This window comes from Heptranchias perlo, chromosome 10 (assembly GCF_035084215.1).
Source record: "Heptranchias perlo isolate sHepPer1 chromosome 10, sHepPer1.hap1, whole genome shotgun sequence".
Classification (NCBI taxonomy): domain Eukaryota; kingdom Metazoa; phylum Chordata; class Chondrichthyes; order Hexanchiformes; family Hexanchidae; genus Heptranchias; species Heptranchias perlo.
The window spans coordinates 81,792,535-81,936,713 of NC_090334.1; the positions used below are offsets into that span (position 1 = coordinate 81,792,535).

At 49.8% G+C, this 144,179-nt stretch overlaps 1 protein-coding gene across 1 annotated transcript; it reads right to left on the reverse strand.

Moving 5' to 3' along the window:
• Positions 1–18,491: 18,491 nt before the first annotated feature.
• On the reverse strand, positions 18,492–106,114 carry LOC137326730 (probable G-protein coupled receptor 132). Its single transcript, XM_067992092.1, has 3 exons — positions 105,525–106,114; positions 29,477–29,590; positions 18,492–22,939 (listed from the first exon to the last, which is right to left on the reverse strand). The coding sequence occupies exon 3, from the start codon at positions 22,888–22,890 to the stop codon at positions 21,859–21,861; it is 1,032 nt and encodes a 343-aa protein (XP_067848193.1). The 5' UTR covers positions 22,891–22,939; positions 29,477–29,590; positions 105,525–106,114; the 3' UTR covers positions 18,492–21,858.
• Positions 106,115–144,179: the final 38,065 nt, after the last annotated feature.

Below are 144,179 nucleotides of genomic sequence, written 5' to 3' on the forward strand. Positions count from 1 at the left end.
CATAATCCAGCCTGACACTCCCAGTGCAGTACCGAGGGAGCGGGGGAGTTTTCCTCGGTGTCCTGGCCAATATTACATGAAGCACTGTCCTGAAAGACATGAAAATGCACAAACTAAAGCAAGTTCTTTCTAACGGTTGCTAATTAATTTCTTAGTTACCAATATTTCAAATAAAACTGTTGGACTATAACCTGGCGTTGTAAGATTCCTTACTTAATATTGGGTAACACAGTGGATGCTGTGATTTAGGGAGTGTGGGAATGGACGAATGAACTTGGGCCAATTGCACTCCCACATCTGTATCTATCTTGTGATGTTTTGGCCATCTCACTTTTTACCTGTCCCTATAAACTAGATTCCGCCCTCCAACTAGATATATATATCTGGGAACAAATGGAGGTTCCAGGGATGGAAATAGACTGAGTTTTGAAGAAGTGGTTGGCATGGCTTCAGTTACTCTGTCTCACCCACCTAACCACCATCACCAGGGAGCGATAAAGCTTCTAATTCAGCAGTCATGGGTCTTGAAGGTGGTGAAAGATTTCAGCGCCTGATCAGGAAGTATGTGTTGAAGGAGACCACACTGAACCTTCACAAGCATTGGCTGTGCCTCTGAAATCCACACACCAAAGACAACACAATATATCCACTTCCTCGTTTTAATCCACCCGAACTTCTGCTCGGGCCTGAGGGCCTGATGGGACTTGAGGTGCTGCAGGAGGGCACAGACGGTTTTGTTATTTACTTAATACTGACAAATGCAAGCTACGGCTCACTGGGACTAAAAGCATTGGCGCAGTACTACCTGGTGTGAAAGAACTTACCAAGGGCGTAGTGTGTTGGCTGGCTCATTGCTCACAGTGTGAGGCAGCAGGAAACAGGATGCTGGATCTTGGTCTTGTGTAGAGGGACGTTATTAAGCCATGATGTGAGGCTCACAGAGCTGAATATAATCGTCCCTCCCAATGCTGCTTGACTGGCGAGGTAGAGGGGGGTCATTTTAACCCCAAAGAACGGGTGGGTTGTAGGAAGGTGGGAGGTAAAAATTGCATTCTTTTGAAGTGGGATCGCATCCCGGCTCCAATGCACCCACTTCCGGCTTTAACCCAGGTCTGTTTGGATACGCAGGCCACCCGAAACCTGGTAGTCCAGTCCCCACTTAATGCTGGCAGGCGGATTGTTAAAGGGACAATGTAACTCATTGAAGTAGTTGAGGCACTTAATTTTTTGTGTGTTAAAAAGGTGAAACGAATTTAACCTCACCTGTTCGGGTTTCCCACCGCTTCTGATTCACGTCAGGTGAAAGCAGGCGGGAAGGGCCGCATCCATGAGGTGAGTGAGGGCCTTTATTGCACTGCTTGTGGGCCCGGAGGAGCAGGAGTGCTTCATCTAGACCCAAAAAGCTCACCTGGCCAACAGGACCCCCGCGACCGGCCGATCCCCCCCGATGATAGACACCCCACCGATGTCTGATCTCCCCCAATGTCTGACCCCCCACGATGGTTGACCCCCCCACTTCCGATGTCCGATCTCCCCCTTGATGTTAGACTCCCCCCGATGTCAGACCCCCAACAATGGTCAACCCCCCCCCGATGTCCGATCCCCCCATTGATGGTAGACCCCCCCGATGTGATCTCCCCGATGTCCGAACCCCCACAATGGTCATTCCCCCCCCACCGATGTCCGATCCCCCCATTGATGGCAGACTCCCCACCGATGTCAGATCCCCTCCGATGGCTGACGCCCCACAATGGTCGAACCTTCCCCCGATGTCCGATCGCCCCCTTGATGGTAGACCCCCACCCGATGTCCAACCCCCCACAATGGTCGACCACCCCCCACGATGGTTGACCCCCCCCACCCAGATGTCCAAACCCACCCTCCACCGATGGCTGAGAGCCCCTCCCTACATCTGATCTTCTGCCGACTTCCAATTCCTCCCGACCTCCGATCTTCTGGTGACCTCCGATCTTCTCCAAGGCCTCCCTCCCCCATGTTCTCCAGGGCCCCCCCGCAATCCTCCATGGCCGATGATCTCTCCCTCCCTTCTCTCCAATTGACGTCTCTTTCCCCTCCCGACTGACAGCCAGCCTGTCAATCTGGCTGGCTGTCGCGTGTGAAACCTGGAAGCACCAATACTTACCTTTAATTGAGTTACAGAATGTGATGCACTCACTTGACTTCTGGGTTCCCCACGTGAACATCTACCCACACGCTGGTTCCCGGCTCTGAGCTAAATTCATGCCTAAAGAGTGTGTGAAGGCCCCTCTACTGAGATCCCTGTGCTGCAAACTCCCACCTGGCTGGATATCTACCGAATAGCTACAAAGGGAAGAATGGGCCGAATGGCCTCCTTCTGCGCTGTAAGCATTCTGTGATTCTATTCTATGATACACTGTCCCATCAAACACTCCCAGGGCAGGTACAGCACGGGTTAGATACAGAGTAAAGCTCCCTCTACACTGTCCCATCAAACACTCCCAGGGCAGGTACAGCATGGGTTAGATACAGAGTAAAGCTCCCTCTACACTGTCCCATCAAACACTCCCAGGGCAGGTACAGCACGGGTTAGATACAGAGTAAAGCTCCCTCTACACTGTCCCATCAAACACTCCCAGGGCAGGTACAGCACGGGTTAGATATAGAGTAAAGCTCCCTCTACACTGTGCATCAAACACTCCCAGGGCAGGTACAGCACGGGTTAGATACAGAGTGAAGCTCTTCTAATACGCAGCATCGATATGCATGAATCACAAACTTAAATTAGTGTCCCTTGAGATTCCCCTCTGATGAGTGAGATTAGTCACTGGATAACCTTTTGAGTGTTGTCTTTGGAAGACGTGACTGTGAGCTGCACATCACTGGGGAGAAGGAAATGGCTTCTGGCGGAGATGGTTGGAAAGAAATACCTCAGTGGTTTCCTGCCTCACAGCACAAGGCTGCAAACCGTTGCCGTGTGTGCACGTGTGTCTGTGTCTGGGAAATCCATCCAAACCGTTCGTTGCCAGTCTCCCGAGGTAGCAAGCAGGCATTACTATGTTTAGGGCATTGTTCTCTAAGCACCGGCAGCCAGCCCTAGGGGCCCTTCTGCTGCGTCTGGACAGTGAGTGTTTGTAGGTTATTCAACCGCAGGAGCATCAGAGCTGAACCTGATTCTTAAACTAATGGACGGACTATCGTGCCTGCAATTTCCTAGTAATCGGCCCGAATGAATGGGAGGAAGCTAGATGGAGAAGGACATTCGAACGAGCGAACAATGACGGACAGGAAAAATCCCTCTGGTCCATCCAGCCTGTTTCAAACAAATTCTGATAGCTTGTGCACTTCCCCAGCCCACCCGAAACCATGTGCTCCCCCGAGAGAGGCAAGAAACCAGATAAAAACCCAGGCCAATTTGAGGGGAAAAAAATCTGGTAAATTTCTCTATGACCGCCCCCCCCCGCAACCTTAGCCGATCGAAAGTAGTCCAGGAGATCACACTAGCCCTGATAGCTTTATGCTGTACCTACCTTAAGAACATAGGAACAGGAGTAGGCCATTCAGCCCCTCGTGCCTGCTCCGCCATTTGATAAGATCATGGCTGATCTGTGATCTAACTCCATATACCTGCCTTTGGCCCATATCCCTTAATACCTTTGGTTGCCAAAAAGCTATCTATCTCAGATTTAAATTTAGCAATTCAGCTAGTATCAATTGCCATTTGTGGAAGAGAGTTCCAAACTTCTACCACCCTTTGTGTGTAGAAATGTTTTCTAATCTCACTCCTGAAAGGTCTGGCTCTAATTTTTAGACTGTGCCCCCTACTCCTAAAAGCCCCAACCAGCGGAAATAGTTTCTCTCTATCCACCCTATCTGTTCCCTTAATATCTTATAAACTTCGATCAGATCACCCCTTAACCTTCGAAACTCTAGAGAATACAACCCCAATTTGTGTAATCTCTCCTCGTAACTTAACCCTTGAAGTCCAGGTATCATTCTAGTAAACCTACGCTGCACTCCCTCCAAGGCCAATATGTCTTTCTGAAGGTGCGGTGCCCAGAACTGCTCACAGTACTCCAGGTGCGGTCTAACCAGGGTTTTGTATAGCTGCAGCATAACTTCTGCCCCCTTGTACTCTCGTCCTCTAGATATAAAGGCCAGCATTCCATTTGCCTTATTGATTATTTTCTGCACCTGTTCATGACACTTCAATGATCTATGTACCTGAACCCCTAAGTCCCTTTGGACATCCACTGTTTTTAACTTTTTACCATTTAGAAAGTATCCTGTTCTATCCTTTTTTGATCCAAAGTGGATGACCTCACATTTGTCTACATTGAATTCCATTTGCCACAGTTTTGCCCATTCACCTAATCTATCAATATCACTTTGTAATTTTATGTTTTCATCTACACTGCTTACAATGCCACCAATCTTTGTGTCATCGGCAAACTTAGATATGAGACTTTCTATGCCTTCGTCTAAGTCGTTAATAAATATTGTGAATAACTGAGGCCCCAAGACAGATCCCTGCGGGACTCCACTAGTCACATCCTGCCAATGTGAGTACCTTCCCATTATCCCTACTCTCTGTCGCCTTTTGCTCAGCCAACTTCCTAACCAAGTCCGTACTTTTCCCTCGATTCCATGGGCTTCTATCTTAGCTAACAGTCTCTTATGTGGGACCTTATCAAATGCCTTCTGGAAGTCCATATAAATGACTCGGAACAGGCAAAGGGAATTATGGGGTGGCTTACAGGGAGAACCAAATTTAGTATTTGAATCGGTCCGGTCAATATACCACTGTACCCAGAAAAGATCATTAAAGCTGCTCGACAGCAATCCGGTGAGAATATTTCGAATAGTTCACCGATTACTCCCTTTTACAGAACCCTTCCCGAGGAAAATACAATCCTCTTTTGATTACTGGTCAAGTCTAAATGGAGTTGTGGAAGCATTTTAACGAAATGTCAGGGGAGAACGTCCGGAGACCCCGTCTTCCAGATTGTAATGATGTTTTTGTCAAATATTGTCCTAATCCCATTCTAGCTGCAACTTTTCATACTAGTCCTGTAGAAAACACGGACAGGGAAGATGGCGCAATAAATGGTTGACTGTCCCCAAATTCAGCAACAATCTCCTTTGTTCCCAGGGGCTACGGTGACCTCTTGAGGACCTCAGGAGCTGGACTACCGGAGTTGCCATGTAAGGACGTTGAGTTGGAGTCGGTAACGAATGAATGTAATTAGTACATTGGAGCGAACCATGGTCAACCAAGGAAACTCTGGGCTGGAGGCAAGATGCCCTGGATTTAGACAGAGAACACCACAGAGTTTGGAGGCAAATAGTCCCCCTCCTTGTCAAGTTATGGGGAGGGATAGATCGCCTGAGATTACTGTGCTGGGGATTGCCTGTGTTTTGATTGTTACTCCCCTGAGCATGGTTCATGGGAGTGTAAACAGGTAGAGCAAGAAGGGATAGGCAGTAAAATACTGCGAACGAGCTTTCATCTGTATCTAACCCGAGCTTTACTCTGTATCTAACCCGTGCTGTACCTGCCCTGGGAGTGTTTGATGGGACAGTGCAGAGGGAGCTTTCATCTGTATCTAACCTGTGCTGTACCTGCCCTGGGAGTGTTTGATGGGACAGTGTAGAGGGAGCTTTACTCTGTATCTAACCCGTGCTGTACCTGCCCTGGGAGTGTTTGATGGGACAGTGCAGAGGGAGCTTTCATCTGTATCCACCCCTCAGAGTACGGATCACAGAGTCACCCCTGCCGTCACTAGTTGGCAGCTTCATGAGATGAGAGTGGCCGAATGACATTCTAAATCATCAGTGGCCTGTTTATGTGCACAGACGGGCTATCTAGAGACCTGTGGGAACAGAAGAACTGAGATTCCCTGCACCAACAGTACTGGAACATTGCAGTAGAGTGAGATTCTTCTTAATCACCAGGGTTTTTGCAGTACCTGATCTTCACATATGACCTGCTTTCATAATTGTGAGAGAGAGTGAGATTGTTAGTCAGAGACAGGACATAGAGAGACAAAGAGCATCAGATGGAGACTGAAAGTGAGACAGACAGAAAGCAAGAGAGTGACAGAAGGACACAGAGAGAAAAATAGGAAAACAGGCAGAAACAGAGAGAGACAAGACACACCGACAGGGAGAGAAACAGAAATAAACAGGCAAAAGAAGATAATACGTAGAATTACATGGAATGTGCTGCACAGAAACAGGCCATTCAGCCCAACATGCTGGTGTTTCTGCTCCACACGAACCTCCTTCCCTATTTCATCTCACCCTATCAGCATATCCTTCTATTCCTTTCTCCCTCGTGTGTTTATCGAGCTTCCCCTTAAATGTATCTACACTATTCGCCTCAACTACTCCTTGTGGGAGCGAGTTCCACATTCTCACCACTCTCTGGGTAAAGAAGTTTCTCCTGAATTCCTTATTGGATTTATTAGCGACTATTTTATATTTATGGCCCCCCGTTCTGCTCCCTCACAAGTGGAAACATCTTCTCCACATCTACCCGATCAAACCCTTTCAGAATCTTAATATCTTTACATCTTTTTTTATCTCTTCTTGTAATGTCGTGCCCGTCATGTTAGTCTCCCTGGTAAATACTGAGACAAATTAATTAATTAATATTTCTGCCATTTCGCTGTCATTACCTGTGAGTTTATCGTGTGTATCCCTCAGTGGCCCTATCCCTATCCTGATTTTTCTTTTGTCATTTATGTGTCTGGAGAATACATTACTATTTCTTTTTATATTACTTGATAATTTGACTTTGTAGTTTCTCTTTGCTTTCCTAATTATTTTTTTAGTTTCTTTCCTAACCTTTTCATATCCCTTTTGTCATTCTCTCCTTTGTTGAAAAATATGGAACACTTCACAAATTTGCTGTCAGATGGACAGAGAGAATGGTGATAACAGTTAGGTGTGGTAGTGTAGTGGTTATGTCACTGGTATTAGTAATCTGGAGGCCTGGACTGAATAGTCCAGTTGATGAATGTGTGTTCAATTCCTACTGTGGTAGTTTGAGACTTTGAATTTGGTTTAAAATGAAAACCTGGTATCAGTTAAGGTGACCTTTGGATTGTTGTAAAGACACAACTGGTTCACTGATGTCCTATAGAGAAGGACCTGGTCCTTACCTGTTCTGGACCTGTTCTGGACCTATACGTGACTCCAGTCCCCACACCAATGTGGTTGACTCTTAACTGCCCTCTGAAGTGGCCAAGCAAAACTCTCAGCTACATATACTGTGTGAGGCAAAGGAGGAGATTGCGGGGGCTCTGACACATATATTCAGAACCTCTCTGGCCACAGGGGATGTGCCAGAGGACTGGAGAACCGCTAATGTAATATCATTATTCAAGAAGGGGAGTAGGGAAAAACCGGGGAACTACAGGCCAGTGAGCCTAACATCAGTGGTAGGAAAATTATTGGAAAAAATTCTGAAGGACAAAATTAGTCTCCACTTGGAGAAGCAAGGATTAATCAGGGATAGTCAACATGGCTTTGTCAAGGGAAGATCATGTCTGACTAATTTGATTGAATTTTTTGAGGGGGTGACTAGGCGTGTGGATGAGGGTAACGCAGTGGATGTGGTATACATGGATTTCAGTAAGGCCTTCGATAAAGTCCCCCACAGGAGACTGGTCAAGAAGGTACGAGCCCATGGAATCCAGGGTGCCTTGGCACTTTGGATACAAAACTGGCTTAGTGGCAGAAGGCAGAGGGTGATGGTCGAAGGTTGTTTTTGTGACTGGAAGCCTGTGGCCAGTGGGGTACCACAGGGATCGGTGCTGGGTCCCTTGCTGTTTGTGGTCTACATTAACGACTTGGATATGAATGTAAAAGGTATGATCAGTAAGTTCGCTGATGATACAAAAATTGGTAGGGTGGTAAATAGCGAGGAGGATAGCCTCAGTCTGCAGGATGATATAGATGGGTTGGTCAGATGGGCGGAACAGTGGCAAATGGAATTTAACCTGGAAAAGTGCGAGGTGATGCACTTTGGAGGGACTAACAAGGCAAGGGAATACACAATGAATGGGAGGACCCTAGGCAAGACAGAGGGTCAGAGGGATCTTGGTGTGCAAGTTCACAGATCCCTGAAGGCGGCGGAACAGGTAGATAAGGTGGTAAAGAAGGCATATGGGATACTTGCCTTTATTAGCCGAGGCATAGAATATAAGAGCAAGGAGGTTATGATGGAGCTGTATAAAACACTGGTTAGGCCACAGCTGGAGTACTGTGTGCAGTTCTGGTCGCCACACTACAGGAAGGATGTGATCGCTTTGGAGAGGGTGCAGAGGAGATTCACCAGGATGTTACCAGGGCTGGAGCACTTCAGCTATGAAGAGAGACTGGGAAGATTGGGTTTGTTTTCCTTGGAGCAGAGGAGGCTGAGGGGGGACATGATTGAGGTGTACAAAATTATGAGGGGCACAGATAGGATGGATACTAAGGAGCTTTTTCCCTTCGTTGAGGGTTCTATAACAAGGGGACATAGATTCAAGGTAAAAGGCGGGAGGTTTAGAAGGGATTTGAGAAAGAACTTTTTCACCCAGAGGGTGGTTGGAGTCTGGAACTCACTGCCCGAAAGGGTTGTGGAGGCAGGAACCCTCACAACATTCAAGAAGCATTTGGATGAGCACTTGAAATGCCATAGCATACAAGGCTACGGACCAAATGCTGGAATATGGGATTAGAGTAGACAGGGCTGATGGCCGGCGCGGACACGATGGGCCGAAGGGCCTCTATCCGTGCTGTATAACTCGATGACTCTATGACTCTATGACTCTATGGTTCAAGAACAAGGCTCACTACCACCTTCAGAGGGCAACTGTAGATGGGCAGTAAATGTCAGCCTTGCCAGTGACGCACGCATCTCAAGAATGAGTAAAAAAAGGTGGAGAGATAGAGATAGTCAGATACAGACGGAAAGAGATGGACAAGGAGAGACAGAAAGAAAAAGAGAAAGAAAATGGGAGGAAGCAGACAGGCAGTGAATAGTGGGCTTACTGAGGGGAGTCAACCTGAGTCTGACTTTAAGAAACCCACCAAGTCATCACTTTTTCCCTTTGTGGAACCAGTGGTTCAGCAACTCCCGCCCCTCCTCTCCTTCACCCCAAAAAACCCTCGGCTGCAGCTTTCAGCTACTGTCACTCATTAGCCAGGAGGTACGAAGCAGGTGACTGGAGCAACTCCGCCTCCCGACTTTGCCACCAGACCTCTGCGTGGTACCTCCCCAGAGCCGAGATAGGGAACTTGCCAGAGGGGAAGGATCCTTGTGGTCTCACGGTGTGGCGATGAAGATTTCCCGTCTGCGGTGTTCCCGAAAGACGGTTGGGCCGATTTTACAAGCGCATGCCACCGACCGAGAGCCTCACCTGCTGGCCGTGCCTACTGGGAAATCGCGGGCACACGGCTCCTGATTTCACGACAACTGCGACCCGGTCGATACCGTATGTGTCTGTAAAACCAGCCCAGCTGGCGATTATTGCACAAGAAATACTCAACGGAGGAGACCTTCATGAACATATTGACCACATTCTTTCACCCCCTGTGGGGCTGTACCACATTCACTTCCGTCAGGAGGGACTGATGGTCCTATACTCCGTACTCCCTCACCGTGGCCCTGCTTTCCTCTGACCGAGTTAGGCCATGATCATTATCATTCTATTATCAAACTGGCTGGCTTATTTCCTGTTCGTGTAATGTTAAAGGTAGCACAATGTAGTGCTGTGGTCATGGTGGCTGCTTCAGATGAGCGATGAACCAGTTTCGTGGATCAAAACATGCACCAAACAGAAAAAATTAAAGATTCGCACCAATGTCAAAAGGCATTCGATAAGATGCCACATAAAACGTTACTACACAAGATTAGGGCTCAGGGGGTTGGGGGCAATATATTAGCATGGATAGAGGATTGGTTAACGGACAGAAAACGGAGAGTAGGAACAAACGGGTCATTTTCAGGTTGGCAGGCTGTAACTAGCGGGGTGTAGCAAGGATCGGTGCTTGGGCCTCAGCTATTTACAATCTATATTAATGACTTAGATGAAGGGACCGAGTGTAATGTATCCAAGTTTGCTGACAATGCAAAGCTAGGGAAAGTAAGCTGTGAGGAGGATGCAAAGAGTCTGCAAAGGGATATAGACAGGATAAGTGAGTGGGCAAGAAGGTGGCAGATGGAGTATAATGTGGGGAAATGTGAGGTTATTCACTTTGGAAGGAATAGAAAAACAGAATATTTTTTAAATGGTGAGAAACTATTAAATGTTGATGTTCAGAGGGATTTGGGTGTCCTTGTATATGAATCACAGAAAGTTAACATGCAGGTACAGCAAGCAATTAGGAAGGCAAATGGTATGTTGGCCTTTATTGCAAGGAAGTTGGAGGACAAAAGTAAGGAAGTTTTGTTGCAATTGTACAGGGCTTTGGTGAGACCACACCTGGAGTACTGTGTACAGGTTTGGTCTCCTTACCTAAAGAAGGATGTACTTGTCTTAGAGGCAGTGCAAAAAAAGGTTCACTAGATTGATTCCTGGGATGAGAGGATTGTCCTGTGAGGAGAGATTGAGTAGAATGGGCCTATACTGTCTGGAGTTTAGAAGATTGAGAGGTGATCTCATTGAAACATATAAGATTCTGAGGGGACTTGACAGGATAGATGCTGAGAGATTCTTTCCTCTGGCTGGGGAGTCTAGAACGAGTGGGCATAGTCTCAGGATAAGGGGTCGGACATTTAGGACTGAGATGAGGAGGAATCTTCACTCAGCGGGTGGTGAATATTTGGAATTCTCTACGACAGAGGGCTGTGGATGCTCAGTCGTTGAGTATATTCAAGACTGAAATTGATAGATTTTTGGACTCTAGGGGAATCAAGGGATATGGGGATCAGGCGGGAAAGTGGAGTTGAGGTCGAAGATCAGCCATGATCTTATTGAATGGTGGAGCAGGCTTGAGGGAACCAAATGGCCTACTCCTGCTCCCATTTCTTATGTTCTTATGTCCTAATGTCACAATGGTTCTGAGGTTTGAGGTTAAATTGCATTTCTCAGCAGAGAATAAAGAGAGCTTTACTCTGTATCTAACCCGTGCTGCACCTGCCCTGGGAGTGTTTGATGGGACAGTGTAGAGGGAGCTTTACTCTGTATCTAACCCATGCTGTACCTGCCCTGGGAGTGTTTGATGGGACAGTGTAGAGGGAGCTTTACTCTATATCTAACCCGTGCTGTACCTGCCCTGGGAGTGTTTGATGGGACAGTGTAGAGGGAGCTTTACTCTGTATCTAACCCGTGCTGTACCTGCCCTGGGAGTGTTGGATGGGACAGTGTAGAAGGAGCTTTACTCTGTATCAAACCCATTCTGTACCTGCCCTGGGAGTGTTTGATGGGACAGTGTAGAGGGAGCTTTACTCTGTATCTAACCCATGCTGTACCTGCCCTGGGAGTGTTTGATGGGACAGTGTAGAGGGAGTTTTACTCTGTATCTAACCCGTGCTGTACCTGCCCTGGGAGTGTATGATGGGACAGTGTAGAGGGAGCTTTACTCTGTATCTAACCCGTGCTGTACCTGCCCTGGGAGTGTTTGATGGGACAGTGTAGAGGGAGCTTTATTCTGTATCTAACCCGTGCTGTACCTGCCCTGGGAGTGTATGATGGGACAGTGTAGAGGGAGCTTTACTCTGTATCTAACCCGTGCTGTACCTGCCCTGGGAGTGTATGATGGGACAGTGTAGAGGGAGCTTTACTCTGTATCTAACCCGTGCTGTACCTGCCCTGGGAGTGTATGATGGGACAGTGTAGAGGGAGCTTTACTCTGTATCTAACCCGTGCTGTACCTGCCCTGGGAGTGTTTGATGGGACAGTGTAGAGGGAGCTTTACTCTGTATCTAACCCGTGCTGTACCTGCCCTGGGAGTGTTTGATGGGACAGTGTAGAGGGAGCTTTACTCTGTATCTAACCCGTGCTGTACCTGCCCTGGGGGTGTTTGATGGGACAGTGTAGAGGGAGCTTTACTCTATATCTAACCCATGCTGTACCTGCCCTGGGAGTGTTTGATGGGACAGTGTAGAGGGAGCTTTATTCTGTATCTAACCCATGCTGTACCTGCCCTGGGAGTGTATGATGGGACAGTGCAGGTGAAACGTAACTTTGTGGTTTAGCGCTGACTAGACAGAGTGTTTGAAGATTTCCATAGATTTGCCAGCATTTTAATCACGTGCCCTCACCGTGCTTCACCTGTACTCAGCCACAGCAGAGATGGTTGTTGAGGAGGAGAGGAGGAAAGGGAAGGTGGGGTGGCTATGTTAATAAGGGAAGGAATCACTGTAATACAGAGAAAAGATATTGGGACAAAGGATCAGGATAATGAAACAGTTTGGGTAGAGATAAGGAATAATAAGGGGCAAAAAACACTCGTGGGCGTAGTATATAGACTTCCTAATAGTTGCAACTCTGCTGGAAGAAGTATTAATCAGGAAATAGTCGGGGCATGTAATAAGGAACAGCTATAATTATGGGGGATTTTAACTATCATATTAACTGGACAAATCAAATTGGGCAGGGTAGCCTTGAGGAAGAGTTTATTGAGTGTATTAGGGATGGATTTCTTGAGCAGTATGTAACTGAACCTACAAGGGGGCAAGCAACCTTGGACCTGGTCCTGTGTAATGAGCCAGGATTAATTAATAATGTCCTAGTTAATGATCCCCTTGGAATGAGTGACCATAACATGGTTACATTCCATATCCAATTAGAGGGTGAGAAGGTTGGTTCTCAAACGAGCGTACTGAGCTTGAATAAAGGAGACTATGATGGTATGAGAGCGGAATTGATTAAAGTGGACTGGGAAAATAGATTAAAGGGTAAGACGGTACATGAGCAGTGGTGTTCATTTAAGGAATTATTTTACAACTTTCAAAAAATATATATTCCACTGAGGAAAAAAGGGTGTAAAAGAAATGACAGCCATCCGTGGCTAAGTAAAGAAATTAAGGATAGTATCCTACTAAAAACAAGGACATATAAGGTAGCCAAACTTAGTGGGAGGATAGAAGATTGGGAAGTCTTCAAAAGACAGCAAAAAGTAACGAAAGGATTGATTAAGAAAGGGAAGATAGATTATGAAAATAAATGAGCAAAAAATATAAAAACAGATAGCAAGAGTTTCTACAGTTATATAAAAAGAAAAAGGGCGGCTAAGGCAAACGTAGGTCCTTTAGAGGATGAGACCGGGAAATTAATGGTAGGAAACATGGAGATGGCAAAAATGCTGAACAAATATTTTGTTTCAGTCTTTACGATAGAGGACACTAAGAATATCCCAACACTGGACAAACAGGGGACTCTAGGGGGGGAGGAGCTAAATACGATTAAAATCACTAAGGAATTGGTACTCAGTAAATTAATGGGACTCAAGGCGGATAAATTCCCTGGACCTGATGGCTTACATCCTAGGGTCTTGAGGGAAGTGGCGGTAGGGATTGTGGATGCTTTGGTCATAATTTTCCAAAATTCTCTGGACTCGGCAAAGGTCCCGGCACATTGGAAAACTGCCAATGTAGCACCCTTATTTAAAAAGGGTAGTAGGCAGAAGGCTGGAAATTATAGACCAGTTAGCCTAACATCTGTGGTGGGTAAAATTTTGGAGTCTATTATTAAGGAGACAGTAGCAGAACATTTGGATAAACATAATTTAATAGGACAAAGTCAGCATGGCTTTACAAAGGGGAAGTCATGTCTGACAAATTTGCTTGAGTTCTTTGAGGATATAACGTACAGGGTGGATAAAGGGGAATCAGTGGACGTAGTGTATTTAGACTTCCAGAAGGCATTCGACAAGGTGCCACACAAAAGATTATTGCTCAAGATAAAGAATCACTGGATTGGGGGTAATATTCTGGCATGGGTGGAGGATTGGTTATCTAACAGGAAGCAGAGAGTTGGGATAAATGGTACATTCTCGGACTGGCAATCTGTAGCCAGTGGTGTTCCGCAGGGGTCAGTGCTGGGTCCCCAACTCTTTACAATCTATATTAATGATTTGGAGGAGGGGACCGAGTGTAACATATCAAAGTTTGCAGATGATATAAAGATGGGAGAGAAAGTAGAGAGTGAGGAGGACATAAAAAAACCTACAAGGGGATATAGACAGGCTGGGTGAGTGGGCGGAGATTTGGCAGATGCAATACAATATTGGAAAATGTGAGTTATGCACTTTGGCAGGAAAAATCGGAGAGCAAGTTATTATCTTAATGGCGAGAAACTGGAAAGTACTGCAGTACAAAGGGATCTGGGGGTCCTAGTGCAAAAAAATCAAAAAGTTAGTTTGCAGGTGCAGCAGGTGATCAAGAAGGCCAACAGATTGTTGGCTTTTATTGCTCAGGGGATAGAATATAAAAACAGGGAGGTATTGGTGAGACCGCACCTGGAATACTGCATACAGTTTTGGTGTCCATATTTAAGAAAAGACATACTTGCTCTCGAGGCAGTACAAAGAAGGTTCACTCGGTTAATCCCGGGGATGAGGGGGTGGACATATGAGGAGAGGTTGAGTAGATTGGGACTCTACTCATTGGAGTTCAGAAGAATGAGAGGCGATCTTATTGAAACATATAAGATTGTGAAGGGGCTTGATCGGGCGGATGCGGTAAGGATGTTCCCAAGGATGGGTGAAACTAGAACTAGGGGGCATAATCTTAGAATAAGGGGCTGCTCTTTCAAAACTGAGATGAGGAGAAACTTCTTCACTCAGAGGGTAGTAGGTCTGTGGAATTTGCTGCCCCAGGAAGCTGTGGAAGCGACATCATTAAATAAATTTAAAACAGAAATCGACAGTTTCCTCGAAGTAAAGGGAATTAGGGGTTACGGGGAGCGGGCAGGAAATTGGACATGAATTTAGATTTGAGTTTAGGATCAGATCAGCCATGATCTTATTGAATGGCGGAGCAGGCTCGAGGGGCCGATTGGCCTACTCCTGCTCCTATTTCTTATGTTCTTATGAATGTCACATTGTCCACTTTCGTATTTTCTGTGTTTTTCAAAATATGTCTTACCCTTTTCAACGTTTCCATCTGCCAATCTGCAGATAATGCGTCGCAATACATTCTCTCCTAACGTGCTTCCTGGGTTCAACATATTTCACAGGATGCCCTGCAACTTCGCGCCGCAACCATACAATACGGGGGTCAGGGTTCATCACAGTGCAGTTTGTAGCAACACTGCAAACATGTTGTTTTAAACTCTCAAAGATTTCCCTACAGAGAGTAGTGTCAGGTTCATTAGCTCTTTAGGGTGCGAAAGGTAAGAATCAACCGAGAGTGAAACACTTTAGAGGGTTTTAAACACTCTTCATTAATTTTAATGACACTGAGACACAGCAGTTTTCCACAGAAAGATGACAAACAGCTGTATCTGGGGAGTGCAACTCGAAACTCAGAGTTATCAGCTCCTCTGTTTCGGGAGATGAAGGGTTAATTTTTCATTGACGATTTCTTCGACTGCTTCTTGTGATCTCCTAGAAATCAACGTAAGCCTGTGTTGTATATCGTTCTCTAAAGTCTGTTACTGGGCAGAGCAGGCTGATGTTTACGACAGTTTTTTCACAGCTCAGCAAAGCAGCTGTCCTTTGTTATTCTCTGCTTATCTGTCACTGTCCTTCAAACGTACAGCTAGTCTACCACACATACTTTCTCAAGGCAGGTTGGAGGAAGAACCAGGCCTTTCAAAGTTGGCCAAGTTTAACAATAGTCATTTGTTCTAGTGGTGTTTTAATACAATGATTCCTTTTCTCGATCGGCTATCGATCCCAAATTAGTCTCCCTCTAATTCCGTCTCGATTGTATTGACTGCACGAGTCATCCTTCATTTGTTGTTCATACTTTTAACCCAATTCTGCTCATTTACCAAGTCCATTCTTTTAGTCTTCTTAAAAAAAAGGTATTTAAAGTCCACAGTGAAAAGTCCAAAATCTGAACTTATATGTACACTTGTTATAAGGAGCTGGGTGTGTACTTGTTATAGAGGAGCTGGGTGTACACTTGTTATAAGGAGCTGGGTGTGTACTTGTTATAGAGGAGCTGGGTGTGTACACTTGTTATAGAGGAGCTGGGTGTATACTTGTTATAGAGGAGCTGGGTGTACACTTGTTATAGAGGAGCTGGGTGTGTACACTTGTTATAGAGGAGCTGGGTGTACACTTGTTATAAGGAGCTGGGTGTGTACACTTGTTATAGAGGAGCTGGGTGTACACTTGTTATAAGGAGCTGGGTGTATACTTGTTATAAGGAGCTGGGTGTGTACACTTGTTATAGAGGAGCTGGGTGTACACTTGTTATAAGGAGCTGGGTGTATACTTGTTATAAGGAGCTGGGTGTGTACACTTGTTATAGAGGAGCTGGGTGTATACTTGTTATAAGGAGCTGGGTGTGTACACTTGTTATAGAGGAGCTGGGTGTACACTTGTTATAGAGGAGCTGGGTGTGTACACTTGTTATAAAGGAGCTGGGTGTATACTTGTTATAAGGAGCTGGGTGTGTACACTTGTTATAAGGAGCTGGGTGTGTACACTTGTTATAGAGGAGCTGGGTGTATACTTGTTATAAGGAGCTGGGTGTGTACACTTGTTATAGAGGAGCTGGGTGTATACTTGTTATAAGGAGCTGGGTGTGTACACTTGTTATAGAGGAGCTGGGTGTATACTTGTTATAAGGAGCTGGGTGTACACTTGTTATAGAGGAGCTGGGTGTGTACACTTGTTATAAGGAGCTGGGTGTGTACACTTGTTATAGAGGAGCTGGGTGTATACTTGTTATAAGGAGCTGGGTGTATACTTGTTATAAGGAGCTGGGTGTGTACACTTGTTATAGAGGAGCTGGGTGTGTACACTTGTTATAAGGAGCTGGGTGTGTACACTTGTTATAGAGGAGCTGGGTGTATACTTGTTATAAGGAGCTGGGTGTGTACACTTGTTATAGAGGAGCTGGGTGTATACTTGTTATAAGGAGCTGGGTGTGTACACTTGTTATAGAGGAGCTGGGTGTATACTTGTTATAAGGAGCTGGGTGTACACTTGTTATAGAGGAGCTGGGTGTACACTTGTTATATTGGAGCTGGGTGTATACTTGTTATAAGGAGCTGGGTGTGTACTTGTTATAAGGAGCTGGGTGTGTACACTTGTTATAGAGGAGCTGGGTGTATACTTGTTATAAGGAGCTGGGTGTGTACACTTGTTATAAGGAGCTGGGTGTGTACACTTGTTATAGAGGAGCTGGGTGTATACTTGTTATAAGGAGCTGGGTGTGTACACTTGTTATAGAGGAGCTGGGTGTATACTTGTTATAAGGAGCTGGGTGTGTACACTTGTTATAGAGGAGCTGGGTGTATACTTGTTATAAGGAGCTGGGTGTACACTTGTTATAGAGGAGCTGGGTGTACACTTGTTATATTGGAGCTGGGTGTATACTTGTTATAAGGAGCTGGGTGTACACTTGTTATAGAGGAGCTGGGTGTATACTTGTTATAGAGGAGCTGGGTGTACACTTGTTATAAGGAGCTGGGTGTATACTTGTTATAAGGAGCTGGGTGTGTACACTTGTTATAGAGGAGCTGGGTGTATACTTGTTATAAGGAGCTGGGTGTGTACACTTGTTATAGAGGAGCTGGGTGTACACTTGTTATAGAGGAGCTGGGTGTGTACACTTGTTATAAGGAGCTGGGTGTGTACACTTGTTATAGAGGAGCTGGGTGTATACTTGTTATAAGGAGCTGGGTGTGTACACTTGTTATAGAGGAGCTGGGTGTGTACACTTGTTATAAGGAGCTGGGTGTGTACACTTGTTATAAGGAGCTGGGTGTATACTTGTTATAGAGGAGCTGGGTGTATACTTGTTATAAGGAGCTGGGTGTACACTTGTTATAGAGGAGCTGGGTGTACACTTGTTATAGAGGAGCTGGGTGTGTACACTTGTTATAAGGAGCTGGGTGTGTACACTTGTTATAGAGGAGCTGGGTGTATACTTGTTATAAGGAGCTGGGTGTGTACACTTGTTATAGAGGAGCTGGGTGTACACTTGTTATATTGGAGCTGGGTGTACACTTGTTATAGAGGGGGCTGTGCATTTACTTGTTTAGAAATGGAATGGAGAGTTGGCTTATTACAGTACAAATAGAACTTTGGTTGAATAGTATATGGAAGATGATGCTCCTGGGACCCTGAAAAAATCACTCAAGGAAGGAAACAGGAGAGTTTTAACAGAGGGTCTCGATCAGAAACCTCAGCCTGTCTCCCAGGTTCTGACTGATCCTCTGTATTGCTTCCAGCGTTTCCTGTTTTTATTGCAGCTTGCACTTTTTCTACCTCTCTTGGTGGTTAGACACCCATCCTTCTGAGAATATGACACAGAGCAAGGTGAGGTCTGTCACAGAGACAAAAACTGCAGATCAGAATCAGATATCTTCAGAAATCAAACATCAAAGGACACAGCGTACTTCAAACAACTTTTAATTTAAAAAGAAAGGGAATTAAAAGTATAACACTGAACACATAGCTTAAAGTGTCACAAAGACAGTCCCTGTCTCTCATTCTTGTGTGACTGACCATGTCACATTGAGTCTGATTTGATGTGAATTCACTACAGTTCTGAAAAAATAAAAGTGTGGTTTTACTGAGACCTGAGGTGATGTTGTGAAGAAACACTGACAGATCTTTTCTGAAGAGTCTGGAAAGTCCGATGACATGTTTCACTTTCTGATTTTTAATAGAAACTTGTATTTTTTTATTAATTTCCCCCTTCCTCCTCCAACTTTCTCACCCTCCCGTTTCCCGATGGTGCAGGTTCTCACCATGGATTCCCAGACACATTCCAATAACTCACCAAGTGTCTGACTTTAGCCGAGAGGGCGATATCAGCTCAGAAATCAGTCATACACCTCTGCTGATTGTTGCTTCTGTTAACCTCAATGGAAACAACAATCAGGAGAGGTGCTTAACAGGAGGCTAAGCCGATATCAGCCATTTTACACTATCGGCTAAAGTCAAAATTACCCGCAGTGACAGGGCCGCACTGCCGAGGGGTCAGACAGTCACACAGTGACAGGGCCGCACTGCCAAGGGATCAGTCAGACAGTCAAACAATGACAGGGCCGCACTACGAACAATTGAATTAAGGGCAGGAGTAGGCCATTCGGCCCCTCGAGCCTCCTCTGCCATTTGATAAGATCATGGCTGATCTGATTGTGACCTCAACCCTATTTTCCCATCTACCTACTATAACCTTTGACTCCCTTGTTAATCAGGAATCTATCTAACTCAGCCTTAAAAATATTCAATGACCCTGCCTCCACCGCTCTCTGGGGAAGGGAGTTCCACAGACTCACGACCCTCTGAGAGAAAAAATTTCTCCTCATCTCCGTCTTAAATGGGAGACCCCTTATTTTTAAACTGTGGCCCCTAGTTCTAGTCTCTCCCACAAGGGAAAACATCCTCTCTGCATCGACCCCTTCTAGTCCCCTCAGGATCTTATATGTTTCAATAAGATCACCTCTCATTCTTCTAAACTCCAGTGTATACAGGCCCAACTTATCCAACCTTTCCTCATAAGATAACCCCCTCATCCCAGGAATCAGTCGAGTGAATCTTCTCTGAACCGCCTCCAAAGCAATTATGTCCTTTCTTAAATAAGGAGACCAAAACTGCACACAGTATTCTAGATGTGGTCTCACCAATGCCCTGTACAACTGGAGCAAAACATCTCTACTTTTATATTCCATTCCCCTTGCAATAAATGACAACATCCCATTTGCCTTCCTAATCACTTGCTGTACCTGCATACTAACTTTTTGTGATTCATGTACTAGGACACCCAGATCCCTCTGTGCCTCAGAGTTCTTCAATCTCTCTATTTAAATAATATACAACTTTTCTATTCCTCCTGCCAAAGTGGACAAGTTCACATTTTCCCACATTATACTCCATCGGCCAAATTTTTGCCCACTCACTTAACCTATCTATATAGGGGCATAATCTTAGAATAAGGGGCTGCTCTTTCAAAACTGAGATGAGGAGAAACTTCTTCACTCAGAGGGTAGTAGGTCTGTGGAATTTGCTGCCCCAGGAAGCTGTGGAAGCTACATCATTAAATAAATTTAAAACAGAAATAGACAGTTTCCTAGAAGTAAAGGGAATTAGGGGTTACGGGGACCGGGCAGGAAATTGGACATGAATTTAGATTTGAGGTTAGGATCAGATCAGCCATGATCTTATTGAATGGCGGAGCAGACTCAAGGGGCTGATTGGCCTACTCCTGCTCCTATTTCTTTGCAGGCTCCTTATGTCCTCTTCACAACTTACTTTCCTACCTACCTTTGTGTCATCAGCAAATTTAGCAACCATACATTCGGTCCCTTCATCCAAGTCATTGATATAGATTGTAAATAGTTGAGGCCCAAGCACTGATCCCTGTGGCACTCCACTCGTTACATCTTGACAACCTGAAAATGACCCATTTATGCCTACTCTCTGTTTCCTGTTAGCTAACCAATCCTTTATCCATGCTAATATGTTACCCCCTCTGCCATGAGCTCTTATTTTGTGTAGTAGCCTTTGATGTGGCACCTTGTCAAAAGCCTTCTGGAAATCCAAGTCCACCACATCCACAGGATCCCCTTTATCCACGTTGCTTGTTACTTCCTCAAAGAACTCTAATAAATTAGTCAAACACGATTTCCCTTTCACAAAGCCGTGTTGACTCTGCCTGATTGCATTGAGATTTTCTAAGTGCCCTGCTATAACCTCCTTAATTATAGATTCTAGCATTTTCCCTATGACAGATGTTAAGCTAACTGGCCTGTAGTTTCCTTCTTTCTGTCTCCCTCCATTCTTGAATAGAGGAGTTACATTCGCTATTTTCCAATCAGATGGGACCCTTCCAGAATCTAGGGTGTCTGGGGTCAGTCAGTCACACAGTGACAGGGCGGCACTGTCGTGTGTGTGTGTGTGTTATATCTTTACACACCGATCAGATGGGGGACATTTTCGTTTCCAGTTAGGACAGCAGTAGTTGTGTTACAATTGACCTCAGGCCCCTGGCCAGGGAGAGAAAGCTGCCTGCTGATTGCAATACGGTGGCTGCGGTAGGAAAGTTTGGGCTTGTGGCTGTGAGGTTAGAACAAAGTCGGGCGTGGTTTTGATTCCCCCACAGTATTTATAGTTTTGCTCCATTTCACAGCTGTCATTTTGGAGTTTGGACACAGCCAGCTCATTTAGAAATTAATATATCAACCGTCAGGTGATGTCTGAATGCTGAGTGCTAGCCCAGTAACATCACTAGGAATTAATGCAATAACCAATGACTCTTGAATCTTAGAATTCATATATAGAATCGTAGAAAATTACGGCTCAGAAGGAGGCCATTCGGCCCATCGTGTCTGCGCCGGCCGAAAAAGAGCCACCCAGCCTAATCCCACTTTCCAGCACTTGGTCCGTAGCCCTGTAGGTTACGGCACTTAAAAAAAAAGGCCAGGTAGTGCACCAGCACCTTGTGCTGTACATTAGGTTGATACAGGCTCTCCTACCCACCACTGCCAGCAGAGTTCCTGACAATGAATTGCGTGGGTCATTTCTTGACCTCGTGCAACCAGTTGGAGCCTTGTCCGTCGAGAACACATACGGAAATTTAACTGGTTGGAAAATCTTCCCCAGCACACATCCAAATATCCAATATGAGCAATGGACTTTCCATGTGCAAAATTGGAAAGTTACCCCCCCGTGCGCCCACCCTAATGTGCAGCCTTGTTTAACTGAGAAATTATGTTGAATCTAAGTTGCCACCAGAAGACCTGTGCCAGGCCCTGGTCAGTTCTCACTGGTGACATTTTCCATTGGATACACTGAAGACCTCGAATTTGGGGTATTTCGCAAAATCCAGTTCTCGGATCTGTTCCCGTGGCAGGCGGAACTGTTTCTGAAGCACTGGAGGTCCCTCCAGATCTCCTGCCTGACGCTCTCGCAGGAGAACATGTAGAGGATCGGGTTTATGGTGCTGTTGACCGTGCAGAGGCAAAGGAAGCCCGTGGACACGGCGTAGATCTTTTGCTCAAACCAGCAGCTGTCCTCGTACAGCGTGAAGGCAACGGCCCTGCTGAGGAGGATGAAGTGGTACGGGGCGAAGCAGAGGAGGAAGATCAGTATCACGGCGATGGCCAAGTACTTCACCTTAGCCTTCTCGCGAGCGTTGAGGCATGGGCTGGCCCTGATCCTCCGGAAGATTGTCAAGTTGGTGGCGGCCAGGATGGCCAGCGGGATGCAGAAGCCAATGCAGAACCTGGCGTAGTTGAACTTGGCCACCAGCGGCGGCATGGGGAAGGTCTCGAAGCACGAGTCGTTCTTGGCCTTGCTGCTCTGCACGCCCGACAGGAAGAAGACGGGGAGGTGGATGACCATCACCAGCAGCCAGATACCGGCACAGACCACCACGGCTGTCCTCCGGCGCCGACGCCACTGCGCCTCGATGGGGTAGAGGACCACCAGGCAGCGGTCGACAGAAATGCAGCAGAGGAGCAGGATGCTGATGTACAGGTTGTTGAAGAAGATGAAGCCGGTGATCTGGCAGGCGGTGTGGCTGTGCGCCCACTTGTTCTGGTTCTTCACGTAGGAGATCCACTGGGGGATGGTGCACATGTACATCAAGTCGGACAGCGACAGAGTCAGCAGGTAAACCGACAGGACATTCTTCCTCCAGATCTTCAGGGACGACAGTACCAGGATCAAAAGATTGGCTGGGACCCCGATGGCAAAAACCAGGCTGTAGACGGTGACGAGTGGCACCACCCCGTGGTTGTAGGTTATGTTGCAGGCCTTCACTGCGGTGTCACTGGTGTTGCTCATTGCAAGGGTAGTACTGGGACCATCCTAGCCACAGGTCCCGAGGCGCAACCTGAAAAGGAGAGGAAAAGCCTTAGTGTGAATGCAGGTTAGGCAGAGGCATTTTGTTTTCGCTGCTTCCCAATTCCCCCCTCCCCACTCCTGCTCTGAAAGGGCTGGCTTTTGCTCTGGATCAGAACACGGCAACAGGAGGGGGCCATTCGGCCCATCCAGCTGACTCCACCATTTTGGTTTCTGTAATTTTCTTTAAATCTCAATTTCCTTTCCCTCAGTCCATTGGCAGCACATAGAGGGACATCGGCTGGAGAGGATACCAACCCGGTAAGGAGATCTCAACAATGTCCCTCTATGCTCTGCGTCCAGGCAGTCTAATAGATCTAACGAGAAGAGTATCTGCCCCTGTTTCTCTCAATACCCTCACTTCCCAACTAACTCCCTTTTAAACATCTCAATTGATTCTTCATCTTTGGCTTTCTGAGGTGTTGCATTTCTCATTCTCACCACCCTTGGTGTGAAGAAATTTCTTGGCTTCACCTTTAATCGGCTTAACTCGAATTCTGGTGAAGCCCCATCCTTTGTTCCGGATTCCCCTACCAAAGGGATAAATTGATTCCCTTTCTATCTCGTCAACCCCCTTCAAAATTTTCAATATCTCTATCATATCATCTCCTTAACCTCCTCACCTCCAAGAAATATAACCCACGGTTACCCAGTCTCGTGTTATAACTCAGTCCCTTTATCCCAGGCACCAGCCTGGTGAATTGTCACTGGACTTTCTCTAAGGTCAATGTATGCTCCCTTAAATTGAACACAATGGGGCAATTTTTCCATTTACACAGTCCTGGCATAGAACCTCAGCCACTGGCAATGCGTATCAAGAAATGTTGCGGTCATAGACCAGAATTTTCAGTCCATCTCTCTCTCTCCCCTCCACCGATTACCTAATCCACACCATCATCATCTCCTGAATTGAATGCTCCTCAGCGGCCTTCCCACCTCCACCCTTCACAAGCTCCAGTTAACTCAAAACTCGACAGCCCAAGTTCCCTCTCTCTCTCTCTATCTCTCACCCCGCCCCGTCACCTGGCCAAGCTCCACTGGCTTCCTCTCCCCCCAGAATGCTGACTTCAAGAGCCTGGTCCTCATTTTCAAATTCCCTCCCCGGCCTCACCCCCCGCCCCCCCCCCCCCCCACCTCACCTGGACAATTTTCTCCAGCCACAAGTCCTGACCTATGCAGTCCGCTTCTCTGCTCTGGATTACTGCCCATCCCCCCTCCCTCAATCAAAACAAAGGCCAACCCTTCCGTAACTACCACTGCACTTCCACCCGCTCTCCCTAAACCACCTGCCACTCTACCTCCCTCCCTTACTTCAAAAACCTTTTCCAAACCTATCCTTTCAACTGTGTTTTCCGTTCTTCCCACCACCCCTGAATCTTTCGCCTCCCCTGTTCCGAGCCCTCCCTTGCTCTGAGGGGTGTTATATGACCACAAGCCCTCGGTGCCGCACTGAAACGTTTCTGAAAGTCTGCTCAATAGTTGAAGATCAAGCACTTTCATGTGCCTCCTGCCTGGGGTGATGAATGAATCCTACGCTGGGCCCTCACACGGCAACATGGTGGCTCGGTGAAGCCTGATTACAATCATAAACACATAACAAAGAGTTGAAAGCCTGTACAATTCCCCAAAATCATAGAACCTCACAGCACAGAAGGAGGCCATTCGGCCCATCGTGCCTGTGCCAGCCCTTTGAAAGAGCTATCCAATTAGTCCCATTCTCCCGCTCTTTCCCCGTAGCCCTGTAAATTTTTCCCCTTCAAGTATGTATTCAGTTCCCTTTTGAAAGTTACTATTGAATCTGATTCCACCGCCCTTTCAGGCAGCACATTCCAGATCAGAACTCGTTACGTAAAGAAAATTCTCCTCATCTCCCCTCTGGTTCTTTTGCCAATTATCTTAAATCTGTCTCCTCTGGTTACCAACCCACCAGTCAGTGGAAACAGTTTCTCCTGATTTACTCTATCGAAACCCTTCATGATTTTGAACACCTCTCTTAGGCTCATGTGGAGCATAAATGCCGGCATAGACCATTTAGGCCCAATGGCCTGTTTCAATGCTGTAGACTCTATGTAAATCTCCCCTTAACCTTCTCTGCTCTAAAGAGAACAACCCCAGCTTCTCCAGTCTCTCCACGTAACTGAAGTCCCTCATCCCTGGTACCATTCTAGTAAATCTCTTCTGCACCATCGCTAAGGCCTTCACATCCTTCCTAAAGTGTGATGCCCAGAATTGGACACAATACTCCAGCTGAGGCCTAACCAGTGTTTTATAAAGGTTTCGCATGACTTCCTTGTCTTTGTACTCTATAATACCCTTTTAACTTTATCTCCGGGGACATCTTTGGAGCTTCTCCCACCTTGCTGCCCCGTAACCTCAGCAGAAAGCCGGCGGACGCAGCGATTACACGAGGCCAGCATGTGCCTGGAGCGTATCGTGGGTGCCCGCCTGCCCCAGGCAATCTGGGCGGAGAGTGCCCGGGTATACCTGCTGTTGGCTCCCAGTGTAATAGGGTCAATCTATCAACATTTGCTTAATCTTCCCTGACCCCGGATCCCCTCAACTGTTGTACAATAAAAACGGCTTAGATGGACAGATTAGATTAAAGTGAGATATGTGTAATTAAAGTGAAAATCGCAGAGCGAGAATGAGGAAGAAGAAAGATTGATGGAGAAAGGGAAGTCAAGGGCAAGCAGAAGTAACATGTTTAAAATGTATTATTATTATTTAAACAGCTACTACAGCTTCATGTCCCCCAGGGCCCTCTCTCCCACTCTGCTTCTTCTTCACATCAATAGCCTCCTCCACTCATTGTCCAACCCCAATCCATCCTTGCACTGATGATTTCACTCTAAATTCAGCTTCCTTTAGACACAAAGCTCCTTAACCTTCTCCATTCCCTTCAATGGGACACAGCCACAGTTTCTTCATGTTTCACGCTCGTCTAAGCTACTGCTCTTAACGTTTGATGGTCCACCCTCTATTATTCTCCTTCCATTGACCTGTTGGGCCTCACTATCCCCTGTGGCCTCAAGTGGGACTCTCACATCTTCCTCCACCGCCAAAGTAGTCTCCAACAAGCTCTGGTTTCCACTCAACAACTCTTAACTCTCCAAAGCTCCAGTCTACCCAAGAGTTGAGTCCTGCTCCCAAATCTGGGAAGGCTCATGTAAAATCTCTCCCACACTCCTGAACACAATGGTTGGGAATTTCTTCAGCGCTGCTCTTGTAACTTTGTAGAAAGTTCAGCAGAAACCCCATTTGCGTACGTAAATGGGGTTTCCACCAGAGTTATGGCAGAGGAGGGCAGAAGCCTTGAGGAAATTCACCCGCCAATGTTATCGGACAGTGATTCCACCTCTAACCTCCAAACTTCCTATCTCTCCATCGCAACCTTTCATTTCTCTCTCTGTTTGATCAATACCACTACCCTCTCTGAACATTAAATCAAAAGCAAAATACTGCGGATGCTGGAAATCTGAAATAAGAACAGAAAATGCTGGAGAAGCTCAGCAAGTGAGGCAGCATCTGTGGAGAAAGAAACAGGGTTGACGTTTCAGGTCAAAGCACTCAGCTTCCTCAGCACTCTTCCTCCTGCCTGATCTTCACTGTGTCGGAATCAAGACATCTATTACTCTTAACTCATTCTTTCCCAGGGCCTCTATTTCTTCTGGTGGGGGGAGGCCAGAACAAGGGGGCGTAACCTTAAAATTAGAGCTCGACTGTTCAGGGGTGATGCCAGCAAGCACTTCTTCACACAAAGGGGAGTGGAAATCTGGAACTCTCTCCCACAAAGGGTTGTTGAAATTTCAAAATTGAGATTGATAGATTTTTGTTAGGTAAGGGTATTAAGGGATATGGAACCAAGGCAGGTAGTTGGAGTTGAGGTACAGATCGGCCATGATCTAACTGAATGGCGGAACAGGCTCGAGGGGCTGAATGGCCTCCTCCTGTTCCTATGTAAAGCCCAAGCTTGGCGTTACCTAAACACAACCTCTTTACTGTTTTCGAGCTAGGTGGTGCATTGCACTGGATCCCTCGTTCTTTCTCAATAAGGAACAAAAGGTTTAATAGGGTTAATATTTGATTAATGAAGTTATTGTTGATGGTTAAGTAGATTTTTAATGTTTGATTCAGAAAGCTGGGGTAGAGGAGCAGAGGGATCTGGGGGAAAAGATTCACAAATCATTAAAATTGCAATGCAGGTTAATAAGGCCATAACAAAGTGCAATCCAAGCACTAGGGTTCATTTCTAGAGCGATAGAATTGAGAAGCAGAGAAGTTATGTTAAACATGCATAGAACCTTGGTTAGACCACACTTGGAGTACTGTGAACAGTTCTGGTCTCCATATTATAAAAAAGATGTAGAGGCACTGGAGAGGGTGCAAAAAAGATTTACTAGGATGATACCAGAACTGAGAGGTCATAACTATCAGGAAAGATTGAACAGGCTGGGGCTCTTTTCTCTAGAAAAGAGAAGGCTGAGGGGTGACCTGATAGAGGTCTTTAAGATTATGAAAGGGTTTGATAGGGTAGACGTAGAGAAGATGTTTCCACTTGTGGGGGAGACCAGAACTAGGGGACTATAAATATAAGATAGTCACTAATAAATCCAATAGGGAATTCAGGAGAAACTTCTTCACCCAGAGAGTGGTGAGAATGTGGAACTCACTCCCACAAGGAGTAGCTGAGGCGAATAGTGTAGATACATTTAAGGAAATCTAGATAAGTACATGAGGGAGAAAGGAATAGAAGGATATGCTGATAGGGTGAGATGAAGAAGAGTGGGAGGAGGCCCGTGTGGAGCATAAACACCAGCGTGGACCAGTTGGGCCGAATGGCCTGTTTCTGTGCTGTAAATTCTATGTAATTCTATGTTAAAAAATGGTCAGTCCAGGGAGACAATGATTTCCTTTGACCTGTTGGCAGTCTCATGGTTAACTTCACAGAATTGGCTTTCCACATTCCCTGGTGGGCACAGATAGTCTTAATCTTACAGGAATAATTCGACAGGAGATGTGAAGTGTGGCTTTAATACTGTTAAAATTAAGCAACACTCACCAAATATGTGTCTTACTTATAATTCTAAAGAGTTATGAAATATTACTTCTCATTTCCTTCCTTATCTCTGTTTCCTGTGTATTCTCTATTGTACTTTGCAATTTTATATTATTTTTGTCCTTAGTCTCGATCTCACTCATTATTCTGTATAATTTCTTAGCAACTGTGGGCTTGACCTTCCTCTGCCAGAGTAAGTGTGGCAGAGTGGGTGCCGGTGACCTCTGCTCCTGACCCCTGCCAGGGTCAGGGTAGGGTCAAGTAATTTAAGTAACTTCGAGAGGGGGGGCCCTGCCTGGGGAGGGGTAGCAAATGTGAAACTGGCAAGCTATTCGTTGCCCAGCCAATGCCGCTGGCTGCTGGCACCAGTTCTCCTCTGCACTGATGCCCAGTCAACCCCGCCCCCCCCCCCCCCCTTGATAAGGGGGCCGATATCACTGAAGGTTGCCGGCATTCTCACAGCCCCACTCCCACCAGCTCAACGACTGGATTCAGCCGTGTGTCCAGGCCACTGGGCAGTAGGGAGACAACAGTCAAGGAAATTTACAGGGCGGGAAATCCCTCCCCTCAGCCCAACCCCCTCTGACGTCAAGGACCATGTTAGGGTGGCCAGAAGTTCTCCACGCCCTGCTTAGCCCTGTCGGAAATTGGGAGTTAGCAGGATTCACTAAAGCACCAGAGTTCCCATCTCAGTGGGGCCTCCTGTGATTCAGAACTTGCCGTTCTGCTCCTGCCCCTACCCGCTCCACAAAAACATCCATTTTAAACATTGTTCTGGCCGTTTCCAGAAGGAGCGAACCGTTAATAGGACCCGGATTTGAATGGGAGGAAGCCGGCTGCTTGTTTCAGGCGGGTGTTTCGGCCCCCCAGGGGTAGCCCTCTTTCAAAATGCCACTGGCCTCTTTGCCAGTGTTAATGGGGCGGTAACTGTACACATCCCACTTTGAGGCCATTACCCTCCGTTAACCCCCCAGGCAATAGAAGTGATAACTGACCCCATTATCTCCCAGTCTCTCTCCCTCACTCATTCTGTCTGTCCTCTCTTACTCTCTCTCGTTCTCTCTTTTAACTTCTCCCATTCCCTTCCTCTCTCATTCCCTCTCCGCCTCGTTCTCTTTATTTCTTCACTCAGTCTCTTTCTCTCGTTCTCTCTTTTAACTTCTCCCATTCCCTTCCTCTCTCATTCCCTCTCCGCCTCGTTCTCTTTACTTCTCTCGCTCTCTTTCTCTCTTGTTTTCCCTGTCACTCTCTCAGTTTCCTGTCAGTAGCGAGCTACACGTGCGACCAGATTGCTGTGAGCTCACCACACCAGAACATTTTGGCAGCTTCATCCAGATTTCTTTCATTTCCTTACCGACGAGAGACTGCGCGCAGTAAATCAGACGACGGACCTGCCCCGTGACAAACCGACCGCCCTGTTCAAATTCTGAGCCAGTTCTGCTGAATCGGAACAAAAATGAACAAATCGTTTACCTTTTCAAAGTAAGGTTTTCCACAGAAAAAGGTCCGCGGGGAGTCTCGTGCTGACTAATTTGCCCTCGTCGGCAAAGCCGGCTTCTGGAAATGTACACCGGACGTGGCCGTCTGCTGTTGGATAGGAAGCTCTCTGTCAGTACTCAAGCACGCACCACACCAAACACTTACGAAACAGCCATTCACGGCTCTCCTTTAACATTTATGATGCTATTGCCACAAACTCCAAGAGATGTTGTACAGACTAATGTCAAGGTGCTCTAACGTGTGACCTTGATATAAAATGAAGTGGCTGCCTGATCGCTGTAGAGTGACTGCATATGGCCATTCTTTATATATGAGCATGGACAGTGAGTATTGGCAGGCCATTTAACCACGGCCAAGCAAAAACCACTGGATAGTGGTCAGGAGCAGGAAGCCTTGTCTCATTGGGGGGTTTTTTTTCTCCCCTTCCTAGCCAGCGCACTGAATCCAAATGTAACGCCCTGCCATCGGCTGACTCTGCAGAGACCGAGTTGGGGGGGGGCGGGGAGGGGGAGAAATCGAACCGAGGACTTTTCTGTCCTATGGGGCTCAGTATCATATCAGATACAAGTGCCTGCTTACCCCAGTCGGTGGCACTCTGACCTCCCAGTCAGAAGATTGTGGGTTCAATCCCCACTCCAAGAGACCTGAGCACATAATCTAGGCCGACACTTCAGTGCTGTTAAACTGGAGCCCCGCCTGCGTGCTCGGGTGGATGGAAAACACCCCATGGCACCGATTGAAGAAGAGCAGCGTGGTTATCCTGAGCAGCGTTCCAAAAGCAGGTTATCTGGTCATTCTGGCCTCGCTGCTGTTTGTGGGATCTTGCTGTGTGAGAATTGGCTGCTGCGTTGGCCTACGTAACAATAATAACCGCACTTGAAAAGTTACCCATTGGACCGTGAAGCACTTTGGGGGTGCGCCAGAGCTTGTTATAAATGCAGATTTGTTTTTTTTCTTATCACGCCAAGTGGTGCATTTACCCACTCAGTCACTGGGGGGAGCTGGGTTTTTTTCAGTTGATGCTCTCATTGGCGGTGAAATCATGATGCTATCGCGGTACCAAACTCCCCTCTTGCGCCCACCTTTAAGAAATGGCAGGTTCTTCCATGTTACAGAGTGCAGCTCACTGCAGTTCTTCTCTGACAAGATGACCTCAAACCCTGTCAAAAGCCCATATCCTGCCCATATAAGGAACTAAATGTTGAGCATCTTACTGACCACGTTGGGTTTGATAAGGTTATGCTGGTTCATATTAATAGAGATTAAGATCATTTGTGCAAAAGAAAAGGGTTGCATTTCTATAGAGCTATATCACGGAAATATCTCAAAGTACGTCACGCACGATGAATTCTTACAGTGGCTGTAGACAACTGTGGCAGCCATTTTGTACACATCAGCATCCAAGCAGCAATGAGACGAATGGCCAGCTAATCTGTTCTTGATGGTGTTGGCTGAGGGATAAATCTTTCTCAGGACATTGGGAGATCTCCTCGCTCTACCTTGAATACTGACAACCACCTGAACAGTCAGATGGAGCCTTGGTTTAATGGAGGGTAATTCTGTGATTCCCCCATGTCCCATCCAAAGGCAGCACCTCTGACAATGCAACACCCCCTCAGTACTGCACAGCCACTGAAGTACTTTTGAAGTGTAGGAAACGCAGAAGCCAAATTGCACAAAGCAATATGCCACAAACAGCAATGAGATTAATGTTTCAGTGATGTTGGTTGAGGGATAAATATTGGCCAGGGCACTAGGGAGAACTCCCTTGCTCTTCTTTGAAATGGTGCCATGGGATCTTTTACATCCACCTGAGCGCGCAGACGGGGCCTCAGTTTAACGTCTCATCCGAAAGACGGCACCTCTGACAGTGCAGCACTTCGCAACTTGTCCTGTCACCTTCAAAGATTTGTATACATGCACCCTCAGGTCTCTGTGTTCTTGCACCCCCTTTAAAATTGTACCATTTAGTTAAATTGCCTCTCCTCATTCTTCCTACCAAAATGAATCACTTCATACTTCTCAGCATTAAATTTTATCTGCCATGTGTCTGCTCATTTCACCAGTCTGTCTCTGTCCTCCTGAAGTCTGTTACCATCCTCCACATTGGTTACTACATTTCCAAGTCATCTGCAAACTTTGAAATTATACAGTCTGTACCCAAGATCAGGTCATTAATACATATTAAAAAGAGCAGTGGTGCTAATACTGACCCCTGGGGAACACCACTGTATACTTCTTCCTGAAGTCTGCACTTGATTGAGTTCTTTGATGAAGTAACGGAGAGGATTGATGAAGGTAGTGTGGTTGATGGCTATGGAGAGTGAACAGGGCAGTGGGATTAGTTTGGGATTGATACAGGGCTATGGAGAGTGAACAGGGCAGTGGGATTAGTTTGGGATTGATACAGGGCTATGGGGAGAGAGTGGGGCAGTGGGATTAGTTTGGGATTGATACAGGGCTATGGAGAGAGAGTGGGGCAGTGGGATTAGTTTGGGATTGATACAGGGCTATGGAGAGTGAACAGGGCAGTGGGATTAGTTTGGGATTGATACAGGGCTATGGAGAGTGAACAGGGCAGTGGGATTAGTTTGGGATTGATACAGGGCTATGGAGAGTGAACAGGGCAGTGGGATTAGTTTGGGATTGATACAGGGCTATGGGGAGAGAGCGGGGCAGTGGGATTAGTTTGGGATTGATACAGGGCAATGGGGAGAGAGCGGGGCAGTGGGATTAGTTTGGGGATTGATACAGGGCTATGGGGAGAGAGCGGGGCAGTGGGATTAGTTTGGGATTGATACAGGGCTATGGGGAGAGAGCGGGGCAGTGGGATTAGTTTGGGGATTGATACAGGGCTATGGGGAGAGAGCGGGGCAGTGGGATTAGTTTGGGATTGATACAGGGCTATGGGGAGAATGGGGCAGTGGGATTAGTTTGGGGATTGATACAGGGCTACGGGGAGAGAGCGGGGCAGTGGGATTAGTTTGGGATTGATACAGGGCTATGGGGAGAATGGGGCAGTGGGATTAGTTTGGGGATTGATACAGGGCTATGGGGAGAGAGGGGGGCAGTGGGATTAGTTTGGGATTGATACAGGGCTATGGGGAGAGAGTGGGGCAGTGGGATTAGTTTGGGATTGATACGGGGCTATGGGGAGAGAGCGGGGCAGTGGGATTAGTTTGGGATTGATACAGGGCTATGGGGAGAGAGTGGGGCAGTGGGATTAGTTTGGGATTGATACGGGGCTATGGGGAGAGAGAGAAGCAGGGGATTAGTTTTCGATTGTTCTAACAAAGAGCCAACACAGACAATGCGCTAAAACTTTATGGTTCTAAATGACAACTTTCCTTTGGAGCGGACAATGTGAGATTTTACGAAAAAGTTAATGATTACTTCCATAATGTTTTTTTTACACAAATATTGAGAGTGACTGTTATATTTATAAATCTGTTTTAATTTACATATTTCAGTCGCTATGTCTGCCAACAAGCACTGACAAAACTGGTCATTATCCAATGTTTACCTCAGCACAATTTCTCTTGGGTATTTCCCTTGTCGCGAAAAAAAAACTCATCTTGGAAAAAATTTCTAAAGCACCTCAACCTAAAAATAATACTTCTTCAAATTCCAAATGCCCTTTGGCAATCTACATACGGTATCTGTTACCTAGCTCGTCCTCGGAAACCCCGTGGAACTTTTCCTATCATGTGACCATTTGATGACCTTTAAACGTCCGCCCGTTAAGGGGGTAGAAAGAGTGAGACGGAGAAAAATGTCTGACAGGGAGAGGCACAGGATGATGGGGAGAGACCAAAAGAAAGAGAGGGGGAGCCTCAGAGGGTGATGCAGAAGACAGAGCAAGAGAGAGACTGAGAGAAACAGATATAGAGTTAGAGAGACACTGCATGTTTCTACCTCTGTCATTCTGTGCTTCTCCTTGTCTGACAGAGGCTTAGGAAGACTGTGGAAGACAGAGTCTGAGAGAGATAAAGACAGTCGGGGGCAGATAGAGAGAGGCACAGGGAGACAGCTAGACTAAGAGAGAGAGAGAGAGAGAGCGCAGGCAAATGGAAACAAGGAGAGTCAGAGGGAGAGATGCACAAGGAGACAGAAAACTAGATGCAGGAAGAGGCACAGGACATTCGTGAGAAATAGAGACACGCTGAATAGACACGTGAAACACCAAGAAAAGGGAGAGACATATACTATCTGATCTGACCTACTTATGTATGGGAAAAGGTCTTCAGCTAGTGTCCCAAGAACGAGGCAAACCCCTCACACTGCACCGGGCTGCAGACCGCAGGCTGGGCGAGGATCTCTGTTCGTGTCTTTTTGAAGGCCTGTCAAAGGTGGAAATGCAGAGGCCTGTCTGTTTTGTTTCTGAGATTAAAGAGTTCCCTCCTACATCCTCCCCGAGGGAATTCGTAGGAAGTGAATGTTTATTTTCTAAACGGCTCACTGTGTTTCCATAGGTACATCTGCCTACAGCTGGCGGGCATTTCAACACAGCTGTAAACAGTGACAAAACAAAAGGATCAAACCTGTTCTGCTACCTCGAGAGTCTGGCGTTACTCTGCTAATGCCACATCTGGAGCTGGTCCTCTCCATCTCTACCCAATACATCACTACCGTACACTGGCGAGGGCAGAGACCCTGAAAGGAACTTGTAAACAGCTGTCAGTTAACAAAGGAGGAACAGAGAGAGAAGGGAGAAGTGACCACTCAACCTTTGCATGCAACCTAAAATCACCTTCTAAAGATACCATCACCCACATTGTCTTCCATCCCTCTGTGACGGAGGAGTGTTGGAGCTGTTGGGGATGTGGCCCAAAGGATACAGAATCCCTCACCTGTTTTGGCCATGTCCCAACATCCCAAAGGTTGGGAAGCTTGAAAGACCAAGCTCCCAATCCCCTTGCCTTTGGATCTGGCCCCCAAGCTCACGTAGCCTGCTAGTCAGATTCAGAGAGCCCTTCCCCACTACGATACAACAGCTCGGCACAGCTCTCAGTGTGGGCATCGGGAAGACGTGGTCTGACGCACCTCTGTACTTGGGAGGGTCGAGAGAGGAAAGTTCAGAGGAGACGTGTCCCCCCGCCTAGTAGCATCAATGGAGAGAGAGGCAAAACAGGTGGCCATGGAGCAAGAGGATGGAGGCTCTTGTATCCTGTTCATATACTTGGCAACGGGTTCCCTCCATATTCCCACCTCCCCTTGTCTTCCCTGGTGAAGCACTGTTCCTAGAATCTTACAGCACAGAAGGAGGCCATTTGGCCCATCGTGCCTGTGCCGGCTCTTTGAAAGAGATATCCAATTAGTCCCATTCCCCTTCCCTTTCCCCATAGCCCTGTAAATTTTTCACCTTCAAGTATTTATCCAATTCCCTTTTGAAAGTTACTATTGAATCTGCTTCCACCGCCCTTTCAGGCAGCGCATTCCAGATCATAACAATTCGCTACGTAAAAAAAAATTCACCTCATCTCACCCTCTGGTTGTTTTCAAACTGAGTAACGACGGTCGGTGTCCACAGCCCTTAGTGACACCCACCTCAGCCAAAACTCTGCTGCCTGTATCCCAACTCGCACCAAGTCCCGTTCTCCCAGCACCCCTGTGCTCACTGACCTACATTGGCTCCCAGTCCAGGAACGCCTCAATATTAAAATTCTCATCCTCGTTTCAAATCCCCCCATGGCCTCGCCCCTCCCTGTCTCTGTAACCTCCTCCAGCCCTACAACCCTCCGAGATCTCTGGTTCCTCCAATTCTGGCCTCTTGCACATCCCCGATTTTCATCGCTCCACCATTGGCGGCCGTGCCTTCAGCTGCCTGGGCCCCAAGCTCTGGAATTCCCTCCCTAAACCTCTCCACCTCTCTACCTCTCTCTCCTCCTTTAAGAAATTCCTTAAAACCTACCTCCTTGACCAAGCTTTTGCTCACCTGTCCTAATATCTCCTTATGTGGCTCGGTGTGAATTTTTGTTTGATAATCGATCCAGTGAAGCACCTTGGGACATTTTACTATGTTAAAGGCGCTATATAAATGCAAGTTTTTGTTGTTGGGTAGGAGGGAAGATGAGTTAAGTCAGGACATATTGATTGGATGATTCCAAGCTTGGGGTTTATTTTCCTTATTTTTCTTGTTAGTTTTCTCACCTCTCCTGAAGGTACAGAGTCCTTGCTGAGCTACAGTCCCATGGACGCAGTCACCCTCTGGTACCTCACCCAATTGATGACACCGAGTGCCAGCAAACTATTTGAGCACGAGGAGCATCGCAACCAAACCTGTCCTCCTCCAGTGTCCGAGGCCCTCGGGTGTTTCTCCCCTTCCTAACCCAGGGGTCTGGGAAATTGCATCAACTCATTCACGGACTCAGCTGAGCTCAGCCAAATTGGCACAGACCAGGGACTGAACCTGGAACCTTCCTGGAATACTCGATGGATAAACTCACTGAGTCATTGGGGAGCTTAATCTGGGAATTTTATGAAAGTCTATGAAAGAACTTGCATTGCGACAGCGCCTTTCTTGACCTCAGGACGTCGCAAATGCTTTACAGCCAATGAAGTACTTTTTGAAGCGTGGTCACTGTTGTAATGTAGGAAACGCAGCAGCCAATGCGCGCACAGCAAGATCCCACAAACAGCAGTGAAGTAAACGCTTTAGTGACGTTAATTGTAGGATAATTATTGTCTACGACCTCAGGAGGACTCCCCTGGCCTTCTTCGAGTAGTGACGTGGGATCTTTTAGGTCCGGCCGAGATGGCCAAGACAGTGACAGACGATTCACCCAAGGCATTCAAAAGCAGAGCTGGGTAACAGAGGCGGCAAATCCCCAGTCCAGCGACACACCATTAACCGTTCTTCCCGCCCGCCTGATTCCTGGTGCTAATTGGGCTGGCGGGCACGGGAAATGGAGTCGTCTGCAAATTAAACGCTGAGGACGAAAATACATCATCCGATGGGGTTTTCCGTCACGAAGGCCTCTGCAACACTGGGCGGTAGGACTGTTGTTACTATCCAGGGCTCCGTCGTTGCTAAGGCTGGAGCCATTTCAAATTTAACGGGACGTATTTAATTGTGCGGCCGATGGGCCCACGGCAGTGGGTGCTGCCTAAATGTCTTTGAAAAGTAAAATAATGGGTATTTTTAACCACAACCAGCACAGCGGTCACACCACGGTGACGGAGCACCACGGCGATTTGCTTTCCCGCCCCCAACCGTACGCAACAAGCCGCCTGAGTCAGGTGACCCGGCAAGACTGCAAACAGTCGTAACAATCATCTGTGATTAGCGTGCGCCTGGTATGTCAATCAGGGGATCAGGGTCGGAGAGAGAGACGGGTAGCCTAATGGCCAGGCCCACCTCCACCGATCCCACGGGATACCGACCTCCCCCAAACACATCGGAAAATCCAGGCCACTGTCTCCAGAGTGACTGTCCGATTCAGGCCACTGTCTCCAGAGTGACTGTCCGATTCAGGCCACTGTCTCCAGAGTGACTGTCCGATTCAGGCCACTGTCTCCAGAGTGTCTGTCCGATTCAGGCCACTGTCTCCAGAGTGTCTGTCCGATTCAGGCCACTGTCTCCAGAGTGACTGTCCGATTCAGGCCACTGTCTCCAGAGTGACTGTCCGATTCAGGCCACTGTCTCCAGAGTGACTGTCCGATTCAGGCCACTGTCTCCAGAGTGTCTGTCCGATTCAGGCCACTGTCTACAGAGTGACTTTCCGATTCAGGCCACTGTCTCCAGAGTGACTGTCCGATTCAGGCCACTGTCTCCAGAGTGACTGTCCGATTCAGGCCACTGTCTCCAGAGTGTCTGTCCGATTCAGGCCACCTCCAGAGTGACTGTCCGATTCAGGCCACTGTCTCCAGAGTGACTGTCCGATTCAGGCCACTGTCTCCAGAGTGACTGTCCGATTCAGGCCACTGTCTCCAGAGTGTCTGTCCGATTCAGGCCACTGTCTCCAGAGTGACTGTCCGATTCAGGCCACTGTCTCCAGAGTGACTGTCCGATTCAGGCCACTGTCTCCAGAGTGACTGTCCGATTCAGGCCACTGTCTCCAGAGTGACTGTCCGATTCAGGCCACTGTCTCCAGAGTGACTGTCCGATTCAGGCCACTGTCTCCAGAGTGTCTGTCCGATTCAGGCCACTGTCTCCAGAGTGACTGTCCGATTCAGGCCACTGTCTCCAGAGTGACTGTCCGATTCAGACCACTGTCTCCAGAGTGACTGTCCGATTCAGGCCACTGTCTCCAGAGTGACTGTCCGATTCAGGCCACTGTCTCCAGAGTGACTGTCCGATTCAGGCCACTGTCTCCAGAGTGACTGTCCGATTCAGGCCACTGTCTCCAGAGTGACTGTCCGATTCAGGCCACTGTCTCCAGAGTGACTGTCCGATTCAGGCCACTGTCTCCAGAGTGACTGTCCGATTCAGGCCACTGTCTCCAGAGTGACTGTCCGATTCAGGCCACTGTCTCCAGAGTGACTGTCCGATTCAGGCCACTGTCTCCAGAGTGACTGTCCGATTCAGGCCACTGTCTCCAGAGTGACTGTCCGATTCAGGCCACTGTCTCCAGAGTGTCTGTCCGATTGAATTTCGACACCAGACCCGTGGTAAAGAACCCAGGAATGGAAAGAACTAAGAAGTTGAGGGCAACGCAGTTGATGTGGTGTACACACACTTTCAAAAGGTGTTTGATAAAGTGCCGCATAATAGGCTTGTCATCAAGATTGAAGCCCATGGAATAAAGGGGGCAGTAGCAACATGGATACAAAATTGGCTAACTAACAGGAAGCAGAGAGTAGTGGTGAACGGTTGTTTTTTGGACTGGAGGGAGGTGTACAGTGGTGTTCCCCAGGGGTCGGTACTAGGACCACTGCTTTTCTTAATATATATTAATGAATTGGACTTGGGTGTACAGGGCACAATTTCAAAATTTGCAGATGACACAAATTTTGGAAGTGTAGTGAACAGAGAGGAGGATAGTGATAGACTTCAAGAGGACATAGATAGGCTGGTGGAATGGGCAGACTCATGGCAGATGAAATTTAACGCAGAAAAATGCAAAGTGATACATTTTGGTAGGAAGAACAAGGAGAGGCAATATAAACTAAAGGGCACAATTCTAAAAGGGGTCTAGGAACAGAGAGATCTGGGGGTATATGTGCACAAATCATTGAAGGTGGCAGGGCAGGTTGAGAAAGTGGTTAAAAAAGCATACAGGATCCTGTGCTTAAAAATAGAGGCATGGAGTACAAAAGCAAGGAAGTCGTGATGAACCTTTATAAAACACTGGTTCGACCATAACTGGAGTATTGTGTCCAGTTCTAGGAACCACACTTCAGGAAAGATGTGAAGGCCTTAGAGAGGGTGCAGAAAAGATTTACTAAAATGATTTCAAGGATGAGGGACTTTAATTACGTGGATAGACTGGAGAAGCTGGGGTTGTTCTCCTTGGAACAGAGAAGATTGAGAAGAGATTTGAGAGAGGTATTAAAAATCATGAAGGGTCTAGACAAAATAGATAGAGAGAAACTGTTCCCATTGGCGGAAGGGTCAAGAACCAGAGGGCATAGATTTAAGGTGATTGGCAAAAGAACCAAAGACGACATGAAGAAAAACATTTTTACACAGCGAGTGGTTAGGATCTGGAATGCACTGCCCGAGGGGGTGGTGGAGGCAGATTCAATCATGGCCTTCAAAAGGGAACTGGATAAGTACTTGAAAAGAAAAAGTTTGCCAGACTACGGGGATAGGGCGGGGGAGTGGAACCAGCTGAATTGCTCTTGCATAGAGCCGGCACGGACTCGATGGGCCAAATGGCCTCCTTCTGTGCTGTAACCTTTCTATGATTCTATGAATCTATGAAATTTATGCGAATTGAGGTGAGGAGTGTTACTTCTAGGGAACTGAATACTTTCTTTCTCAGGCACCCATGACAGCATCAAACACTCCCAGGGCAGGTACAGCACGGGTTGGATACAGAGTAAAGCTCCCTCTACACTGTCCCATCAAACACTCCCAGGGCAGGTACAGCATGGGTTAGATACAGAGTAAAGCTCCCTCTACACTGCCCCATCAAACACTCCCAGGGCACGTACAGTATGGGTTAGATACAGAGTAAAGTTCCCTCTACACTGTCCCATCAAACACTCCCAGGGCAGGTACAGTACGGCTTAGATACAGAGTAAAGCTCCCTCTACATTGTCCCACCAAACACTCCCAGGGCAGGTACAGCACGGCTTAGAGTAAAGCTCCCTCTACACTGTCCCATCAAACACTCCCAGGTGAAGTTACTTTCTCTGACAACTAGTTGCGATGTCAGTGAAAGTTCGCAATGTCCATGTCAGTCCCATCGGACCAACAGTCCCATTGTATTTTCTGTGTGTACAATAATGCTGTTAGAAACAGCACAGAAATTTTTCTCCATATTGTTCCAGATGAGACCTGGGAGCAACATCAGAACAGGAGGAGGCCATTCAGCCCCTCGAGCCTGTTCTGCCATTCAATTAGATGATGGCAGATCTGTACCTCAACTCCATTTACCCGCTGTTGCTCCATATCCCCTGATACCCTTACCTAACAAAAATCTATCGATCTCAGTCTTGAAAGCTCCAATTGACCCCCAGCACCCACAGTTCTCTGAGGGAGTTCCTGATTTCCACTACCTTTCGATTAGATCACCCCTGCACAAGCCAAGTTTATGCAACCTGTCCTCATAATTTAACCCTCTAAACCCTGGTATCATTCTGGTGAATCTACTCTGGACCCCCTCCAAGGCCAGTATATCCTTCCTGAAGTGCGGTGCCCAGAACTGAACCCAGTCTCCAGATGGGGTCTGACCAAGGCTCTGTACAATTGAAGCATCACTTCCTCCCCTTTGATTTTCCAACCCCCTTGAAAGAAAGACCAACATTCCATTAGCCTTTTTAATTACTTTTTGTACCTGTACATTAGGTTTTAGTGATTTGTTTTCTTGGACACCCAAATCTCTTTGCCTCTCTACAGTTCCTAGTTTCTCACCATTTAGAAAATATTCCGTTTTGCCTTTCTTGGATCCAAAGTGGATGACCTCACACTTCCCCACATTGAACTCCATTTGTCACAGTTTTGCCCACTTACTTAGTCTGTGTATGTCCCTTTGTAACTTCCTGCTCCCATCTACACAACTTACTATTCCATCTAACTTAGTGCCATCTGCAAACTCTCTATACCTTCATCCGAGTCATTGATAAATACGGTGAAAAGCTTGGCCTCTCAGTACAGGTCGCTAGGGAACACCACTTATCATATCCCACCAATCACAGTACGTATTCCTTATATCTACTCTCTGCCCTACCACCTAACCAATTTCCGACCCATATTTCTGGTAATCTCTTGTGTTGGACCTTATCAAATGCCTTCTGGAAGTCCATATAGAGAACATCCATGGACATTCTCCTTATCCAATATGTTAGTGACCTCCTCAGAAAATTCAACTGGATTAGTCAGAGATGACCTACCCTTCACAAATCGAGTCTGTCCCTCTCTGATCAGCTCAAATTTGTCCAAGTGCTCTGTCACTCTATCCCTAATGACAGATTCTCGTAATTTCCCCACAACTGACGTTAAACTGACAGGTCTGTAGTTACCTGGTTTCTCTCTCAGACCCTCCGTAAATAGTGAAGTGACATTTGCAATTTTCCAATCCATTACCCGAATCAGTTGATCTTTGGAAGGTGATGATTAACGCATCTGAAAAGTTCCTGACCTACTTCTTTTAATACTCTGGGGTGGAAACCATTGGGTCCTGGAGACATGTCTGTCTTTTTGTATTCCCTTTGTTGATCTTTTTGGCTCTCCCAGTCTGCCGGATTGCCACTTTTCTTTGAATTTGTGAAAGCCTTATTCTTTTAGCTTTCTACTGTTTCTTACCTCATTTGTGTAAAACAAGCAATATCAAATTAGCCGCTTGTTATACACCTCGCTCTATATTTCATATTTAGCTCCCAGTCATGCCCAGCTTGTATCCGGGTCTCAGTGATGGCCACTACTTCATAGCCTTCAAGCTGAATTTGTGCTTCTAATTCGCTTGCTTTATTCCTTATGCTACGTGCATTTGTCCACAGAACTCTGATGTGGGTAACTGTCCCCGCACTGATCATGTCGCCTGATGGTGTTTTTCTCACACTTTTCGACTCACCACACTATTTTTTATTTTTCATCATCCCTGATTTACTTATATCGGGTGTTAGCCATGGCTCAGTGGGTAGCTCTCTCGCTGAACGATGTGGCTTCAAGTCCCACCAGAGACTTGAGCACATGGTCCAGGCTTACGCTCCCAATGCAATACTCAAGGAGTGCTGCAGTGTCAGAGACGCCGTCTTTCAGATGAGATGCTACACCGAGGCCCCTCAGGTGGATGTAAAAGATCCCATGGCACTATTTCGACGAAAAGCAGAGGAGTTCTCCCTGGTGTCCTGGCCAGTGTTTATCCCTCAACCAATATCACTGGCACAGATTATCTGGTCAGTATTGCATTGCTGTTTGTGGGATCTTGCTGTGTGCAAATTGGCTGCTGTGTTTCCTACATTACAACAATGACAGTACTTCATCGGCTCTAAAGTGCTTTGGGTTGTCCTGAGATTGTGAATGCAAGTCTTTCTTTCCTTTAATTATTACTTCCCATACTTGTTTCTGAACCTGCAGTACATATATTATCTTTATCACTTTTTGCACTCTGACCTTTGCACTCATCCCTTTTTCTTATCTTTAGGTTATTATCATTTTTACAATTATTTCCACTCAAACCCCACCCCGGTTCGGGTCGAGCCCGTCCCAGTGGTACAGCTCCTTCCTGTCCCAGTACTGGTGCCTGTGTCCCATGAAATGGGCCCACTCTTTCCCACACCACTCCTTCACCCATGCATTCACCTTTCTGATCTGCCGATTCCTGTGCCAATTAGCCTTGGCTCGGGTAGTAAACCTGAGATTACCACCCGTGAGGTCCTGCTTTTTCATTTAGCTCCGAGCTCCTGATACTCCCTCAGCAGGACCTCCTCCCTGTTCTTTCCGATGTCGTTGGTCCCGACATGGACCGCAACAACTGGTTCCTCACCCTCCCTTTCCAAGTTCATTTTCATCTGCTTAGAGACATCCCTTACCCTGGAACTGGGCGAGCAACACACCCTTCTGGACTCTAGATCGCGACTGCAGAGAATACAATCTTTACCCCTAATTATTGAATCCCCTACAACTACAGCCTGTCTATTCTGCGCACAGGGGAGAGCCTGGAAACAGACTGGGGAGAAATGTGGGAACAGGCTGGGGAGAGATGTGGGAACAGACTGGGGAGAGATGTGGGAACAGGCTGGGGAGAGATGTGGGAACAGACTGGGGACAGACTGGGGAGAGATGTGGGAACAGACTGGGGAAAGATGTGGGAACAGACTGGGGAGAGATGTGGGAACAGGCTGGGGAGAGATGTGGGAACAGACTGGGGACAGATGTGGGAACAGGCTGGGGACAGATGTGGGACAGGCTGGGGACAGATGTGGGAACAGACGGGGGATAGATGTGGGAACAGACTGGGGAGAGATGTGGGAACACACTGGGGAGAGATGTGGGAACAGACTGGGGACAGATGTGGGAACAGGATGGGGAGAGATGTGGGAACAGGTTGGGGAGAGATGAGGGAACAGATTGGGGAGCGATGTGGGAACAGACTGGGGAGAGATGTGAGAACAGGCTGGGGAGAGATGTGGGAACAGACTGGGGACAGATGTGGGAACAGGCTGGGGACAGATGTGGGAACAGACTGGGGACAGGTGTGGGAACAGACTGGGGAGAGATGTGAGAACAGGCTGGGGAGAGATGTGGGAACAGACTGGGGACAGATGTGGGAACAGGCTGGGGACAGATGTGGGAACAGACTGGGGACAGGTGTGGGAACAGACTGGGGAGAGATGTGGGAACAGGCTGGGGAGAGATGTGGGAACAGACTGGGGAGAGATGTGGGAACAGGCTGGGGAGAGATGTGGGAACAGACTGGGGACAGACTGGGGAGAGATGTGGGAACAGACTGGGGAGAGATGTGGGAACAGACTGGGGAGAGATGTGGGAACAGGCTGGGGAGAGATGTGGGAACAGGCTGGGGACAGATGTGGGAACAGGCTGGGGACAGATGTGGGACAGGCTGGGGACAGATGTGGGAACAGACGGGGGATAGATGTGGGAACAGACTGGGGAGAGATGTGGTAACAGACTGGGGACAGATGTGGGAACAGACTGGGGACAGGTGTGGGAACAGACTGGGGACAGGTGTGGGAACAGACTGGGGACAGGTGTGGGAACAGGCTGGGGACAGGTGTGGGAACAGGCTGGGGACAGATGTGGGAACAGACTGGGGAGAGATGTGGAAACAGACTGGGGAGAGATGTGGGAACAGACTGGGGACAGATATGGGAACAGACTGGGGAGAGATGTGGGAACAGATTGGGGAGAAATGTGGGAACAGGCTGGGGACAGATGTGGAAACAGGTTGGGGAGAGATGTGGGAACAGACTGGGGAGCAATGTGGGAACAGACTGGGGAGAGATGTGGGAACAGACTGGGGAGAGATGTGGGAACAGACTGGGGACAGATGTGGAAACAGACTGGGGACAGATGTGGAAACAGACTGGGGACAGATGTGGGAACAGACTGGGGACAGATGTGGAAACAGACTGGGGACAGATGTGGGAACAGACTGGGGAGAGATGTGGGAACAGACTGGGGAGAGATGTGGGAACAGACTGGGGAGAGATGTGGCAACAGACTGGGGAGAGATGTGGGAACAGGATGGGGAGAGATGTGGGAACAGGTTGGGGAGAGATGAGGGAACAGATTGGGGAGCGATGTGGGAACAGACTGGGGAGAGATGTGGGAACAGGCTGGGGAGAGATGTGAGAACAGGCTGGGGAGAGATGTGGGAACAGACTGGGGACAGATGTGGGAACAGGCTGAGGACAGATGTGGGACATGCTGGGGACAGATGTGGGAACAGGCTGCGGAGAGATGTGAGAACAGACGGGGGAGAGATGTGGGAACAGACTGGGGACAGATGTGGGAACAGACTGGGGACAGGTGTGGGAACAGACTGGGGACAGGTGTGGGAACAGACTGGGGACAGGTGTGGGAACAGACTGGGGACAGGTGTGGGAACAGACTGGGGACAGGTATGGGAACAGACTGGGGACAGGTATGGGAACAGACTGGGGACAGGTGTGGGAACAGACTTGGGACAGATGTGGGAACAGACTGGAGAGAAATGTGGGAACAGGCTGGGGGCAGATGTGGAAATAGACTGGGGAGAGGTGTGGGAACAGGCTGGGGAGAGATGTGGGATCAGACTGGGGACAGATGTGGGAACAGACTGGGGACAGATGTGGGAACAGACTGGGGACAGATGTGGGAACAGACAGGGGAGAGATGTGGGAACAGACTGGGGAGAGATGTGGGAACAGACTGGGGACAGAGGTGGGAACAGGATGGGGAGAGATGTGGGAACAGGTTGGGGAGAGATGAGGGAACAGATTGGGGAGCGATGTGGGAACAGACTGGGGAGAGATGTGGGAACAGGCTGGGGAGAGATGTGGGAACAGACTGGGGACAGATGTGGGAACAGGCTGAGGACAGATGTGGGAACAGGCTGAGGACAGATGTGGGACAGGCTGGGGACAGATGTGTGAACAGGCTGCGGAGAGATGTGAGAACAGACGGGGGAGAGATGTGGGAACAGACTGGGGACAGATGTGGGAACAGACTGGGGACAGGTGTGGGAACAGACTGGGGACAGGTGTGGGAACAGACTGGGGAGAGATGTGGGAACAGATTGGGGAGAAATGTGGGAACAGGCTGGGGGCAGATGTGGAAACAGACTGGGGAGAGGTGTGGGAACAGGCTGGGGTGAGATGTGGGATCAGACTGGGGAGAGATGTGGGAACAGACTGGGGAGAGATGTGGGATCAGACTGGGGAGAGATGTGGGAAGAGGCTGGGGAGAGATGTGGGAACAGGCGGGGGACATATGTGGGAACAGGCTGGGGACAGATGTGGGTACAGACGGGACAGATGTGGGAACAGACTGGGGAGAGATGTGGGAAGAGGCTGGGGAGAGATGTGGGAACAGACTGGGGAGAGATGTGGGAAGAGGCTGGGGAGAGATGTGGGAACAGACTGGGGAGCAATGTGGGAACAGACTGGGGAGAGATGTGGGAACAGACTGGGGAGAGATGTGGGAACAGACTGGGGACAGATGTGGGAACAGACTGGGGACAGATGTAGGAACAGACTGGGGACAGATGTGGGAACAGACTGGGGACAGATGTGGGAACAGACTGGGGAGAGATGTGGGAACAGACTGGGGAGAGATGTGGGAACAGTCTGGGGAGAGATGTGGGAACAGACTGGGGAGAGATGTGGGAACAGACTGGGGACAGATGTGGGAACAGGTTGGGGAGAGATGAGGGAACAGATTGGGGAGTGATGTGGGAATAGACTGGGGAGAGATTTGGGAACAGGCTGGGGAGAGATGTGGGAACAGACTGGGGACAGATGTGGGAACAGGCTGAGGACAGATGTGGGATAGGCTGGGGACAGATGTGGGAACAGGCTGCGGAGAGATGTGAGAACAGACGGGGGAGAGATGTGGGAACAGACTGGGGACAGATGTGGGAACAGACTGGGGACAGGTGTGGGAACAGACTGGGGACAGGTGTGGGAACAGACTGGGGACAGATGTGGGAACAGACTGTGGAGAGATGTGGGAACAGATTGGGGAGAAATGTGGGAACAGGCTGGAGGCAGATGTGGAAACAGACTGGGGAGAGGTGTGGGAACAGGCTGGGGAGAGATGTGGGAACAGGCTGGGGAGAGATGTGGGAACAGACTGGGGACAGATGTGGGAACAGACTGTGGAGAGATGTGGGAACAGATTGGGGAGAAATGTGGGAACAGGCTGGAGGCAGATGTGGAAACAGACTGGGGAGAGATGTAGAAACAGGCTGGGGAGAGATATGGAAACAGATTGGGGAGAGATGTGGGAACAGGCTGGGGTGAGATGTGGGAACAGGTTGGGGAGAGATGAGGGAATAGATTGGGGAGCAATGTGGGAACAGACTGGGGAGAGATGTGGGAACAGGCTGGGGAGAGATGTGGGAACAGACTGGGGAGAGATGTGAGAACAGGCTGGGGAGAGATGTGGGAACAGACTGGGGAGAGATGTGGAAACAGACTGGGGACAGATGTGGGAACAGGCTGGGGAGAGATGTGAGAACAGACTGGGGAGAGATGTGAGAACAGAATGGTGACAGATGTGGGAACAGGCGGGGGACAGATGTGGGAACAGGCTGCGGACAGATGTGGGTACAGACTGGGGACAGATGTGGGAACAGACTGGGGAGAGATGTGGGAAGAGGCTGGGGAGAGATGTGGGAACAGACTGGGGAGAGATGTGAGAACAGAATGGTGACAGATGTGGGAACAGGTGGGGGACAGATGTGGGAACAGGCTGGGGACAGATGTGGGTACAGACTGGGGACAGATGTGGGAACAGACTGGGGAGAGATGTGGGAACAGACTGGGGACAGATGTGGGAACAGACTGGGGACAGATGTGGGAACAGACTGGGGACAGATGTGGGAACAGACTGGGGACAGATGTGGGAACAGACTGGGGTGAGATGTGGGAACAGACTGGGGAGAGATGTGGGAACAGACTGGGGACAGATGTGGGAACAGGTTGGGGAGAGATGAGGGAACAGATTGGGGAGTGATGTGGGAATAGACTGGGGAGAGATGTGGGAACAGGCTGGGGAGAGATGTGGGAACAGACTGGGGACAGATGTGGGAACAGGCTGAGGACAGATGTGGGACAGGCTGGGGACAGATGTGGGAACAGGCTGCGGAGAGATGTGAGAACAGACGGGGGAGAGATGTGGGAACAGACTGGGGACAGATGTGGGAACAGACTGGGGACAGGTGTGGGAACAGACTGGGGACAGGTGTGGGAACAGACTGGGGACAGATGTGGGAACAGACTGTGGAGAGATGTGGGAACAGATTGGGGAGAAATGTGGGAACAGGCTGGAGGCAGATGTGGAAACAGACTGGGGAGAGGTGTGGGAACAGGCTGGGGAGAGATGTGGGATCAGACTGGGGAGAGATGTGGGATCAGACTGGGGAGAGATGTGGGAACAGACTGGGGAGAGATATGGAAACAGATTGGGGAGAGATGTGGGAACAGGCTGGGGTGAGATGTGGGAACAGGTTGGGGAGAGATGTGGTAACAGACTGGGGAGAGATGTGAGAACAGACTGGGGAGAGATGTGAGAACAGAATGGTGACAGATGTGGGAACAGGCGGGGGACAGATGTGGGAACAGGCGGGGGACAGATGTGGGAACAGGCTGGGGACAGATGTGGGTACAGACTGGGGACAGATGTGGGAACAGACTGGGGAGAGATGTGGGAAGAGGCTGGGGAGAGATGTGGGAACTGACTGGGGAGAGATGTGAGAACAGAATGGTGACAGATGTGGGAACAGGTGGGGGACAGATGTGGGAACAGGCTGCGGACAGATGTGGGTACAGACTGGGGACAGATGTGGGAACAGACTGGGGAGAGATGTGGGAAGAGGCTGGGGAGAGATGTGGGAACAGACTGGGGAGAGATGTGGGAAGAGGCTGGGGAGAGATGTGGGAACAGACTGGGGAAAGATGTGGGAAGAGGCTGGGGACAGATGTGGGAACAGACTGGGGAGAGATGTGGGAACAGACTGGGGAAAGATGTGAGAACAGGCTGGGGAGAGATGTGGGAAGAGGCTGGGGAGAGATGTGGGAACATACTGGGCAGAGATGTGGGAACAGATTGGGGAGAGATGTGGGAACAGGCTGGGGAGAGATGTGGGAACAGATTGGGGAGAGATGTGGGAACAGGCTGGGGAGAGATGTGGGAACAGGCTGGGGAGATATGTGGGAACAGATTGGGGAGAGATGTGGGAACAGGCTGGGGAGAGATGTGGGAACAGGCTGGGGACAGATGTGGGAACAGACTGGGGAGAGATGTGGAAACAGAATAGGGAGAGATGTGGGAACAGATTGGGGAGAGATGTGGGAACAGGCTGGGGAGAGATGTGGGAACAGGCTGGGGAGAGATGTGGGAACAGGCTGGGGAGAGATGTGGGAACAGGCTGGGGACAGATGTGGAAACAGACTGGGGAGAGATGTGGGAACAGACTGGGGAGAGATGTGAGAACAGGCTGGGGAGAGATGTGGGAACAGGCTGGGGACAGATGTGGGAACAGGCTGGGGAGAGATGTGGGAACAGAATAGGGAGAGATGTGGGAACAGATTGGGGTGAGATGTGGGAACAGGCTGGGGAGAGATGTGGGAACAGGCTGGGGACAGATGTGGGAACAGACTGGGGAGAGATGTGGAAACAGAATAGGGAGAGATGTGGGAACAGATTGGGGAGAGATGTGGGAACAGGCTGGGGAGAGATGTGAGAACAGACTGGGGAGAGATGTGAGAACAGAATGGTGACAGATGTGGGAACAGGTGGGGGACAGATGTGGGAACAGGCTGCGGACAGATGTGGGTACAGACTGGGGACAGATGTGGGAACAGACTGGGGAGAGATGTGGGAAGAGGCTGGGGAGAGATGTGGGAACAGACTGGGGAGAGATGTGGGAAGAGGCTGGGGAGAGATGTGGGAACAGACTGGGGAAAGATGTGGGAAGAGGCTGGGGACAGATGTGGGAACAGACTGGGGAGAGATGTGGGAACAGACTGGGGAAAGATGTGAGAACAGGCTGGGGAGAGATGTGGGAAGAGGCTGGGGAGAGATGTGGGAACATACTGGGCAGAGATGTGGGAACAGATTGGGGAGAGATGTGGGAACAGGCTGGGGAGAGATGTGGGAACAGATTGGGGAGAGATGTGGGAACAGGCTGGGGAGAGATGTGGGAACAGGCTGGGGAGATATGTGGGAACAGATTGGGGAGAGATGTGGGAACAGGCTGGGGAGAGATGTGGGAACAGGCTGGGGAGATATGTGGGAACAGATTGGGGAGAGATGTGGGAACAGGCTGGGGAGAGATGTGGGAACAGGCTGGGGACAGATGTGGGAACAGACTGGGGAGAGATGTGGAAACAGAATAGGGAGAGATGTGGGAACAGATTGGGGAGAGATGTGGGAACAGGCTGGGGAGTGATGTGGGAACAGGCTGGGGAGAGATGTGGAAACAGGCTGGGGAGAGATGTGGGAACAGGCTGGGGACAGATGTGGAAACAGACTGGGGAGAGATGTGGGAACAGACTGGGGAGAGATGTGAGAACAGGCTGGGGAGAGATGTGGGAACAGGCTGGGGACAGATGTGGGAACAGGCTGGGGAGAGATGTGGGAACAGAATAGGGAGAGATGTGGGAACAGATTGGGGAGAGATGTGGGAACAGGCTGGGGAGAGATGTGGGAACAGGCTGGGGACAGATGTGGGAACAGACTGGGGAGAGATGTGGAAACAGAATAGGGAGAGATGTGGGAACAGATTGGGGAGAGATGTGGGAACAGGCTGGGGAGAGATGTGAGAACAGACTGGGGAGAGATGTGGGAACAGGCTGGGGAGAGATGTGGGAACAGACTGGGGACAGATGTGGGAACAGGCTGGGGAGAGATGTGGGAACAGATTGGGGAGAGATGTGAGAACAGACTGGGGAGAGATGTGAGAACAGACTGGGGAGAGATGTGGGAACAGGCTGGGGACAGATGTGGGAACAGATTGGGGAGAGATGTGAGAACAGGCTGGGGAGAGATGTGGGAACAGGCTGGGGAGAGATGTGGGAACAGGCTGGGGAGAGATGAGGGAATAGATTGGGGAGAGATGTGGAAACAGGCTGGGGACAGATGTGGAAACAGGTTGGGGAGAGATGTGGGAACAGACTGGGGAGCAATGTGGGAACAGACTGGGGAGAGATGTGGGAACAGGCTGGGGAGAGATGAGGGAATAGACTGGGGAGAGATGTGGGAACAGGCTGGGGAGAGATGTGGGAACAGGCTGGGGAGAGATGTGGGAACAGGCTGGGGACAGATGTGGAAACAGACTGGGGAGAGATGTGGGAACAGACTGGGGAGAGATGTGGGAACAGACTGGGGAGAGATGTGGAAACAGAATAGGGAGAGATGTGGGAACAGATTGGGGAGAGATGTGGGAACAGGCTGGGGAGAGATGTGGGAACAGGCTGGGGACAGATATGGAAACAGACTGGGGAGAGATGTGGGAACAGGCTGGGGAGAGATGTGGGAACAGGCTGGGGACAGATGTGGGAACAGGCTGGGGAGAGATGTGGGAACAGACTGGGGAGAGATGTGGAAACAGAATAGGGAGAGATGTGGGAACAGATTGGGGAGAGATGTGGGAACAGACTGGGGACAGATGTGGGAACAGGCTGGGGAGAGATGTGGGAACAGACTGGGGAGAGATGTGGGAACAGATTGGGGAGAGATGTGGGAACAGGCTGGGGAGAGATGTGGGAACAGACTGGCGAAAGATGTGGGAACAGACTGGGGAGAGATGTCGGAACAGATTGGGGAGAGATGTGGGAACAGATTGGGGAGAGATGTGGGAACAGATTGGGGAGAGATGTGGGAACAGGCTGGGGAGAGATGTGGGAATAGATTGGGGAGCAATGTGGGAACAGACTGGGGAGAGATGTGGGAACAGGCTGGGGAGAGATGTGGGAACAGAATGGGGAGAGATGTGGGAACAAGCTGGGGAGAGATGTGGGAACAGATTGGGGAGAGATGTGGGAACAGGCTGGGGAGAGATGTGGGAACAGGCTGGGGAGAGATGTGGGAACAGGCTGGGGAGAGATGTGAGAACAGGCTGGGGAGAGATGTGGGAACAGACTGGGGACAGATGTGGGATCAGGCGGGGGACAGATGTGGAAACAGACTGGGGAGAGATGTGGCAACAGACTGGGGAAAGATGTGGAAACAGACTGGGGAGAGATGTGGGAACAGACTGGGGACAGATGTGAGAACAGACTGGGGACAGATGTGGGAACAGGCGGGGGACAGATGTGGAAACAGGCGGGGGACAGATGTGGGTACAGACTGGGGACAGATGTGGGAACAGACTGGGGAGAGATGTGGGAAGAGGCTGGGGAGAGATGTGGGAACAGACTGGGGAGAGATGTGGGAAGAGGCTGGGGAGAGATGTGGGAACAGACTGGGGAGAGATGTAGGAACAGACTGGGGAAAGACGTGGGAAGAGGCTGGGGACAGATGTGGGAACAGACTGGGGAGAGATGTGGGAACAGACTGGGGAGAGATGTGAGAACAGGCTGGGGAGAGATGTGGGAAGAGGCTGGGGAGAGATGTGGGAACAGATTGGGGAGAGATGTGGGAACATGCTGGGGTGAGATGTGGGAACAGATTGGGGAGAGATGTGGGAACAGGCTGGGGAGAGATGTGGGAACAGGCTGGGGAGAGATGTGGGAACAGGCTGGGGACAGATGTGGAACAGACTGGGGAGAGATGTGGAAACAGAATAGGGAGAGATGTGGGAACAGACTGGGGAGAGATGTGGGAACAGGCTGGGGAGAGATGTGGGAACAGGCTGGGGAGAGATGTGGGAACAGGCTGGGGACAGATGTGGAAACAGACTGGGGAGAGATGTGGGAACAGACTGGGGAGAGATGTGGGAACAGACTGGGGAGAGATGTGGAAACAGAATAGGGAGAGATGTGGGAACAGATTGGGGAGAGATGTGGGAACAGGCTGGGGAGAGATGTGGGAACAGGCTGGGGACAGATATGGAAACAGACTGGGGAGAGATGTGGGAACAGGCTGGGGAGAGATGTGGGAACAGGCTGGGGACAGATGTGGGAACAGGCTGGGGAGAGATGTGGGAACAGACTGGGGAGAGATGTGGAAACAGAATAGGGAGAGATGTGGGAACAGATTGGGGAGAGATGTGGGAACAGACTGGGGACAGATGTGGGAACAGGCTGGGGAGAGATGTGGGAACAGACTGGGGAGAGATGTGGGAACAGATTGGGGAGAGATGTGGGAACAGGCTGGGGAGAGATGTGGGAACAGACTGGCGAAAGATGTGGGAACAGACTGGGGAGAGATGTCGGTACAGATTGGGGAGAGATGTGGGAACAGATTGGGGAGAGATGTGGGAACAGATTGGGGAGAGATGTGGGAACAGGCTGGGGAGAGATGTGCGAATAGATTGGGGAGCAATGTGGGAACAGACTGGGGAGAGATGTGGGAACAGGCTGGGGAGAGATGTGGGAACAGAATGGGGAGAGATGTGGGAACAAGCTGGGGAGAGATGTGGGAACAGATTGGGGAGAGATGTGGGAACAGGCTGGGGAGAGATGTGGGAACAGGCTGGGGAGAGATGTGGGAACAGGCTGGGGAGAGATGTGAGAACAGGCTGGGGAGAGATGTGGGAACAGATTGGGGAGAGATGTGGGAACAGGCTGGGGAGAGATGTGGGAACAGGCTGGGGAGATATGTGGGAACAGATTGGGGAGAGATGTGGGAACAGGCTGGGGAGAGATGTGGGAACAGGCTGGGGACAGATGTGGGAACAGACTGGGGAGAGATGTGGAAACAGAATAGGGAGAGATGTGGGAACAGATTGGGGAGAGATGTGGGAACAGGCTGGGGAGAGATGTGGGAACAGACTGGGGAGAGATGTGGGAAGAGGCTGGGGAGAGATGTGGGAACAGACTGGGGAGAGATGTGGGAAGAGGCTGGGGAGAGATGTGGGAACAGACTGGGGAGAGATGTAGGAACAGACTGGGGAGAGATGTGGGAACAGGCTGGGGACAGATGTGGGAACAGGCTGGGGAGAGATGTGGGAACAGAATAGGGAGAGATGTGGGAACAGATTGGGGAGAGATGTGGGAACAGGCTGGGGAGAGATGTGGGAACAGGCTGGGGACAGATGTGGGAACAGACTGGGGAGAGATGTGGAAACAGAATAGGGAGAGATGTGGGAACAGATTGGGGAGAGATGTGGGAACAGGCTGGGGAGAGATGTGAGAACAGACTGGGGAGAGATGTGGGAACAGGCTGGGGAGAGATGTGGGAACAGACTGGGGACAGATGTGGGAACAGGCTGGGGAGAGATGTGGGAACAGATTGGGGAGAGATGTGAGAACAGACTGGGGAGAGATGTGAGAACAGACTGGGGAGAGATGTGGGAACAGGCTGGGGACAGATGTGGGAACAGATTGGGGAGAGATGTGAGAACAGGCTGGGGAGAGATGTGGGAACAGGCTGGGGAGAGATGTGGGAACAGGCTGGGGAGAGATGAGGGAATAGATTGGGGAGAGATGTGGAAACAGGCTGGGGACAGATGTGGAAACAGGTTGGGGAGAGATGTGGGAACAGACTGGGGAGCAATGTGGGAACAGACTGGGGAGAGATGTGGGAACAGGCTGGGGAGAGATGAGGGAATAGACTGGGGAGAGATGTGGGAACAGGCTGGGGAGAGATGTGGGAACAGGCTGGGGAGAGATGTGGGAACAGGCTGGGGACAGATGTGGAAACAGACTGGGGAGAGATGTGGGAACAGACTGGGGAGAGATGTGGGAACAGACTGGGGAGAGATGTGGAAACAGAATAGGGAGAGATGTGGGAACAGATTGGGGAGAGATGTGGGAACAGGCTGGGGAGAGATGTGGGAACAGGCTGGGGACAGATATGGAAACAGACTGGGGAGAGATGTGGGAACAGGCTGGGGAGAGATGTGGGAACAGGCTGGGGACAGATGTGGGAACAGGCTGGGGAGAGATGTGGGAACAGACTGGGGAGAGATGTGGAAACAGAATAGGGAGAGATGTGGGAACAGATTGGGGAGAGATGTGGGAACAGACTGGGGACAGATGTGGGAACAGGCTGGGGAGAGATGTGGGAACAGACTGGGGAGAGATGTGGGAACAGATTGGGGAGAGATGTGGGAACAGGCTGGGGAGAGATGTGGGAACAGACTGGCGAAAGATGTGGGAACAGACTGGGGAGAGATGTCGGAACAGATTGGGGAGAGATGTGGGAACAGATTGGGGAGAGATGTGGGAACAGATTGGGGAGAGATGTGGGAACAGGCTGGGGAGAGATGTGGGAATAGATTGGGGAGCAATGTGGGAACAGACTGGGGAGAGATGTGGGAACAGGCTGGGGAGAGATGTGGGAACAGAATGGGGAGAGATGTGGGAACAAGCTGGGGAGAGATGTGGGAACAGATTGGGGAGAGATGTGGGAACAGGCTGGGGAGAGATGTGGGAACAGGCTGGGGAGAGATGTGGGAACAGGCTGGGGAGAGATGTGGGAACAGGCTGGGGAGAGATGTGAGAACAGGCTGGGGAGAGATGTGGGAACAGACTGGGGACAGATGTGGGATCAGGCGGGGGACAGATGTGGAAACAGACTGGGGAGAGATGTGGCAACAGACTGGGGAAAGATGTGGAAACAGACTGGGGAGAGATGTGGGAACAGACTGGGGACAGATGTGAGAACAGACTGGGGACAGATGTGGGAACAGGCGGGGGACAGATGTGGAAACAGGCGGGGGACAGATGTGGGTACAGACTGGGGACAGATGTGGGAACAGACTGGGGAGAGATGTGGGAAGAGGCTGGGGAGAGATGTGGGAACAGACTGGGGAGAGATGTGGGAAGAGGCTGGGGAGAGATGTGGGAACAGACTGGGGAGAGATGTAGGAACAGACTGGGGAAAGACGTGGGAAGAGGCTGGGGACAGATGTGGGAACAGACTGGGGAGAGATGTGGGAACAGACTGGGGAGAGATGTGAGAACAGGCTGGGGAGAGATGTGGGAAGAGGCTGGGGAGAGATGTGGGAACAGATTGGGGAGAGATGTGGGAACATGCTGGGGTGAGATGTGGGAACAGATTGGGGAGAGATGTGGGAACAGGCTGGGGAGAGATGTGGGAACAGGCTGGGGAGAGATGTGGGAACAGGCTGGGGACAGATGTGGAACAGACTGGGGAGAGATGTGGAAACAGAATAGGGAGAGATGTGGGAACAGACTGGGGAGAGATGTGGGAACAGGCTGGGGAGAGATGTGGGAACAGGCTGGGGAGAGATGTGGGAACAGGCTGGGGACAGATGTGGAAACAGACTGGGGAGAGATGTGGGAACAGACTGGGGAGAGATGTGGGAACAGACTGGGGAGAGATGTGGAAACAGAATAGGGAGAGATGTGGGAACAGATTGGGGAGAGATGTGGGAACAGGCTGGGGAGAGATGTGGGAACAGGCTGGGGACAGATATGGAAACAGACTGGGGAGAGATGTGGGAACAGGCTGGGGAGAGATGTGGGAACAGGCTGGGGACAGATGTGGGAACAGGCTGGGGAGAGATGTGGGAACAGACTGGGGAGAGATGTGGAAACAGAATAGGGAGAGATGTGGGAACAGATTGGGGAGAGATGTGGGAACAGACTGGGGACAGATGTGGGAACAGGCTGGGGAGAGATGTGGGAACAGACTGGGGAGAGATGTGGGAACAGATTGGGGAGAGATGTGGGAACAGGCTGGGGAGAGATGTGGGAACAGACTGGCGAAAGATGTGGGAACAGACTGGGGAGAGATGTCGGAACAGATTGGGGAGAGATGTGGGAACAGATTGGGGAGAGATGTGGGAACAGATTGGGGAGAGATGTGGGAACAGGCTGGGGAGAGATGTGCGAATAGATTGGGGAGCAATGTGGGAACAGACTGGGGAGAGATGTGGGAACAGGCTGGGGAGAGATGTGGGAACAGAATGGGGAGAGATGTGGGAACAAGCTGGGGAGAGATGTGGGAACAGATTGGGGAGAGATGTGGGAACAGGCTGGGGAGAGATGTGGGAACAGGCTGGGGAGAGATGTGGGAACAGGCTGGGGAGAGATGTGAGAACAGGCTGGGGAGAGATGTGGGAACAGACTGGGGACAGATGTGGGATCAGGCGGGGGACAGATGTGGAAACAGACTGGGGAGAGATGTGGCAACAGACTGGGGAAAGATGTGGAAACAGACTGGGGAGAGATGTGGGAACAGACTGGGGACAGATGTGAGAACAGACTGGGGACAGATGTGGGAACAGGCGGGGGACAGATGTGGAAACAGGTGGGGGACAGATGTGGGTACAGACTGGGGACAGATGTGGGAACAGACTGGGGAGAGATGTGGGAAGAGGCTGGGGAGAGATGTGGGAACAGACTGGGGAGAGATGTGGGAAGAGGCTGGGGAGAGATGTGGGAACAGACTGGGGAGAGATGTAGGAACAGACTGGGGAAAGACGTGGGAAGAGGCTGGGGACAGATGTGGGAACAGACTGGGGAGAGATGTGGGAACAGACTGGGGAGAGATGTGAGAACAGGCTGGGGAGAGATGTGGGAAGAGGCTGGGGAGAGATGTGGGAACAGATTGGGGAGAGATGTGGGAACATGCTGGGGTGAGATGTGGGAACAGATTGGGGAGAGATGTGGGAACAGGCTGGGGAGAGATGTGGGAACAGGCTGGGGAGAGATGTGGGAACAGGCTGGGGACAGATGTGGAACAGACTGGGGAGAGATGTGGGAACAGGCTGGGGACAGATGTGGGAACAGGCTGGGGAGAGATGTGGGAACAGGCTGGGGACAGATGTGGGAACAGGTTGGGGAGAGATGTGGGAACAGGCTGGGGACAGATGTGGGAACAGGCTGGGGAGAGATGTGGGAACAGACTGGGGAGAGATGTGGGAACAGACTGGGGAGAGATGTGGGAACAGGCTGGGGACAGATGTGGGAACAGGCTGGGGAGAGATGTGGGAACAGACTGGGGAGAGATGTGGGAACAGGCTGGGGACAGATGTGGGAACAGGTTGGGGAGAGATGTGGGAACAGAATAGGGAGAGATGTGGGAACAGATTGGGGAGAGATGTGGGAACAGACTGGGGAGAGATGTGGGAACAGACTGGGGAGAGATGTGGGAACAGGCTGGGGAGAGATGTGGGAACAGGCTGGGGAGAGATGTGGGAACAGGCTGGGGAGAGATGTGGGAACAGACTGGGGAGAGATGTGGGAACAGAATAGGGAGAGATGTGGGAACAGGCTGGGGAGAGATGTGGGAACAGACTGGGGAGAGATGTGGGAACAGGCTGGGGAGAGATGTGGGAACAGGCTGGGGAGAGATGTGGGAACAGACTGGGGAGAGATGTGGGAACAGATTGGGGAGAGATGTGGGAACAAGCTGGGGAGAGATGTGGGAACAGACTGGGGAGAGATGTGGAAACAGTTTGGGGAGAGATGTGGGAACAGATTGGGGAGAGATGTGGGAACAGATTGGGGAGAGATGTGGGAACAAGCTGGGGAGAGATTTGGGAACAGACTGGTGAGAGATGTGGGAACAGATTGGGGAGAAATGTGGGAACAGGCTGGGGGCAGATGTGGAAACAGACTGGGGAGAGGTGTGGGAACAGACTGGGGAGAGATGTGGGAACAGACTGGGGACAGATGTGGGAACAGGCTGGGGAGAGATGTGGGAACAGACTGGGGAGAGATGTGGGAACAGACTGGGGACAGATGTGGGAACAGACTGGGGAGAGATGTGGAAACAGACTGGGGACAGATGTGGGAACAGGCTGGGGAGAGATGTGGGAACAGACTGGGGAGAGATGTGGAAACAGACTGGGGACAGATGTGGGAACAGGCTGGGGAGAGATGTGGGAACAGACTGGGGAGAGATGTGGGAACAGACTGGGGACAGATGTGGGAACAGGCTGGGGAGAGATGAGAGAACAGGCTGGGGAGAGATGTGGGAACAGGCTGGGGACAGATGTGGGAACAGGCTGGGGAGAGATGTGGGAACAGACTGGGGAGAGATGTGGAAACAGGCTGGGGAGAGATGTGGGAACAGACTGGGGAGAGATGTGGAAACAGGCTGGGGACAGATGTGGGAACAGGCTGGGGACAGATGTGGGAACAGGCTGGGGAGAGATGTGGGAACAGATTGGGGAGAGATGTGGGAACAGGCTGGGGACAGATGTGGAAACAGACTGGGGAGAGATGTGGGAACAGGCTGGGGAGAGATGTGGGAACAGACTGGCGAAAGATGAGGGAACAGGCTGGGGAGAGATGTGGGAACAGAATGGGGAGAGATGTGGGAACAGGCTGGGGAGAGATGTGGGAACAGACTGGCGAAAGATGTGGGAACAGACTGGGGAGATATGAGGGAACAGGCTGGGGAGAGATGTGGGAACAGAATGGGGAGAGATGTGGGAACAGAATGGGGAGAGATGTGGGAACAGACTGGGGAGAGATGTGGGAACAAGCTGGGGAGAGATGTGGAAACAGATTGGGGAGAGATGTGAGAACAGACTGGGGACAGATGTGGGAACAGGCGGGGGACAGATGTGCGAACAGGCTGGGGACAGATGTGGGTACAGACTGGGGACAGATGTGGGAACAGACTGGGGAGAGATGTGGGAAGAGGCTGGGGAGAGATGTGGGAACAGACTGGGGAGAGATGTGGGAAGAGGCTGGGGAGAGATGTGGGAACAGACTGGGGAGAGATGTAGGAACAGACTGGGGAAAGACGTGGGAAGAGGCTGGGGACAGATGTGGGAACAGACTGGGGAGAGATGTGGGAACAGACTGGGGAAAGATGTGAGAACAGGCTGGGGAGAGATGTGGGAAGAGGCTGGGGAGAGATGTGGGAACATACTGGGCAGAGATGTGGGAACAGACTGGGCAGAGATGTGGGAACAGATTGGGGAGAGATGTGGGAACATGCTGGGGTGAGATGTGGGAACAGACTGGGGAGATATGTGGGAACAGATTGGGAAGAGATGTAGAAACAGACTGGGGAGAGATGTGGGAACAGGCTGGGGAGAGATGTGGGAACAGATTGGGGAGAGATGTGGGAACAGACTGGGGAGATATGTGGGAACAGATTTCGAAGAGATGTAGAAACAGACTGGGGAGAGATGTGGGAACAGGCTGGGGAGAGATGTGGGAACAGATTGGGGAGAGATGTGGGAACATGCTGGGGTGAGATGTGGGAACAGACTGGGGAGATTTGTGGGAACAGATTGGGAAGAGATGTAGAAACAGACTGGGGAGAGATGTGGGAACAGGCTGGGGAGAGATGTGGGAACAGGTTGGGGAGAGATGTGGGAACAGGCTGGGGAGAGATGTGGGAACAGGCTGGGGACAGATGTGGGAACAGGCTGGGGAGAGATGTGGAAACAGAATAGGGAGAGATGTGGGAACAGATTGGGGAGAGATGTGGAAACAGAATAGGGAGAGATGTGGGAACAGATTGGGGAGAGATGTGGGAAGAGGCTGGGGAGAGATGTGGGAACAGGCTGGGGAGAGATGTGGGAACAGACTGGGGAGAGATGTGGGAACAGGCTGGGGAGAGATGTGGGAACAGGCTGGGGAGAGATGTGGGAACAGGCTGGGGAGAGATGTGGGAACAGGCTGGGGAGAGATGTGGGAACAGGCTGGGGAGAGATGTGGGAACAGATTGGGGAGAGATGTGGGAACAAGCTGGGGAGAGATGTGGGAACAGACTGGGGAGAGATGTGGGAACAGATTGGGGAGAAATGTGGGAACAGGCTGGGGGCAGATGTGGAAACAGACTGGGGAGAGGTGTGGGAACAGATTGGGGAGAGATGTGGGAACAGATTGGGGAGAGATGTGGGAACAGGCTGGGGAGAGATGTGGGAACAGGCTGGGGAGAGATGTGGGAACAGGCTGGGGAGAGATGTGGGAACAGGCTGGGGACAGATGTGGGAACAGGCTGGGGAGAGATGTGGAAACAGAATAGGGAGAGATGTGGGAACAGATTGGGGAGAGATGTGGAAACAGAATAGGGAGAGATGTGGGAACAGATTGGGGAGAGATGTGGGAAGAGGCTGGGGAGAGATGTGGGAACAGGCTGGGGAGAGATGTGGGAACAGACTGGGGAGAGATGTGGGAACAGGCTGGGGAGAGATGTGGGAACAGGCTGGGGAGAGATGTGGGAACAGGCTGGGGAGAGATGTGGGAACAAGCTGGGGAGAGATGTGGGAACAGATTGGGGAGAGATGTGGGAACAAGCTGGGGAGAGATGTGGGAACAGACTGGGGAGAGATGTGGGAACAGATTGGGGAGAAATGTGGGAACAGGCTGGGGGCAGATGTGGAAACAGACTGGGGAGAGGTGTGGGAACAGATTGGGGAGAGATGTGGGAACAGATTGGGGAGAGATGTGGGAACAGATTGGGGAGAGATGTGGGAACAAGCTGGGGAGAGATTTGGGAACAGACTGGTGAGAGATGTGGGAACAGATTGGGGAGAAATGTGGGAACAGGCTGGGGGCAGATGTGGAAACAGACTGGGGAGAGGTGTGGGAACAGGCTGGGGAGAGATGTGGGATCAGACTGGGGAGAGATGTGGAAACAGATTGGGGAGAGATGTGGGAACAGGCTGGGGAGAGATGTGGGAACAGGCTGGGGAGAGATGTGGGAACAGGCTGGGGAGAGATGTGGGAACAGACTGGGGAGAGATATGGGAACAGATTCGGGAGAGATGTGGGAACAGGCTGGGGAGAGATGTGGGAACAGGCTGGGGAGAGATGTGGGAACAGACTGGGGAGAGATATGGGAACAGATTGGGGAGAGATGTGGGAACAGACTGGGGAGAGATGTGGGAACAAGCTGGGGAGAGATGTGGGAACAGACTGCGGAGAGATGTGGGAACAGACTGGGGAGAGATATGGGAACAGATTGGGGAGAGATGTGGGAACAGACTGGGGAGAGATGTGGGAACAGACTGGGGAGAGATGTGGGAACAAGCTGGGGAGAGATGTGGGAACAGACTGGGGAGAGATGTGGAAACAGATTGGGGAGAGATGTGGGAACAGATTGGGGAGAGATGTGGGAACAGATTGGGGAGAGATGTGGGAACAAGCTGGGGAGAGATGTGGGAACAGACTGGGGAGAGATGTGGGAACAGATTGGGGAGAAATGTGGGAACAGGCTGGGGGCAGATGTGGAAACAGACTGGGGAGAGGTGTGGGAACAGGCTGGGGAGAGATGTGGGATCAGACTGGGGAGAGATGTCGGAACAGATTGGGGAGAGATGTGGGAACAGGCTGGGGAGAGATGTGGGAACAGGTTGGGGAGAGATGAGGGAATAGATTGGGGAGAGATGTGGGAACAGACTGGGGAGAGATGTGGCAACAGAGTGGGGACAGATGTGGGAACAGACTGGGGAGAGATGTGGTAACAGACTGGGGAGAGATGTGGGAACGGACTGGGGAAAGATGTGGAAACAGACTGGGGACAGATGTGGGAACAGGCTGGGGAGAGATGTGAGAACAGACTGAGGATAGATGTGGGAACAGGCTGGGGACAGATGTGGGAACAGGCAGGGGACAGATGTGGGAACAGGCGGGGGACAGATGTGGGAACAGGCTGGGGAGAGATGTGAGAACAGACTGGGGACAGATGTGGGAACAGGCGGGGGACAGATGTGGGAACAGGCTGGGGACAGATGTGAGAACAGACTGGGGACAGATGTGGGAACAGACTGGGGAGAGATGTGGGAAGAGGCTGGGGATAGATGTGGGAACAGACTGGGGAGAGATGTGGGAAGAGGCTGGGGAGAGATGTGGGAACAGGCTGGGGAGAGATGTGGGAACAGACTGGGGAAAGATGTGGGAAGAGGCTGGGGACAGATGTGGGAACAGACTGGGGAGAGATGTGGGAACAGACTGGGGAGAGATGTGGGAAGAGGCTGGGGAGAGATGTGGGAAGAGGCTGGGGAGAGATGTGGGAACAGAATGGGGAGGAATGTGGGAACAGACTGGGGAGAGATGTGGGACTAGACTGGGGAGAGATGTGGGAACAGATTGGGGAGAGATGTGGGAACAGATTGGGGAGAGATGTGGGAACAGAATGGGGAGAGATGTGGGAAGAGGCTGGGGAGAGATGTGGGAACAGACTGGCGAGAGATGTGGGAAGAGGCTGGGGAGAGATGTGGGAACAGACTGGGGAGAGATGTGGGACTAGACTGGGGAGAGATGTGGAAACAGACTGGGGAGAGATTTGGGAACAGACTGGAGACAGATGTGGGAACAGGCTGGGGAGAGATGTGGGAACAGGCTGGGGAGAGATGTGGGAACAGGCTGGGGAGAGATGTGGGAACAGACTGGGGAGAGATGTGGGAACAAGCTGGGGAGAGATGTGGGAACAGATTGGGGAGAGATGTGGGAACAAGCTGGGGAGAGATGTGGGAACAGACTGTGGAGAGATGTGGGAACAGACTGGGGAGAGATGTGGGAACAGACTGTGGAGAGATGTGGGAACAGACTGGGGAGAGATGTGGGAACAGACTGGGGACAGAAGAGGGAACAGGCGGGGGACAGATGTGGGAACAGACTGGGTAGAGATGTGGGAAGAGGCTGGGGAGAGATGCGGGAACAGACTGGGGAGAGATGTGGGAACAGACTGGGGAGAGATGTGGGAACAGACTGGGGACAGAAGAGGGAACAGGTGGGGGACAGATGTGGGAACAGACTGGGTAGAGATGTGGGAACAGACTGGGGAGAGATGTGGGAAGAGGCTGGGGAGAGATGTGGGAACAGACTGGCGAGAGATGTGGGAAGAGGCTGGGGAGAGATGTGGGAACAGACTGGGGAGAGATGTGGGAACAGACTGGGGAAATATGTGGGAAGAGGCTGGGGACAGATGTGGGAACAGACTGGGGAGAGATGTGGGAACAGACTGGGGAAAGATGTGACAACAGGCTGGGGAGAGATGTGGGAACAAATTGGGGAGAGATGTGGGAACAGGCTGGGGAGAAATGTCGGAACAGATTGGGGAGAGACGTGGGAACAGGCTGGGGAGATATGTGGGAACAGATTGGGGAGAGATGTGGGAACAGGCTGGGGAGATATGTGGGAACAGATTGGGGAGAGATGTGGGAACAGATTGGGGAGAGATGTGGGAACAGATTGGGGAGAGATGTGGGAACAAGCTGGGGAGAGATGTGGGAACAGGCTGGGGAGAGATGTGGGAACAGGCTTGGGAGAGATGAGGGAATAGATTTGGGAGAGATGTGGGAACAGATTGGGGAGAGATGTGGGAACAGATTGGGGAGAGATGTGGGAACAGATTGGGGAGAGATGTGGGAACAAGCTGGGGAGAGATGTGGGAACAGACTGGGGAGAGATGTGGGAACAGATTGGGGAGAAATGTGGGAACAGGCTGGGGGCAGATGTGGAAACAGACTGGGGAGAGGTGTGGGAACAGGCTGGGGAGAGATGTGGGATCAGACTGGGGAGAGATGTGGGAACAGGCTGGGGAGAGATGTGGGAACAGGTTGGGGAGAGATGAGGGAATAGATTGGGGAGCAATGTGGGAACAGACTGGGGAGAGATGTGGGAACAGGCTGGGGAGAGATGTGAGAACAGGCTGGGGAGAGATGTGAGAACAGGCTGGGGAGAGATGTGGGAACAGGCTGGGGAGAGATGTGGGAACAGACTGGGGAAAGATGTGGAAACAGACTGGGGACAGATGTGGGAACAGGCTGGGGAGAGATGTGAGAACAGACTGGGGAGAGATGTGGGAACAGGCTGGGGACAGATGTGGGAACAGGCGGGGGACAGATGTGGGAACAGGCGGGGGACAGATGTGGGAACAGGCTGGGGAGAGATGTGAGAACAGACTGGGGACAGATGTGGGAACAGGCGGGGGACAGATGTGGGTACAGACTGGGGACAGATGTGGGAACAGACTGGGGAGAGATGTGGGAAGAGGCTGGGGAGAGATGTGGGAACAGACTGGGGAGAGATGTGGGAAGAGGCTGGGGAGAGATGTGGGAACAGACTGGGGAGAGATGTGGGAACAGACTGGGGAAAGATGTGGGAAGAGGCTGGGGACAGATGTGGGAACAGACTGGGGAGAGATGTGGGAACAGACTGGGGAAAGATGTGAGAACAGGCTGGGGAGAGATGTGGGAACAGACTGGGGAGAGATGTGGGAACAGACTGGGGAGAGATGTGGGACTAGACTGGGGAGAGATGTGGGAACAGATTGGGGAGAGATGTGGGAACAGACTGGGGAGAGATGTGGAAACAGACTGGGGAGAGATTTTTGAACAGACTGGGGACAGATGTGGGAACAGGCTGGGGAGAGATATGGGAACAGATTGGGGAGAGATATGGGAACAGACTGGGGAGAGATGTGGGAACAGACTGGGGAGAGATGTGGGAACAGACTGGGGAGAGATGTGGGAACAGACTGGGGAGAGATGTGGGAAGAGGCTGGGGAGAGATGTGGGAACATACTGGGCAGAGATGTGGGAATAGACTGGGGAGAGATGTGGGAACAGATTGGGGAGAGATGTGGGAACAGACTGGGGAGAGATGTGGAAACAGACTGGGGAGAGATTTTTGAACAGACTGGGGACAGATGTGGGAACAGGCTGGGGAGAGATATGGGAACAGATTGGGGAGAGATATGGGAACAGACTGGGGAGAGATGTGGGAACAGACTGGGGAGAGATGTGGGAACAGACTGGGGAGAGATGTGGGAACAGACTGGGGAGAGATGTGGGAACAGACTGGGGAGAGATATGGGAACAGATTGGGGAGAGATGTGGGAACAGACTGGGGAGAGATGTGGGAACAGACTGGGGAGAGATGTGGGAAGAGGCTGGGGAGAGATGTGGGAACATACTGGGCAGAGATGTGGGAACAGACTGGGGAGAGATGTGGGAACAGACTGGGGAGAGATGTGGGAACAGGCTGGGGAGAGATGTGGGAACAGACTGGGGAGAGATGTGGGAACAGGCTGGGGAGAGATGTGGGAACAGATTGGGGAGAGATGTGGGAACAGGCTGGGGAGAAATGTCGGAACAGATTGGGGAGAGATGTGGGAACAGACTGGGGAGAGATGTGGGAACAGACTGGGGAGAGATGTGGGAACAGGCTGGGGAGAAATGTCGGAACAGATTGGGGAGAGACGTGGGAACAGGCTGGGGAGAGATGTGGGAACAGGCTGGGGAGAAATGTCGGAACAGATTGGGGAGAGACGTGGGAACAGGCTGGGGAGATATGTGGGAACAGATTGGGAAGAGATGTAGAAACAGACTGGGGAGAGATCTAGAAACAGACTGGGGAGAGATGTGGGAACAGGCTGGGGAGAGATGTGGGAACAGACTGGGGAGAGATGTGGGAACAGGCTGGGGAGAGATGTGGGAACAGATTGGGGAGAGATGTGGGAACAGACTGGGGAGAGATGTGGGAACAGGCTGGGGAGAGATGTGGGAACAGATTGGGGAGAGATGTGGGAACAGGTTGGGGAGAGATGTGGGAACAGGCTGGGGAGAGATGTGGGAACAGAATGAGGAGAGATGTGGGAACAGACTGGGGAGTGATGTGGGAACAGAATGAGGAGAGATGTGGGAACAGACTGGGGAGTGATGTGGGAACAGAATGAGGAGAGATGTGGGAACAGACTGGGGAGCAATGTGGGAACAGATTGGAGAGAGATGTGGGAACTGATTGGGGAGAGATGTGGGAACAGAATGAGGAGAGATGTGGGAACAGACTGGGGAGTGATGTGGGAACAGAATGAGGAGAGATGTGGGAACAGACTGGGGAGTGATGTGGGAACAGATTGGAGAGAGATGTGGGAACTGATTGGGGAGAGATTTGGGAACAGACTGGGGAGAGATGTGGGAACAGAATGAGGAGAGATGTGGGAACAGACTGGGGAGTGATGTGGGAACAGAATGAGGAGAGATGTGGGAACAGACTGGGGAGTGATGTGGGAACAGAATGAGGAGAGATGTGGGAACAGACTGGGGAGTGATGTGGGAACAGATTGGAGAGAGATGTGGGAACAGAATGAGGAGAGATGTGGGAACAGACTGGGGAGTGATGTGGGAACAGAATGAGGAGAGATGTGGGAACAGACTGGGGAGTGATGTGGGAACAGAATGAGGAGAGATGTGGGAACAGACTGGGGAGCAATGTGGGAACAGATTGGAGAGAGATGTGGGAACTGATTGGGGAGAGATGTGGGAACAGAATGAGGAGAGATGTGGGAACAGACTGGGGAGTGATGTGGGAACAGAATGAGGAGAGATGTGGGAACAGACTGGGGAGTGATGTGGGAACAGATTGGAGAGAGATGTGGGAACTGATTGGGGAGAGATTTGGGAACAGACTGGGGAGAGATGTGGGAACAGAATGAGGAGAGATGTGGGAACAGACTGGGGAGTGATGTGGGAACAGAATGAGGAGAGATGTGGGAACAGACTGGGGAGTGATGTGGGAACAGAATGAGGAGAGATGTGGGAACAGACTGGGGAGCAATGTGGGAACAGATTGGAGAGAGATGTGGGAACTGATTGGGGAGAGATGTGGGAACAGACTGGGGAGAGTTGTGGGAACAGACTGGGGAGAGATGTTGGAAAAGATATGAAATGTGGGACAGGCTGGGAAGAGATGGAATCGTGGAAAGTTAAGGCACAGAATGAGGCCATTCGGCCCATCGTGTCCGTGCCGGCCAAAAAAGTGTTATCCAGCTTAATCCCACTTTCCAGCACTTGGTCTGTTGCCCTGTAGGTTACAGCACTACAGGTGCACGTCGAAGTACTTTTTTAATGAGTTGGGGGTTTCTGCCTCTACCACCCTTTCAGGCATTGAGTTCCAGACCCCCACCACCCTCTGGGTCAGAAAATTTCTCCTCAGCTCCCCTCTAATCCGTCTACCAATTACTTTAAATCTATGCCCCCTGGTCATTGACCCCTCTGCTAAGGGAAATAGGTCCTCCCTATCCACTCTATCGAGGCCCCTCATAATTTTATACACCTCAATTAAATCTCCCCTCAGCCTCCTTTGTTCCAAAGAAAACAACCCCAGCCTATCCAATCTTTCCTCATAGCTAAAATTCTCCAGCCCTGGCAACATCCTCGTAAATCTCCTCTGTACCCTCTCTGGTGCAATCACATCTTTCCTGTAATGTGGTGACCAGAACTGTACGCAGTACTCAAGCTGTGGCCTAACCAATGTTTTATACAGTTCGAGCATAACCTCCCTGCTCTTATATTCTGTGCCTCGGCTGACAAATGAAAGTATCCCGTATGCCTTTTTTACCACCTTATCTACCTGTCCTGCTTTTGTATCATCTGCAAACTTCTTGATCAAGCCCCCCACGTTCAAGTCCAAATCATTAATATATACCACAAAAAGCAAGGGACCTCGTACTGAGCCTTGCAGGATCCCTCTGGAAACAGCCTTCCAGTCGCAAAAACACGTGTCAACCATTACCCTTTGCTTCCTGCCACAGAGCCAATTTTGGATCCAACCAGCCTCTTTCCCTTGGATCCCATTTTTTGACCAGTCTGCCACGTGGGACCTTGTCAAAAGCCTTGCTAAAATCCATGTGAGAACAGCGCCTGGGAGCAGGCCAAGGAAATTCCTCAGGGCCAGCGAGGCACGGGGAGGTGCGGATTGGAAAATCAGCCAAGACTCCTGCTCTTGACACTGTCCGGTGACCCCTGCGGGAAAGTGCACCTCTGGATACCAAGACCGACCGTCTTACATCGCATCCCCAGCTGGAAGTAAGCAATGGAATTTAGGCACGTGCTCCCCTGAAAATTGTGGGCAGTGCCCACCTAAAGTGACGCCATGGGCTTCCCGCTGGGAGAATGCTTTTGGGGAAGATCAGCCCTATCAAGTGACGACAAGATCAGGCTCGGCATGATATGTCCCCTATGGTTAAATAGGATTCATAAACAAAGTTTGGTGATTCATCAAGGGCTTACTGTCAAATAATTATGAAATTGTGAATTGGTTTGATGGGGTAGATGTGGAGAAGATGTTTCCACTTTTGGGGTGTCCAAAACTTGGGGCCATAAATATAAGATAGTCACTAATAAATCAAATAAGGAATTCAGGAGAAATTTATTTACCCAGAGAGTGGTTAGAATGTGGAACTCACTACCACAAGGAGTCATTGAGGTGAATAACATAGATACATTTAAGGGGAAGCTGGATAAACACGTGAGGGAGAAGGATATGCTGATAGGGTGAGATGAAGTAGGGAGGGAGGAGACTCGTGTGGAGCATAAACACCAGCATAGACCAGTTGGGCTGAATGGCCTGTTTCTGTGCTGTGCATTGTATGTACCTAGATTCCCAACACTAACACTCCAGGGTCGCACGTGACTCCTTGGGTGAGATGGCAGGCTACATCCAAAACCCGTAGAGTTGCATCTCAGTGCCTTCAGGATTAAACACCAGTGCTGCTAACTCGCTGACCCAAAAAGGAGTGGGGTGATTGGAGACAAAGGGCGGATGAGAAACTCAAACTCTGCGGCAGGAAAGGGAAGGTTTCAAGCAACTCTGATTGCCACGAGCTTCCTCAAAATTTACAAGCAAAGCTTTGGGGAAATTTTCCACTTCTCCAGATATCAGCTGCTCCCGCCCCTACCAGTTCCTGTGTCTAACTCCATGACTTCATTGACTACACCTCTTCCACTCACAAGTGTTAGCTGTGGCTCAGTGAGCACCTCTTATGTCAGAAGGCTGTGGGTTCAAGTCCCTGTCCACAGTCTTGGGCACATGATACAGGCTAATGCTCCCAGTGCCGGCACTGAGGGAGTGTTGCACTATTGGAAGTGCTACCTTTCAGGTGAGATATTAAACTGAGGCCCTGTCTGCCCTCTCAGGTGGATATAAAAGATCCCATGGTGCTATTTTGCAGGGGAGTCCAAGGCTAATGTTTATCCCTCAACGAACATCACTGTAACAGATTATCTGGTCATTATCTCAGTGCTGTTTGTGGGATCTTGCTGTGCGCAAATTGGCTGCTATAGTTCAAATCCCACCACGGCAATTTGAGAATTTGAATTCAGTTTAAAAAATCTGGAATTTTTTTTTATATTCATTCATGGGATGTGGGCGTCGCTGGCAGGGCCGGAATTTATTGCCCATCCCTAATTGCCCCTTGAGAAGGTGGTGGTGAGCCGCCTTCTTGAACCGCTGCAGTCCGTGTGGTGAAGGTTCTCCCACAGTGCTGTTAGGAAGGGAGTTCCAAGATTTTGACCCAGCAACGATGAAGGAACGGCGATATATTTCCAAGTCGGGATGGTGTGTGACTTGGAGGGGAACGTGCAGGTGGTGTTGTTCCCATGTGCCTGCTGCTCTTGTCCTTCTAGATGGTAGAGGTCGCGGGTTAGGGAGGTGCTGTCGAAGAAGCCTTGGCGAGTTAAAAGCTGGTGTCAGTAGAAGTGACCGTGAAGCTATCGGATTGTTGTAAAAACCCAACTGGTTCACTCATGTCCTTCAGGGAAGGGAACCTGCCGTCCTTACCCGGTCTGGGCCTATATGTGACCCCAGTCCCCGTACCAACGTGGTTGATTCATAACTGCGCTCTGAAGTGGCCTAGCAAGCCCCTCACTTGTATCAAAACGAGCTATGAAGAGCAACTGACAGCGTGTAAAAAAACTAAGGGAATGGGATGACGTGCAGAGGCAGTTAAATTTCCCCAAAGCTTTGCATGTCCTCGGGTCTTATTCAACAGACTTGCCTTGGCACAATCAACACAAGGCAGGCGGCAACACGATCGAGGCTCTCACTGTCTCTCGTTTGCGTAATGCGTCATTTCAAGCTAACCACGGACAGATGCTCTTTGGTGCGTTTTATTTCTTTACCTGTTAACTGCCTTTTTCTTTCCTCAACCCGGTCGCAAATTAGTGACCTTAGCGTGCAAGAAAACCCGTGGCTGGGAAGAGAAGTCACAGAGGGTGCTGTTCTCCCCTCGGCCCTGAAACTTCTCCCTTCAGACTCGGATCAGGATTGTGGCCCATCACAAACACTCAGAAGCTACTCCCCCACCCCCTTCATCGGAATGAGATTTCGACCGTGCTTCCCGGTGAAGTCATTCGGTCTGAAGCAGGTTTTCTACGTGTTAGCCCTGATAAATAAAAGGACAGGAAACCTACATCAGTGCAGGTTTTAGTTTCTGATTTTCACTCGACCTCGAGCAGAAGCCCAGAGCGCTCTCAGTTTCATCGGTGCAATTTCCGTCTTAGCTTTGCTTTGGTTTCTCCCATGTGACTGCGGTGATTTTTATATATATATATATATATAAAGCGTCATTGTGTAGCGTGTGACAATATTTACATAATGTACCGATGAGAGTCGAGGAACACCTGCGAACACTGGGTGTTGCAGCTGCTGCACTGAAAGGAAAAGAAAGAAAAAACTTGCATTTAGATAGCGTGTTCCACGACCTCAGGACGTCTCAAAGCGCTTTACAGCCAATCAAGTGTTTTTGAGGCACAGTCACCGTTGTAATGTAGGAAACTCGGCAGCCAATTTGCGCACAGCAAGATCCCACAAACAGCAATGTGATAATGACTAGATAATCTGTTTTATAGTGATATTGGTTCAGGTTTAAAATATTGGCCAGGACAGAGATCACCACCACACATTAGTTAAGTGCACAGCTGGATTGAACCAGGTCTCAGACAGTGTTAAGGATGAGGAAGACCCACCACAACCTTCTCAAGGGCAACGAGGGCTGTGCAACAAATGCCGGCCTTGCCAGCGACGCCCACATCCAGAGATCAAATATATATATTTTTTTAAAACCCAATTCTCTGATAAACCAGTGCAACTCCTCCCTGGGAACCAGTCCTCTAGAAATATAGGGATATAGGAACAGGAGGAGGGCCATCAAGCCTCTTGAATTTTCTCCGCCATTCAATTAGATCATGGCTGACCTGTATCTTAACTCCATTTGCCCGCCTTAGCTCCATATCCCTCGATACCCTTACCCAACAAAAATCTATTGATCTCGGTCTTGAATATACTTAACGACCGAGCATCTACAGCACTCTGGGGTACAGAATTTATAATAGTCACGACCCTCTGAGTGAAGAAATTCCTCCTCATCTCAGTCCTAAATGTCCGACCCCTTATCCTGAGACTATATCCTCTAGTTCTAGATTCTCCAGCCAGGGGAAACAACCTCTAAGCATCTACCCTGTCAAGCCCTCTTAGAATCTTATGTTTCAATGAGATCACCTCTCATTCTTCTAAACTCTAGAGAATACAGGCCCATTCTACTCAATCTTCCCTCACAGGACAACTTCTCATCCCAGGAATTAATCTAGTGAACCTTCGTTGCACTGCCTCTAAGGCAAGTATATCCTTCCTTAGATAAGGAGTCCAAAACTGTACACAGAACAATGCCTTGTTCTGTGATTTTCAAATGCGAAGGATTCGAAAATTCCATTTCCACACCATTCACCTGAGGAAGGAGGAAGCCTCCGAAAGCTTGTGGAATTTAAAATAAATTTGTTGGACTATAATTTGGTGTTGTAAAATTGTTTACAATAAACATAGGAACAGGAGTAGGCCATTCAGCCCCTCGTGCCTGCTTCGCCATTTGATAAGATCATGGTTGATCTGTGATCTAACTCCATATACCTGCCTTTGGCCCATATCCCTTAATACCTTTGGTTGCCAAAAAGCTATCTATCTCACATTTAAATCTAGTAATTGAGCTAGTATCAATTGCCGTTTGCGGAAGAGAGTTCCAAACTTCGACAACCCTTTGTGTGTAGAAATGTTTTCTAATCTCACTCCTGAAAGGTCTGGCTGTAATTTTTAGACTGGGCCCCCGACTCCTAGAATCCCCAACCAGCGGAAATAGTTTCTCTCTATCCACCCTATCTGTTCCCCTTAATATCTTATAAACTTCGATCAGATCACCCCTTAACCTTCTAAACTCCAGAGAATACAACCCCAATTTATGTAATCTCGCCTCGTAACTTAACCCTTGAAGTCCGGGTATCATTCTAGTAAACCTACGCTGCACTCCCTCCAAGGCCAACATGTCCTTCCGAAGGTGCGGTGCCCAGAACTGCTCACAGTACTCCAGGTGCGGCCTAACCAGAGTTTTGTATAGCTGCAGCATAACTTCTGCCCCCTTGTACTCCAGTCCTCTAGATATAAAGGCCAGCATTCCATTAGCCTTCTTGATTATTTTCTGCACCTGTTCATGACACTTCAATGATCTATGTACCTGAATCCCTAAGTCCCTTTCGACATCCACTGTTTTTAACTTTTTACCATTTACAAAGTACCCTGTTCTATCCTTTTTTATCCAAAGTGGATGACCTCACATTTGCCTACATTGAATTCCGTTTGCCACAGTTTTGTCCATTCACCTAATCTATCAATATCCATTTGTAATTTTATGTTTTCATCTACACTGCTTACAATGCCACCAATCTTTGTGTCATCGGCAAACTTAGATATGAGACTTTCTATGCCTTCATCTAAGGCCAACATGCCATTTGCCTTCCTAATTGCTTGCTGTACCTGCAAGCTAACTTCCTGTGTTTTGTCTACAAGGACACCCAAATCCCTCTGGACATCAACATTTAATAATTTCTCACCATTTAAAAAATATTCCGTTTTTCTATTCTTCCTACCAAAGTGAATAACCTCACATTTCCCCACATTATACTCCATCTGCCACCTTCTTGCCCACTCACTTAACCTGTCTATATCCCTTTGCAGACTCTGCATCCTCCTCACAGCTTACTTTCCCACCTAGCTTTGTATCGTCTGCAAACTTGGATACATTACACTCGGTCCCTTCATCTAAGTCATTAATATAGATTGTGAATAGCTAAGGCCCGAGCACTGATCCTTGCGGCACTCCACTAGTTACAGCCTGCCAATCTGAGAATGACCCGTTTATTCCTACATTCTGTTTTCTGTCCGTTAACCAATCCTCTATCCATGCTAATATATTACCCCCAAACCCATGAGCCCTTATCTTGTGTAACAACCTTTTATGTGGCACCTTATCAAATGCCTTTTGAAAATCCAAATATACCACATCCACTGGTTCCCCTTTATCTACCCTGCTAGTTACACCCTCAAAAAAACTAATAAATTTGTCAAACACTATTTTCCTTTCATAAAACCATGTAGACTCTGCCTAATCACATTATGATTTTCAAGTGCCCTGGTACCACTTTCTTAATAATGGATTCGAGCATTTTCCTGACGACTGATGTCAGGCTAACTGGCCTGAAGTTCCCTGTTTTCTCTCTCCCTCCTTTCTTGAATAGTGGGGTTACATTTACTACCTTCCAATCCACGGGGACCGTTATAGAATCTAGGGAATTCTGGAAGATCAAAACCAATGCATCCACTATCTCTGCAGCCACCTCTGGGATGTGGGCCATCAGGTCCAGGGAATTTGTCGGCTTTTAGTCCCCTTGGTTCCCCACTATTTCCGGTATTTTATTTGTGTTTTCTACCGTGAAGGCAGACATAAAGGGCGCGATTTTCCCGGGAAATTGCGAGTGCGCTGGAGGCAGGGGGGGCCTCCGAAAATTGGGGAAATCCCGTTCGGGTTCGGAAGCCAGCTCAAGCCAGCCGACTTCCGAGTTCCCCACGGACGCACCTGCGTGCGTGCGTCCCGAATCCGAAAGATCGAGGGGGAGAGGGGAAGATCAGGGGAGATCGGGGTGAAGGGGGGAGATCGGGGGACATTGGGTGGTGAAGAGGGGGAAATCGGGGGACATCGGGTGGGGTGAAGAGGGTGAGATCGGGGGACATTGGGTGGTGAAGAGGGGGAGATCAGGGGACATCGGGTGGTGAAGAGGGGGAGATCGGGGGACATCGGGTGGGGTGAAGAGGGGGAGATCGGGGGACATTGGGTGGTGAAGAGGGGGAGATCGGGGGACATCGGGTGGGGTGAAGAGGGTGAGATCGGGGGACATTGGGTGGTGAAGAGGGGGAGATCAGGGGACATCGGGTGGTGAAGAGGGGGAGATCGGGGGACATCGGGTGGTGAAGAGGGGGAGATCGGGGGACATCGGATGGTGAAGAGGGGGAGATCGGGGGACATCGGATGGTGAAGAGGGGGAGATCAGGGGACATCGGGTGGGGTGAAGAGGGTGAGATCGGGGGACATTGGGTGGTGAAGAGGGGGAGATCAGGGGACATCGGGTGGTGAAGAGGGGGAGATCGGGGGACATCGGGTGGTGAAGAGGGGGAGATCGGGGGACATCGGGTGGGGTGAAGGGGGGAGATCGGGGGACATTGGGTGGTGAAGAGGGGGAGATCGGGGGACATCGGGTGGGGTGAAGAGGGTGAGATCGGGGGACATTGGGTGGTGAAGAGGGGGAGATCAGGGGACATCGGGTGGTGAAGAGGGGGAGATCGGGGGACATCGGGTGGTGAAGAGGGTGAGATCGGGGGGACATTGGGTGGTGAAGAGGGGGAGATCGGGGGACATCGGGTGGGGTGAAGAGGGTGAGATCGGGGGACATTGGGTGGTGAAGAGGGGGAGATCGGGGGACATCGGGTGGGGTGAAGAGGGTGAGATCGGGGGACATTGGGTGGTGAAGAGGGGGAGATCGGGGGACATCGGGTGGGGTGAAGATGGTGAGATCGGAACGGGAGGTGGTAGTTAAAGAGGCAAATGTACCTCATTGAGGTACTAAGGCACTTTACTTGTGACAGATTAAATAGTTGGAACTCATTTTTAACTTACCTGGGCGGCTTTCCCATGACTTCTGATTCACATCTGGTGAAACCAGGCGTGAAGGGCCGGAGCAGGCAAAAAGAAACTAAATAAATTAAATTAAAAACCATTGCACGACGTTAAAACACAAAATCAACCTGCCTTTCCACCCTGCTCCGATGTCCGATGTCTCCCTCTCCGATCTCCCCCTCTTCACCCCCCCCCAATGTCCCCCGATCTGCCCCTCTTCACCTTACCGATGTCCCCCAATCTTCCCCTCTTCACCCCCCCGATGTCCCTCGATCTTCCCCTCTTCACCCCCCCGATGTCCCTCGATCTTCCCCTCTCCACCCCCCTGATGTCCCTCGATCTTCCCCTCTTCACCCCCCCGATGTCCCTCGATCTTCCCCTCTTCACCCCCCCGATGTCCCTCGATCTTCCCCTCTCCACCCCCCTGATGTCCCCCGGTCTGCTCCCTCTTCACTCCGATCTTCCCCTCTCCCCCCCCCGATCATCCCCTCTCTCCCCCCCCCCCCATCTTCCCCTCTCCCCCCCCCCCACCCCACGATCTTCCGTTCCAGCGCCGGATAACGTCTCGCTCTCTCTCTTTCTCTCCCCCTCCTCACGTTGCAGCTCCTGACAGTAGCCAGCCTGTCAATCAGGCTGTCAACCCGGAGAGCACATTAATCACCATCAATTATGATGCGATCGTGTCGGAAACGGTAAGGTTTGTTTATTCGGGTTTGCCATGCGCACCTTCACCCCCCCCCCCACCCACCCCCGCTGCCAACCCACCACCATTTCAAAATTGAGCCCAAAGTATTTGTTTAATGTCTCTGCCATTTCCTTATTCCCCATTATAATTTCTCCTGTCCCTGCCACTAAGGGACCCACGTTTACTTTCGCTAATCTCTTGCTTGTATATTTGTAGATGCTCTTACAATCTGTTTTTACATTTCTTGCTAGTTGACTCTCTTGTTCAATTTTCTCCCTCTTTATCAATTTCTTGGTTATCCTTTGCTGATTTCTAAAACCCTCCCAATCCTCAGGCTTACTACTCTTTTTGGCAATATTATAAGCCTCTTTGTTTAATCTAATACTATCCTTAACGTCTCTAGTTAGCCAAAGTTGGATCAATTTTCCTGTGGAATTTTTATTCCTCAAGGGTATGTGTATTCATTGGGAATTATGAATTATTTCTTTAAATGTTCAACTTTGCTTATCTACCGTCATATCTTTTAATCTAATTTCTCAATCTAACTTAGCCAAGTTACTCCTCACACTTACATAATTGGTCTTATTTAAATTTAAGACTCTAGTTTCAGTCTTAACTACATCACTCTCAGACTCAATATGAAATTCATCATATTATGATCACTCTTCCCCAGAGGATCCTTTATTATCAGATTACTAATTAATCTTGTCACATTACACAATACTAGATCTAAAATAACCTGTTCCCTAGTTGGTTCCTCGACATATTGTTCTAGAAAACAGTCTCAAATGCATTCCATGAACTCGTCCTCCAAACTACTTTTGCCAATTTCCTTTGCCCAGTCTATATTAAGATTAAAGTCCCCCCCCCCCCGATTATTGCATTACCCTCGTTACAAGCTCCTCTAATTTCCTGATTTATATTCTGTCCAACACTATAACTACTGTTAGGGGTCCTGTAAACTACTCCCACCAGGGTTTTCTGCCCCTTGTTATTTCTTAGCTCCCCCCAGACTGATTCCACATCCTGATTTTCTGAGCTAAGATCCTTTCTCACCACTGTCTTTATCTCATCCTTTATTATCAGGGATACCCCCCCTCCCCCCCCAACTTTTCCATTTTGTCTATCTTTTCTAACAGTCAAGTACCCAGGAATATTTAGCTCCCAACCTTAGTCATCCTGCAACCATGTCTCAGTAATGGCTACTAGATCAAACCTACTTATCTCTATTTATTAATCATCTATCTTGTTATGAATGCTTCGTATATTCAGATACAGCGCCTTTAATTTTAACTTTTTTTTTCCCTGATGTGACATTAGTCACTAATGTGTTGTGACCTTTGTTAAACCCTCTGTCCCTTCCGAACACACTCTGCTTGCTTTTACCCAAATCGCTACTTGCTTTACAGCCTTGATTTCTCTTTTTAAACTTATAAATTTACCCTGACCGAAACCCTCCCTCCCCTCTCTTATTAGTTTAAAGCCCTATCTACCGCCCTGGTTATTTGATTCGCCAGGACACTGGTCCCAGCCTGGTTTAAGTGGAGCCCATCCCAACGGAACAGCTCCCTCTTTCCCCAATACTGGTGCCAGTGCCCCATGAATTGAAACCCCTGTCTCCCACACCACTCTTTCAGCCACCCATTTAACCATCTAATCTGTCTGTCCCTATGCCAATTTGTGTGTGGCTCAGGTAATAATCCAGAGATTTGAGGTTCTGCTTTTTAATTTGGACCCTTGCTCCTCAAACTCCCTCAGTGGAATCTCATTCCCAGTTCTACCGATGTTGTTGGTTCCTACGTGGACCATGACAACTGGATCCTCCCCCTCATTCTCCAAGTTCTTTTCCAACCGCGAGAGATATCTTTAACCCTGGCACTGGGCAGGCAACACAGCCTTCGGGACTCCCGGTCACGGCTGCAGAGAACAGTATCTATCCCCCTGACTCTACTATCCCCTAACACTATCACATTCCTTTTTACTCCCCCCACTTGAATGGCCTCCTGTACCACGGTGCCATGGTCAGTTTGCCCATCATCCCTGCAGTCTTTGTTCTCATCCATACAGGTAGCGAGTACCTCGTATCATTTGGACAAGGTTAAGGGCTGAGGCTCCTCCATCACTGCATCCAGGGTCCCCATACCTGCCTGACTCGCAGTCACATCCTCCTGTCCCTGACCACAGACCAAATCTAAACCACTACCTAACCTAAGGGGAGTGACTGCCTCCTGGATCAAAGTGTCCAGATAACTCTCCCCCCTCCCTGATGCATCGCAATGTCTGTAGCTCAGACTCCAGCTCAACAACTCTGACCCTCGAGCTGCAGACACTTACTGCAGATGTGGTTGCTCGGGATCTCGCTGGTCTCCATCAACTCCCACATGCTACAGTTACGACACACCACCTGCCCTGCCATCCCGATCTATATTTAATTAATCAAAGTTTTTATGTAATTAATTGACTTGGTTTATTTTATCTACTTTAAACAATACATCATTTATCAAAAAATATGATGTATAACGGAGAACTGGCTCAAAAAAGGGCAGGATTGGGTACTAAATATTCCTGGATACAAGGTGTTCAGGAAAGATAGGGAAGGAAAGAAAGTGGGGGGGGGGTGGTGGCAGTATTGATTAAGGAGAATATTGCAGTGCTGGAGAGAGAGGATGTCCTGGAGGGGTCAAGGACAGAATCTATTTGGTTAGAGTTAAGAAACAATAGAGGTACTATTACACTACTGGGTGTATTCTATAGGTCACCAACTAGTGGGAAGGAGATAGAGGAGCAAATTTGCAGGGTAATTACAGAGAGGTGCAAAAGCCATAGAGTAGTGATAACGGGGGATTTCAACTATCCTAATATGGACTGGGATAACAATAATAATATAAGGGGCACAGAGGGGGAGGAATTTTTGAAATGTGTTCAGGATAACATAAGAAGTAGGAGCAGGAGTAGGCCATCCGGCCCCTCGAGCCTGCTCCGCCATTCAACAAGATCATGGCTGATCTTCTACCTCAACGCCATTTTCCTGCACCATCCCTTGATGCCTTTAATATCTAGAAATCTATCGATCTCTGTTTTGAATGTACTCAATGACTGAGCCTCCACAGCCTTCTGGGGTAGAGAATTCCAAAGATTCACCACCCTCTGAGTGAAGAAATTTCTCCTCATCTCAGTCCTAAATGGCTTACCCTTTATTCTGAGACTGTGACCCCTGGTTCTAGACTCCCCAGCCAGGGGAAACATCCTCCCTGCATCTACCCTGTCGAGCCCTGTAAGAATTTTGTATGTTTCAATGAGGTCACCTCTCATCTTCTAAACTCGAGAGAATACAGGTCTAGTCTACTCAATCTCTCCTCGTATGACAATCCCGCCATCCCAGGAATCAGTCTGGTGAAATTTCCCTCTATGGCAAGTGTATCCTTTCTTAAGTAAGGAGACCAAAACTGTACACAATACTCCAGGTGCGGTCTCACCAAGGCCCTATATATTTGCACAAAGAAATCTTTACACCTGTACTCAAATCCTCTTGTAATAAAGGCCAGCATACCATTTGCCTTCCTAATTGCTTGCTGCACCTGCACGTTAGCTTTCAGTGACTCACGTAGAAGGACACCCAGATCCCTTTGAACATCAACATTTCCCAATCTCTCACCATTTAAAAAATACTCTGCATTTCTGTTTTTCCTACCAAAGTGGATAACTCCACATTTTTCCACACTATATTCCATCTGCCACGTTCTTGCCCACTCACTTAGCCTGTCTATATCCCCTCGAAGCCCCTTTGTATCCTCCTCACAACTCACATTTCCCACCTAGTTTTGTGTCATCAGCAAACTTGGAAATATTATATTTGGTCCCCTCATTCAAATCATTGATATATATTGTGAATAGCTGGGGCCCAAGCACCGATCCCTGCGGTACCCCACTAGTCACAGTCTCTGTTTTCTGTCTGTTAACCAATTCTCAATCCATGTGCTCTAACTTTGTTCACCAATCTCCTGTGTGGGACCTTATCAAAGGCCTTCTGAAAATCCAAATACACCACATCCGCTGGTTCCCCTTTATCTATTCTACCAGTTACATCCTCAAAGAACTCCAATAGGTTTGTCAAACATGATTTCCCTTTCATAAATCCATGTTGACTCTGCCAAATCCTATTATTATTTTCTAAATGTCCTGTTATCACATGCTTTATAATAGATTCTAGCATTTTCCCTACTACTGATGTCGGTCTGTAATTCCCTGTTTTTTTCTCTCCCTCCTTTCTTAATTAGTGGGGTTACATTTGCCACCCTCCAATCTGCAGGGACCATTCCAGAATCTATAGAATTTTGGAAGATGACAGCCAATGCATCCACTATCTCTATAGCCACCTCTTTCAAAACCCTGGGACGTAGATCATCAGGTCCTTGGGATTTATCGACTTTCAGTCCCATTAATTTCTCCAGTAATTTTTTTTACTAATACTAATTTCTTTCAGTTCCTCATTCTCGCCAGATCCTTGGTTCTCTAGTATTTCTGGGAGGTTTTTTGTGTCTTCTTCCGTGAAGCACCCACCCAGTGAAATCCGTCCGTTTCCCACGCGATCGCGGGTAAATTGAAGCCACTTACCGTGGCTTCCGGGTTTCCCGTCGGAAACCTGCGCAGCGGGCGGACTGCGCACCCGCATCACAGGCTGTCAGCTGGAGGAGCCCTATTTAAAGGGGCACTCCTCCAATGACTGATCCTGCAGCAAACAACGACACAGCACCATGGAGCAGACCAGGGGAAAGGCTGCCCCCAAGTTTACTGATGCCTCACTCCAGGTCTTACTGGATGGGGTGAGGAGGAGGAGGGATGTCTTCTACCCGGCGGACGGGAGGAAGTGGCCTGCCTCTGCCACCAAGAAGGCCTGGCTTGAGGTGGCAGAGGAGGTCAGCAGCAGCTGCGACGTCTCCCGCACATGGATCCAGTGCAGGAAGCACTTCAATGACCTAACCAGGTCAGTCAAAGTGAGTACACTTACTCATTCTCCTACACTCTGTCTTCCACATCAACGTCCCCACCCCACAACTCCTTCTGCACTGCCAACACTACTCCATCACATCACCCCTCACACCCACTCAAACCTCATCCTCAACTTAACTGCACTTACTCACCTCCCCAGTACTCACCCCACCACTACCACTCAACCCAATCCTCATACAATGTCATGGCTCTGTCTCATACTCACCCTCTGATGCATCTCTTTCACGGCCAGCCTCACCCAAACCAATGCATTCAGTGGTTGGCCATGTCATTCACGCCTCTCTACTTTCTCCCCTTATAGAAGAGAGCCCAGAATGCACAGGAGAGGGTGAAGACCGGAGGGGGGCCCGAACATCTGGTCGTCCTCACAGATGCAGAGCAGGAGGCTCTGGAACTAAGCCGCACCCTCGAGTGCCTGTCCGTCGGGGACGCCGAGACTGCCACCCGACAAACGGCTGGTGACAGAACTTTAACATTCAGCACTCACAATAGCAAATGATGTTAACAAGCCTTGCCATCTTCAGCACCTCAACATCTATCATCATGATTAACATTGCCTTCTGTTCTCTTACAGGGCCTTCAGCAACCGCTGTGACGGTGGAGGGTGATTCCTCAGAGGACCTGCCGGCCTCTGAGGGGGCACCATCACATCTGAGCAAGCCATCCACCAGCGCAGATACATACACCTCGGTGGGTCCCCATCCTCAGTTAGTTGGGGTTACACATGGTGAGTCACCACACACATGTGAGCACGAGCAGACACTGGTGGCAGGGGCAGCTGTGGAGAGTCCGTGTCGGTGGGAGCATTCTTCTCCAGGCTCAGCTGGACACAGATGCTGAACCCTTGGGGCCATCCTTTAAAAGGAGAATGATCGAGGGGCAGCAGCACATTTGCGAGGTGCTGGAACAGGTGACACGTGCACTCTCCACAATCGCGCAGAGGATGGAGGAGTCCAACTCTTGCATGAGTGGAATGGTGGCACAGGTACAGGAGGGAATCTCTGAGATACTGTCACAGGGACGTGAGGGCATCTCTGAGATAGTGTCGCGGGTAAGTGCAGGAATGTCTGCGGTGGAGGGAAGGCTAGCCTCCATTGAGCTTCAAGCACGGCTCACCAATGAGTCCATTGAGGCCCTGACAACGGCTGTTCGGACTCAGGATGAGCAACTTTCTGCCGCCTTAAACAGGCCAGCAGATACACTAGCACTGGCCTTACAAGGCTTCACACATGTCCTTTAAACTATCGTCCAGCAGAGTGGTAGGAGTGATGTGGGCCTGGCCCAGGGGAGGGATGATGGTGAAAAGGGACATGGAAGTAGGGACGCCGCACAAAGCACTTCCACGTCTCACCCGTTGCCCCCCTCTCAACCAGTACCCGCAATGCTGCCTCCTCTCCAGGTGGTCGAGTCTGCCCCTGCACAGGTGCAGGTGGAGCAGTCTTTGGAGGGGTCCTCACGGGCACCAAAACCCAGAGGGCATCGGCCCAAAGCATCTAATCGGTCAGGGCACGAACAAGAGCAACCTGCCACTACCTCTGCTGCAGGCACAGGAGAAGCACCACGTAGGAGTAGTAGGAAGCGTAAGGCAAAGGTTTTGTGAGCACAAAGGGGATGCAGAAGGGTGTTTGACGGTTTGTCATGTTTTTTATTTATATTTGATTTTGGTTCAACTCACATTAAATATTATATTGTCACCACTACTGCCACGTCTTGGCCATTCTTGACTGGCTTGTGTAATAAGTCCCTTTCATGAGGTTCACCATGAACACCCACACTTGATGCCACCCATTGGGTCACCCTACATTGGGTGTATGTGTAGTTGCACGACTATTTTGTGCAGGTGCCTGTGGCGCAGCACTGTGTTGTGGAGCTCCACGTGGCGGAGGTGGACGGCGTGCCTGGCGAGGCTGGTGATGTTGCTCGTCCTCGGATGAAGTGATGAAGGCAGCCATGGCGCCCCCCCATCCTGACGGTGTGAGTTTGAGGGGGTCCGCAAAGTAGGTAAATGTGTTTGCACAGCAGAGTTTAGGGTATAAATTAATAATTTTGAGTGGAAAGACAAAGGTGTTGCAGCCAAAACTTTGTCTGAAGTGACAGAGTGCCCGGCTGCAATAAATGAGGTTTCCCCCCACCTGTCAAATAATCCTTTGCATCTCCCACTGGCTGCTGACTGAAACACGTCTGCTCCAACAGGGAGTGTTTCCCACAGCACGGGAAACACGCTGAGGATCCTTCAAAATGGCACCCCTGCCAAAATCTCCCCTCAATGAGGTCTGTCAAGTACCTCAACTATCTAACTAACTATCTAAATGATCATCACACCAGCTGTAATTGCCAGTGGGAGTCCCGCATGCGGGGGCTGCGCGCGCACCCGAACGCGTCATTGGGGAACCCGGAAGTGGGCAGGTTGGAGCCGGGCTCCGGACCTGCTCCGGGATTCTGCCATTTTAGGAGCCCCCCCACTCCTAACGCACCAGCTCGGCCATCCGAAAATCGGCCCCAGAGTATTTGTTTAATTTCTCTGCCATTTCCTTATTCCCCATTATAAATTCTCCCGTCTCTGTCTGTAAGGGACCCACATTTGCCTTCGCCAGACTTTTCCTTTTTACATACCTATAGAAGCTTTTACAGTCCGTTTTTATGTTTCTCGCTACTTTACTCTCATATTCTATTTTCCCTTTCTTTATCAATTTCTTGGTCCTCCTTTGCTGAATTCTAAAATGCTCCCAATCCTCAGGCTTACTGCTTTTTCTGGCAACTTTATCTGCCTCTTCCTTTGATTTAATGCTCTCTTTAATTTCTCTTGTTAGCCACGGTTGGACCACTTTTCCTGTTGGATTTTTGTGCCTTAAAGGAATATATATTTGTTGCAAATTATGTATCAATTCTTTAAATGCCAGCCATTGCCTGTCTACCATCATACCTTTTAATGTCGTTCCCCAATCAACCACAGCCAACATGCGCCTCATACCTTCGTAGTTTCCTTTGTTTGGATTTAAGACCCTAGTTTCGGATTGAACTACATCACTTTCAAACTTAATGAAGAATTCCATCATATTATGGTCACTCTTCCCTGAGGGCTTCTTTACAACAGGATTATTAATTAACCCTTTCTCATTGCACAATACCAGATCTAAAATAGCCTGTTCCCTAGTTGGTTCCTCAACATACTGATCTAGAAAACCATCTCGTATACATTCCAGGAATTCATCCTCCACAGTATTTGTGCTAATTTGGTTTGCCCAATCTATATGTAGATTAAAGCCCCCCCATGATTACTGTATTACCCTTGTTACATGCACTTCTAATTTCCTGCTTTATACCGTGCCCTACATTACCACTATAAACAACTCCCACCAATGTTTGGTGGCCTATAAACAACTACCACCAAAGCCATGATTGAATCTGCCTCCACCACCCCCTCGGGCAGTGCATTCCAGATCCTAACCACTCGCTGTGTAAAAAAGTATTTCCTCATGTCGCCTTTGGTTCTTTTGCCAATCACCTTAAATCTGTATTCTCTGGTTCTCGACCCTTCCGCCAATGGGAACAGTTTCTCTCGATCTACTCTGGCTAGACCCGTTATGATTTTGAATACCTCTATCAAATCTCCTCGCAACCATCTCTGCTGTAAGGAGAACACGCCCAGCTTCTCCATTCTATCCACGTAACTGAAGTTCCTCATCCTTGGAACCATTCTAGTAAAACTTTTCTGCATCCTCTCTTAGCCCTTCACATCCTGCCTAAAGTGCGGTGCCCAGAATTGGACACAATACTCCAGTTGTGGTCGAAACAGTGTTTTATAAAGGTTCATCATAACCTCCTCGCTTTTGTACTCTTATGCCTCTATTTATAAAGCCCAGGATCCCATATGCTTTTTTGACCACTTTTTCAACCTGCCCTGCCACCCAGGTCTCTCTGTTCCTCACCCCCTTTAGAATTGTACCCCTCTAGTTCATATTGCCTCTCCATCTTCTTCCTACCAAAATGTATCACTTCGCACTTCTCTGCATTAAATTTCATCTGCCACGTGTTCACCCATTCCCTGTCTATATCCTCTTGAAGTCTATCACTATCCTACTCTCTGTTCACTACACTTCCAGGTTTTGTGTCACCTGCAAATTTTGAAATTGTGCCCTGTACACCCAAGTCCAAGACATTAATATTTATCAAAAAATACAGCGGTCCTAGTACTGACCTCTGGGGAACACCACTGTACACCGCCCTCTGGTCCGAAAAACAACCGTTCACCACTACTCTCTGTTTCCTGTCACTTTGCCAATTTCGTATCCATGCTGCCACTGCCCCTTTTATTCCATGGGCTTCAACTTTGCTGACAAGCCGATTACGTTGCACTTTATCAAACGCCTTTTGAAAGTCCATATACACCACATAGGAACAGGAGTAGGCCATTCAGCCCCTCGTGCCTGCTCCGCCATTTGATAAGATCATGGCTGATCTGTGATCTAACTCCATATACCTGCCTTTGGCCCATATCCCTTAATACCTTTGGTTGCCAAAAAACTAACTATCTCAGATTTAAATTTAGCAATTGAGCTAGTATCAATTGCCGTTTGCGGAAGAGAGTTCCAAACTTCTACCACCCTTTGTGTGTAGAAATGTTTTCTAATCTTGCTCCTGAAAGCTCTGGCTCTAATTTTTAGACTGTGCCCCCGACTCCTAGAATCCCCAACCAGCGGAAATAGTTTCTCTCTATCCACCCTATCCGTTCCCCTTAATCTCTTATAAACTTCGATCAGATCACCCCTTAACCTTCTAAACTCAAGAGAATACAACCCCAATTTATGTAATCTCACCTCGTAACTTAACCCTTGAAGTCCGGGTATCATTCTAGTAAACCCACGCTGCACTCCCTCCAAGGCCAATATGTCCTTCCGAAGGTGCGGTGCCCAGAACTGCTCACAGTACTCCAGGTGCGGTCTAACCAGGGTTTTGTATAGCTGCAGCATAACTTATGCCCCCTTGTGCTCTAGTCCTCCAGATATAAAGGCCAGCATTCCATTAGCCTTATTGATTATTTTCTGCACCTGTTCATGATACTTCAATGATCTATGTACCTGAACCCCTAAGTCCCTTTGGACATCCACAGTTTTTAACTTTTTACCATTTAGAAAGTACCCTGTTCTATCCTTTTTTGATCCAAAGTGGATGACCTCGCATTTGTCTACATTGAATTCCATTTGCCACAATTTTGCCCATTCACCTAATCTATCAATATCCCTTTGTAATTTTATGTTTTCATCTACACTGCTTACAATGCCACCAATCTTTGTGTCATCGGCAAACTTAGATATGAGACTTTCTATGCCTTCATCTAAGTCGTTAATAAATATTGTGAATAATTGAGGCCCCAAGACAGATCCCTGCGGGACTCCACTAGTCACATCCTGCCAATGTGAATACTTACCCATTATCCCTACTCTCTGTCACCTTTCGCTCAGCCAATTTCCTAACCAAGTCCGTACTTTTCCCTCGATTCCATGGGCTTCTATCTTAGCTAACAGTCTCTTATGTGGGACCTTATCAAATGCCTTCTGGAAGTCCATATAAATAACATCCATTGACATTCCCCTGTCCACTACTTTAGTCACCTCTTCAAAAAATTCAATCAGGTTCGTCTGGCACGACCTACCTTTCACAAATCCATGCTGGCTCTCCCTGATTAACTGAAAATTCTCGAGGTGTTCAGTCACCCTATCCTTAATTACAGACTCCAGCAATTTCCCCACAACAGATGTTAGGCTAACTGGTCTATAATTCCCCGGTTTCCCTCTCTCTCTCCTTTCTTAAAAAGCGGAGTGACATGTGTAATTTTCCAATCTAGAGGGACAGTTCCTGAATCTAGAGAACTTTGAAAGATTATAGTTAGGGCATCTGTAATGTGCTCACCTACTTCCTTTAAAACCCTGGGATGGAAACCATCTGGTCCTGGGGATTTGTCACTCTTTAGTGCTGTTATTTTCTTCATTACTGTTGCTTTACTTATGTTAATTTTATCGAGTCCCTGTCCCCGATTCAATATAAGTTTTCTTGGGATTTCCGGCATGCTATCCTCTTTTTCTACTGTAAATACTGACACAAAGTAATTGTTCAACATGTTCACCATTTCCCCATTGTCAATGACAATTTCCCACTTTCAGTTTTTAAGGGGCCAACACTGCTCCTGACCACCCTCTTTTTCCTAATATAACTATAAAAGTTCTTCGTATTGGTTTTGATATCCCTTGCAAGTTTCTTTTCATACTCTCTTTTTGTAGCTCTTACTATCTGTTTTGTGACCCTTTGTTGATCTTTGTATCTTTCCCATGCGCCAGGATCTGTGCCATTTTTTGCCTTTTTGTATGCCCTTTCCTTAAGTCTTATACTGTCCCTTACCTCTTTAGTTGTCCATGGCTGTTTTTTTTGGCATGTAGAGTTCTTGCCCCTCAGGGGTATAAACCGGTTCTGTATCACATTAAATGTTTCTTTAAACATTTCCCACTGATCATCAGTCGTTTTACCCATTAACAGATTTGCCCAGTTTACTGTGAACAGTCTCTGTCTCATCCCATTGAAGTCGGCCTTGCCCAAGTCTAGAATCTTAGCAGCTAATTCACTTTTTTCCCTTTCAAACATTACATTGAACTCGATCATGTTATGATCACTATTGGATAGATGTTCACGCACAGTTAAGCTGTTAACTAAATCTGGTTCATTACTCATTACTAAATCTAGTATGGCTCGCCCCCTTGTTACCTCTAGGACACACTGCTATAGAAAACTATCCTGGACACACTCAAGAAATTCACTACCTTTCTGACAGTTGCTAGTCTGCTTTTCCCAATCTATGTGAAGGTTAAAGTCCCCCATTAAGACCACTATGCCTTTCTTACACGCTTGTCTAATCTCTGCATTTATATAATCGAGCACTTCAGAGCTGCTGCCAGGGCTCCTATACACAACTCCCACTATAGTCTTGGATCCTTTCCTATTTTTCAATTCAACCCATAAGATCTCTGTTGGCTGCCTACCCCTCGTTATATCCTCCTTTATCATTGAAGTGATTTCATTTCTAATCACTAAGGCTAATCCTCCCCCTCTTCCATTTTCCCTGTCTCTCCTGTAGACCTTATAACCTGGTATATTTAGTTCCCAATCCTGACCATCCTGCAGCCATGTCTCAGTAATAGCTCGCATGTCATACCCTCCAATTTGAATTTGAACCTGTAGTTCATTTAATTTATTCCTTATACTCCGTGCATTTGTATATAGAACTCTTAGTTGGGCCACACACCCCAGCCTGAACTTCAGCTTTGATGCTGGGATAATCGCCTTACGCCTTCTAGTTTTCACTTTATCCACAGTGTCTGAAGTACACTTTCTTTCCGCTGCTCTACGCTTTTCCCTTTCACTTGTTGTTGAGCAACTGTTTGTACTATTTGTATTGTAACACAGCAGACCCACTGAAACCACTGGGGCAATCGAAGGCTGCACTTTGTGTCGAAATCTTGCTTAAATTATAACAGGATAGGGGTTAGAATGAATGTAGTTTCGCAGGACCTGTGGTAGGAGAGATGTTACGCGACCTTATCTATTTGACGTGCAATGCCCACACTAGTTGAAAACCAGGCATCTTATCTTAAACTGACAATAATGAGCAAGGCTTCAATTGGAATGTCACAGTAAAACTCCAAACCCGCAAGAAGCCCCAGGTTAAGCTTCATCTGAGCAGAGATCAAGGAGTAAACTGGTTTGAAAAAGCCCTTCGAGGTGAAGAGAACCATCTACTTGCAGAAATATTTAACTGGATTATCTGACAACTGCAGGCTAAAAGTGAGCTAAAAAAAAAGACTAGCATTTACATAGCACCTTTCAGGATGTCCCAAAACATTTTACAGCCTTTGAAGTACTTTTGAAGTGTAGTCACTGTTGTGATGTAGGAAACACGGCAACCCATTTACGCACAGCAAGATCCCACAAACAGCAATGTGATAATGACCAGATAATCTGTTTTAGTGATACTGGTTGAGGGATAAATATTGCCCAGGACACCGGGGAGAACTCCCCAGATCTTCTTCGAAACAGTGCCGTGGGATCTTTTACGTGCACCTGAGAGGGCAGACAGGGCCTCGGTTTAATGTCTCATCCGAAAGATGGCACCTCCAGCAGTGCATCACTCCCTCAGTACTGCACTGGAAGCCTAGATTATCTGCGTAAGTCTCTGGAGTGGGAGTTAACCCACAACCATCTGACTCAGAGGCTAAGTGCATTGATGCTCTGAACCTTCCTCTCTTGTTCCTCCAAAGCTTCTAATACCCTGTCCCATACACTCTCCTGCATCCTCACCGTCAAGAGAAATCAAGATTCCTCACAGCGTCTCCTACTCTAACTCATCCTTACCAAGGATCTCAAGACTGTGGAACTCCACCCTTCCCTCGATCTTCCCTTCCCTCCAAAATTCTTATAAACCCAAGCTTTTGGCCAGTCACTAGAGAAATCATAGGAGGCCATTCAGCCCCTCGAGCCTGTTCCGCCATTCTATTAGATCATGGCTGATCTGTACCTCAGCTCCATTTATCCGCCTTTGTTCCATATCCCTCGATACCCTTACCTAACAAAAATCAATCGACCTCAGTCTTGAAAGTTTCAATCGACCCCCAGCACCCACAGGCTTTTGGGGGAGAGAGTTCCAGATTTCCACTCCCCTTTGTGTGTAAAAGTGCTTCCTGACATCACCCCTGAACGGCCTAGCTCTGATTTCAAGATTATGTCCCCCTTATTCTGGATTCCCCCACCAGAGGAAATAGTTTCTCTGTATCAACCCTATTGAGTCCCTTTATCATTTTACACACCTCAATTAGATCACCTCTCAACCTTCTAAACTCAAGGGAAATCAAGACATGTGTATGCCACCTGTCCTCATAATTCAACCCTTTGAGACACGGTATCATTGTGGTGAATCTGCGCTACACTCCCTCCAAGGCCAATATATCCTTCCTGAGGTGCGGTGCCCAGAACTGAATGCAGTCTCCAGATGGGGTCTGGCCAAGGCAACTGAAGCATCACTTCCTCACTTGAACTCCAACGCCCTTGAGATAAAAGCCAACACACCTTTAACCTTTTTGATTACTTATTGTACCTGTTGATTAGCTTTGAGTGATTTGTGTAAATGGACATCTAATTCCCTTTACTCCTTCATAGTCCCTCGTCTCCCACCAGCAAGAAAATATTCCAATTTGTTTTTCGCAGAACCAAAGTGGATGATGTCACACGTCCCTACGTTGAATCCCATCTACCACAGTTTGGCTTTGTGCGATAGTGTAAAACGGGTGATAGCAAATCGGTACGTTGTTTTATATCTCTCCCCATTAACTCCAATAGAAATAAAAACCGGGAGAGATGTAAAACCGTTTTACACTATTGCACAAAGTCAAGATTACCCCCACTTAGTCCAGGTCCCTTTGTAGAAAGAAAGAAAGAACTTGCATTTATATAGCGTCCTTCACAACCTCAGGATGTCTCAAAACACTTTACAGCCAATTAAGTACTTTTAAAGTGTAGTCACTGTTGTAATGTATAAAACACAGCAGCAAATTTGTGCACAGCAAGATCCCACGAACAGCAATTTGATAGTGGCCAGATAATCTGGTTTAGTGATGTTGGTTGAAGGATAAATATTGGCCAGGACACTGGGGAGAACTCCCCTGTCCTTCGAAATAGCGGCCGTGGGATCTTTTACGTCCACCTGAGAGGGCAGACGGGGCCTCAGTTTAACATCTCATCCAAAAGACGGCACCTCAGACAGTGCAGCACTCCCTCAATGCTGCACTGGAGCTCCAGCCTTGATTATCTGCTCAAATCTCTGAGAGTGGGGACTGTGAACCCACAGCCTGCTGACTCAGAAGGGCGAGTGCTACCGACTGAGCAACGACTGACACCTTTGTGACTCCCCGCCCACATCTACACAACTTACTATGCCTCTTGCCACGGCTATCAAACCTGGTGTGTACGGTTCATTCCCACGGTGCATCTACAAACTGGGGCATCAAGAGCGCTTGTCGGCTCCTGCGACTATAAAAGGAACCGCTCAGGGTGTGAATGGGATTGCTCCACAATGTACATCAAGGGACTGGCTTTGAACGTGAGCAATAAAATGGCGGATCTTCAAGGCAGGGCAAAAATATATTGATTCAGTTGAGTGTTTCAGAGAGTTCCCAAAATCCTGAGGCCATTCAGAGCCCCCCACAGCTGGTGGGGGGGGCCTGAAGCAGCCCTTGTATCCCTTGGCCGAAGGACCTTATATCCCTGGCTACACCTCGCTCCTTCACTGCTTGGCTGAGTCAGGTTACAAGGCCGGTAGATTACGTGTTTTGTCAGCAGACTTCATTTCAGGAAGTGCTTTCTCTGACCCCACCCCCCCGATGAAGCATTCAGTCAACGGTTTGCGACCGCCTGACCCCCCCTGCCGAGGGAGAGGGGAAAGCTGAGGGACAGCAGCCACCTCCTCCTCCCCATCCCACCCCACTCACTCCAGCTCCTGACTCCACCCCATTAAATGCATTTCCCCTCAGTTCTTCAAGCTAGGCCCAGCACAGCCTTCTGGTACCTCACCAAGGCAGTGGGTGCCTTAAACAAGCCTTGTGACTGAGGCCAAAAAGGATTTCTGCAATCGGGACGTCAGTGACCATTTAAAACTGGGACTTGGGTTCCCTTGGGTTGAGTGGCTAGATGGACCTGCCCTGTATGGAATTGAACCCTGCAGAACAGGAAGGGGCTCAGTCAAGCCCTGATCTATGATGAGTCGGCTGGTCTCAGAGGATTGCGGACAGACGTGCCTCACCTGCTCACAATGTCCCCGAACTTGGGGTGGTAAAAGTCCCTTCTCCTGATCACGACCTTTGGTCAAGTGAATTGATTCCGCCAGTTCAAACTACCTCTCTGCTGAATTCCTCATTCTTGTCAACTTCAGTGTCCCCCGTCAGTACTGACCCGTCTTCTGCTCTTTTCTGATCGGACTGGCACAGCTACTGGGCCCTGAGCTATGCTGAATGGCCTCCAATAACCCAATCCCAACCCTCACACACTGATCCTGCCCCCTAGCCACAGAGATCTTCTGACTGGTGTCTTGTAGCTGCCACTTGCAGTGTATCCTGCAGCGGACCTCTTTATCACGGAATCATAGAAAGTTACAGCACAGAAGGAGGCCATTCGGCCCATCGAGTCCGTGCCAGCTCTATGCATGAGCAATCCAGCTAGTCCCACTGCCCCGCCCTATCCCCATAGCTCTGCACATTTTTTCGTTTCAAGTACTTATCCAGTTCCCTTTTGAAGGCCATGATTGAATCTGCCTCCACCACCCCCTCGGGCAGTGCATTCCAGATCCTAACCACTCGCTGTGTAAAAAAGTTTTTCCTCATGTCACCTTTGGTTCTTTTGCCAATCACCTTAAATCTATGTCCTCTGGTTCTTGACCCTTCCACCAACAGAAACAGTTTCTCTCTATCTACTCTGTCTAGACCCTTCATGATTTTGAATACCTCTATCAAATCTCCTCTCAACCTTTCTGTTCCAAGGAGAACAATCCCAGCTTCTCCAGTCTCTCCTCATAATTTAAGTCCCTCATCCCTGAAATCATTCTAGTAAATCTCCTCTGCTCCCTCTCTAAGGCCTTCACATCTTTCCTAAAGTGCGGTGCCCAGAACTGGACACAATACTCCAGCTGTGGGCAAACCAGTGTATGAACCAGTCCTGTCTTATTTGGCGCTATGGCCCTGAAATGGTGGGATTTTGCTCCCAGCATAGACTCTCGTATCAACAACAACAACTTGCATTTATATAGCGCCTTTAATGTAGTAAAACTTCCCAAGGTGCTTCACAGGAGCGATTATCAAACAAAATTTGACACCGAGCCACATAAGGAGATATTAGGACAGGTGACCAAAAGCTTGATCAAAGAGGTAGGTTTTAAGGAGCGTCTTAAAAGAGGAGAGGCAGATTGAGAGGCAGAGAATTGGAGGAGCACAGAGTTCTCAGAGGATTGTTGGGCTAAAGGAGGTTACAGAGATAGTGGAGAGGGGGCGAGGCCGTGGAGGGATTTGAGGCACTCCGGGAGCCAATGTAGGTCAGCAAGCACAGGAGTGATGGGTGAACGGGACTTGGTGCGAGTTAGGATACGAGCAGCAGAGTTTTGGATGAACTCAAGTTTATGGAGGGTGAAAGATGGGAGGCCGGTCAGGAGAGCATTGGGATAGTCAAGTCTGGAGGTAACAAAGGCACGGATGAGGGTTTGAAGCAGCAGATGAGGAGACGGGCGACTGGAGTAGAGGGCCACCCATAGTCCTGAACCTTTACCTGATGTTGAACCCACGCTGGCTTGCCCTGCAGTCACGGTTTAACTTGAATTAGTCACACAGGATCAAGGTTTTCTATTCCATTTAGTATCTTCTACATCTCTATAAGGTCCCCTCTCAGTGGTCTCCTATCCATCCTGGAGAGACCACATTTTTGTAATTCATTCTCAGGATGTAGGTGTCATTGGCAAGGCCGGCATTTATTGCACATCCCGAGTTGCCCTGGAAAGTGGTGGTGGGTTTCCTTCTCATTGTTTATAGCAGCTTGATACAACTGAGTGACTTGCAAGGCCACTTCAGAGGGCAGTCAGGAGTCAGCCACATTGGTGAGTCACATATAGGCCCAGACTGGGTAAGGACAGCAGATTTTCTTCCATTAAAGGATATTAGTGAACCTGTTGGGTTTTTAACGACAATCCAACAGTTTCATGGTCACTGATACCAGCTTTTTATTTTCACAGTGGGATTTAAACTCAGGTTAGTCTGGTGTTAGTAGTCACGGGCTACTGGATTACTAGTCCTGTAACATAACCACTACACTATCCTACCCAGTAACTCAGTCCTCTGAGACTAGGGACCAGTCCCGTAGGCTTTATCTGCACGGCTGAGAGGGCTTGGAGCTTTATCGTATGCCTCATTGACAAAAGAACTAAAGATAATACTCAAGCTTCAGCATACTGACCGCAGCTTCACACTCCACTGATCTCACAGTATAACTCAGCATTCTTTTGCTCTGTTGATTGCTGCTTTTCAGTGACTGAACTTATCAAGTATTGAGTCACTCAGGCACCTCTTTCAGCCTCTTCCCTACCTAGTACGAAGTCATTCATTAAGTAGGGATGTTCCTCCAATTCATCTTCCGGAGAATAACTCCTCGTGGTTATCTACATTGAATTCCACCTGCCATCACTCTGCCAACTTGCCGATATCGGCCAGGACCTTCCGCAGTTCCTCAGCAACCTCATCAGGATCTACTGCCAAATCTCCTCCCCTGCCCCGGTTTAGTTCCATCTGCAAATTTGACCAAATTGCATTGGCCAGATTCTGAGGAAGCCCCAGGAAGGACAAGATGTCAATGCCCAGTAGAGGGAGGAACAGGTGGACATGGAAGGGAATAGAATCATGCCTCACACTTGTCCCAGCCACCACCCGGAGTGCAGTCCAACTCAACAACACCCATATCCCTGTGAACACCTGTCCGGCTACCTGACCCGCCACCTCCGACACTACACCATGATCCTGAACCATATAATACCACCGTCCCAATACACACAGTCATGGGATCAATGTGCACTCTGGTGAATACCGTAAGCAAAACATACAACTACAAAAACACGGAAACCAGGGTCAAATTCTGAGGAAAATATAATTATTTAGTAATGGAGTGATAAACGATCAGAGGTGGTACTGTAGTGATCATGTTATGCAGAGAACGCGAGTTCAAACCCCATCATGGGCAGTTTAAAAATTTGAATTCAATTTTAAAAACTTGGAAATAAAAAGCTGGGATCAGTAAAAGTGACCATGAAGCTGTCGGAATGTCGTAAAAACTCAAGCTGGTTCCTTTAGGGAAGGAAACCTGCCGTCCTTACCCGGTCTGGGCCTATAGGTGACTCCAGCCCCCACACCAATGTGGTTGACTCTTAACTGCCCCCTGAAGTGGTCCAGCAAACCAGGGCAACTAGAGATCGTATAACTAGGGCGGTAGAGAAGGCTTTAAACTAAATAATGGGGGCGAGAGATCAAGTAAGGGCAGATGTGATAAATTAAAGAAAGAAGACAAGGCAGGAGAGCAAGGTAGCAATAAGGGAAATGATAATCAGAGTGTGGCAGGAAGGGACTGAGCATGCAAACTTAAGAGTGCACCAGCAGGTAAGAATAGAGGTTGCAAAAATAGTAAAAAGACAGCACTAAAGGCTTTGTATCTGAATGCACGTAGCATTTGTAACAAAATGGATGAATTGACAGCTCAAATATAAATAAATATGTACGATCTGATAGCCATTTCAGAGACATGGCTGCATGATGACAAAGGCTGGAACCTGAATATTCAAGGGTACTTGACATTTCAGAAGGACAGGAAGCTGGGAAAAGGTGGAGGGGTTGCTCTGTTAATTCAGGATGACATGAGTATAATAGAGAGAAATGAGCTTAGCTCTAAAGACCAAGATGTAGAATCAGTTTGGGTAGAGATAAGAAATAGTAAAGGCAAGAAGTCACTTGTGGGAGTAGTCTATAGGCCCCCTAACAGTAACCACACTGTAGGACAGGGTATACAGGAAGAAATAATGGGGGCTTGTGAGAAAGGAACAGTGATAATCATGGGTGATTTTAATCTACATAAAGATTGGAAGAATCTGATTGGCAAAGGTTGCCTGGAAGATGAGTTCATAGAGTGCTTTCGGGACAGTTTCTTAGAGCAGCACGTTCTAGAGCCAACCAGAGAGCAGGCTATTCTAGATCTGGTAATGTGTAATGAGACAGGATTAATCAATGACCTCATTGTAAAGGAGCCTCTAGGTAGCAGTGATCACAATATGATTGAATTTCGCATTCAGTTTGAGGGAGAGAAGAGTGAGTCTAAGACTAGTGTTTTAAACTTAAATAAGGGCAATTATGAGGGCATGAAGACAGAGCTGGCTAAAGTGAACTGGGAAATTAGGTTAAGGGATAGATCATTGTAAACAATTTTACAACACCAAGTTATAGTCCAGCAATTTTATTTTAAATTCACAAGCTTTCGGAGGCTTCCTCCTTCCTCAGGTGAACGTTGTTGGAAATGAAATCCTCGAAATGAAATCGCATTTATAAATCACAGAACAATGCTTGGTGATTACAGACAGTTTTATCAACTGCCCGTTGCCAAGGCAATCAGTGTGCAGACGCTGCGACAACGGATGAACGGACACCGCGCAACAATCACCAAACAGGAGGGTTCCCTCCCAGTCGGGGAACACTTCAGCAGTCAAGGACATTCAGCCACCGACCTTCGGGTAAGCGTTCTCCAAGGCGGCCTTCGAGACACACGACAACGCAAAATCGTCGAGCAGAAATTGATAGCCAAGTTCCGCACCCATGAGGACGGCCTCAACCGGGATCTTGGGTTCATGTCACGCTACACGTTACCCCACCAGCGAACAAATGTTATCTGTTTTTAATATAACGGGTCATTTGCTGTCTTTTCTATGTTTCTACCTCTCTATCTTTGTTTTTTTTTGGTTTTTTTTTGGTGATTTGTATATTCGGAGACCTTGTAGGTAACACTTGTCTGTCTGCACACTGATTGCCTTGGCAACGGGCAGTTGAAAAAACTGTCTGTACTCACCAAGCATTGTTCTGTGATTTATAAATGCGATTTCATTTCGAGGATTTCATTTCCAACAACGTTCACCTGAGGAAGGAGGAAGCCTCCGAAAGCTTGCGAATTTAAAATAAAATTGTTGGACTATAACTTGGTGTTGTAAAATTGTTTACAATTGTCAACCCCAGTCCATCACCGGCATCTCCACATCAAGGGATAGATCAGTAGAGATGCAATGGCAGATATTTAATTAGATATTTCATAACACTCAGCAAAGACACATTCCAGTGAGAAAGAAAGACTCCAGGGGAAGGACGTACCATCCATGGCCAACTAAGGAAGTTAAAGATAGTATCAAATTGAAAGAAAAAGCGTACAATTCCACGAAGATTAGTGGCAGGTCAGAAGATTGGACAGAATATAAAAAACAGCAAAGAATGACTAAAAAAATAATAAGGAGGGAGAAATTAGAGTTTGAGAGAAAGCTAGCTAGAAATATAAAAACAGACAGTAAGAGTTTCTACAGGTATTTAAAAAGGAAAAGAGTAAGTAAAGTGAGTGTTGGTTCTCCAGAGAGTGAGTCTGGGGAATTAATAATGGAGAATAAGGAAATGGCGGATGAATTGAACTGATATTTTGCGTCCGTCTTCACTGTAGAGGATACAAATAACATGCCAGAAATAATTGTGAATCAAGAGGTGAAAGGGAGGGAGGAACTTAAAACATTTACAATCACCAGGGAAAGGGTTCTGAAAAAATATTGGAACTAAAAGCTGACAAGTCCCCAGGTCCTGATGGACTTCAACCTAGGGTCTTAAAAGAAGTGGCTGCAGAGATAGTAGATGCATTGGTATTAATTTTCCAAAATTTCCTAGATTCTGGAAGGGTCCCATCAGATTGGAAAACAGCGAATGTAACTCCTCTATTCAAAAAAGGAGGGAGACAGAAAGAAGGAAACTACAGGCCAGTTAGCTTAATATCTGCCATTGGAGAATCTATTATTAAGGAAGTTATCGCAAGGCACTTAGAAAATCTCAATGCAATCAGGCTGGGTCAACACAGCTCTGTGAAAGGGAAATCGTGTTTGACTAATTTTATTAGAGTTCTTTGAGGAAGTAACAAACAACGTGGATAAAGGGGATCCTGTGGATGTGGTGGACTTGGATTTCCAGAGGGCTTTTGACAAGGTGCCACATCAAAGGTACAATACAAAATAAGAGCTCATGGCAGAGGGGGGTAACAAATTAGCATGGATAAAGGATTGGTTAGCTAACAGGAAACAGAGAGTAGGCACAAATGGGTCATTTTCAGGTTGGCAAGATGTAACGAGTGGAGTGCCACAGGGATCAGTGATTGGGCCTCAACTATTTACAATCTATATCAATGACTCGGATGAAGGGACCGAATGTATGGTTGCTAAATTTGCTGATGATACAAAGGTAGGTAGGAAAGTAAGTTGTGAAGAGGACATAAGGAGTCTGCAAAGGGATATAGATAGGTTAAGTGAGTGGGCAAAAATTTGGCCGATGGAGTATAATGTGGGAAAATGTGAACTTGTCCACTTTGGCAGGAGGAATAGAAAAGCAGTGTATTATTTAAATGGAGAGAGATTGCAGAACTCTGAGGTACAGAGGGATCTGGGTGTCCTAGTACATGAATCACAAAAAGTTAGTATGCAGGTACAGCAAGTGATCAGGAAGGCAAATGGAATGTTGTCATTTATTGCAAGGGGAATGGAATATAAAAGTAGAGATGTTTTGCTCCAGTTGTACAGGGCATTGGTGAGACCACATCTAGAATACTGTGTGCAGTTTTGGTCTCCTTATTTAAGAAAGGACATAATTGCTTTGGAGGCGGTTCAGAGAAGATTCACTCAACTGATTCCTGGGATAAGGGGGTTTTCTTATGAGGAAAGGTTGGACAAGTTGGGCCTGTATACACTGGAGTTTAGAAGAATGAGAGGTGATCTTATTGAAACATATAAGATCCTGAGGGGACTCGAAGGGGTAGATGCTGAGAGGATGTTTCCCCTTGTGGGAGAGACTAGAACTAGGGGCCACAGTTTAAAAATAAGGGGTCTCCCATTTAAGACGGAGATGAGGAGAATTTTTTTCTCTCAGAGGGTCGTGAGTCTGTGGAACTCCCTTCCCCAGAGAGCAGTGGAGGCAGGGTCATTGAATATTTTTAAGGCTGAGTTGGATAGATTCCTGATTAACAAGGGAGTCAAAGGTTATAGTAGGTAGATGGGAAAGTAGGGTTGAGGTCACAATCAGATCAGCCATGATCTTATCAAATGGCAGAGGAGGCTCGAGGGGCCGAATGGCCTACTCCTGCTCTTAATTTGTAATTCGTATGGGCAATAAATGCCGGCCTTGCCAGTGACACCCACACCCCGAGAATGAATAATTTTTTTAAAACCCAGCATCAAGTACTTGGCCATCCAGGGCAGGATGGTGTCGGGTCCGAGCCGGGTCCGAGCCGGGTCCGTGCCGGGTCCGAGCCGGGTCCGAGCCGGGTCCGTGCCGGGTCCGAGCCACGAGCCGGGTCCGAGCCGGGTCCGTGCCGGGTCTGAGCCGGGTCCGAGCCGGGTCCGTGCCGGGTCCGAGCCACGTGCTGGGTCCGAGCCGGGTCCGTGCCGGGTCCGAGCCGGGTCTGTGCTGAGTTAGTTGATCGCAGCCTGGAGTGCTACAATTGGCCGCATCGCTCCTGGGTTTGGGAAAGGAGAGATGAACACCAGCTGGGGTTCTCGTTCCTGATCACTGGAAAGGGGCTTGTGTTTGGATGTCTGGTGAGGGCGGAGTCACGCAGTGATTCAACCCCAGCTCCCCACTCCCCCCGTGCCCATCACACCAGCTCCCCACTCCCCCCGTGCCCATCACACCAGCTCCCCACTGCCCCATGCCCATCACACCAGCTCCCCACTGCCCCATGCCCATCGCACCAGCTCCCCACTGCCCCATGCCCATCGCACCAGCTCCCCACTCCCCCCGTGCCCATCGCACCAGCTCCCCACTCCCCCCGTGCCCATCGCACCAGCTCCCCACTCCCCCCGTGCCCATCGCACCAGCTCCCCACTCCCCCTGTGCCCATCGCACCAGCTCCCCACTTCCCCTGTGCCCATCGCACCAGCTCCCCACTCCCCCTGTGCCCATCACACCAGCTCCCCACACCCCCCATGCCCATCACACCAGCTCCCCACACCCCCCATGCCCATCGCACCAGCTCCCCACTCCCCCCGTGCCCATCGCACCAGCTCCCCACTCCCCCCGTGCCCATCACACCAGCTCCCCACACCCCCCATGCCCATCGCACCAGCTCCCCACTCCCCCCGTGCCCATCGCACCAGCTCCCCACTCCCCCTGTGCCCATCGCACCAGCTCCCCACACCCCCCATGCCCATCACACCAGCTCCCCACTCCCCCTGTGCCCATCACACCAGCTCCCCACTCCCCCTGTGCCCATCACACCAGCTCCCCACTCCCCCCGTGCCCATCGCACCAGCTCCCCACTCCCCCCGTGCCCATCACACCAGCTCCCCACTCCCCCCGTGCCCATCGCACCAGCTCCCCACTCCCCCCGTGCCCATCGCACCAGCTCCCCACTCCCCCCGTGCCCATCGCACCAGCTCCCCACTCCCCCTGTGCCCAGCGCACCAGCTCCCCACTCCCCCCGTGCCCATCGCACCAGCTCCCCACTCCCCCCGTGCCCATCGCACCAGCTCCCCACTCCCCCCGTGCCCATCGCACCAGCTCCCCACTCCCCCCGTGCCCATCGCACCAGCTCCCCACTCCCCCCGTGCCCATCGCACCAGCTCCCCACTCCCCCCATGCCCATCACACCAGCTCCCCACTTCCCCTGTGCCCATCGCACCAGCTCCCCACTTCCCCTGTGCCCATCACACCAGCTCCCCACTCCCCCCGTGCCCATCACACCAGCTCCCCACTCCCCCCATGCCCATCACACCAGCTCCCCACTTCCCCTGTGCCCATCACACCAGCTCCCCACTCCCCCCGTGCCCATCACACCAGCTCCCCACTCCCCCCGTGCCCATCACACCAGCTCCCCACTCCCCCCGTGCCCAGCGCACCAGCTCCCCACTCCCCCCATGCCCATCACACCAGCTCCCCACTCCCCCCGTGCCCAGCGCACCAGCTCCCCACTCCCCCCATGCCCATCGCACCAGCTCCCCACACCCCCCATGCCCATCACACCAGCTCCCCACTCCCCCTGTGCCCATCACACCAGCTCCCCACACCCCCCATGCCCATCGCACCAGCTCCCCACTCCCCCCATGCCCATCACACCAGCTCCCCACTCCCCCCATGCCCATCACACCAGCTCCCCACTTCCCCTGTGCCCATCACACCAGCTCCCCACTCCCCCCGTGCCCATCACACCAGCTCCCCACTCCCCCCGTGCCCATCACACCAGCTCCCCACTCCCCCCGTGCCCAGCGCACCAGCTCCCCACTCCCCCCATGCCCATCACACCAGCTCCCCACTCCCCCCGTGCCCAGCGCACCAGCTCCCCACTCCCCCCGTGCCCATCGCACCAGCTCCCCACTCCCCCCGTGCCCATCACACCAGCTCCCCACTCCCCCTGTGCCCATCACACCAGCTCCCCACACCCCCCATGCCCATCGCACCAGCTCCCCACTCCCCCCGTGCCCATCGCACCAGCTCCCCACTCCCCCCGTGCCCATCACACCAGCTCCCCACTCCCCCCGTGCCCATCGCACCAGCTCCCCACTCCCCCCGTGCCCATCACACCAGCTCCCCACTCCCCCCGTGCCCATCACACCAGCTCCCCACTCCCCCCGTGCCCATCACACCAGCTCCCCACTCCCCCCGTGCCCAGCACAAGCCTGTGCCACCAGCATACCGAAGATGAATTCCGCTGCCTCGGATACCAGGTCATCTCTAACCGTCCCTCAGCCGGACTGCTGTCAGAGCTGGGCCGTGAGGTTTACAGTCACTAATGAGGCCTTGATTCCCAGCAGGTTGAGAGAGAGAGAGAGAGTGAAAAAGAGAAATAGATTCAGAGAGAGTGAGACAAAGTGTGAGAGAGAGTGAGAAAAAGTGTTTGGGAGAGAGTGAAAGAGGGAGAATGAGAGAAAGATAGAGAGATTGAGAGAGAGAAAGATTAAGTGGGAGAGAGTGAAAGAGAGAGATTACGAGAAAGAGAAAGAGAGATTGAGAGTGAAAGAGAGAGATTGAGAGTGAAAGAGAGATTGAGAGAGAGAAATTGAGAGGGAAAGTGTGTGAAAGAGAGAAAGTGAGTGAGAGTGTGACAGAGTGAGAGAGAGAAAGAAAAAGTGAGTGTGTGTGACAGAGAGTGAGAGACAAGGAGAGTGAGAGAGAGGGAGAGACAGAGAGTGAGAGGCAAGGAAGTGAGAGAGAGAGAGACAGAGAGTGAGAGAGAGAGACAGAGAGTGAGAGGCAAGGAGAGTGAGAGAGAGGGAGAGACAGAGAGTGAGAGGCAAGGAGAGTGAGAGAGGGAGACAAGGAGAGTGAGAGAGAGTCATCAGGATCTGTGGTGAGTGATTGTGATCTGTGTCAGACAGCAGTTAGGCATGAAAGGATTGGTGGTCCTGACTAGTGCTAGTTTATAGGGTTAAAAGATATTCCTCGCTCTGACGTTGGGCATTGCGTGCAGCTAACACCACACACAGACCGAGCAGGGTTTATTTTGAAATGTAGGAGGCTCTGGCTGCCAAGCAACTCTTTCCTCCTTCACATTTTCCTCCAGTAACAAACCCCTTTGCTTCTATTGGGTTTTTTTTACTCCTAAACCCATTCTCTCTCTTGACTTCCAGTCGCTTGCAATCTTTTGCAAGCCAGAGATCAGCTGTCACGTATTCTCCCTGACTGCCGGGCAGACGTTCTGCGTGTGTCCACGGACCCCACGCTGTTATTTCCTCAATGTACATGCTGAATGACTCAGTAAACTCCAATACCACAAAATCTTGGGGAAATCCCCAACTGGAGGATCAAAAAAAAAGGGGGGGGGAGGAGGGGAAAGTTTCATTTACCCTCCCTCGCCCCCGAATCCCATTCCCCCTTCCTTCTCCAGTCCGCACCGCCAGCCGTTTCCTAGATTACAACATCTGTGACAATTCACCAGCCCTGCTCCAAACCCACCATTTGGTTCTCTTCGACTCTCCCTCCCCCTCCCCCTCCCCATCCCGCCCCCAACCACCCCCCCCCCCCCCCCTCTCCCGCACCCCCCCCCCCCCCCCCGCCAATCTGCTGCAGTCCCTGCCGGCTCCCGCTGACTGACAGTCTCGTGGGCGCCTCCAGCTCTCTGATGCCTCGCCCAAATGGCCATTCTCCATGAGGCGGCCTAGCATGCGATAGATAGGCTATTCAACTGTGTAGGGCATCACACAACCCGGCCCGCTCCTCTCCTCGCCCAACACCCGAGCCACATAAGGAGACATTAGGACAGGTGACCAAAAGCCCGGTCGAAGAGGTAGGTTGGAAGGAGTTTAAGCCTGTGACATTTACCACATGTCATGTCTCAGATCACTCCTATACTGTGTCCCAAAATTTCTGAAAGAGAGCCACAAATAGGCATTCTCGCCTGTGCTGAATAAATGAACAAATGAATGCTGGGTTACTTTTCATGAGTCATAGGTGCGGCGTCTTAGCTTAGTCAATGTGAGAAACTGATTTAACTCGAAGGGGCAGACATCGAAGAGCTGATTGGAACACACCCAGCACTTTCCAACACGCTGAGATCTGCTACTTTCTTATCCTCTAATTCCGAGGATTCGCCCTGAATCCCCACAGCTTCGGGTGTAAACGGTAGCCTCTCGTTTGAACTTTGTCAAGTCCTTTTTCTCAAAGTCGAGGTTTACCATCTCATCGGACTTTCCACACACCATCTGGGATGTCACTCCCTCACGGAAGTGAAGGAGATTTGGTCAAGCAGAGCCTCCCCCATTTCTGAACCCCATGCTGACTGCTGTTTACAAGGTTAATAATTGGACCGATAATCTACACACCTACTCCTAATAATCAATTCCATTATCTTACAGAGGATTGACGTTAGACTAACGGGCCTCTACTGCTTTTTTGTGTCTGCGTTGTCCTCCATTTTGAAAATGGGCACCATGCTTCCTGGTTCCAATCTACTGCCACCTCCCCAGTGTCTATTGGCCCCTTATAATGACCATCAATGCCTTGTAAATCTCCTCCCTAGTACCCACTCAGGGGGATAGAATATAAAAACAGGGAGGTATTGCTGCAGTTATATAAGGTATTGGTGAGACCGCACCTGGAATACTGCATACAGTTTTGGTCTCCATACTATAGAAAAGACATACTTGCTCTCGAGGCAGTACAAAGAAGGTTCACTCGGTTAATCCCGGGGATGAGGGGGTGGACATATGAGGAGAGGTTGAGTAGATTGGGACTCTACTCATTGGAGTTCAGAAGAATGAGAGGCGATCTTATTGAAACATATAAGATTGTGAAGGGGCTTGATCGGGTGGATGCAGTAAGGATGTTCCCAAGGATGGGTGAAACTAGAACGAGGGGGCATAATCTTAGAATAAGGGGCTGCTCTTTCAAAACTGAGATGAGGAGAAACTTCTTCACTCAGAGGGTAGTGGGTCTGTGGAATTTGCTGCCCCAGGAAGCTGTGGAAGCTACATCATTAAATAAATTTAAAACAGAAATAGACAGTTTCCTAGAAGTAAAGGGAATTAGGGGTTACGGGGAGCGGAGCAGGAAATTGGACATGAATTTAGATTTGAGGTTAGGATCAGATCAGCCATGATCTTATTGAATGGCGGAGCAGGCTCGAGGGGCCGATTGGCCTACTCCTGCTCCTATTTCTTATGTTCTTATGTACTCAGTGATTAATATCATCTATCCCTGTGGATTTGCATTTGGAGCCTGCCTCGGACTTCCATCTTATTTATATCAAAGTTACATCGAGTCCATAGCGCAGAAACAGGCCATTCGGCCCAACAAGTCCATCCCTCCTCCCTCCCTACTTCATCTCACCCTAGCAGCATATCCTTCTATTCCTTTCTCCCTCGTGTACTTATTTTGCTTCCCCTTAAATGCATCAATGCTATTCGCCTCATCTGCTCCATGTCGTAGCGCGTTCCAAATTATCTGAATAAAGAAATCAGTAATTCTACATAGGGAGGGCCCTATTGTCTCTAATGACTGTATGGAGGAAGTAACCACTCAGATTATCATCTATCTGATGCTCGTCGTCTGCTCCAGTCTATTTGCATGTTTTATGGTTTTCACACCTCCTCTGCTGTTATGAGCCTTTACACAATGACCTTCTGAAGACTTAAACTCATTCAATGATTTTTTGTAAAGTTACAAGCGTTTGCTGATAATTTAAACTCGGTCTCCTTATCTGAGGAAGGACGTCCCTGCCACGGAGGGAGTGCAACAAAGGTTTACCAGACTGATTCCTGGGATGGCAGGACTGACGTATGAGGAGAGATTGGGTCGACTAGGCCTATATTCACTAGAGTTTGGAAGAATAAGAGGTGATCTCATCGAAACATATAAAATTCTAACAGGACTAGACAGACTAGATGCAGGGAGGATGTTCCCGATGGCTGGGGAGTCCAGAACCAGGGGTCAGTCTCAGGATACGGGGTATGCCATTTAGAACCGAGATGAGGAGAAATTTCTTCACTCAGAGGGTGGTGAACCTGTGGATTTCTCTACCACAGAAGGCAGTGGAGGCCAAGTCATTAGGTGTATTCAAGGAGGAGATAGATATATTTCTTAAAGCTAAAGGGATCAAGGGATATGGGGAAAAAGCGGGAACAGCGTACTGAGTTAGACGATCAGCCATGATCATTTTGAATGGCGGAGCAGGCCCGAATGGCCTACTCTTGCTCCTATTTTTCTATGTTCCTACGCTCAAAAATGAACAGTTCTCATCGAATTGAACAGGAAATCAATAAGCTCCTCGTTTCACGCAAAATTAATAAAAGGAGGGAAGAGCTTGTGTTTCTATAGCTTCTTTCACAATCCCAGGACGTCCCAAAGCACTTCACAGCCAATGAAGTAGGCTCGTTTAAAAATTATGAATCTTACCTCTATGCAAGAACCAGGTATCAGCAGTCTGTTTCCATCAGAAATGTTGCATCCTTTTTTTTCTTGTCTCTCTCTCTGTGTTCCTCTCTGTCTCTGTCTCACTCTCTGTCTGTCTCTCTCTCTGTTCCTCTCTGTCTCTCTCTCTCTCTGTGTTCCTCTCTGTCTCTGTCTCTCTGTGTTCCTCTCTGTCTCTGTCTCTCTCTCTCTGTCTCTGTCTTGCTCTCTCTGTGTTCCTCTCTGTCTCTCTCTCTGTGTTCGTCTCTGTCTCTGTCTCTCTCTCTCTGTCTCTCTCTCTCTGTTCCTCTCTGTCTCTGTCTCTCTCTCTCTGTCTGTCTCTCTCTCTCTGTTCCTCTCTGTCTCTGTCTCTCTCTCTCTGTCTCTCTCTCTCTGTTCCTCTCTGTCTCTGTCTCTCTCTCTCTGTTCCTCTCTGTCTCTGTCTCTCTCTCTCTCTCTGTTCCTCTCTGTCTCTCTCTCTCTCTCTCTGTCTCTCTGTATTTTTCTTTCCCTCCCGCTGTCTGTCGTTCTCCAGATATCGCTCTCTCTTTGTCTCTCCGATAATGAAGCTCCAGCTCTGACTTATAGCTGTCACTTCAGTTCTCAACTTGGGTTAAAATGAGACAGGAAGTGGAGAGCTGTTTTTTTAACACACAATTTTTTTTTTAATTTTCCCAGACACGTGTTGCTCAGACTGAGGTTAGACCTTTAGCTGGTGTTTGGAGATTGCGTGTAGTTAACGGTGTGTGTCATTACTAGTCCGTATCGGAGTGCCGGTCCCCGTACCTTCTGAGAGCGTAACTGACATTAACACTTCACAGAGCGCGTGAAAATCACACATTCCGTTTCTCCACTGGGTCCGTGGACGGCTTCAAGGAGACTTTTCAAAATCCAATAAAAGAAAGTCGAGTCCAGGATGTTTCAGAGCAGCTGGGCGCCCCCCCGCCTCGAACTGTTCACTATTTAAAAATAAAAGCTTTTTTTTTTAAGCCGGGGAAAAGTTATGTAAGTGAAACACGTGTTTACTAGTCAGTTGACAGCAAACAGAGCAAAACAGGATGCTGGGTTATATCATTGAAACCAAAGAATTTCAAACCCCAAAAGCTCATGTGAACAAGAGCAGAATACAACGGATGCTGAAAATCTGAAAATGTTGCAAAAACACTCAGCAGGTCAGGCAGCCTCCATGGAGAGAGAGAATCAGAGTTAATGGCCTTGACATTAACCCCAGCATCGCCCCCCCCGCCACCCCACGATGATGGACGGGAGGAGGTTGGGGGGGGCGGGGGGCGGTGTGGGGGTTAAACCCTGAAAATCGGGGAACGCACCTCGAACCCCACCCGTTGCCGAGTTTACTCCGCGGTTTTGAGCCGAGCGAGTCTCCTGTCTCGGAGAGGCGGGATATCTCATTGACATATTTAAACGTGCTAGTCGGGAGCCTGACCTAAACGTAACGGCGGCCGGCCGGGATTCCCAGGGGTCGGGGGAACCCGGCGGTGACGGGGAGTCCGGAGCTGACAGCCCCAGGGGGTAACGGGCTTTTAACAGCACTCCTTGTGGGCCTGGAGGAGCAGGCGTGCCTCCCCGCAACACCCCGCCTACCCGACCCCTCGAGGAATTTGCCGAACGCGGCCTCCCCTCTGCCGATCGCGGCCTCCCCCCAGCCCCCTGCCGCGATCGGCGACTCCCCCCCCCCCCCCCCAACTCCCCAAGCCCCGATCTGCAGCCTGCCCCGCGATCCCGATTGCCGGGGACCGTCCCCAAGGGCTGCGGTGCGGCCTCCCGCCGGTGGGTTTCCCGCTGGCCAGTCTATCAACGTGACTGGCTGCCGGGTGGAAAACGGAAGGCAAGAGTCATAATGAGGCCGGCCGTTAAACTCGGCAGGACCAGCGCGTCCCCAGCCTCGCCAGGCTTCCCCTGCGCTCCCCCGCACCCTCCCCGTAAATATCGGGGCCGATGAGTTTAAATCCCCAAAAGTCCATGTTAACACTGGACCTTGTCCTGGTCAGTCTGCTCACAGCTCAGTCCTCGCTAGCCCCCCCCACCGCCCCACCATCCAGGCCCCCAGAGAGGGGGCGAGGGAAAGTCAGGGGAGCCCTGCAACTTTCTGAGATCTCTGTGCTCCTCCAATTCTTGCCTCTTGCACATCCCCGATTTTCATCACTACACCATTGGCGGCCGTGCCCGGAGCTCTGGAATTCCTTCCCGAAAACACTCCCTCTCTCGACCTCTCCCCCGAAAACACTCCCTCTCTCTACCTCTCCCCCGAAAACACTCCCTCTCTCTACCTCTCTCCATAAAACACTCCCTCTCTCTACCTCTCCCCCGAAAACACTCCCTCTCTCTACCTCTCCCCCGAAAACACTCCCTCTCTCTACCTCTCCCCCGAAAACACTCCCTCTCTCTACCTCTCCCCCGAAAACACTCCCTCTCTCTACCTCTCCCCCGAAAACACTCCCTCTCTCTACCTCTCTCCATAAAACACTCCCTCTCTCTACCTCTCCCCCGAAAACACTCCCTCTCTCTACCTCTCTCCATAAAACACTCCCTCTCTCTACCTCTCCCCCGAAAACACTCCCTCTCTCTACCTCTCCCCCGAAAACACTCCCTCTCTCTACCTCTCCCCCGAAAACACTCCCTCTCTCTACCTCTCCCCCGAAAACACTCCCTCTCTCTACCTCTCCCCCTTAAACGCTCCCTCTCTCCACCTCTCTCCCAAAAACACTTCCTCTCTCTACCTCCCTCCCATAACACTCCCTCTCTCTACCTCTCCCCCAACAACACTCCCTCTCTCTACCTCCCTCCCATAACACTCCCTCTCTCTACCTCTCTCCCAAAAATATTTCCTCTCTCTACCTCTCTCCATAAAACACTCCCTCTCTCTACCTCTCTCCCTAAAACAGTCCCTCTCTCTACCTCTCCCCCTAAAACACTCCCTCTCTCTACCTCCCTCCCATAACACTCCCTCTCTCTACCTCTCTCCCAAAAACACTCCCCCTCTCTACCTCTCTCCCAAAAATATTTCCTCTCTCTACCTCTCTCCCAAAAACACTTCCTCTCTCCACCTCTCTCCATAAAACACTCCCTCTCTCTACCTCTCTCCCTAAAACGCTCCCTCTCTCTACCTCTCTCCCTAAAACACTCCCTCTCTCTACCTCTCTCCCTAAAACACTCCCTCTCTCTACCTCTCTCCCTAAAACGCTCCCTCTCTCTACCTCTCTCCCTAAAACACTCCCTCTCTCTACCTCTCTCCCTAAAACACTCCCTCTCTCTACCTCTCTCCCTAAAACGCTCCCTCTCTCTACCTCTCTCCCTAAAACGCTCCCTCTCTCTACCTCTCTCCCTAAAACGCTCCCTCTCTCTACCTCTCTCCCTAAAACACTCCCTCTCTCTACCTCTCTCCCTAAAACACTCCCTCTCTCTACCTCTCTCCATAAAACGCTCCCTCTCTCTACCTCTCTCCCTAAAATACTCCCTCTCTCTACCTCTCTCCCTAAAACACTCCCTCTCTCTACCTCTCTCCATAAAACGCTCCCTCTCTCTACCTCTCTCCCTAAAACACTCCCTCTCTCTACCTCTCTCCCAAAAACACTCCCTCTCTCTACCTCTCTCCATAAAACACTCCCTCTCTCTACCTCTCTCCCTAAAACACTCCCTCTCTCGACCTCTCTCCATAAAACACTCCCTCTCTCTACCTCTCTCCCTAAAACACTCCCTCTCTCTACCTCTCTCCATAAAACGCTCCCTCTCTCTACCTCTCTCCCTAAAACACTCCCTCTCTCTACCTCTCTCCCAAAAACACTCCCTCTCTCTACCTCTCTCCCTAAAACACTCCCTCTCTCTACCTCTCTCCCTAAAACACTCCCTCTCTCTACCTCTCTCCATAAAACACTCCCTCTCTCTACCTCTCTCCCTAAAACACTCCCTCTCTCTACCTCTCTCCATAAAACACTCCCTCTCTCTACCTCTCTCCCTAATACACTCCCTCTCTCTACCTCTCTCCCGAAAACACTCCCTCTCTCTACCTCCCTCCCATAACACTCCCTCTCTCGACCTCTCTCTCTAAAACACTCCCTCTCTCGACCTCTCTCCCAAAAACACTCCCTCTCTCTACCTCTCTCCCTAAAACACTCCCTCTCTCTACCTCTCTCCCCATAACACTCCCCCTCTCTACCTCTCCCCAAAAACACTCCCTCTCTCTACCACCCTCCCATAACACTCCCTCTCTCTACCTCTCTCCCAAAAACACTCCCTCTCTCTACCTCTCTCCCAAAAACATTTCCTCTCTCTACCTCTCTCCATAAAACACTCCCCCTCCCTACCTCTCTCCCTAAAACGCTCCCTCTCTCTACCTCTCCCCCTAAAACACTCCCTCTCTCTACCTCCCTCCCTAAAACGCTCCCTCTCTCTACCTCTCCCCCTAAAACACTCCCTCTCTCTACCTCCCTCCCTAAAACACTCCCTCTCTCTACCTCTCTCCCTAAAACGCTCCCTCTCTCTACCTCTCTCCATAAAACACTCCCTCTCTCTACCTCTCTCCCTAAAACGCTCCCTCTCTCGACCTCTCTCCATAAAACACTCCCTCTCTCTACCTCTCTCCATAAAACACTCCCCCTCTCTACCTCTCTCCCTAAAACGCTCCCTCTCTCTACCTCTCTCCCTAAAACGCTCCCTCTCTCTACCTCTCTCCCAAAAACATTTCCTCTCTCTACCTCTCTCCATAAAACACTCCCTCTCTCTACCTCTCTCCATAAAACACTCCCCCTCTCTACCTCTCTCCATAAAACACTCCCTCTCTCTACCTCCCTCCCTAAAACACTCCCTCTCTCTACCTCTCTCCCTAAAACGCTCCCTCTCTCTACCTCTCTCCCTAAAACGCTCCCTCTCTCTACCTCTCTCCCTAAAACGCTCCCTCTCTCTACCTCTCTCCATAAAACACTCCCTCTCTCTACCTCTCTCCCTAAAACGCTCCCTCTCTCTACCTCTCTCCATAAAACACTCCCTCTCTCTACCTCTCTCCATAAAACACTCCCCCTCTCTACCTCTCTCCCTAAAACGCTCCCTCTCTCTACCTCTCTCCCTAAAACGCTCCCTCTCTCTACCTCTCTCCATAAAACACTCCCCCTCTCTACCTCTCTCCATAAAACGCTCCCTCTCTCTACCTCTCTCCCTAAAACACTCCCTCTCTCTACCTCTCTCCCAAAAACACTTCCTCTCTCTACCTATCTCCATAAAACGCTCCCTCTCTCTCCCTCTCTCCATAAAACGCTCCCTCTCTCTACCTCTCTCCCTAAAACACTCCCTCTCTCTACCTCTCCCCCTAAAACACTCCCTCTCTCTACCTCTCTCCATAAAACACTCCCTCTCTCTACCTCTCTCCATAAAACACTCCCTCTCTCTACCTCTCCCCCGAAAACACTCCCTCTCTCTACCTCTCTCCATAAAACACTCCCTCTCTCGACCTCTCTCCCAAAAACGCTCCCTCTCTCTACCTCTCTCCCTAAAACACTCCCTCTCTCTCCCTCTCCCCCTAAAACACTCCCTCTCTCTATCTCTCTCCCTAAAACACTCCCTCTCTCTACCTCTCTCCCGAAAACACTCCCTCTCTCTACCTCTCTCCAATAACACTCCCTCTCTCTAACTCTCTCCAATAACGCTCCCTCTCTCTACCTCTCTCCCTAAAACACTCCCTCTCTCTACCTCTCTCCCTAAAACACTCCCTCTCTCTACCTCTCTCCATAAAATACTCCTTCTCTCTACCTCTCTCCCTAAAACACTCCCCCTCTCTCCCTCTCTCCCTAAAACGCTCCCTCTCTCTCCCTCTCTCCCTAAAACACTCCCTCTCTCTACATCTCTCCATAAAACACTTCCTCTCTCTACCTCTCTCCCTAAAACACTCCCTCTCTCTACCTCTCTCCCTAAAACACTCCCCCTCTCTACCTCTCTCCCTAAAACGCTCCCTCTCTCTACCTCTCTCCCTAAAACACTCCCTCTCTCTACCTCACTCCCTAAGACACTCCCCCTCTCTACCTCTCTCCCTAAAACATTCCCTCTCTCTCCCTCTCTCCATAAAACACTCCCTCTCTCTACCTCTCTCCCTAAAACACTCCCTCTCTCTACCTCTCTCCCATAACACTCCCTCTCTCTACCTCTATCCCTAAAACACTCCCCCTCTCTACCTCTCTCCCTAAAACGCTCCCTCTCTCGACCTCTCTCCCTAAAACACTCCCTCTCTCTACCTCTCTCCATAAAACACTCCCTCTCTCTACCTCTCTCCCTAAAACACTCCCTCTCTCTCCCTCTCTCCCTAAAACACTCCCTCTCTCTACCTCTCTCCCTAAAACACTCCCTCTCTCTACCTCTCTCCCTAAAACACTCCCTCTCTCTACCTCTCTCCCTAAAACACTCCCTCTCTCTACCTCTCTCCCTAAAACACTCCCTCTCTCTACCTCTCTCCCTAAAACACTCCCTCTCTCTACCTCTCTCCCTAAAACACTCCCTCTCTCTACCTCTCTCCCTAAAACACTCCCTCTCTCTACCTCTCTCCCTAAAACACTCCCTCTCTCTACCTCTCTCCCTAAAACACTCCCTCTCTCTACCTCTCTCCCTAAAACACTCCCCCTCTCTAAATCTCTCCCTAAAACACTCCCTCTCTCTACCTCTCTCCCTAAAACGCTCCCTCTCTCTACCTCTCTCCCTAAAACACTCCCTCTCTCTACCTCTCTCCATAAAACACTCCCTCTCTCTACCTCTCTCCCTAAAACGCTCCCTCTCTCTACCTCTCTCCCTAAAACACTCCCTCTCTCTACCTCTCTCCCTAAAACACTCCCTCTCTCTACCTCTCTCCCTAAAACACTCCCTCTCTCTACCTCTCTCCATAAAACACTCCCTCTCTCTACCTCTCTCCCTAAAACACTCCCTCTCTCTACCTCTCTCCCTAAAACACTCCCTCTCTCTACCTCTCTCCCTAAAACACTCCCTCTCTCTACCTCTCTCCCTAAAACACTCCCTCTCTCTACCTCTCTCCCTAAAACACTCCCTCTCTCTACCTCACTCCCAAAAACACTCCCTATCTCTACCTCTCTCCCTAAAACACTCCCTCTCTCTACCTCTCTCCATAAAACACTCCCTCTCTCTACCTCTCTCCCTAAAACACTCCCTCTCTCTACCTCTCTCCATAAAACACTCCCTCTCTCTACCTCTCTCCCTAAAACACTCCCTCTCTCTACCTCTCTCCATAAAACACTCCGTCTCTCTACCTCTCTCCCATAACACTCCCTCTCTCTACCTCTCTCCCTAAAACACTCCCTCTCTCTCCCTCTCTCCCTAAAACACTCCCTCTCTCTACCTCTCTCCATAAAACACTCCCTCTCTCTACCTCTCTCCATAAAACACTCCCTCTCTCTATCTCTCTCCATAAAACACTCCCTCGCTCCACCTCTCTCCCTGAAACACTTCCCCTCTCTACCTCTCCCCCTAAAACACTCCCTCTCTACCTCTCTCCCTAAAACGCTCCCTCTCTCTACCTCTCTCCCTAAAACACTGCCTCTCTCTACCTCTCTCCCTAAAACACTCCCTCTCTCTCCCTCTCTCCCTAAAACACTCCCTCTCTCTACCTCTCTCCCTAAAACACTCCCTCTCTCTACCTCTCTCCCTAAAACACTCCCTCTCTCTACCTCTCTCCATAAAACACTGCCTCTCTCTTCCTCTCTCCCTAAAACACTCCCCCTCTCTACCTCTCTCCCAAAAACTTTCCCTCTCTCTACCTCTCTCCCTAAAACACTCCCTCTCTCTATCTCTCTCCATAAAACACTCCCTCTCTCTACCTCTCTCCCTAAAACACTCCCTCTCTCTACCTCTCTCCCTAAAACACTCCCTCTCTCTACCTCTCTCCATAAAACACTCCCTCTCTCTACCTCTCTCCCTAAAACACTCCCTCTCTCTACCTCTCTCCATAAAACACTCCCTCTCTCTACCTCTCTCCCTAAAACACTCCCTCTCTCTGCCTCTCTCCCTAAAACACTCCCTCTCTCTACCTCTCTCCCTAAAACACTCCCTCTCTCTACCTCTCTCCCTAAAACACTCCCTCTCTCTACCTCTCTCCATAAAACACTCCCTCTCTCTATCTCTCTCCATAAAACACTCCCTCGCTCCACCTCTCTCCCTGAAACACTTCCCCTCTCTACCTCTCTCCCTAAAACACTCCCTCTCTCTACCTCTCTCCCTAAAACACTCCCTCTCTCTACCTCTCTCCCTAAAACACTCCCTCTCTCTACCTCTCTCCCTAAAACACTCCCTCTCTCTACCTCTCTCCCTAAAACACTCCCTCTCTCTACCTCTCTCCCTAAAACACTCCCTCTCTCTATCTCTCTCCATAAAACACTCCCTCGCTCCACCTCTCTCCCTGAAACACTTCCCCTCTCTACCTCTCTCCCTAAAACACTCCCTCTCTCTACCTCTCTCCCTAAAACACTCCCTCTCTCTACCTCTCTCCCTAAAACACTCCCTCTCTCTCCCTCTCTCCCTAAAACACTCCCCCTCTCTACCTCTCTCCCTAAAACATTCCCTCTCTCTCCCTCTCTCCCTAAAACACTCCCTCTCTCTACCTCTCTCCCAAAAACATTCCCTCTCTCTCCCTCTCTCCCTAAAACGCTCCCTCTCTCTACCTCTCTCCCTAAAACACTGCCTCTCTCTACCTCTCTCCCTAAAACACTCCCTCTCTCTACCTCTCTCCCTAAAACACTCCCTCTCTCTACCTCTCTCCCTAAAACACTCCCTCTCTCTACCTCTCTACCTAAAACACTCCCTCTCTCTACCTCTCTCCATAAAACACTCCCTCTCTCTACCTCTCTCCCTAAAACACTCCCCCTCTCCACCTCTCTCCCAAAAACTTTCCCTCTCTCTACCTCTCTCCCAAAAACACTCCCTCTCTCTATCTCTCTCCATAAAACACTCCCTCTCTCTACCTCTCTACCTAAAATACTCCCTCTCTCTACCTCTCTCCCTAAAACACTCCCTCTCTCTACCTCTCTCCATAAAACACTCCCTCTCTCTCCCTCTCTCCATAAAACACTCCCTCTCTCTACCTCTCTCCCTAAAACACTCCCTCTCTCTACCTCTCTCCCTAAAACACTCCCTCTCTCTACCTCTCTCCCTAAAACACTCCCTCTCTCTACCTCTCTCCATAAAACACTCCCTCTCTCTACCTCTCTCCCAAAAACACTCCCTCTCTCCACCTCTCTCCCTAAAACACTCCCTCTCTCTACCTCTCTCCCTAAAACACTCCCTCTCTCTACCTCTCTCCCTAAAACACTCCCTCGCTCCACCTCTCTCCCTGAAACACTTCCCCTCTCTCTCCCTCTCTCCCTAAAACACTCCCTCTCTCTACCTCTCTCCCAAAAACATTCACTCTCTCTCCCTCTCTCCCTAAAACACTCCCTCTCTCTACCTCTCTCCCTAAAACAATCCCTCTCTCTACCTCTCTCCCTAAAACACTCCCCCTCTCTACCTCTCTCCCAGAAACATTCACTCTCTCTCCCTCTCTCCCTAAAACGCTCCCTCTCTCTCCCTCTCTCCCTAAAACACTCCCTCTCTCTCCCTCTCTCCCTAAAACACTCCCTCTCTCTACCTCTCTCCCTAAAACACTCCCTCTCTCTACCTCTCTCCCTAAAACACTCCCTCTCTCTACCTCTCTCCATAAAACACTCCCTCTCTCTACCTCTCTCCCTAAAACACTCCCTCTCTCTACCTCTCTCCCTAAAACACTCCCTCTCTCTACCTCTCTCCCTAAAACACTCCCTCTCTCTACCTCTCTCCCTAAAACACTCCCTCTCTCTACCTCTCTCCCTAAAACACTCCCTCTCTCTACCTCACTCCCAAAAACACTCCCTATCTCTACCTCTCTCCCTAAAACACTCCCTCTCTCTACCTCTCTCCATAAAACACTCCCTCTCTCTACCTCTCTCCCTAAAACACTCCCTCTCTCTACCTCTCTCCATAAAACACTCCCTCTCTCTACCTCTCTCCCTAAAACACTCCCTCTCTCTACCTCTCTCCATAAAACACTCCGTCTCTCTACCTCTCTCCCATAACACTCCCTCTCTCTACCTCTCTCCCTAAAACACTCCCTCTCTCTCCCTCTCTCCCTAAAACACTCCCTCTCTCTACCTCTCTCCATAAAACACTCCCTCTCTCTACCTCTCTCCATAAAACACTCCCTCTCTCTATCTCTCTCCATAAAACACTCCCTCGCTCCACCTCTCTCCCTGAAACACTTCCCCTCTCTACCTCTCCCCCTAAAACACTCCCTCTCTACCTCTCTCCCTAAAACGCTCCCTCTCTCTACCTCTCTCCCTAAAACACTGCCTCTCTCTACCTCTCTCCCTAAAACACTCCCTCTCTCTCCCTCTCTCCCTAAAACACTCCCTCTCTCTACCTCTCTCCCTAAAACACTCCCTCTCTCTACCTCTCTCCCTAAAACACTCCCTCTCTCTACCTCTCTCCATAAAACACTGCCTCTCTCTTCCTCTCTCCCTAAAACACTCCCCCTCTCTACCTCTCTCCCAAAAACTTTCCCTCTCTCTACCTCTCTCCCTAAAACACTCCCTCTCTCTATCTCTCTCCATAAAACACTCCCTCTCTCTACCTCTCTCCCTAAAACACTCCCTCTCTCTACCTCTCTCCCTAAAACACTCCCTCTCTCTACCTCTCTCCATAAAACACTCCCTCTCTCTACCTCTCTCCCTAAAACACTCCCTCTCTCTACCTCTCTCCATAAAACACTCCCTCTCTCTACCTCTCTCCCTAAAACACTCCCTCTCTCTGCCTCTCTCCCTAAAACACTCCCTCTCTCTACCTCTCTCCCTAAAACACTCCCTCTCTCTACCTCTCTCCCTAAAACACTCCCTCTCTCTACCTCTCTCCATAAAACACTCCCTCTCTCTATCTCTCTCCATAAAACACTCCCTCGCTCCACCTCTCTCCCTGAAACACTTCCCCTCTCTACCTCTCTCCCTAAAACACTCCCTCTCTCTACCTCTCTCCCTAAAACACTCCCTCTCTCTACCTCTCTCCCTAAAACACTCCCTCTCTCTACCTCTCTCCCTAAAACACTCCCTCTCTCTACCTCTCTCCCTAAAACACTCCCTCTCTCTACCTCTCTCCCTAAAACACTCCCTCTCTCTATCTCTCTCCATAAAACACTCCCTCGCTCCACCTCTCTCCCTGAAACACTTCCCCTCTCTACCTCTCTCCCTAAAACACTCCCTCTCTCTACCTCTCTCCCTAAAACACTCCCTCTCTCTACCTCTCTCCCTAAAACACTCCCTCTCTCTCCCTCTCTCCCTAAAACACTCCCCCTCTCTACCTCTCTCCCTAAAACATTCCCTCTCTCTCCCTCTCTCCCTAAAACACTCCCTCTCTCTACCTCTCTCCCAAAAACATTCCCTCTCTCTCCCTCTCTCCCTAAAACGCTCCCTCTCTCTACCTCTCTCCCTAAAACACTGCCTCTCTCTACCTCTCTCCCTAAAACACTCCCTCTCTCTACCTCTCTCCCTAAAACACTCCCTCTCTCTACCTCTCTCCCTAAAACACTCCCTCTCTCTACCTCTCTACCTAAAACACTCCCTCTCTCTACCTCTCTCCATAAAACACTCCCTCTCTCTACCTCTCTCCCTAAAACACTCCCCCTCTCCACCTCTCTCCCAAAAACTTTCCCTCTCTCTACCTCTCTCCCAAAAACACTCCCTCTCTCTATCTCTCTCCATAAAACACTCCCTCTCTCTACCTCTCTACCTAAAATACTCCCTCTCTCTACCTCTCTCCCTAAAACACTCCCTCTCTCTACCTCTCTCCATAAAACACTCCCTCTCTCTCCCTCTCTCCATAAAACACTCCCTCTCTCTACCTCTCTCCCTAAAACACTCCCTCTCTCTACCTCTCTCCCTAAAACACTCCCTCTCTCTACCTCTCTCCCTAAAACACTCCCTCTCTCTACCTCTCTCCATAAAACACTCCCTCTCTCTACCTCTCTCCCTAAAACACTCCCTCTCTCCACCTCTCTCCCTAAAACACTCCCTCTCTCTACCTCTCTCCCTAAAACACTCCCTCTCTCTACCTCTCTCCCTAAAACACTCCCTCGCTCCACCTCTCTCCCTGAAACACTTCCCCTCTCTCTCCCTCTCTCCCTAAAACACTCCCTCTCTCTACCTCTCTCCCAAAAACATTCACTCTCTCTCCCTCTCTCCCTAAAACACTCCCTCTCTCTACCTCTCTCCCTAAAACAATCCCTCTCTCTACCTCTCTCCCTAAAACACTCCCCCTCTCTACCTCTCTCCCAGAAACATTCACTCTCTCTCCCTCTCTCCCTAAAACGCTCCCTCTCTCTCCCTCTCTCCCTAAAACACTCCCTCTCTCTCCCTCTCTCCCTAAAACGCTCCCTCTCTCTACCTCTCTCCCTAAAACACTCCCTCTCTCTACCTCTCTCCATAAAACACTCCCCCTCTCTACCTCTCTCCCTAAAACACTCCCTCTCTCTCCCTCCCTCCCTAAAACACTCCCTCTCTCTCCCTCTCTCGCTAAAACACTCCCTCTCTCTCCCTCTCTCCCTAAAACACTCCCTCTCTCTACCTCTCTCCATAAAACACTCCCTCTCTCTCCCTCTCTCCATAAAACACTCCCTCTCTCTACCTCTCTCCCTAAAACACTCCCTCTCTCTACCTCTCTCCCTAAAACACTCCCTCTCTCTACCTCTCTCCCTAAAACACTCCCTCTCTCTACCTCTCTCCATAAAACACTCCCTCTCTCTACCTCTCTCCCTAAAACGCTCCCTCTCTCTACCTCTCTCCATAAAACACTCCCTCTCTCTACCTCTCTCCCCAAAACACTCCCTCTCTCCACCTCTCTCCCTAAAACGCTCCCTCTCTCTACCTCTCTCCCTAAAACACTCGCCCTCTCTACCTCTCTCCCAAAAACTTTCCCTCTCTCTACCTCTCTCCCTAAAACACTCCCTCTCTCTACCTCTCTCCATAAAACACTCCCTCTCTCTATCTCTCTCCATAAAACACTCCCTCGCTCCACCTCTCTCCCTGAAACACTTCCCCTCTCTACCTCTCTCCCTAAAACACTCCCTCTCTCTACCTCTCTCCCTAAAACACTCCCTCTCTCTACCTCTCTCCCTAAAACACTCCCTCTCTCTACCTCTCTCCCTAAAACACTCCCTCGCTCCACCTCTCTCCCTGAAACACTTCCCCTCTCTCTCCCTCTCTCCCTAAAACACTCCCTCTCTCTACCTCTCTCCCTAAAACACTCCCTCTCTCTACCTCTCTCCCTAAAACACTCCCTCTCTCGACCTCTCTCCCTAAAACACTCCCTCTCTCTACCTCTCTCCCTAAAACACTCCCTCTCTCTACCTCTCTCCCTAAAACGCTCCCTCTCTCTACCTCTCTCCCTAAAACACTCCCTCTCTCTACCTCTCTCCCTAAAACACTCCCCCTCTCTACCTCTCTCCCTAAAACATTCCCTCTCTCTCCCTCTCTCCCTAAAACACTCCCTCTCTCTACCTCTCTCCCAAAAACATTCACTCTCTCTCCCTCTCTCCCTTAAACGCTCCCTCTCTCTACCTCTCTCCCTAAAACACTCCCTCTCTCTACCTCTCTCCCTAAAACAATCCCTCTCTCTACCTCTCTCCCTAAAACACTCCCCCTCTCTACCTCTCTCCCAGAAACATTCCCTCTCTCTCCCTCTCTCCCTAAAACGCTCCCTCTCTCTCCCTCTCTCCCTAAAACACTCCCTCTCTCTCCCTCTCTCCCTAAAACGCTCCCTCTCTCTACCTCTCTCCCTAAAACACTCCCTCTCTCTACCTCTCTCCATAAAACACTCCCCCTCTCTACCTCTCTCCCTAAAACACTCCCTCTCTCTCCCTCCCTCCCTAAAACACTCCCTCTCTCTCCCTCTCTCGCTAAAACACTCCCTCTCTCTCCCTCTCTCCCTAAAACACTCCCTCTCTCTACCTCTCTCGCTAAAACACTCCCTCTCTCTCCCTCTCTCCCTAAAACACTCCCTCTCTCTACCTCTCTCGCTAAAACACTCCCTCTCTCTACCTCTCTCCCTAAAACACTCCCTCTCTCTACCTCTCTCCCTAAAACACTCCCTCTATCTACCTCTCTCGCGAAAACACTCCCTCTCTCTACCTCTCTCGCTAAAACACTCCCTCTCTCTACCTCTCTCCCTAAAACACTCCCTCTCTCTACCTCTCTCCCTAAAACAATCCCTCTCTCTACCTCTCTCCCTAAAACACTCCCCCTCTCTACCTCTCACCCAGAAACATTCACTCTCTCTCCCTCTCTCCCTAAAACGCTCCCTCTCTCTCCCTCTCTCCCTAAAACACTCCCTCTCTCTCCCTCTCTCCCTAAAACGCTCCCTCTCTCTACCTCTCTCCCTAAAACACTCCCTCTCTCTACCTCTCTCCATAAAACACTCCCTCTCTCTACCTCTCTCCCTAAAACACTCCCTCTCTCTCCCTCCCTCCCTAAAACACTCCCTCTCTCTCCCTCTCTCGCTAAAACACTCCCTCTCTCTCCCTCTCTCCCTAAAACACTCCCTCTCTCTACCTCTCTCCATAAAACACTCCCTCTCTCTCCCTCTCTCCATAAAACACTCCCTCTCTCTACCTCTCTCCCTAAAACACTCCCTCTCTCTACCTCTCTCCCTAAAACACTCCCTCTCTCTACCTCTCTCCCTAAAACACTCCCTCTCTCTACCTCTCTCCATAAAACACTCCCTCTCTCTACCTCTCTCCCTAAAACACTCCCTCTCTCCACCTCTCTCCCTAAAACGCTCCCTCTCTCTACCTCTCTCACTAAAACACTCGCCCTCTCTACCTCTCTCCCAAAAACTTTCCCTCTCTCTACCTCTCTCCCTAAAACACTCCCTCTCTCTACCTCTCTCCATAAAACACTCCCTCTCTCTATCTCTCTCCATAAAACACTCCCTCGCTCCACCTCTCTCCCTGAAACACTTCCCCTCTCTACCTCTCTCCCTAAAACACTCCCTCTCTCTACCTCTCTCCCTAAAACACTCCCTCTCTCTACCTCTCTCCCTAAAACACTCCCTCTCTCTACCTCTCTCCCTAAAACACTCCCTCGCTCCACCTCTCTCCCTGAAACACTTCCCCTCTCTCTCCCTCTCTCCCTAAAACACTCCCTCTCTCTACCTCTCTCCCTAAAACACTCCCTCTCTCTACCTCTCTCCCTAAAACACTCCCTCTCTCGACCTCTCTCCCTAAAACACTGCCTCTCTCTACCTCTCTCCCTAAAACACTCCCTCTCTCTACCTCTCTCCCTAAAACACTCCCTCTCTCTACCTCTCTCCCTAAAACACTCCCTCTCTCTACCTCTCTACCTAAAACACTCCCTCTCTCTACCTCTCTCCATAAAACACTCCCTCTCTCTACCTCTCTCCCTAAAACACTCCCCCTCTCCACCTCTCTCCCAAAAACTTTCCCTCTCTCTACCTCTCTCCCAAAAACACTCCCTCTCTCTATCTCTCTCCATAAAACACTCCCTCTCTCTACCTCTCTACCTAAAATACTCCCTCTCTCTACCTCTCTCCCTAAAACACTCCCTCTCTCTACCTCTCTCCATAAAACACTCCCTCTCTCTCCCTCTCTCCATAAAACACTCCCTCTCTCTACCTCTCTCCCTAAAACACTCCCTCTCTCTACCTCTCTCCCTAAAACACTCCCTCTCTCTACCTCTCTCCCTAAAACACTCCCTCTCTCTACCTCTCTCCATAAAACACTCCCTCTCTCTACCTCTCTCCCTAAAACACTCCCTCTCTCCACCTCTCTCCCTAAAACACTCCCTCTCTCTACCTCTCTCCCTAAAACACTCCCTCTCTCTACCTCTCTCCCTAAAACACTCCCTCGCTCCACCTCTCTCCCTGAAACACTTCCCCTCTCTCTCCCTCTCTCCCTAAAACACTCCCTCTCTCTACCTCTCTCCCAAAAACATTCACTCTCTCTCCCTCTCTCCCTAAAACACTCCCTCTCTCTACCTCTCTCCCTAAAACAATCCTCTCTCTACCTCTCTCCCTAAAACACTCCCCCTCTCTACCTCTCTCCCAGAAACATTCACTCTCTCTCCCTCTCTCCCTAAAACGCTCCCTCTCTCTCCCTCTCTCCCTAAAACACTCCCTCTCTCTCCCTCTCTCCCTAAAACGCTCCCTCTCTCTACCTCTCTCCCTAAAACACTCCCTCTCTCTACCTCTCTCCATAAAACACTCCCCCTCTCTACCTCTCTCCCTAAAACACTCCCTCTCTCTCCCTCCCTCCCTAAAACACTCCCTCTCTCTCCCTCTCTCGCTAAAACACTCCCTCTCTCTCCCTCTCTCCCTAAAACACTCCCTCTCTCTACCTCTCTCCATAAAACACTCCCTCTCTCTCCCTCTCTCCATAAAACACTCCCTCTCTCTACCTCTCTCCCTAAAACACTCCCTCTCTCTACCTCTCTCCCTAAAACACTCCCTCTCTCTACCTCTCTCCCTAAAACACTCCCTCTCTCTACCTCTCTCCATAAAACACTCCCTCTCTCTACCTCTCTCCCTAAAACGCTCCCTCTCTCTACCTCTCTCCATAAAACACTCCCTCTCTCTACCTCTCTCCCCAAAACACTCCCTCTCTCCACCTCTCTCCCTAAAACGCTCCCTCTCTCTACCTCTCTCCCTAAAACACTCGCCCTCTCTACCTCTCTCCCAAAAACTTTCCCTCTCTCTACCTCTCTCCCTAAAACACTCCCTCTCTCTACCTCTCTCCATAAAACACTCCCTCTCTCTATCTCTCTCCATAAAACACTCCCTCGCTCCACCTCTCTCCCTGAAACACTTCCCCTCTCTACCTCTCTCCCTAAAACACTCCCTCTCTCTACCTCTCTCCCTAAAACACTCCCTCTCTCTACCTCTCTCCCTAAAACACTCCTCTCTCTACCTCTCTCCCTAAAACACTCCCTCGCTCCACCTCTCTCCCTGAAACACTTCCCCTCTCTCTCCCTCTCTCCCTAAAACACTCCCTCTCTCTACCTCTCTCCCTAAAACACTCCCTCTCTCTACCTCTCTCCCTAAAACACTCCCTCTCTCGACCTCTCTCCCTAAAACACTCCCTCTCTCTACCTCTCTCCCTAAAACACTCCCTCTCTCTACCTCTCTCCCTAAAACGCTCCCTCTCTCTACCTCTCTCCCTAAAACACTCCCTCTCTCTACCTCTCTCCCTAAAACACTCCCCCTCTCTACCTCTCTCCCTAAAACATTCCCTCTCTCTCCCTCTCTCCCTAAAACACTCCCTCTCTCTACCTCTCTCCCAAAAACATTCACTCTCTCTCCCTCTCTCCCTTAAACGCTCCCTCTCTCTACCTCTCTCCCTAAAACACTCCCTCTCTCTACCTCTCTCCCTAAAACAATCCCTCTCTCTACCTCTCTCCCTAAAACACTCCCCCTCTCTACCTCTCTCCCAGAAACATTCCCTCTCTCTCCCTCTCTCCCTAAAACGCTCCCTCTCTCTCCCTCTCTCCCTAAAACACTCCCTCTCTCTCCCTCTCTCCCTAAAACGCTCCCTCTCTCTACCTCTCTCCCTAAAACACTCCCTCTCTCTACCTCTCTCCATAAAACACTCCCCCTCTCTACCTCTCTCCCTAAAACACTCCCTCTCTCTCCCTCCCTCCCTAAAACACTCCCTCTCTCTCCCTCTCTCGCTAAAACACTCCCTCTCTCTCCCTCTCTCCCTAAAACACTCCCTCTCTCTACCTCTCTCGCTAAAACACTCCCTCTCTCTCCCTCTCTCCCTAAAACACTCCCTCTCTCTACCTCTCTCGCTAAAACACTCCCTCTCTCTACCTCTCTCCCTAAAACACTCCCTCTCTCTACCTCTCTCCCTAAAACACTCCCTCTATCTACCTCTCTCGCGAAAACACTCCCTCTCTCTACCTCTCTCGCTAAAACACTCCCTCTCTCTACCTCTCTCCCTAAAACACTCCCTCTCTCTACCTCTCTCCCTAAAACAATCCCTCTCTCTACCTCTCTCCCTAAAACACTCCCCCTCTCTACCTCTCACCCAGAAACATTCACTCTCTCTCCCTCTCTCCCTAAAACGCTCCCTCTCTCTCCCTCTCTCCCTAAAACACTCCCTCTCTCTCCCTCTCTCCCTAAAACGCTCCCTCTCTCTACCTCTCTCCCTAAAACACTCCCTCTCTCTACCTCTCTCCATAAAACACTCCCTCTCTCTACCTCTCTCCCTAAAACACTCCCTCTCTCTCCCTCCCTCCCTAAAACACTCCCTCTCTCTCCCTCTCTCGCTAAAACACTCCCTCTCTCTCCCTCTCTCCCTAAAACACTCCCTCTCTCTACCTCTCTCCATAAAACACTCCCTCTCTCTCCCTCTCTCCATAAAACACTCCCTCTCTCTACCTCTCTCCCTAAAACACTCCCTCTCTCTACCTCTCTCCCTAAAACACTCCCTCTCTCTACCTCTCTCCCTAAAACACTCCCTCTCTCTACCTCTCTCCATAAAACACTCCCTCTCTCTACCTCTCTCCCTAAAACACTCCCTCTCTCCACCTCTCTCCCTAAAACGCTCCCTCTCTCTACCTCTCTCACTAAAACACTCGCCCTCTCTACCTCTCTCCCAAAAACTTTCCCTCTCTCTACCTCTCTCCCTAAAACACTCCCTCTCTCTACCTCTCTCCATAAAACACTCCCTCTCTCTATCTCTCTCCATAAAACACTCCCTCGCTCCACCTCTCTCCCTGAAACACTTCCCCTCTCTACCTCTCTCCCTAAAACACTCCCTCTCTCTACCTCTCTCCCTAAAACACTCCCTCTCTCTACCTCTCTCCCTAAAACACTCCCTCTCTCTACCTCTCTCCCTAAAACACTCCCTCGCTCCACCTCTCTCCCTGAAACACTTCCCCTCTCTCTCCCTCTCTCCCTAAAACACTCCCTCTCTCTACCTCTCTCCCTAAAACACTCCCTCTCTCTACCTCTCTCCCTAAAACACTCCCTCTCTCGACCTCTCTCCCTAAAACACTCCCTCTCTCTACCTCTCTCCCTAAAACACTCCCTCTCTCTACCTCTCTCCCTAAAACGCTCCCTCTCTCTACCTCTCTCCCTAAAACACTCCCTCTCTCTACCTCTCTCCCTAAAACACTCCCTCTCTCTACCTCTCTCCCGAAAACGCTCCCTCTCTCTACCTCTCTCCCTAAAACACTCCCTCTCTCTACCTCTCTCCCTAAAACACTCCCTCTCTCTACCTCTCTCCCTAAAACGCTCCCTCTCTCTACCTCTCTCCCTAAAACACTCCCTCTCTCTACCTCTCTCCCTAAAACACTCCCTCTCTCTACCTCTCTCCCTAAAACACTCCCTCTCTCTACCTCTCTCCCTAAAACACTCCCCCTCTCTACCTCTCTCCCTAAAACATTCCCTCTCTCTCCCTCTCTCCCTAAAACACTCCCTCTCTCTACCTCTCTCCCAAAAACATTCACTCTCTCTCCCTCTCTCCCTTAAACGCTCCCTCTCTCTACCTCTCTCCCTAAAACACTCCCTCTCTCTACCTCTCTCCCTAAAACAATCCCTCTCTCTACCTCTCTCCCTAAAACACTCCCCCTCTCTACCTCTCTCCCAGAAACATTCCCTCTCTCTCCCTCTCTCCCTAAAACGCTCCCTCTCTCTCCCTCTCTCCCTAAAACACTCCCTCTCTCTCCCTCTCTCCCTAAAACGCTCCCTCTCTCTACCTCTCTCCCTAAAACACTCCCTCTCTCTACCTCTCTCCATAAAACACTCCCCCTCTCTACCTCTCTCCCTAAAACACTCCCTCTCTCTCCCTCCCTCCCTAAAACACTCCCTCTCTCTCCCTCTCTCGCTAAAACACTCCCTCTCTCTCCCTCTCTCCCTAAAACACTCCCTCTCTCTACCTCTCTCGCTAAAACACTCCCTCTCTCTCCCTCTCTCCCTAAAACACTCCCTCTCTCTACCTCTCTCGCTAAAACACTCCCTCTCTCTACCTCTCTCCCTAAAACACTCCCTCTCTCTACCTCTCTCCCTAAAACACTCCCTCTATCTACCTCTCTCGCTAAAACACTCCCTCTCTCTACCTCTCTCGCTAAAACACTCCCTCTCTCTACCTCTCTCCCTAAAACACTCCCTCTCTCTACCTCTCTCCCTAAAACACTCCCTCTCTCTACCTCTCTCGCTAAAACACTCCCTCTCTCTACCTCTCTCCCTAAAACACTCCCTCTCTCTACCTCTCTCCCTAAAACACTCCCTCTATCTACCTCTCTCCCTAAAACACTCCCTCTCTCTACCTCTCTCGCTAAAACACTCCCTCTCTCTACCTCTCTCCCTAAAACACTCCCTCTCTCTACCTCTCTCCCTAAAACACTCCCTCTCTCTACCTCTCTCGCTAAAACACTCCCTCTCTCTACCTCTCTCCCTAAAACACTCCCTCTCTCTACCTCTCTCCCTAAAACACTCCCTCTCTCTACCTCTCTCGCTAAAACACTCCCTCTCTCTACCTCTCTCCCTAAAACACTCCCCCTCTCCACCTCTCTCCCAAAAACTTTCCCTCTCTCTACCTCTCTCCCTCAAACACTCCCTCTCTCTATCTCTCTCCATAAAACACTCCCTCTCTCTACCTCTCTCCCTAAAACACTCCCTCTCTCTACCTCTCTCCCTAAAACACTCCCTCTCTCTACCTCTCTCCATAATACACTCCCTCTCTCTACCTCTCTCCCTAAAACACTCCCTCTCTCTACCTCTCTCCATAAAACACTCCCTCTCTCTACCTCTCTCCCTAAAACACTCCCTCTCTCTACCTCTCTCCCTAATACACTCCCTCTCTCTACCTCTCTCCCTAAAACACTCCCTCTCTCTACCTCTCTCCATAAAACACTCCCTCTCTCTACCTCTCTCCCTAAAACACTCCCTCTCTCCACCTCTCTCCCTAAAACGCTCCCTCTCTCTACCTCTCTCCCTAAAACACTCGCCCTCTCTACCTCTCTCCCAAAAACTTTCCCTCTCTCTACCTCTCTCCCTAAAACACTCCCTCTCTCTACCTCTCTCCATAAAACACTCCCTCTCTCTATCTCTCTCCATAAAACACTCCCTCGCTCCACCTCTCTCCCTGAAACACTTCCCCTCTCTACCTCTCTCCCTAAAACACTCCCTCTCTCTACCTCTCTCCCTAAAACACTCCCTCTCTCTACCTCTCTCCCTAAAACACTCCCTCTCTCTACCTCTCTCCCTAAAACACTCCCTCGCTCCACCTCTCTCCCTGAAACACTTCCCCTCTCTCTCCCTCTCTCCCTAAAACACTCCCTCTCTCTACCTTTCTCCCTAAAACACTCCCTCTCTCTACCTCTCTCCCTAAAACACTCCCTCTCTCTACCTCTCTCCCTAAAACACTCCCTCTCTCTATCTCTCTCCATAAAACACTCCCTCGCTCCACCTCTCTCCCTGAAACACTTCCCCTCTCTACCTCTCTCCCTAAAACACTCCCTCTCTCTACCTCTCTCCCTAAAACACTCCCTCTCTCTACCTCTCTCCCTAAAACACTCCCTCTCTCTACCTCTCTCCCTAAAACGCTCCCTCTCTCTACCTCTCTCCCTAAAACACTCCCTCTCTCTACCTCTCTCCCTAAAACACTCCCCCTCTCTACCTCTCTCCCTAAAACATTCCCTCTCTCTCCCTCTCTCCCTAAAACACTCCCTCTCTCTACCTATCTCCCAAAAACATTCACTCGCTCTCCCTCTCTCCCTAAAACGCTCCCTCTCTCTACCTCTCTCCCTAAAACACTCCCTCTCTCTACCTCTCTCCCTAAAACAATCCCTCTCTCTACCTCTCTCCCTAAAACACTCCCCCTCTCAACCTCTCTCCCAGAAACATTCCCTCTCTCTCCCTCTCTCCCTAAAACGCTCCCTCTCTCTCCCTCTCTCCCTAAAACACTCCCTCTCTCTCCCTCTCTCCCTAAAACGCTCTCTCTCTCTACCTCTCTCCCTAAAACACTCCCTCTCTCTACCTCTCTCCATAAAACACTCCCCCTCTCTACCTCTCTCCCTAAAACACTCCCTCTCTCTCCCTCTCTCCCTAAAACACTCCCTCTCTCTACCTCTCTCGCTAAAACACTCCCTCTCTCTCCCTAAAACACTCCCTCTCTCTACCTCTCTCGCTAAAACACTCCCTCTCTCTCCCTCTCTCCCTAAAACACTCCCTCTCTCTACCTCTCTCGCTAAAACACTCCCTCTCTCTACCTCTCTCCCTAAAACACTCCCTCTCTCTACCTCTCTCCCTAAAACACTCCCTCTATCTACCTCTCTCCCTAAAAGACTCCCTCTCTCTACCTCTCTCCCTAAAACACTCCCTCTCTCTACCTCTCTCCCTAAAACACTCCCTCTCTCTACCTCTCTCCCTAAAACATTCCCTCTCTCTCCCTCTCTCCCTAAAACACTCCCTCTCTCTACCTATCTCCCAAAAACATTCACTCGCTCTCCCTCTCTCCCTAAAACGCTCCCTCTCTCTACCTCTCTCCACAAAACACTCCCTCTCTCTCCCTCTCTCGCTAAAACACTCCCTCTCTCTACCTCTCTCCCATAACACTCCCTCTCTCTACCTCTCTCCATAAAACACTCCCTCTCTCTACCTCTCTCCCAAAAACACTCCCTCTCTCTCCCTCTCTCCCTAAAACGCTCCCTCTCTCTACCTCTCCCCCTAAAACACTCCCTCTCTCTACCTCTCTCCATAAAACGCTCCCTCTCTCGACCTCTCTCCCTAAAACGCTCCCTCTCTCTACCTCTCCCCCTAAAACACTCCCCCTCTCTACCTCTCTCCCTAAAACACTCCCTCTCTCTCCCTCTCTCCCTAAAACACTCCCTCTCTCTACCTCTCTCGCTAAAACACTCCCTCTCTCTCCCTCTCTCCCTAAAACACTCCCTCTCTCTACCTCTCTCGCTAAAACACTCCCTCTCTCTCCCTCTCTCCCTAAAACACTCCCTCTCTCTACCTCTCTCCCTAAAACACTCCCTCTATCTACCTCTCTCCCTAAAAGACTCCCTCTCTCTACCTCTCTCCCTAAAACACTCCCTCTCTCTACCTCTCTCCCTAAAACACTCCCTCTCTCTACCTCTCTCCCTAAAACACTCCCTCTCTCTACCTCTCTCGCTAAAACACTCCCTCTCTCTACCTCTCTCCCTAAAACACTCCCTCTCTCTACCTCTCTCCCTAAAACACTCCCTCTCTCTACCTCTCTCGCTAAAACACTCCCTCTCTCTACCTCTCTCCCTAAAACACTCCCTCTCTCTACCTCTCTCCCTAAAACACTCCCTCTATCTACCTCTCTCCCTAAAACACTCCCTCTCTCTACCTCTCTCGCTAAAACACTCCCTCTCTCTACCTCTCTCCCTAAAACACTCCCTCTCTCTACCTCTCTCCCTAAAACATTCCCTGTCTCTCCCTCTCTCGCTAAAACACTCCCTCTCTCTACCTCTCTCCCTAAAACACTCCCTCTCTCTACCTCTCTCCCTAAAACACTCCCTCTCTCTACCTCTCTCGCTAAAACACTCCCTCTCTCTACCTCTCTCCCTAAAACGCTCCCTCTCTCTACCTCTCTCCCTAAAACGCTCCCTCTCTCTCCCTCTCTCCCTAAAACGCTCCCTCTCTCTACCTCTCTCCCTAAAACGCTCCCTCTCTCTACCTCTCTCCATAAAACACTCCCTCTCTCTACCTCTCTCCCTAAAACACTCCCTCTCTCCACCTCTCTCCCTAAAATGCTCCCTCTCTCTACCTCTCTCCCTAAAACACTCCCTCTCTCTACCTCTCTCCATAAAACGCTCCCTCTCTCTACCTCTCTCCAATAACACTCCCCCTCTCTACCTCTCTCCCTAAAACGCTCCCTCTCTCTACCTCTCTCCCTAAAACACTCCCTCTCTCTACCTCTCTCCATAAAACGCTCCCTCTCTCTACCTCTCTCCCTAAAACACTCCTTCTCTCTACCTCTCTCCAATAACACTCCCTCTCTCTACGTCTCTCCAATAACACTCCCCCTCTCTACCTCTCTCCCTAAAACACTCCCTCTCTCTACCTCTCTCCCTAAAACACTCCCTCTCTCGACCTCTCTCCATAAAACGCTCCCTCTCTCTACCTCTCTCCCTAAAACACTCCCTCTCTCCACCTCTCTCCAATAACACTCCCTCTCTCTACCTCTCTCCCATAACACTCCCTCTCTCTACCTCTCTCCATAAAACGCTCCCTCTCTCTACCTCTCTCCAATAACACTCCTCCTCTCTACCTCTCTCCCATAACACTCCCTCTCTCTACCTCTCTCCATAAAACGCTCCCTCTCTCTACCTCTCTCCCATAACACTCCCTCTCTCTACCTCTCTCCCATAACACTCCCTCTCTCTACCTCTCTCCATAAAACACTCCCTCTCTCTCCCTCTCTCGCTAAAACACTCCCTCTCTCTACCTCTCTCCCATAACACTCCCTCTCTCTACCTCTCTCCATAAAACACTCCCTCTCTCTACCTCTCTCCCAAAAACACTCCCTCTCTCTCCCTCTCTCCCTAAAACGCTCCCTCTCTCTACCTCTCCCCCTAAAACACTCCCTCTCTCTACCTCTCTCCATAAAACGCTCCCTCTCTCGACCTCTCTCCCTAAAACGCTCCCTCTCTCTACCTCTCCCCCTAAAACACTCCCTCTCTCTACCTCTCTCCCTAAAACACTCCCTCTCTCTACCTCTCCCCCTAAAACACTCCCTCTCTCTACCTCTCTCCCTGAAACACTCCCTCTCTCTACCTCTCTCCCTAAAACACTCCCTCTCTCTCCCTCTCTCCATAAAACACTCCCTCTCTCTACCTCTCCCCCTAAAATACTCCCTCTCTCTACCTCTCTCCATAAAACACTCCCTCTCTCTATCTCTCTCCATAAAACACTCCCCCTCTCTACCTCTCTCCCAAAAACACTCCCCCTCTTTACCTCTCTCCATAAAACGCTCCCTCTCTCTACCTCTCTCCCTAAAACACTCCCTCTCTCTACCTCTCTCCATAAAACATTCCCTCTCTCTCCCTCTCTCCCAAAAACACTCCCTCTCTCTCCCTCTCTCCCTAAAACACTCCCTCTCTCTACCTCTCTCCCTAAAACACTCCCTCTCTCTCCCTCTCTCCATAAAACGCTCCCTCTCTCTACCTCTCTCCAATAACACTCCCCCTCTCTACCTCTCTCCCATAACACTCCCTCTCTCTACCTCTCTCCATAAAACGCTCCCTCTCTCTACCTCTCTCCCATAACACTCCCTCTCTCTCCCTCTCTCCCTAAAACGCTCCCTCTATCTACCTCTCTCGCGAAAACACTCCCTCTGTCTACCTCTCTCCCATAACACTCCCTCTCTCTACCTCTCTCCATAAAACACTCCCTCTCTCTACCTCTCTCCCAACAACACTCCCTCTCTCTCCCTCTCTCCCTAAAACACTCCCTCTCTCTACCTCTCCCCCTAAAACACTCCCCCTCTCTACTTCTCTCCCAAAAACACTCCCCCTCTCCACCTCTCTCCATAAAACGCTCCCTCTCTCTACCTCTCTCCCTAAAACACTCCCTCTCTCTACCTCTCTCCATAAAACATTCCCTTTCTCTCCCTCTCTCCCTAAAACACTCCCTCTCTCGACCTCTCTCCCGAAAACACTCCCTCTCTCTACCTCTCTCCCTAAAACACTCCCCCTCTCTACCTCTCTCCCAAAAACACTCCCTCTCTCTCCCTCTCTCCCCAAAACACTCCCTCTCTCTACCTCTCTCCATAAAACGCTCCCTCTCTCTACCTCTCTCCCTAAAACGCTCCCTCTCTCTACCTCTCTCCCTAAAACGCTCCCTCTCTCTACCTCTCTCCCTGAAACACTCCCTCTCTCTACCTCTCTCCCTAAAACGCTCCCTCTCTCTACCTCTCTCCCTAAAACGCTCCCTCTCTCTACCTCTCTCCCTGAAACACTCCCTCTCTCTACCTCTCTCCCTGAAACACTCCCTCTCTCTACCTCTCTCCCTAAAACACTCCCTCTCTCTCCCTCTCTCCATAAAACACTCCCTCTCTCTACCTCTCCCCCTAAAATACTCCCTCTCTCTACCTCTCTCCCTAAAACACTCCCTCTCTCTCCCTCTCTCCATAAAACACTCCCTCTCTCTACCTCTCCCCCTAAAATACTCCCTCTCTCTACCTCTCTCCATAAAACACTCCCTCTCTCTACCTCTCTCCATAAAACACTCCCCCTCTCTACTTCTCTCCCAAAAACACTCCCCCTCTCTACCTCTCTCCATAAAACGCTCCCTCTCTCTACCTCTCTCCCTAAAACACTCCCTCTCTCTACCTCTCTCCATAAAACATTCCCTCTCTCTCCCTCTCTCCCTAAAACACTCCCTCTCTCTACCTCTCTCCCTAAAACACTCCCTCTCTCTACCTCTCTCCCTAAAACACTCCCCCTCTCTACCTCTCTCCCAAAAACACTCCCTCTCTCTACCTCTCTCCCTAAAACACTCCCTCTCTCTACCTCTCTCCATAAAACACTCCCTCTCTCTATCTCTCTCCATAAAACACTCCCTCGCTCCACCTCTCTCCCTAAAACACTCCCTCTCTCTACCTCTCTCCCTAAAACACTCCCTCTCTCTACCTCTCTCCATAAAACACTCCCTCTCTCTATCTCTCTCCATAAAACACTCCCTCGCTCCACCTCTCTCCCTGAAACACTTCCCCTCTCTACCTCTCTCCCTGAAACACTCCCTCACTCTACCTCTCTCCCTAAAACACTCCCTCTCTCTACCTCTCTCCCTAAAACACTCCCTCGCTCCACCTCTCTCCCTGAAACACTTCCCCTCTCTCTCCCTCTCTCCCTAAAACACTCCCTCTCTCTACCTCTCTCCCTAAAACACTCCCTCTCTCTACCTCTCTCCCTAAAACACTCCCTCTCTCTACCTCTCTCCCTAAAACACTCCCTCTCTCTATCTCTCTCCATAAAACACTCCCTCTCTCTACCTCTCTCCCTAAAACACTCCCTCTCTCTACCTCTCTACCTAAAACGCTCCCTCTCTCTACCTCTCTCCCTAAAACACTGCCTCTCTCTACCTCTCTCCCTAAAACACTCCCCCTCTCTACCTCTCTCCCTAAAACATTCCCTCTCTCTCCCTCTCTCCCTAAAACACTCCCTCTCTCTACCTCTCTCCCAAAAACATTCACTCGCTCTCCCTCTCTCCCTAAAACGCTCCCTCTCTCTACCTCTCTCCCTAAAACACTCCCTCTCTCTACCTCTCTCCCTAAAACAATCCCTCTCTCTACCTCTCTCCCTAAAACACTCCCCCTCTCAACCTCTCTCCCAGAAACATTCCCTCTCTCTCCCTCTCTCCCTAAAACGCTCCCTCTCTCTCCCTCTCTCCCTAAAACACTCCCTCTCTCTCCCTCTCTCCCTAAAACGCTCCCTCTCTCTACCTCTCTCCCTAAAACACTCCCTCTCTCTACCTCTCTCCATAAAACACTCCCCCTCTCTACCTCTCTCCCTAAAACACTCCCTCTCTCTCCCTCTCTCCCTAAAACACTCCCTCTCTCTACCTCTCTCGCTAAAACACTCCCTCTCTCTCCCTCTCTCCCTAAAACACTCCCTCTCTCTACCTCTCTCGCTAAAACACTCCCTCTCTCTCCCTCTCTCCCTAAAACACTCCCTCTCTCTACCTCTCTCGCTAAAACACTCCCTCTCTCTACCTCTCTCCCTAAAACACTCCCTCTCTCTACCTCTCTCCCTAAAACACTCCCTCTATCTACCTCTCTCCCTAAAACACTCCCTCTCTCTACCTCTCTCGCTAAAACACTCCCTCTCTCTACCTCTCTCCCTAAAACACTCCCTCTCTCTACCTCTCTCCCTAAAACACTCCCTCTCTCTACCTCTCTCGCTAAAACACTCCCTCTCTCTACCTCTCTCCCTAAAACACTCCCTCTCTCTACCTCTCTCGCTAAAACACTCCCTCTCTCTACCTCTCTCCCTAAAACACTCCCTCTCTCTACCTCTCTCCCTAAAACACTCCCTCTATCTACCTCTCTCCCTAAAACACTCCCTCTCTCTACCTCTCTCGCTAAAACACTCCCTCTCTCTACCTCTCTCCCTAAAACACTCCCTCTCTCTACCTCTCTCCCTAAAACATTCCCTCTCTCTACCTCTCTCGCTAAAACACTCCCTCTATCTACCTCTCTCCCTAAAACACTCCCTCTCTCTACCTCTCTCGCTAAAACACTCCCTCTCTCTACCTCTCTCCCTAAAACACTCCCTCTCTCTACCTCTCTCCCTAAAACATTCCCTCTCTCTACCTCTCTCGCTAAAACACTCCCTCTCTCTACCTCTCTCCCTAAAACACTCCCTCTCTCTACCTCTCTCCCTAAAACACTCCCTCTCTCTACCTCTCTCGCTAAAACACTCCCTCTCTCTACCTCTCTCCCTAAAACGCTCCCTCTCTCTACCTCTCTCCCTAAAACGCTCCCTCTCTCTACCTCTCTCCCTAAAACGCTCCCTCTCTCTACCTCTCTCCCTAAAACGCTCCCTCTCTCTACCTCTCTCCATAAAATACTTCCTCTCTCTACCTCTCTCCCTAAAACACTCCCTCTCTCTACCTCTCTCCCTAAAACGCTCCCTCTCTCTACCTCTCTCCCTAAAACGCTCCCTCTCTCTACCTCTCTCCCTAAAACGCTCCCTCTCTCCACCTCTCTCCCTAAAATGCTCCCTCTCTCTACCTCTCTCCCTAAAACACTCCCTCTCTCTACCTCTCTCCATAAAACGCTCCCTCTCTCGACCTCTCTCCCAAAAAGGCTCCCTCTCTCTACCTCTCTCCAATAACACTCCCCCTCTCTACCTCTCTCCCTAAAACGCTCCCTCTCTCTACCTCTCTCCCTAAAACACTCCCTCTCTCTACCTCTCTCCATAAAACGCTCCCTCTCTCTACCTCTCTCCCTAAAACACTCCTTCTCTCTACCTCTCTCCAATAACACTCCCTCTCTCTACCTCTCTCCAATAACACTCCCCCTCTCTACCTCTCTCCCTAAAACACTCCCTCTCTCTACCTCTCTCCCTAAAACACTCCCTCTCTCGACCTCTCTCCATAAAACGCTCCCTCTCTCTACCTCTCTCCCTAAAACACTCCCTCTCTCTACCTCTCTCCCATAACACTCCCTCTCTCTACCTCTCTCCATAAAACGCTCCCTCTCTCTACCTCTCTCCAATAACACTCCCCCTCTCTACCTCTCTTCCATAACACTCCCTCTCTCTACCTCTCTCCATAAAACGCTCCCTCTCTCTACCTCTCTCCCATAACACTCCCTCTCTCTACCTCTCTCCCATAACACTCCCTCTCTCTACCTCTCTCCATAAAACACTCCCTCTCTCTCCCTCTCTCGCTAAAACACTCCCTCTCTCTACCTCTCTCCCATAACACTCCCTCTCTCTACCTCTCTCCATAAAACACTCCCTCTCTCTACCTCTCTCCCAAAAACACTCCCTCTCTCTCCCTCTCTCCCTAAAACGCTCCCTCTCTCTACCTCTCCCCCTAAAACACTCCCTCTCTCTACCTCTCTCCATAAAACGCTCCCTCTCTCTACCTCTCTCCCTGAAACGCTCCCTCTCTCTACCTCTCCCCCTAAAACACTCCCTCTCTCTACCTCTCTCCCTAAAACACTCCCTCTCTCTACCTCTCTCCCTAAAACGCTCCCTCTCTCTACCTCTCTCCCTAAAACGCTCCCTCTCTCTACCTCTCTCCCTGAAACACTCCCTCTCTCTACCTCTCTCCCTAAAACACTCCCTCTCTCTCCCTCTCTCCATAAAACACTCCCTCTCTCTACCTCTCCCCCTAAAACACTCCCTCTCTCTACCTCTCTCCCTAAAACACTCCCTCTCTCTACCTCTCTCCCTAAAACGCTCCCTCTCTCTACCTCTCCCCCTAAAACACTCCCTCTCTCTACCTCTCTCCCTAAAACACTCCCTCTCTCTACCTCTCTCCCTAAAACGCTCCCTCTCTCTACCTCTCTCCCTAAAACGCTCCCTCTCTCTACCTCTCTCCCTGAAACACTCCCTCTCTCTACCTCTCTCCCTAAAACACTCCCTCTCTCTCCCTCTCTCCATAAAACACTCCCTCTCTCTACCTCTCCCCCTAAAATACTCCCTCTCTCTACCTCTCTCCATAAAACACTCCCTCTCTCTATCTCTCTCCATAAAACACTCCCCCTCTCTACTTCTCTCCCAAAAACACTCCCCCTCTTTACCTCTCTCCATAAAACGCTCCCTCTCTCTACCTCTCTCCCTAAAACACTCCCTCTCTCTACCTGTCTCCATAAAACATTCCCTCTCTCTACCTCTCTCCCATAACACTCCCTCTCTCTACCTCTCTCCATAAAACACTCCCTCTCTCTACCTCTCTCCCAAAAACACTCCCTCTCTCTCCCTCTCTCCCTAAAACGCTCCCTCTCTCTACCTCTCCCCCTAAAACACTCCCTCTCTCTACCTCTCTCCATAAAACGCTCCCTCTCTCTACCTCTCTCCCTGAAACGCTCCCTCTCTCTACCTCTCCCCCTAAAACACTCCCTCTCTCTACCTCTCTCCCTAAAACACTCCCTCTCTCTACCTCTCTCCCTAAAACGCTCCCTCTCTCTACCTCTCTCCCTAAAACGCTCCCTCTCTCTACCTCTCTCCCTGAAACACTCCCTCTCTCTACCTCTCTCCCTAAAACACTCCCTCTCTCTCCCTCTCTCCATAAAACACTCCCTCTCTCTACCTCTCCCCCTAAAACACTCCCTCTCTCTACCTCTCTCCCTAAAACACTCCCTCTCTCTACCTCTCTCCCTAAAACGCTCCCTCTCTCTACCTCTCCCCCTAAAACACTCCCTCTCTCTACCTCTCTCCCTAAAACACTCCCTCTCTCTACCTCTCTCCCTAAAACGCTCCCTCTCTCTACCTCTCTCCCTAAAACGCTCCCTCTCTCTACCTCTCTCCCTGAAACACTCCCTCTCTCTACCTCTCTCCCTAAAACACTCCCTCTCTCTCCCTCTCTCCATAAAACACTCCCTCTCTCTACCTCTCCCCCTAAAATACTCCCTCTCTCTACCTCTCTCCATAAAACACTCCCTCTCTCTATCTCTCTCCATAAAACACTCCCCCTCTCTACTTCTCTCCCAAAAACACTCCCCCTCTTTACCTCTCTCCATAAAACGCTCCCTCTCTCTACCTCTCTCCCTAAAACACTCCCTCTCTCTACCTGTCTCCATAAAACATTCCCTCTCTCTCCCTCTCTCCCTAAAACACTCCCTCTCTCGACCTCTCTCCCTAAAACACTCCCCCTCTCTACCTCTCTCCCAAAAACACTCCCTCTCTCTCCCTCTCTCCCTAAAACACTCCCTCTCTCTACCTCTCTCCATAAAACACTCCCTCTCTCTATCTCTCTCCATAAAACACTCCCTCGCTCCACCTCTCTCCCTGAAACACTTCCCCTCTCTACCTCTCTCCCTGAAACACTCCCTCTCTCTCCCTCTCTCCCTAAAACGCTCCCTCTCTCTACCTCTCTCCCTAAAACACTCCCTCTCTCTACCTCTCTCCATAAAACGCTCCCTCTCTCTACCTCTCTCCATAAAACGCTCCCTCTCTCTACCTCTCTCCCATAACACTCCCTCTCTCTACCTCTCTCCAATAACACTCCCTCTCTCTACCTCTCTCCCATAACACTCCCTCTCTCTACCTCTCTCCATAAAACGCTCCCTCTCTCTTCCTCTCTCCCTAAAACACTCCCTCTCTCTACCTCTCTCCAATAACACTCCCTCTCTCTACCTCTCTCCCATAACACTCCCTCTCTCTACCTCTCTCCATAAAACACTCCCTCTCTCTACCTCTCTCCCTAAAACACTCCCCCTCTCTACCTCTCTCCCTAAAACATTCCCTCTCTCTCCCTCTCTCCCTAAAACACTCCCTCTCTCTACCTCTCTCCCAAAAACATTCACTCTCTCTCCCTCTCTCCCTAAAACGCTCCCTCTCTCTACCTCTCTCCCTAAAACACTCCCTCTCTCTACCTCTCTCCCTAAAACAATCCCTCTCTCTACCTCTCTCCCTAAAACACTCCCCCTCTCAACCTCTCTCCCAGAAACATTCCCTCTCTCTCCCTCTCTCCCTAAAACGCTCCCTCTCTCTCCCTCTCTCCCTAAAACACTCCCTCTCTCTCCCTCTCTCCCTAAAACGCTCCCTCTCTCTACCTCTCTCCCTAAAACACTCCCTCTCTCTACCTCTCTCCATAAAACACTCCCCCTCTCTACCTCTCTCCCTAAAACACTCCCTCTCTCTCCCTCTCTCCCTAAAACACTCCCTCTCTCTCCCTCTCTCGCTAAAACACTCCCTCTCTCTCCCTCTCTCCCTAAAACACTCCCTCTCTCTACCTCTCTCGCTAAAACACTCCCTCTCTCTCCCTCTCTCCCTAAAACACTCCCTCTCTCTACCTCTCTCGCTAAAACACTCCCTCTCTCTACCTCTCTCCCTAAAACACTCCCTCTCTCTACCTCTCTCCCTAAAACACTCCCTCTATCGACCTCTCTCCCTAAAACACTCCCTCTCTCTACCTCTCTCGCTAAAACACTCCCTCTCTCTACCTCTCTCCCTAAAACACTCCCTCTCTCTACCTCTCTCGCTAAAACACTCCCTCTCTCTACCTCTCTCGCTAAAACACTCCCTCTCTCTACCTCTCTCCCTAAAACACTCCCTCTCTCTACCTCTCTCCCTAAAACACTCCCTCTCTCTACCTCTCTCGCTAAAACACTCCCTCTCTCTACCTCTCTCCCTAAAACACTCCCTCTCTCTACCTCTCTCCCTAAAACACTCCCTCTCTCTACCTCTCTCGCTAAAACACTCCCTCTCTCTACCTCTCTCCCTAAAACACTCCCTCTCTCTCCCTCTCTCCCTAAAACACTCCCTCTCTCTACCTCTCTCGCTAAAACACTCCCTCTCTCTACCTCTCTCCCTAAAACACTCCCCCTCTCCACCTCTCTCCCAAAAACTTTCCCTCTCTCTACCTCTCTCCCTCAAACACTCCCTCTCTCTATCTCTCTCCATAAAACACTCCCTCTCTCTACCTCTCTCCCTAAAACACTCCCTCTCTCTACCTCTCTCCCTAAAACACTCCCTCTCTCTACCTCTCTCCATAATACACTCCCTCTCTCTACCTCTCTCCCTAAAACACTCCCTCTCTCTACCTCTCTCAATAAAACACTCCCTCTCTCTGCCTCTCTCCCTAAAACACTCCCTCTCTCTACCTCTCTCCCTAAAACACTCCCTCTCTCTACCTCTCTCCCTAAAACACTCCCTCTCTCTACCTCTCTCCCTAAAACACTCCCTCTCTCTACCTCTCTCCCTAAAACACTCCCTCTCTCTACCTCTCTCCCTAAAACACTCCCTCTCTCTACCTCTCTCCATAAAACACTCCCTCTCTCTACCTCTCTCCCTAAAACACTCCCTCTCTCCACCTCTCTCCCTAAAACACTCCCTCTCTCTACCTCTCTCCCTAAAACACTCCCTCTCTCCACCTCTCTCCCTAAAACACTCCCTCTCTCTACCTCTCTCCCAAAAACTTTCCCTCTCTCTACCTCTCTCCCTAAAACACTCCCTCTCTCTACCTCTCTCCATAAAACACTCCCTCTCTCTATCTCTCTCCATAAAACACTCCCTCGCTCCACCTCTCTCCCTGAAACACTTCCCCTCTCTACCTCTCTCCCTAAAACACTCCCTCTCTCTACCTCTCTCCCTAAAACACTCCCTCTCTCTACCTCTCTCCCTAAAACACTCCCTCTCTCTACCTCTCTCCCTAAAACACTCCCTCTCTCTACCTCTCTCCCTAAAACGCTCCCTCTCTCTACCTCTCTCGCTAAAACACTCCCTCTCTCTACCTCTCTCCCTAAAACACTCCCTCTCTCTACCTCTCTCCCTAAAACACTCCCTCTATCTACTTCTCTCCCTAAAACACTCCCTCTCTCTACCTCTCTCGCTAAAACACTCCCTCTCTCTACCTCTCTCCCTAAAACGCTCCCTCTCTCCACCTCTCTCCCTAAAATGCTCCCTCTCTCTACCTCTCTCCCTAAAACACTCCCTCTCTCTACCTCTCTCCCTAAAACACTTCCTCTCTCTACCTCTCTCCATAAAACGCTCCCTCTCTCGACCTCTCTCCCAAAAAGGCTCCCTCTCTCTACCTCTCTCCAATAACACTCCCCCTCTCTACCTCTCTCCCTAAAACGCTCCCTCTCTCTACCTCTCTCCCTAAAACACTCCCTCTCTCTACCTCTCTCCATAAAACGCTCCCTCTCTCTACCTCTCTCCCTAAAACACTCCTTCTATCTACCTCTCTCCAATAACACTCCCTCTCTCTCCCTCTCTCCAATAACACTCCCCCTCTCTACCTCTCTCCCTAAAACACTCCCTCTCTCTACCTCTCTCCCTAAAACACTCCCTCTCTCGACCTCTCTCCATAAAACGCTCCCTCTCTCTACCTCTCTCCCTAAAACACTCCCTCTCTCTACCTCTCTCCCATAACACTCCCTCTCTCTACCTCTCTCCATAAAACGCTCCCTCTCTCTACCTCTCTCCAATAACACTCCCCCTCTCTACCTCTCTTCCATAACACTCCCTCTCTCTACCTCTCTCCATAAAACGCTCCCTCTCTCTACCTCTCTCCCATAACACTCCCTCTCTCTACCTCTCTCCCATAACACTCCCTCTCTCTACCTCTCTCCATAAAACACTCCCTCTCTCTCCCTCTCTCGCTAAAACACTCCCTCTCTCTACCTCTCTCCCATAACACTCCCTCTCTCTACCTCTCTCCATAAAACACTCCCTCTCTCTACCTCTCTCCCAAAAACACTCCCTCTCTCTCCCTCTCTCCCTAAAACGCTCCCTCTCTCTACCTCTCTCCCAAAAACACTCCCTCTCTCTCCCTCTCTCCCTAAAACGCTCCCTCTCTCTACCTCTCTCCCTAAAACACTCCCTCTCTCTACCTCTCTCCCATAACACTCCCTCTCTCTACCTCTCTCCATAAAACGCTCCCTCTCTCTACCTCTCTCCAATAACACTCCCCCTCTCTACCTCTCTTCCATAACACTCCCTCTCTCTACCTCTCTCCATAAAACGCTCCCTCTCTCTACCTCTCTCCCATAACACTCCCTCTCTCTACCTCTCTCCCATAACACTCCCTCTCTCTACCTCTCTCCATAAAACACTCCCTCTCTCTCCCTCTCTCGCTAAAACACTCCCTCTCTCTACCTCTCTCCCATAACACTCCCTCTCTCTACCTCTCTCCATAAAACACTCCCTCTCTCTACCTCTCTCCCAAAAACACTCCCTCTCTCTCCCTCTCTCCCTAAAACGCTCCCTCTCTCTACCTCTCCCCCTAAAACACTCCCTCTCTCTACCTCTCTCCATAAAACGCTCCCTCTCTCTACCTCTCTCCCTGAAACGCTCCCTCTCTCTACCTCTCCCCCTAAAACACTCCCTCTCTCTACCTCTCTCCCTAAAACACTCCCTCTCTCTACCTCTCTCCCTAAAACGCTCCCTCTCTCTACCTCTCTCCCTAAAACGCTCCCTCTCTCTACCTCTCTCCCTGAAACACTCCCTCTCTCTACCTCTCTCCCTAAAACACTCCCTCTCTCTCCCTCTCTCCATAAAACACTCCCTCTCTCTACCTCTCCCCCTAAAACACTCCCTCTCTCTACCTCTCTCCCTAAAACACTCCCTCTCTCTACCTCTCTCCCTAAAACGCTCCCTCTCTCTACCTCTCCCCCTAAAACACTCCCTCTCTCTACCTCTCTCCCTAAAACACTCCCTCTCTCTACCTCTCTCCCTAAAACGCTCCCTCTCTCTACCTCTCTCCCTAAAACGCTCCCTCTCTCTACCTCTCTCCCTGAAACACTCCCTCTCTCTACCTCTCTCCCTAAAACACTCCCTCTCTCTCCCTCTCTCCATAAAACACTCCCTCTCTCTACCTCTCCCCCTAAAATACTCCCTCTCTCTACCTCTCTCCATAAAACACTCCCTCTCTCTATCTCTCTCCATAAAACACTCCCCCTCTCTACTTCTCTCCCAAAAACACTCCCCCTCTTTACCTCTCTCCATAAAACGCTCCCTCTCTCTACCTCTCTCCCTAAAACACTCCCTCTCTCTACCTCTCTCCATAAAACATTCCCTCTCTCTCCCTCTCTCCCTGAAACACTCCCTCTCTCGACCTCTCTCCCGAAAACACTCCCTCTCTCTACCTCTCTCCCTAAAACACTCCCCCTCTCTACCTCTCTCCCAAAAACACTCCCTCTCTCTCCCTCTCTCCCTAAAACACTCCCTCTCTCTACCTCTCTCCATAAAACACTCCCTCTCTCTATCTCTCTCCATAAAACACTCCCTCGCTCCACCTCTCTCCCTGAAACACTTCCCCTCTCTACCTCTCTCCCTGAAACACTCCCTCTCTCTCCCTCTCTCCCTAAAACGCTCCCTCTCTCTACCTCTCTCCCTAAAACACTCCCTCTCTCTACCTCTCTCCATAAAACGCTCCCTCTCTCTACCTCTCTCCCTAAAACACTCCCTCTCTCTACCTCTCTCCATAAAACGCTCCCTCTCTCTACCTCTCTCCCTAAAACACTCCCTCTCTCTACCGCTCTCCCTAAAAGGCTCCCTCTCTCTACCTCTCTCCCTAAAAGGCTCCCTCTCTCTACCTCTCTCCAATAACACTCCCTCTCTCTACCTCTCTCCAATAACACTCCCTCTCTCTACCTCTCTCCCTAAAACACTCCCTCTCTCTACCTCTCTCCATAAAACGCTCCCTCTCTCTACCTCTCTCCCTAAAAGGCTCCCTCTCTCTCCCTCTCTCCAATAACACTCCCTCTCTCTACCTCTCTCCAATAACACTCCCCCTCTCTACCTCTCTCCCTAAAACACTCCCTCTCTCTACCTCTCTCCCTAAAACACTCCCTCTCTCGACCTCTCTCCATAAAACGCTCCCTCTCTCTACCTCTCTCCCTAAAACACTCCCTCTCTCTACGTCTCTCCAATAACACTCCCTCTCTCTACCTCTCTCCCATAACACTCCCTCTCTCTACCTCTCTCCATAAAACGCTCCCTCTCTCTACCTCTCTCCCATAACACTCCCTCTCTCTACCTCTCTCCAATAACACTCCCTCTCTCTACCTCTCTCCCATAACACTCCCTCTCTCTACCTCTCTCCATAAAACGCTCCCTCTCTCTTCCTCTCTCCCTAAAACACTCCATCTCTCTACCTCTCTCCAATAACACTCCCCCTCTCTACCTCTCTCCCTAAAACACTCCCTCTCTCTACCTCTCTCCCTAAAACATTCCCTCTCTCTACCTCTCTCCCTAAAACACTCCCTCTCTCGACCTCTCTCCATAAAACGCTCCCTCTCTCTACCTCTCTCCCTAAAACACTCCCTCTCTCTACCTCTCTCCCATAACACTCCCTCTCTCTACCTCTCTCCATAAAACGCTCCCTCTCTCTACCTCTCTCCAATAACACTCCCCCTCTCTACCTCTCTTCCAGAACACTCCCTCTCTCTACCTCTCTCCATAAAACGCTCCCTCTCTCTACCTCTCTCCCATAACACTCCCTCTCTCTACCTCTCTCCCATAACACTCCCTCTCTCTACCTCTCTCCATAAAACACTCCCTCTCTCTCCCTCTCTCGCTAAAACACTCCCTCTCTCTACCTCTCTCCCATAACACTCCCTCTCTCTACCTCTCTCCATAAAACACTCCCTCTCTCTACCTCTCTCCCAAAAACACTCCCTCTCTCTCCCTCTCTCCCTAAAACGCTCCCTCTCTCTACCTCTCCCCCTAAAACACTCCCTCTCTCTACCTCTCTCCATAAAACGCTCCCTCTCTCTACCTCTCTCCCTGAAACGCTCCCTCTCTCTACCTCTCCCCCTAAAACACTCCCTCTCTCTACCTCTCTCCCTAAAACACTCCCTCTCTCTACCTCTCTCCCTAAAACGCTCCCTCTCTCTACCTCTCTCCCTAAAACGCTCCCTCTCTCTACCTCTCTCCCTGAAACACTCCCTCTCTCTACCTCTCTCCCTAAAACACTCCCTCTCTCTCCCTCTCTCCATAAAACACTCCCTCTCTCTACCTCTCCCCCTAAAACACTCCCTCTCTCTACCTCTCTCCCTAAAACACTCCCTCTCTCTACCTCTCTCCCTAAAACGCTCCCTCTCTCTACCTCTCCCCCTAAAACACTCCCTCTCTCTACCTCTCTCCCTAAAACACTCCCTCTCTCTACCTCTCTCCCTAAAACGCTCCCTCTCTCTACCTCTCTCCCTAAAACGCTCCCTCTCTCTACCTCTCTCCCTGAAACACTCCCTCTCTCTACCTCTCTCCCTAAAACACTCCCTCTCTCTCCCTCTCTCCATAAAACACTCCCTCTCTCTACCTCTCCCCCTAAAATACTCCCTCTCTCTACCTCTCTCCATAAAACACTCCCTCTCTCTATCTCTCTCCATAAAACACTCCCCCTCTCTACTTCTCTCCCAAAAACACTCCCCCTCTTTACCTCTCTCCATAAAACGCTCCCTCTCTCTACCTCTCTCCCTAAAACACTCCC

What these genes read in the sequence shown, in the direction of transcription:
- LOC137326730 (XM_067992092.1), bottom strand. Translation starts at nt 22,890, where the DNA reads ATGAGCAACACCAGTGACACCGCAGTGAAGGCCTGCAACATAACCTAC.